This window comes from Equus przewalskii, chromosome 16 (assembly GCF_037783145.1).
Source record: "Equus przewalskii isolate Varuska chromosome 16, EquPr2, whole genome shotgun sequence".
Classification (NCBI taxonomy): Eukaryota; Metazoa; Chordata; class Mammalia; order Perissodactyla; family Equidae; genus Equus; species Equus przewalskii.
Window position 1 is genome coordinate 26,299,033 of NC_091846.1, and position 144,179 is coordinate 26,443,211.

The 144,179-nt window shown below is 40.3% G+C and overlaps 3 long non-coding RNA genes across 6 annotated transcripts in view; 1 reads left to right on the forward strand and 2 right to left on the reverse strand.

Moving 5' to 3' along the window:
• Positions 1-3,066: 3,066 nt before the first annotated feature.
• Positions 3,067-3,669, reverse strand: LOC139076456 (uncharacterized). Of its 2 annotated transcripts, none has more exons than XR_011528083.1 (2): positions 3,535-3,669; positions 3,067-3,253 (listed from the first exon to the last, which is right to left on the reverse strand). It is a non-coding gene; the product is annotated as an uncharacterized lncRNA (long non-coding RNA). The 2 variants fall into 2 exon arrangements; XR_011528082.1 differs by having other exon boundaries at positions 3,383-3,653.
• An 11,321-nt stretch (positions 3,670-14,990) lies between these two features.
• On the forward strand, positions 14,991-86,700 carry LOC139076457 (uncharacterized). 2 transcript variants are annotated; one of them, XR_011528085.1, is made up of 5 exons: positions 15,025-15,163; positions 26,109-26,191; positions 57,637-57,684; positions 83,525-83,638; positions 85,872-86,700. It is a non-coding gene; the product is annotated as an uncharacterized lncRNA (long non-coding RNA). The 2 variants fall into 2 exon arrangements; XR_011528084.1 differs by lacking the exon at positions 83,525-83,638 and having other exon boundaries at positions 14,991-15,163.
• A 51,877-nt stretch (positions 86,701-138,577) lies between these two features.
• The window catches only part of LOC139076458 (uncharacterized), a 5,835-nt gene continuing 233 nt past the window's right edge, over positions 138,578-144,179 (reverse strand). Inside the window, exons 1-4 of one of the 2 annotated variants that reach the window (XR_011528087.1) lie at positions 144,119-144,179; positions 143,404-143,568; positions 140,760-140,793; positions 138,578-140,329 (exon numbers count right to left, since the gene is read on the reverse strand). The exon at positions 144,119-144,179 is cut by the window's right edge and continues 233 nt beyond it. This is a non-coding gene — a long non-coding RNA (uncharacterized lncRNA). Of the gene's footprint in view, positions 140,330-140,713; positions 140,794-143,403; positions 143,569-144,118 lie in introns of both variants that reach the window. The other variant, XR_011528086.1, reaches the window with a different exon arrangement.

Consider the following 144,179-nt stretch of genomic DNA (forward strand, 5'->3'; position numbering starts at 1 on the left):
TATTCCATAATATATATTTTCCAGACTTTCTTCAACCATTTCCTACTGCAGAAAATGAAAATAGTTTGCTGCCAGGTTTTTTACCATTGGACACTATACTGTGATAAACACCCTTGCACATATATCCTTATAATCAAGGGCATTCTTTTTCTGTCCTCTTAGGATAGGATCATGAAAGTGTAATGGTTGGATTACAAAGTATGCACATTGGTAACTTTAGACGATGTTGCCAGCAAGGTTGAAACACTTCACCAGTGCCCCTCCTATAAGCTCTTCCTGAGCCTATTACGTGTACTGAGGGAAGGGGGTAGACTGACCTAGAATTCCTTCACGTGGATGCAGCTGTGAGCCTGACAAGACTATGATTCATGGTTTGGGAACTAGTTTGGGGTTTATGGGTCAGCTAAAACCTCATGAGATAACATGCACCTGCCCTTTTCTGAACGTAACTGTGCCCACGACGTGGCTGAATTGACGAGCCAGCCACCATTGCGTGGCCGCAAGCACCAAGCCACCTTCCATCCCTACTCCTAGTTTTGTATGATACCTGCTTGAGGGAGAGAGGGAGTGGGCAGGAATCAATGCAGAAAAAGGAATGGTGGGAGTGGGAATTCATGTAAGCTCAACCCAGAGACCACAGGAGAGATGTCAGACGACAGGAAAGAATCTATTTCTTTATGTTCGTGCTCTCTCTCTGCTCAGAAATGTTTTCAGTCTAATTGCTGCTGACTTCTATAACATCCTCCTGTAATCTCCTGCAAATCCAATGGACTTGGTGTTGTCATACTGCATATGCTGTGTTATAATTCCCAATAACTGGCACACAATTGATGCCCTATCCCTGAAAAGCTGGCCCCAAATAAATGGCTTCAGAGGACTTAATGAGAAATCAGACGCATCCTGAATGGATTCTGAAACTATTCTAAGTGAGGACAGATCCTCCCTGGAAGCCAATTTGGCTGCTTCATTACCAGTTCTCTCTCTCGCACGCAGAAAGATGAGAAACAACATTGTAAAGATGTAGATGAGATTGGCTTTTGTGACCTAATGTTTCTGATGAAGAGGGAAGTGCATGTTGTTAAAACGGGAAAAATACATGCAACCCACTGGCAACAGATTATGACAAGCTTCATTTTGAAGAGGAATCATTTGTGATTTTGTCATCTCAGAGACAAAGACCTGGCTGCTTGTGCATTTTATAGGGGTTTAATTAACCTTTGTGCACAGAGAACTGGTACACCCACTCCATGAACCAAAAGCCACTTTAAAAAATTGAAAGTTGCCAGCTGTTTCTTACACACCTAGACCAAGATTCTGTAGGGGTATGAAGAGTGGTGAGAGCAAGTTTCCGGGGCCAGGCTCTGGGGTGAGCTCCAACAAGTGACTTCTCTGTGTCTCAGTTTCTTCCATTTGGAAAATGGGCTCATAGTAGTTTGTACCTCATTTTTTTAAGTGGCACTAAGAAGAACCAACAGATAACCAAATGTGAGAGTGTGTATGGGCAAAAAGGGAAAGTTTAGTTAATAAATCTAGCTCCAGAGAAATCATTAAGAACTGTTGGAGTTTGGCTGTCATTTTGGGTTAATAATTGTCCATGTGAGGTGTTGGAATTGACTTTATTGTGTTTCTGTTCATGGCCTTTGGAGTCAGACAGACTTGGGTTTAAATCCTTTCTCTCCCACTTAGTAGCTGCTTGACTTTAGTTTCTTCATTTACTTTATGAGGATTAAGTGGAGGACTGTGCGTCACACGGTGCTTACCCAATACAATGGAAGGGTGTGATGCATGGCAGCTACGATTATTATTGCGCTTAAACTATTGGCTGCCGTGTGTTGACTCCTGCGTTAGTTTCCTATTGCTGCTCTAACAAACTGTCACAACCCTGATGGCTTAAAACAACGGAAATTTATTCTCTCACAGTTCTGGAGGCCAAAACTCTGAAGTTCAAGTGTCAACAAAGCTGTGCTCCCTCAGGGGCTCCGGAGAAGGATCAGTTCCTTGCATCTTCTATCTTCTGGCGGCTGCCAGCATTCCTTGGCATTCTTTGGCTTGTGGCTGCATCACTCCAATGTCTGCCCTGTCTTCACATTGCCTTCTCTAATCTCCCTCTGCTGTTCTCTTGTAAGGAGACTTTTGATGGTATTTAGGGACCACCCACATAATTCAGGATAATCTCCTCATCCCCAAAGCCTTACTTTAGTCACATCTGCTAAAACTTTACCGTATAAAATAACCTTCACAGGTCCTAGGAATTAGGACTATTGTCTTTGGGGGCACCACTCAGCCCACTGCAGCCCCTTACTATGTGTTGGACTACTTGTGTTTCGAGGGATGTCTCTCATTTCTAGAGGACAGAGGGAGGAAATTTGAAGTGAAGCGACCATAACTTCATTTAAACAGAATTCTGAGAGGAATGGAGAGTATTTATCAATTGAAAACAAAGTAAAGATTTTGTTTCTGTGGTACTGGGTCATGATTTCAAACATAAACAATGATCCTACACAGATGATATAGCTTAGAGGTCAAGACCCTGGATCCTGGACCTGGATGGCCTGGTCAACTCCCACCTGTATCTTGTATATTAGGTGTAACCTTGGGAAAATTAACTTCTCTGTGTCTCAGTGTCTTATCTATAAAATGAGTACAGCTAGGGTACCCACCTCAAGGGGTGTCTGTGAGGACTAAAAGGGGCCCAGCTCCCAGTAAACACTATGTAAGTGTTAGCTGTTATTGTGCCTTTCTGTGCATGTAGAGAAAAAAAGGATTAGGGATCAAGTAGAACACTTGCTACACTTCTAAAATTAGAAATCCCCACTATCTGCTTTTTTCCTTCTAATTTCATTACTTGCTTCTAAGAGCATTATGCAGAGAACATTCTGGTTAACTAAGAATCATAGTTATCAGGACGCTCAGGAATTGAGATTTCCTGTGTAAGTATGCACACTAAGAATGTGCACTACACGAGCAGACGTATGACAGAGCAGATCCAACTTTGTGGGGATGGAAGCTTATATAATATGGAGGCCCTCTTGATGAGAAGAAACACAAAATCACAAAAGCAAAATTAGGTACCAAGTGAATATTTACTTACAACGAGAAGAAAAAGCATAACAAATCACTGGTTCAAGTTGGGCATGGAAGGCAAATGAAGAGCAGGTTCCGGGGGCTGGCCTGTGCGTTCGTCTAGGTGGCTCAGAACAGCAACTCCAGAAGTGGTCTTGGCAGGGTGGATGATCCAATTGACAGTCCTCTCCTGGATCAGGGGTCAATAAAATTAAATCCATTAGTCAATAAAGAAATTTATCAAGCGTAAACTAAAGGCAATTTATTTTCCTTTTTTATGACTTCAGATAAAGAAATTTATGGATATGTCTGAACTGACATTTCAGTTTGGGATCAGGAAAATGCCATCCTGTGTTTCCTTTTAAGTTCTTAGCCTTCATAGAGAAAAGGGTTCTTCTTCAGATCCTAGGTCTTATCTGGATGGAGAAGGGAGCTGGAAGTGTGGGCTCCGGCATGTCAAGGTTAGAGCACCTTCTCCTTCTCTCGTTTCTGTCATCCTTGAGTTTCCAGGTGCTCTGGCTGGGAGAGAAAGCGTGTGTTTAAGCATTTGTGTGGTGAGTCCTGACCCCGAGCGCTTCTCAATATTGTCTGGACAACCGTGGAAGGGCCGAGGGCATTCTAGAATGTGTTATCCTGCACAAGCCACCATTGGAATAGAAGCAGAGTCTGTCTGTATCTCCCTCTCATTTTTTTCTCTCTATCCTCCTCACCTAACCCTGCCTCCCTCAACTATTCCGGAATCCTCCACAGACACCAAGTTAAGAAATCACTCACAAATTGGCCTCTCTGAAATATCCAAAAGCATGGGTTACGAATGATAATGGAATTTTGGATACTGTGACAGGAAAGAGGAAGCACAATTTGGGGGCTGCGGGGGCAATAAGCTTCCAGGCACTTGTCAAATGACTCAAAAGCCATGCCTGCCCACTCCTCTTTCTCACCAGGCCATTGCTGCTCTTGGAGATAAGCTGACCGCTATATTGGGCAGTGCTGCTGGGCCAGCTCTGCCAGGCCCAGTGTGGGTGACATGCCCCCACCAGCCTGTCCACACATCCTCATTAGCCAGAAGCTACAGAGCCTGGAGGAATACTGTGGATTCCAGTGTGGGTGACCACAGATCTAATGCTTCCTGAAGTCCAGGGTCCACCCACTTGGTTTAGGGATGAGCAGAAAGGTAGGAACAAAACTGGCATCAGCTCCTTGATGATAATGAGACTTGATCCTGCTGAGTGAGTCAGAGTTCCATCTTGTTAGCAAATATGTGTAATAGCCATTTATTCAAATATTCATTTAACAAACAATTCTCAACATATGCTGGGCACTTTACTGGCAAAAGATACAAAGGAAAAGTTCACAAGTACAATTATAAAAACATATGAGCATGCCAGAAAGAATACAGTATAATGTGATAATTGCTGTATTGGAAGATAAATAGAACTTTAGGGAATCCAAGAAATAGGAATGATTAATTGTGTGTCTGTATGTGCATGTGTGAAGAGGTGCATGTAAGGGGTTTTCATCCAAACCAGGGAAATGTGATTTTTTTTTCGCATGTAACCTGAGGATCCAAGTGTCTCCTGCTAGTACAGTCCTTTCCCCAGTAAGGATTAGTTTCCCTCTCCTGCCTTCCCCTCAGGGTCACTTTTAGTGTCTTTTGGGAGAAAGGGGGTCTCATCCCACATCCCTTCCTGAGGTGAGGCCGCCCATGCTCCAGCCTTCTCTCCACTGTAGCCTGTTCCGAATGGCCTCTCACAGCTCCCGTGATTGCTGACCCATCCCTCCTTCCCCTCCCACTGGACAGCATCTCCATTCTTTCCCAAAGCTCCCCTCAATCAAAGCTGTCATATGGAACAGACTTATGGAAAGGTTGGAGGTTATGGAAGGGGTCAAAAGATAATAAAGAAGAGAAACTATTTAAAGTAGAAAATCAAATAGAAAAATAAAAAATCAAATCAGGCGAGGTCACTCTCTAGATCACTCTCATCAATCAAGGCCACAGCCTGATGCCTTTTCCTTTGGGAAGCTTCTCCTCTAGACACAGAACAGCGGCAGTCCTGTTGTTGTTGCTGATGTTAAAGCATTTGGTTTTCACCCCCTTAAAGTGGAGGAGTGGAATGAAATTAAGTCTTGCAGACCTGAGTCTCCTATGGAGCCCCCTTATCCAAGAAGGTGCCGGGAGACATTTGGAGGCCAGGAGAGGCAGGTCCCAGAGACGGACGGCCAACTGGATTGAAGTCTTGCATATCTGTCAGTCAGGGGTGTGTCCTGGATAGATTCCTTGACTCCTACCACTGGCAAGTCCCATGGATTTGATGTTTTCTCTTTCACTTCAAACTTGTGATTCTAAGCCGTGAAAGAAGCCCTTTCCTGGGACCAAAAGGCAATCACAGCAATCTCCAGCTCTTGCGTGAACGGCATCATTGGTATATGTGCATCCCACCTCCTCTCCCAACACTTGCTTCACCTATTTGCCAACTCAGCCTCACCAAGTAACCTGGCCCCAGTGCCTCAGATAATTCAGAATGAGAATAAAGGAAGATAAAAAAAGAAAAGAAAAAGAAAAACTTCCTTTGGTTTAAATCACCTAAGCAATGTGAAGAAACCACTTTTTAAAAAAAATTAGATCATCCAGGATTTAGGTCTTCTTCAATGCCTTCTAGGGATTCCCAACACCGCAATCCGCCCCCCCCCCCAAAATGCTCTGACACATCCTTCCAGCCCATTCTGGGGGCAATGATTTTGGCCCCAGCAGCTGTTGCCAGTTGGCCTCCACAGTCGTGCTTAGACACCTACTCCTTTGCTTTCATTGTCCCCTCGTGGTAGATCTTTGGGAAGCTTTATTGCTGGCCAGAGTCCCCTTCCTTAGCGCTTGGCAGGAAGGGGCTCTCCTCCGAGGCAACCCTTGGGTTCAGGCATGGTAGTCCTCTGGCTGCCTGCCTGGCAAGCATTACGGCCACCACACAGGGCCAGGGACCACACTGGGTTGAGTGTGTAAGAATGTTCATGGTGGTACTTAGCATCTGGGTTGCAGTTCACCATCTTGAATAGAAAGATGAAATAGAGGAGCCTGAGCAGAATGAAGGCATACAATCCATGGAGACTCAGGATGTGTCCAACAGCCTCCTAGGGAAAGGGGATAGGGAGCTGTTGGGAGCAAGAATGCTGTTGCTTCCGAGCTTTATGAATCCAGTGGGAATTCCACTGTGGAGAAATGAGTGCCAAGAAAGAAGCCTAAACAGCAGGAGGCAGTGAACCCAAAGTTCAGAGACCGATAGGCAGCAACTTCCAACTCAAAGCCACTGATCTCCCCCTTTCCCGAACTCCTATCACATTTTCCATCTTTACTACAAGTTTTGGCATTTATACCATACCTGTCTTATGCTGTTTCCTGATTGTAGTTTCATGTATATACATTAGTTCTTCCTGACTTGAATATAAACTCCTAGAGGGCAAGACCATGCCCAAAAACTGGCAAAAGGTATGAGCGAAACCAATTTTTAAATCTTGTATATTTATTATAAGAGAGACAATGCAATCTACTCATTGTATTGTGCATGGAAGTAAATTGAATAATAGTTATTATAAAGAAGTAAACTGGCACTATGAAAAAGCAATCTCTACCTAATTTCCTGATCCAAAAATTATTTTAAGGTTTTTAATAATAAAAAATTTTAAATATACACTGAAGTAGAGAAAATTGTTTAACTAACCCCCACGCAACCATCAGCTAGAGTCCAGAATTTTCAAGTTTTCACCACTTGTTTCATTCATTCCTTTTTTACCAAGAGTAATTAAAAAATTGTAATCACAAATCCAAGATATGTTACTTACCCCTATATATTCAGTATACATCTCTAAAAAATAGGGATGTTTTCTTTCATAACCACAATGCTTTCATCCACCTGATTAGCATCAACTTAAAATGAATGGTAATTCCTGCATATCATCTAAACTTCCTTGATTGTTTCCAAAGAGCAAGGACATCATTTAAAAGAAGGTCTGTTTCTCAACCTGTCATAGGAAGACATGCTGGGAACCGACATGAGAAGGCAGCACCATTATATTCAAGGTCAATTGTTGCCTGGTCACACTAGCAAAGTCTGAGAATCATAGTCACAAGCTCAAAGCTGGCTGTTCTCTGATCTGACTGTAGGACTGGCCCAGAATCCAGCTTTCTGGAGAGAGGCTGTTGGGTTCCAGATGGCTAATGCTATTTAGAGGTATGTATGTGTGTGTCCAGCATAGGGACCATCTTCGGGGCATTGAAGTGGGACAAGATTTTGGGGTTTGTGATGGCATTCAGAGGGGCTATGAATTTAGATGGGAAAAGGGATACATCTTAAGTTTTTATTAACCTTTAATGGAAACATTAAATTTCTTTCAAGTAGAAATATAGACAGCAAACGACAGACGTGTTAGTATCTGTGACATTGACACCAGTAGAAAGGAAAATATTTTAATATCACATTATAGCTGTTGCAGATATCTTCAAATATTGTGAATACACACTAGTACTTTGAAATTATGTTAATTATTTTCCCACCTCTAGATCTTGTTGTCTAACATGTCGATAAAGAAGCACATATAGGGGCCAGCCCCAGGACTGAGAGGTTAAGTTCACATGCTCCACTTCAGTGGCCTGGGGTTTGCTTGTTCAAATCCTGGGCGTGGACCTATGCGCCGCTCAACAAGCCATGCTGTGGTGGCATCCTACATAGAAGAACTGGATGACCTACTACTAGGATATGCAACTATGTACTCGGGCTTCGGGGAGTAAAAAAAAAAAAAGAGGAAGATTGGCAATAGATGTTAGCTCAGGGCCAATCTTCCATATATATTACTATATCACAAATTTGTTTTGTCTTTTTTTTTTTTACTATTTAGATAACTGCATTTCGATATACTTGATTTCCTTTGTCGTCCTGTGTATTTTATTTTACACGTTTTAAAACAGTGTTCTGAGAAAGACTCCATAGGCTTCATCAACAGCCAAGGGAATCCTGGGATCAGGGCAACTCGTTGGAAGACACCCTGAAAGCCTAAGAGCCTAAGCCTAAGGATGCTGTGAGTGATGTTTAGGGGAAAAAAAGAGAACTACCCCTTGTCTAGTTCATCAGTTTCTTGAACCCTGAACATAGTAACCAGGGGTGAGAAGTCAGTCCCTACAAGAGCCTGGAAGTCGCCGCATGAGCAGTAGGAAGGCCCATCTCCAAAATGGCATTTCTCCTAATGCTGGCATATGAGTCACAAACTTTGGCCAGCTCTTCTCAAAGGAAGCTTCAAGTCCTCTAGAGGCAGAGAACTATAAAAATCTAAGGTATTAATAGAGTTCCTCCCACCTCAAGGCTGTGGCTCCTCCCACGGCCTTCCCAACAACACATTGGGCACCCTGCCAGGCTGACTGTGTGGGAAGGACGGTTGGAGACTGTTCTCAGCTCACAGCTTGAAGCTGATACTGACTCGCTGTCATGAACGCGGCAAGAGGGAGGTAAAGTGATGTGCCTCAACTCCCTTTTCGGGAAAATGGGAGCAATGCCACTTGCCACCTACCTCACAGAGTTTTAAGTCAATTAGCACAGTGTATATGTTAAATCCTAAGAGTGTCATATTATCATATCATGAAAAAGTTACCAAACTTTGCTAAAGGCAGAGGATACAAATAACCAGCTCTTGCTGGGACTGGGATCACACAGACGAATACCCTTCACCTGCAAATTCATCGATCTTGTTCATTTCTCACCTATTGTCTACTAGCATTATGCAGCGCATTGCATATAACTGCCTTATAGAATAACCATACCTTTAAATTTTGCAAGCATGGAAAATGATCTTTTGCAACTGTTTCGCTTCCTACAGCCACAGAAATTTATCAGCCCTTGAATTTCACATTCACGCTTGATGTGGCTTTTGACAGGAGTACGTCAACAGTGATCAAACATTAAAAATGGCTGGCCACTATTCACATTAGCTCCAAACAGGAAATGACCCCAATGTCTATCAACAGTAGAATGAAGTAAATAATTTGTAGTACATTCCTAGGAGGGCATACTACACAGCAGTGAGAATGAGTAAACTATTGCTACTAGTAATTATGTGTATGGATTTCACAAATACAAGGTCGAGGGAAAGAAGCTAGACAGAAGATAGTACACACTGAATGATTCCATTTACAGAGTTCACATACAGCCAAAGCGAGCCTGGGATACTAGAAGTCAGAGCACTGATTGTGTGTGGATGGTGAGGACGGGTTGGAAGACATAAAAGGGTTCCTGGGGTGCTAGTACTAATTCTGTTTCTTGACTTGGGTGCTGGCTACCTGGATGGATACATTTTGTGAAAATTTGTTGAGTAGTACACTTATAATTTGTGCACTTTTCTGTGTATATGCTGTACCTAACAAAATTTCAGAATTTGAAAAAAAAGACATGAACAGGGTCCCAAAATATTTTTTTTAATACACCCTCATCCAGACTACATACCTTTTTAGAGAAGTGATGATATTTGAAAACAAGGTTAAGAAATCTGAAATTCTTTTTTTTAAAAATGATTTTAGTTTTTCTTTTTCTCCCCAAATGCCCCCAGCACATAGCTGTATATTTTCAGTTGTGGGTCCTTCTAGTTGTGGCATGTGGGATGCCGCCTCAGCATGGCTTGATGAGCGGTGCCATGGCCGTGCTCAGGACCCCAACCAGCGAAACCATGGGCTGCTGAAGCGGAGCCCGTGAACTTAATCACCCGGCCATGGGGCGGGTCCCAGAAATCTGAAATTCTTAATTGGGGTTTCTGGAAACACACAAGTCACCAGAAAATAAGCTATCCTGCCCTCCCACCCCACCCCCCAATTGGGTTATAATTCTTTTTATTGACATATTTGTTCATCTTAAATGACAGATATCATAAAACCAACTGTGATGTGTTCTAATGACTTGTTAAAGTGACCTTAAATAAAGTGAGCAATGATGAGAACAGACTTACTAGGAGCTTCTCCCCAGGAGGCAGGGTGGCCGTGTGGTTTTGCCGCGACAAGGTCACCCAGTTGAGCTGATGTAATAGGGGCCGAAATCTGCTTTTGCTCAGCTCTGTGTGTAGTGCATGCAGCTGGAAAAGGGGAAACTTATTCTAATTGGTCAGCCCAGAGAGGCCATTTTCCCTCATTAGTGGACCCACACGGGTACCATTTTACAAAGAGGACTAAGTAGGGCTGCAGCCCTGCTTCTGTCCCCAACAGGGCCCTCTCTTCTGCTCCTCACTGTTGATGTGGAGCACTGTCCCTCCCTCCTCCAGTTGCCTATCTTCTTCATTCCCTGTCTTTACAGAGGAAGCCTTTGGTAACCATCTCCTTTCTTAAACGTCTCTCTTTCATCCCACTCCACACTCTAGAGCAGAGCCTAAGCCTGAGGCCACACATTAAACTGTTTGCTTAGTAGGGGTAAAAGGTGAGAGCCCTGTTTTTGAGTCACTAAAACCCAGTCCTACCCTAATGCTGGGTGTTTAGGAGGAGCTTATTAAACGCTGTTCAAAGAAGGAACTGCAAATTCTTGGTATTCCTTTTGGCTCTTTTGCATTTTTGTCTTTTCCTTATTCTGGGGTGTTTATTCTGATTATCAGTATGGTGCAGTGGAAAGAGAGCAGGTATCAGAGTAGATCTGATGCCAGAAGCCCGCCAGTCACCTGTCCCTTGTTAAACCCTGGGCAAATTACTTACCTCTAGTTTCAGTTTCCTCAGCAATAAAATAGGGATGATACTGTCTTCTTGCAAGGGTCTGGGGAGGATTCTACAAACAAAAGGTGTGTAGCTCCTAGAACAATGTTTGCACATGGCATTGCACGTTCATTCATTTCCTCACACATGCATTTGATAAACATATGATAAGCTTAGGATAGAACCAGGCTAGCTCTAGTGATGCAAAGACAGCATTCCCACTGGCATTGTGCGCAGAATCCAGTGGAGGATGTACTCGTAATCAATAAACACACAAAAAAATTTGTTATGGGTATTATAATAGAAATATATGCAGAGTTATCTATTTATCTACCCATCATTTAGCTGTCCAGACATCCATTCTTCTATCTGTATCTGTATGAAATAATAAGTAATCTATATGTTTGCTATTCTTACTAATAATATTATAACTTTATACATATAGAGAAATGTCTGCTATAAAATTATAACTATACGCATATAGAGATGTTTACATTATGGTTATTTCTGGGGCATAGGATTTGGAGTGTGTTTTTCAATTTCTTCTTTAATCATTTCTATATTGTTTGAAATCCCTACCAGCAGCTATAATTTTTTTAAAATGTTAAAATACTGAAAGTTTTGTGAATGAAGAAGTTTCAAAATCTAGAGAAAATAAAAAAAATTAAATGCCAAAATTGTCATAAGAGATAAGGAATTTGAATGGACCAATACATTTTAAAGAGATTGAATTGCAACTGACAACTTCCCTTCTCAAAAAACTGTAGGCCCAAATGGTTTTTTAGGTGAAACTCTTGAGGAAAGATAAATTTCCATCTGCAGTGTAAGTTATTCCAGACGAGACAAACCAAAATCTGCCAAGCTCATTTAATAATATTGGTATAATCAGATGAATACAGTATTAAAAAAAAGAAAGAAAGAAAACTATACTCCCTTTGTCTTATTCACCTAGATGAAAAATATTTTAAAATATTAGCTAATTAATTCCAATGATATGTTTTAAAATGATACAGCTTGATTAATGAATTGTTCATCACTAGAGTTTCTGCCAACCTAATTCATAACATTAATAGATTAAATTTTTAAAATCTCATGATAATTTCAATTGACACAGAAAAAGCACTTGACAAATTCTTATTTATGATAAAAACTCTTAGCAAACTAAGAGTAGAAATGGGTTTCTTTAATTCTCTTAAATGGATGATGGTTATATTCCAAAATCGTCAGCAAATATACTTGAGACAAACTTTAAGTGCATTCCTGTTAAGATTGGAAATAAGACAAATATTCTGACTGTCAGAAACCACTGTAAATTACAAGCGATACTAGATTATTGGAAGTGCTGGCCAACACAGGAGGAGAGAAAGAGAGATAAGAAGATTGGAAAGAAACAAATTATCCACTTTTGCAGATGATATACTCATCTACTCAGAGTAACTGATACAGAATCAAGAGGTAAACTAATAAGAATTTGGTGGATATATGATCGAATTATAAGAACATTTCCAACAGCAGACAAATAGAAAATGTTGTAAAAAAACGTAGCAACAACAACTAAAAAATGCTTGATAATTAACGTAACCAAGAATACATAGGCCTCCTTGAGAAAACTTAAACATTCTAATAAAGAACATTGAAAAAAACCTGAATGAAGAGAAACACTCCTTGTTCTTAGATGAGAAGATTTAATATTCTGAAGATATGAATTCTTCCCACATTTATCTAGTAAACACAATGTAATCCCATGCAAATTCCAGTTAGGTCTTTGAGATCCATGATAAATTTACTCTAAAATGTATCTGATGTTGAGGTAGTAAAGAACCTCTTAAGCAAAAACTTCAAAAAACCATATGGTATAAAATTGATTTTTGAGTGTGTCAAAGTTAGGGGTTTCTGTTATACAAAGGGCATGTGGATAAAGTTAGAAACATATCTCAAGGTGGGAGAAGAGCCTTTAGAATGTTTCAAATGGACAAGGGACTCCTATCTAGAACGTAGAAGAAGAACACAACTCAAACAAGAAATCAAATCAAATAAATCAACAAGAAAAGACAGTAACCTCAATAGAAAAAGGGGAAAAGTTTACCAACTGGAGCTTTACAGAGAAATAAATTCAAAAAGCTAACAAATGATGTAACCCAGCAAATTAACATAACAATGAACTATAATTTTATACCTATTTGACTGTAAGAAACTCAGAAAGCCGAATTCCACCCTGTATTGGCTGGATAAGAGGATTTATCCTGTTGGTGAGAGAAAGGATTGGTGCAGCCATTGGGAAGCACGGTCTGTACCATTCACACAAAGAAAGTAAACCTGTGTCCTGTAAGCTGGCAAGATTAAAAGGAAGGTAAGGAAATAATAGAAGGAGAGAAAATAACAGGTTTCCGGCTTAATCGACCGGGTAGATTCAGGTAACTGTGCCCAAGATACAGAATGAAGGAGGAGGAGCTGGTTTGGGCATAAAAATGATGTTTTCTATTTTGGACATGTTAATAATTACAAACTTATGGGACACCCTGATAGAACTAGTAGGTACTCAATCAATATTAACTTCTCCCCCATCAAATAAATTCCTTTTTTCTTCTGTGTTTAGGAAAGATTGAATCTTAATTTGTAATTTTCTCCAACTAAAATTCTGTTAGTTTTTATAGTTTAAAGACCAATGTTTCTAATAAGCCCTTCTCAATAATAAAAGAATGAATAGATAACACTGATTTTTCAGATCATCAAAACTGTTAATCCATAGGAACTGAATGGGAAGATATCTCTATTTTTTCCAAATCACTAGTGTCAATATTCTTGGGCAATTTTTTTTTTTGAAGAAGAAGATTAGCCCTGAGCTAAGATCCACGTCCAATCCTCCTCTTCTTGCTGAGGAAGAGTGGCCCTGAGCTAACATCCATTCTTGGGCGTGTTTTTTAAAGCAAGGTAAAGAATGCTTAGGAGACATCATTTCAGACTGGAAAGCTCATATATTTTGGTGCCAGGAGATGTACTTAAATACCAGCTCTATCACTAGCAAGCTATACAATTTTGGGCAAGATACTTAGCCTTTCAATAAATGGGATTAATGATAATTACCTTTCAAGAATGTTATTAGGATTAAATAAAATCATATAGATTAAGTGTCAGACATACAGTAGATGCATCATAAAGACTATATACTATTATTATGACTATTATTACTATTTTATCATAACTTTGTGGACCCTTACCTTCAATTCTTTCTTATTAATCCTAAATTTCACAGAATAGTCTATATTGGCACTGTCCGATAGGAATATAATGCAAGCCACATATGTCATTTAAAACTTTTTAGGGGGCCGGCGCCATGGCGGAGTGGTTAAGTTCTTGCACACCCCTTCCGCGGCCCAGAGGTTAGCCGGTTGGGATCCTGGGTACGGACATGGCACTGCTCATCAGGCCATGCTGAGGCGGCATCCCACACGCCACAACTAGAAGGACCCACAACTAAAATATACAACTATGTACTGAGGGGACTTGGGGAGAAAAAGCCGAAAAAAAAAGAAAAATGAAGCTTGGCAACAGTTGTTAGCTCAGGTGCCAATCTTTAAAAAAAAAACAACTTTTTAGTAGCCATGTTAAGAAAGTAAAAAGAAACAGGTCAAATTGATTTAATAATATATTCTATTTAATCCAATATATACAAGATATAATTTCAACATGTGATTAATATAAAAATTAAGATATTTTATATCTTTTTTTCATTGCTTTCAAAATCTGGAGTGTATTTTATACTTAAAACCATCTCTATTTGGATGAGCCACATTTCAAGTGCTTAATAACCACTTGTGGCTGGTGGCTAGCGCATGGAACAGCACAGGTCGGGATACAATATTTTAAAGCCTGCATTATTTAAACATTCTCTTTAAAATCAGCAAATTCCTGTGCATCAATCCCAGATAATAAGAGTTTGACTAAGAAACAACATGACATTTTTTTCCCACTTCAGTCGTTAGAAATGGAGGTTGCTTTGGAATAGCCATGAGGCTGTTAGTGCGTCTGGCAAGAAGTCTTTACAAAGGCTTCCTCCTTTCCCTTCAGTGTCTGGAGCCAGGCTGAATGGGGCCTTGGAAGGATCTCTTGAACCCGGGAGCCCATGGAATAGTTTTGGCTGTACCTTGAGGGAACTGCAGGTTTTCCGACTCTTCTCCTCGGGTTTCAGAATATTAATTCTAAAACAAATCTTTTTCCCTCCCAGACCTGGGAAGATCCAAACCGCACCAGCCATTAAACAAACGGGAAGGAGGCAAGCAGCTTTTTCCATTTGGGGCTCGCTCACGTTCCAATGCAATCAAGCAGAACATTTGTTCTGTTGGGAGCTGGTCTGGAACGAGACAGAGAAGAAAGAAATGCATATTGCATAAGCTTCTGGTAAGCACAAATTAACAACACTTGAAACAAATTAAAAGCTGTAACATTATTACCTTTCTCTGTAATATGTAATGGAATATCCTGCTTTGGGTGGGAGGGTGACAAGATGACTTCTCTCAGATCCATTTTAAGTGTATTATTCTCTGGTTTATGAAATGATTATGTGTAAAACCTTTTTTTATTGTGGTAAAAACACAATATGAAATTTACCGTCAACTATTTTTAAGGGTACAATTCAGTAGTGTTAAGTATATTCGAATTGTTATGAAACAGAGCTCCAGAATTTTCTCATCTTATAAATCTCAAACTCTGTACGCATTAAACAACCCCCTTTTTCTGCCTCCCCCCAGCCCCTGGAAACCACCGTTCTACTTTCTGTTTCTAATAGTTTGACTATTTTAGACACCTCATATAAATGGAATCAAACAGCATTTGTCTTCTTGTGACTGGCTTATTTCACTTAGCATAATGTCCTCAAGGTTTATCCATGTTGTGGGAACATTTTTCATAATAAGGTTTTTTTAAGTTTAATCTCCAAGATTTATCATTTTTTAAAACCCGTTTGAGTCTCTTCACCAAACTTTTACTGAGCAATAACTGTATGCTACCTGCTAGACACATGAAGCCCATTTTCATGGTGAGGAGCTAGGAAGCTAGAGTCTTCAGTCAAGTTAGTGCAGCCGTGGTTGGGACTTCTTTGAGACTTACTCTGGTAAGCTCTAAAGAACATACTAGGGAATATACAGCCTTCTTTCTTTTCTTTTCTTTTTTTTCTTTTGAGGAAGATTAGCCTTGAGCCAACATCTGCTGCCAATCCTCCTCTTTTCGCTAAGGAAGACTGACGCTGAGCTAACATCCGTGCCCATCTTCCTCTACTTTATATGTGAGGCACCTGCCACAGCATGGCTTGTTGAGCAGTGCCATGTCCACACCTGGGATCCGGACCAGCAAACCCAGGGCTGCCAGAGCAGAACGTGTGCACTTAACTGCTGCGCCACCAGGCTGGCCCCTACAGCCTAGTTTCTAATTTAAATTCTATCCATGCTCTTCAGCTAGGCACTTCATTACTCCATGCTTTCTCACTGTCCTAAGGGATGATTTGGGTCCACAAATTATGGGAAATATAGGTAAAAGAAAGCATAGATTATGTGTGTGGCCTTGAATGAAGTGGAGATCAATTCAAAAGCTCAACATTTCATGCTCAGTGATTTGGGTGGGACACAGGCTGGCGATAGGGAGGCTGGCCAATGGCAAAGCATCCCACATCACCAGACTCTGTCCTCACCCTTTGTCTTTCCCATTCCCAACACTTGTGACATCTCCAGAGCAGCAGGGAATTCAGCCCTGCCATGCGTATCTTGGGTCAAAGAGAAAAAGCACAGAGCTCCAATGTGTGATTCCCAGCCCGAAAGGAACCAAGTGTCTTCTGATAAACAACGCTTGAGATTTTTTTTTTTTAAGTGAAGGCATTAAACTGACCTTCTTTTGAAATGGGCTAGACAGGGTAAACAAGGAGAGATCTTGTTTTCCCTTCATCGTGGAAAAATAACATTTCTTCCTTTCCAGCTCAGTACAGTTGACTGAATTGGAAAGGAATCTATTTTCTCTGGAAAGATTTATTTGCCCAACAGTCATGTTTTTGTATATGTGTGTGTGTTGGCAAGAGGCGATAGATTTTCCAGAACAAGGGTCGTCTTGTTCACAGTTTAAAGGGGCCCAGGAGTTGACTAAGGAATTTAACGTTAGGGAAAGCTTTTGCAGCCTTCCTTAATGCCATGGACAGACTCCAACGCATCTCGAATTGGCCTGGATGTTAGGACAAGGAGGTGAGTGTGCTGGGGCAGTGATTCTGTGGTACCACCCCACTCATCGAAAACAGACAGAAACATCTCTGCTTGCTTCACCTCACTTTTCAAGACATGCAACAATCAGGATCTGTTGGGAAGCATCTGTTTTTCTATTTTTCAAGTAGAGAAACTGTTTCCAAAAAAGTTAAACAATTTTTGAATAAAGCCATGTGGAAAAGCTAAGAGTAGAATTACCTCCTCCCCGCACTCCCCCCACCAGATTTCTTTTCCCACCTGAGGATACATGTCTCAGGATCAAGCAAAGAAGATGTAAATTCCTTTCTGGCCAAATTAGAGAGAAGACTTACATGAATTACTAAGTGCCCCTATCTCCTGTCTCCTCTCTACTCAGCTTCATAAAGGACTGGCATCACATTGGAAATTATAGAGCAAATCTCTCCTACTTTATAGAGAACTGTTTTCACTACTTTTAATTTTATTGTATTGTGTGCCAAGTACTAATACAATATAAAATAAAATTGCATACTTTGGGGTATTTTCTTTGCAATTATTTCTTTGAGGGTTAATGACCTACTTCTCATCAACTCAAAAAAAGTTGAATATGTATACATAGTCTATAGAACATTATCCATGTAATCTATATATTATCTAAGATAATATATATCTATAGAATATTCTATTTTATATACATATATATATTCTAACCCCAGAAATGCAATGTATCTTAAGCTGGAGGTTCTTTCCCCTGATCTTTCGTTTCTGAGTTACTGAGCTCAACTGACAGCTCAGCTGGATTTTGCACAAGTGACTTTTCACTCAGCTGGTCTTTGCCTTGCCAGGTGTGGCTGGCCAATGTAAAGGAAAGGAAAGGTGTTTTTCCTTTTAGCACGAACGTTAAAACTTTTACCACATTTTCCATCGCCCAGTGCCTGTTTTCAAGGAAGCACAGACCAGCAAAAAACAGAGGAGTCTGAGATTTCTCCTTTGTAGATGTTGGCTCCCAGCCTCTTAGTGCATTTAATTTAGCAGAGGTCCATGTAATTAAATGAGAGGAAACTATAATATTTTTTTGGTCGCAAAATGGTTTCCATGAGGAGAAATTGGCTGATGGTGTCGACTCTGAAGTGATGTTGGAAGACTTCATGGCAGCCAGGCACCCTCCATCAGCGCTTAGACCGTCCACATTCTTAAGGACTAGCAGCACTCGTAGGCTGAACAACTTTCCACTCAGTAAATGTACACTTTCTTGAGGCATTTTTAACTTTTGCCAATACATTCCTATTATATACCAAAGTCCACGTATTTGGCTTAACTGGAAATTTCACTAATTCCTATTACATTCTTTATTACCCATTTGAAGATGGTTGGGACTGAATCTGGGCTAAATGGGTTTCACACTGGTTGTGAAGTTACCCAGCACAGCGGCTGTAGAAGAATCAGCAGGTGTCTCTGGGAAAGACCCCAAAAGTCCCCAAAAAGTTTCCAGGGCAGGGTCCAGGCTTTCCTTCTCAGTTTGTTCTCCAAATATCTACCCCATGCTTGGTGTTAAATAAATATTAATTGGAAATGCTGACCACAAGGTAAAAGAAAAAGAGGCAAGGAGAGAAAAATGGCAGCTAGCTGCACATGAGCAAAGGATAAAACAGGGTGATCAGCCAGTGGATCTGGACCTGATTCTCAGTCTCCGAGTTATTCTCGCAGGGCTCCCAGCCACGTGAAACATCCGGGTCTTTCTCTGCCATGCTCCCTTTTCTGATGCACCTTCAGTGGGGCCCCCTAAACTCTGCCCATTCTTTCTTCCATCAGCGCCCTTCCTTTTCCACCCCATGATGCTGAGAGCCCTCCTAGGTAACTGCTTCTCTCGCCTCACTTCCTCTCTCTTCCCCTCCAGCCAATGGCCTCAGGAATTGGGGAAAATTCAAAACACCTTCTCCACCAAGAAGCAGAAAATCTCTGGGGTAGAATGCTAGCTAAGGCTGGATGCATCCCACACTCTGGGTTTCTGCATGTAGGACAAGAGGCAACTGCCTCGAATTGTAAGGAGAGTTAAGGTGGGATGTTAGAACTTGCCACCTAATTGCCAAGGTTGGTTGTTCACAGAGATGCAGTCCTCACCTGGGCTGTGGACAAGCTTAATGTAACAGAATGGGGCAAAAATCGACTATCTTAGTAGCTGGCCTCAGAATTTCTCCAGGTTGATGAACTGGCCTGATGTGAAGAGTTGATCAGGAAGGTTAGGCCCCAGAAAAGCTACGGAAGGAAAAGATAGAACAAAGAGAGGTTGAAGTGCTCTGTATAAAAAGATGAAAGTATAATATTTTTTGCTAGTGAGGGTGGGCGTAGAGGAAGGGGAGAGTATTGAACTACCTGGTACTAGGCCTCAGTTGATGGAAAAATATATTTATACCATATTAATCTTAATTGTTTTATTTGTTCTCATTGGTATGATATAAACTCCTCTGAGTCTTCAGTAAAAGACATAAAGTACTTATAAATTACAATAAAGTACATATAAAGACTTGTGTGTGTGTGTGTGTGTGTGTGAAAATCAAGGGACCCTTCTGGATTTTCCACATCCAGATCCAGGTGTTAGAGAAAACCCACAGTGCACAATGAGCTGATACACATATTGATCACAGAGTCAATATTTCCATGGGAAGAACTGGAACTTGACCAGCAGTATCAAAAGGAACACCTTCCTTGTGCATCCAGAATCCTGGAGGTGGAAGGGATGCAAGGACCCCCCCAGATGGGAATGTGAAGCAATTCATTTGAGACTCAAAGGACAAGTTTTGTTTTTCTCTGATACCTTAGTTAAATTAAGAGCACATTTAGCAAGTAATGGGAGGTGGCTGGGCAGCCATTTACTGACTTGATTTGGGTCTAGTAGGATTACCTGGGAAAAGAGATCAAGCCAAAAGACATTTTAAACTTCTATCCAGCACTTTGACTTGATTGAAAGAGATCCTAGCATTCTTTCACAAAAATTTGCAGATCACAGACATATGGAATCATGCAAATATGTTAAATTCGTGAACCCAGATTTGACAAGGGCTGTAGAGAGTATGAATCCAACCTCTGGAACCAACTGCCTGGACTTGACCCCACTTACTTGTAAATGACGTTATGCAAGTTCCTTAACCTCCCTGTGCCTCAGTTTCGCCTTCTGTATAATGGGGACAATCACAGTTCCTAGCTCATAAAGTCTTTGAGAAGATTAAGTGAGTTAGTATGTGGAAAGCACTTAGAATAGTTCTGGCATATTCAAAATCTGAATTGTTACCATCTTGCTTTATCATAGGAAGCTGGGATGGGGATTATGCTAGGAAAATTATGTACATATCTCAATTCTCCCAACAATTAATTTTCATAACAATGGGACATTATTAAACCTATTTTCTCAGCTGAAGACCTGAGACTAAGGAAGATAAGTAAGTTTTTCAAGGTCACACAACTGGTTAGAAGGAGATGCCTTTGTGGGTCTTTTGTTACGTAAGTTTACACAGCAAAATTATGATTACTGATTATAGCTCACACAGGAAATAGCACAATATCTCATATAGTATTTAATAGAAATGGAAAAAGCAAACAGGAAATAGCTATGTTGAGTGCCTTAGCTTAGCCACACACCATTTTAAATGGAAAAGTGTGAAATGAAACCGTTACAGTTAATCCCTGAGCAGAAAATTCATGGGAAAAATAGTGTGGCTGAGCTGGCGTGTCTGCAGAAGTCTTCATTTCTCAATTTTTGATCTGCTGTTGCTTGAATTTTTTAAAACAATATTAAGAGTAGATTTAGCCAACATCTCGAATATTTAATGTATTAGCTTTAGTTGAAAGAGAAACAATTTTTCTCCTTAAAGCTATGTCTATGGCAAAAGTCCCTTTTTCTCTTATTAAGCAGTTTGGGCAAGCCTGGTTTATTGGAGGTTTGCTTTCACGTCCCCCGTGTGGCTTCAAGCCTGCTATTGATCGCAGTTCCATGTGTGGGCTGGAAGGTGGGCAAGAATCACTCTTCGTCGAGCAGCTCCTAAAATCAGAGCCATGCTAGACAGTTGGCATCCATTGTCCCTTCCGATCCCCATCACCATCTTCTGAGGGTGGTGCTCTCATTCTCTTTTTAGAGATCAGGAAACTGACGCACAGAGAGGTTAGTTAACTTACTCATGTTCTCACAGCTGCTAAATGGGGCACCAGGCTTCAAACCTACAACTGTTTGACTCCACAGCCCACACTCCTGTTATCCATAATTTACCCCCCATTGATTGAAGATAGATCCAGATTAAATCAAATTCCAGTTCCAGGTGAGTTATTATAAGACTTGAATCATTCATTTACATGTGTGTAAGAAGAGGTAGAAGTTCAGGTACTTCCAAGTAGTTGCTAGATGGACAGACAGAATGTGAAGGGCCTTTAGGCCTGAACAGCTGACTAGGGCCTACAATAGGGTCAGATTATTTCTTACTTGTTCCCTCGACAGTCTTTGACACTATTCAAAGAAATTCACAGGCTCTAATCTCTTAAACCAGTGGTTCTCTTACTTTTTCTCCGTAAGAGAAAGAAATGGCATGTTTTATTCTCACCAATGATACATTCCCACAGGTGTCCATAGGGCTATGATGAATTTGCTGCATCTACACTCCTTTCCCTTCCACTTAAGTCCTATCAGAATGCAAGTGAATACTTTGTGCTCTTTAGAGCCATAACTTTGAATCCATACTCATTTATAAAAAATAGTGTGTCATTTGCTAACTTCAGCACTTCCACCATTATTCGTTAATAAACTATTATGTGCAACATATCAAAGAGCTGCTACTCAGATGTGTCTAAAATCTAAATGAAGCAGGCATGGTGGAGTATATATTTCAATGCATTTCCAAAGGAGCAATTCTTCTGCATTTTCCTTTCTTTTTCATCTTTTCTTTTTTGGGATGATCCTTTCTGTGTCTATTTCCATTGGTAGAACTAACTTACCTAGAGTTATCCAAACTCAGCATCGCAGGGCCATTTTAGGGCCTCTCTCACATCACTATTTCTCTCACACCTGCTTCCTTTTCTCCATCCTGAGTTCAGGGAGTCATTATCTTACTTCTGGACTATTGTCTGTCCACTTCTTTCCTTGCCTCTTTTCTCTTTCTCTTACAATCTTTTCATTTCATTGCTGCCAGATGAGTCTCCCCAGAATGCAGTTTAAATCCTATCATTCTATTGTAACAAGACCCTAAAAAGCTATCCAGATCCAGTGCAAACTGCCAATAAACTTTCCCATATGATCCCAACAAGCTTTCCAATCCTATCTTCTGCTATCCGTACTCTATGTTCCAGCCAAAATATAATAGATAACTGGCACCTGTCTTGCTCATCCATTGCCCGTTTTATTAAAATGGAATCCTTCAAGGTTTTATTCATCCTTCTCAAAAAAACTTTTCTCCTGATCTTCTTAGTCATTTTTCCTTTGAATCCTTTTGTCATAAAATGACCAGAAAGTGCTGTATCTCACTCTAATTTCTATTATTGTCTCTAATTCTCTTGTCTCTTCTCCTCCCCTCCCCTACTACATGTGCACACACACACACACACACACACACACACACACCCCACATACACATGCAAATATACACTAAATTGTCATTCCCTGGCAGTTGGGACTTTGTATCCCCTGTAGTTCCAGTGTGGTCTTTCTCATGGAGTAATAATTGCAATCACGATGTTGTTTTCGTTAATGAAGAGGAAGAGGAAGGAGGAGGAGGTGGAGGAGAAGGAAGAGGGGAAGAAGAAAAAGAGAAGGAGAAAAAGATGGTTAGAGAGGTCTTGCACTTCTCCAGTCATCATACTTGAACAGCTCTAATTTGTTGGAAAGTTTTTCCCTGTATTCATCTGCAATCTTCCCCCTTGAAATTCAGTTTCATAAATATTTATTGAGTGACCATGATGTGGAAATTGCACCATTTTAGGCACAAATCACATTCACTTATCCAAATATAGCCTATATGCCCCCCTCCCCATCACACATCGTTAAGGATGTCCTTCGCACGTACAGAGGAGGAAAGGCTGCTGCTGAGTCAACCCACTCTTAGCTTCTCCAATCTTCTCAACTTCTACCTCGAGTCCCTGCTCGCCAGGTTAATTTCTTGAAAGTATCTTTCTCCACTCTTCTCTGATCTATAATGTGTATGGGAGGTCCACAGAGGGTTGCTGAGAGATTTATTGAAATTATTATCATTATGTATAGCAAACCCTGGGGTTCAGAGGCAGAAAGATTTGTTCTTTCATTTACACAAAAAATGTTTTTAAGCCTCCTGGTTAAACCTTCAAATATTTGAAGATTATTACCCTACTTTCCATAAATCTTCTTTGGAAAGATTTATTTACTTTGGAAACAAAGAGTGGAGGGATAGGTAAAAGTTCTTAGTTAAAATACCAGGAGATGGGTTTAAAAGGGGTGTATTTAGAAAGAGGAGTCATTTATTAAAGACTGAGTGGATATATGACAGTTCACAATTACAGGAATGGGGAAAGTTCTGTGAGTCGGAGTGTCTGGATTATATCAGTCTTTGGTGGTACTCCCGTATGGCTGGTAGAGAAACGACCTAACTTTGGTTTCATAGGTTATTTATGTGAATTAGACTTTGTTGTAGGTGGTTGCTATACAATACATTCTTTGATTTGACACTTGGACTAGCCAAATCCACTGATGTCTTCTTTTCCATCACTGCTGCCATTACCCTCACTCTCTCTCTCCTGGACCACGTAATGATCTCCCAACCAAGATCCTTGTCTCTAATTGCTCCTGTTGCTAAACCATGTCACACAACACAGTGAGGGTAATCTTAGTAAAATGCAGCTCTACTCATGTTCCTGGCCTAGCAGTCCTGTTTGCTTAAACCTCCAATGCCCGCCACCACCTTGTCCCTGGAGGCTTTCCTAAGCTCCACTAGAGTTGACCACCACCACTTTTTACCTATTATTCCTAATACAGATTTTAATAATAGTGCTTATGACACTTTATTTCTTTACATCTCTCCCCTACTTCCAAGACTGTAATTTTACACTTGCATCCCCAACACCTACTATAGTGCCTAGCACCCAGTTAGTGTTAATATCTTGTCTTAGGAATGAATACAGGATAAGTCCAGTCTCCTTGGTACAGCACTCTAACCCTTCCATAATCTTGGCTCATCTCATCTCTCCATTATGCCTCTTCATGGCTGCTATTCCTTTGCAAACCACAAAGCAAACCTTTCCCTTAACAATTCTTGAATTTTCCCACTTTGCTGAGAAAATTTTCCCCCTGTCCAGGCTGTTGCTTTCACCTGGATGCCCTTTTCCCTTTCTCTCCTTGTCGAAACTCTGCTCGTTTTTCAAGAGACAGTCTAATATTCCTTCGTGAAGCCTCTGCATGCTCTAGTAACACCTGGCTGACTATCTTTGACAGCATTGATCAGATACTTATTTCAAGACCTCGTTCAATTTCATTTTTACCGTGGCCTTTAGAATGGGAACTTGGCCAAATAGGTGCTAAGAAAATTGTTTGGAGTGGAAATAATATGGCCATATGCCTTACTACGGGAAGGCTCTGCTGACTTTGCTGAGCACACAGCCCAGCCCCAGGTGCATGGATCTTGCTAATGAACAAGTGCTAGAAAAGGGTACCTCATAGGCAGGAGGGCATCGTTAGAACATGATCAGACCAGAGTCTTTTCCTGTCTTAATTTTCTCTGGAAGAGTGGTGAGCCTGGCTGCAGAGCCTGGAGCTGCCCAGCCTGTGTTCCCCACAGAGGTGGGTCACGGGTGTATATAGAGAGAGATTCCTGTCACCCCTCAGGGTGGCTGGGCCAAGCTCGGAACTACCTGAAACCACCCAGAGATTGGGGAGCACTGATCTTAGTTAAATTAGGGCAGAACCACGAACAAGTGGGTGCACACACACTAATGGGAAGGGACTCCCTTTGGATTTGGCGTCCTACTTGTGGACACAGCAGGAAGAGCTGGGAACCCGGAGTCAGAAGCTCTATCCCAAACCCATTCTTTACATCTGAGTGACTTTGAGCAAATCATCTAAACTTTCTAGGTTTCTGTTTCCTCAGCGACTTTTTTCTTCACTGATTTTTATTTTTTTTCACCAGGCTCCATCTGGGGCTAGGGGAAAACCATGATTTGAGGCTTCTAGCTGCTTCCCCCACTTTGGTCAGGGCAGCTCGCTTTGGTCTATTTTATAAGCTAGGGGAGCAGATAGCCCCACCGCCCCCAGAGAAAGAATTTCTCAGCTGTAAAGTGTCCCAAAGCCACTGGACTGGATGATGTCCTTATTTCCTTTCAATGCTCACATACTCTGACTCTGTGAAAACCCATTTCCTATCGCTCTGTTGAAAGTAAGTCAATTAATATACCTTGGGCCACAACTTTTTCTTTCTTAAAATAGATTGTTTTTCTGGTCTGGTCACTTGATCATTTGGTTTTCTGAGAAAGTAGATCCTCTGGGTGAGGTCAAAGCTTTAATGACGTGGGTGGTAAATCCATCTAGTTGAAGGTGAAAACTATGGGTCCTCCTAGAAAAGGAATGTGAACGTATTTGGGGTATCGAATGCCGTAGATTTCATCTTCAGGTGGTTTAGTTCTCCCTCTCTCAGTTAAATATTACATGACTGTGAGCTAATTTTAGAAAAATACAACTGCTAGGTTTTGTGCTATTCATCTATTAATTCAACAAGTGATTGCTTATGATAACTACACCATTGTTTTCCCGAAAACGGTCCAGGTTAGACTTTTTCTGCATTAGATGATCTCTAATTATTTTTAACACTCCCTTTCCACTCTGTATATGGAGCTCCTTCTCTCTGCCCGCAAACTGCCCCTCCGGGCTGGGGTGATATAGATCCACAAACGACAGCTCATTCAAAACAGAGAACTGGGTCAAAACAACCTCCTGAAATCTGCTCCTGAACCAGATCAACTGAAGGCTGTTAGTAGTAAATAAAGGATTGTGGACCCTGAATGAAATACGGGATTCAGAATCGAACTCTCCAGCTAAGCCATGATTCCATCCCGGATATTAATTTTTAGGTGATTTTGAATTCATGCTTTCTCCTCTGTATTTGTGAGGTTGTGGTTTATAACAGTTTGGTTTTCCACATCAGGATTTGTGCTGTCAGCATGGCCGTCCACCTGGATCTTGACCACAACAGAATCCTGCTTGCTGAGTGGAAAACCAGTCCTTGAGGTGAGAATTCACTTGGTGAATGAAGATAACTTTTAGGTGTAAGGCGTCTCCTTCACCGTTCACAAGCATGATTTATTCACTCGTTTCCACACACTGGCTTCTGTCTCCATCCACAGAACTGGAAAAAAGGGTCTTGTTTATATAAAGTCATTGTAAAATGAATCCGTCTCTGCAAGGCCTCCTCCTCTACCGTGGGAAGGACTCCCAGACGTGCTCTGCACTATATAAACACATACTTTCATCAGCACCTGGCACACCTCCTCCATTTGCAGCCTGCAAATTCCCTTCCCATAGTCTGACCTAGTAATGCTTCTTTCTTCACTTCAAAGCTTAACTGGGGGGCCAGCCTGGTGGTGCAGCAGTTAAGTTCCCATGTTCTGCTTCGGCGGCCCAGGGTTCACTGGTTTGGATCCCGGGTGCAGACATGGCACCGCTTGGCAAGCCATGCTGTGGTAGGCGTCCCATGTATAAACTAGAGGAAGATGGGCACGGATGTTAGCTCAGAGCCAGTCTTCCTCAGAAAAAAGAGGAGGATTGGCGGCAGATGTTAGCTCAGGGATAATCTTCCTCAAAAAAAGTGTAGCTGAGTTTCTGGGATCTTCTCTCCATTGCTGCTCTCCCATGCTGGAGCGTGGTAAGGTCCTGTTTAAACACAGCCTTGTTCTCTGACCCCCTCTTTGGAAATAAGCTCTCCTTCCTCTTTGCTCCTATGACATTTCTCCATAACCTTTGTCCTCACATTTATCACTTATTAAAGTGATAAAGGATCTTCATATCCCCATTAGGGCTGGGACTACGTGAGATGATTGAGATACTTGCCTCAGATGCAAGATTTAAGGGGGTCCCAAAAAACCCAGTCAAAATAAATAACATTGTAATGTGACATTTTGAAAAATAAAAATGAGTGCAAAAATCCGTGATGAACAAAATATCAAAATTTCCCATAAATATACGACCAGTATTTTCCCTTTTATTTTCCTTTTTCCTTTCAGATTTTTCCTTTTGCCTCATTCTCCAACATGGCCCAGCACTGTTACTGATTCTGACTTTATTGGAAATTTTGTTCATCATAGATTTTTGCATTCATTTTGACTTAAAAATATTGTATTAATGTGTTGTTTATCTTGATTGCTGAGTTTTTTGGCATCCCCATAAATGTTGTGCTTGAGGCTAGTGCCTCTCTTGCCTCACCCTGGTCCTGGCTCTGATCGCCATAGCAACAAGCAAAGGCCTTTGCACATTGATATGCACTCAATTAATATTTCATGAATGAATGAATGCCAGCAGAGTTATTTCAGGTGCTTTTGTTCTTTTCTTTTTTTCTAAAAGCAAAATGATACCTAGCCCACAATCCGGCATCTACGATGACGTTTAGACAGGCAACACAGGGAAGCTGTAGCCTGTAATAACAGGCTCTCAAGTGGCCGCTTATAGTACCAGGCCGCATTGCTCCTGCCGATTAAAATAATTGATCCTGGGCCTCTTTCGCTATCACAGAGCACCCCCTCCAGCCTTGCCTCACTTCATAAACAAACTAAATAGCCACAGAGGCACAGAATCATCTTTCACATTCTTCTAGTGAATTGTAGGCCACTAACAACAAAAGTAACCTTTTCAGAGTCCAGAATCCTGGGAGCAGGGATTCTGTCGATGGGTTTCCGAAGGCAGCCTCAGAGCTCCCTTTAGTGCAAAAGGCTGGAAGACCAAATGTGACGGGGTCCGCCCCTCCGACTGTGCTACCCAGCTTGCCAGGGAGTAAAATTTTGTTTCATTGCAATAGCCCAGACACATAAGGGAGGTTCCCATTTCTCAGGGGAAAAAGAAATGGATCATGTAGGTATCGAGTCTGAGTCTCACCCATGCCCTGAAGACGACAGCTGATTCCCCAGTGTGTTCATCAACATTTGCCTTTAAAAGACCAAAATTACCATTCACAAAATCATCTCTACAAAATTGAACCTGCAATAATAAAATTATATCTATGCCCTGGTAGATGGCCCATGAAAATAATGTTTTTGATTTAGTTATAGCAATTCTATTCAGCAAACAATGCTGTTAAAGTCTTTTCTCTGGGTTCTGTCCACATCATAGTCACTGTCCCTAAGGGGGAACAATGGATTTTATTCTGTAATACTTACTAGGATTTACACTTTTTCTCCTGTCATCGAATGATCATTAGTTAGCCTTTATCTATCCTCACTCTTTCTAACCTTAAGTAGTCCAACTGAAAAAAAAGTTAACTAGATTAACTTTAAAAAAACAAGAATCGGGGCCTGCCCGGTTGCGCAGCAGTTAAGTTCGCACGTTCCGCTTCTCGCCGGCCCAGGGTTCGCTGGTTCGGATCCCGGCTGTGGACATGGCACTGCTTGGCACACCATGCTGTGGTAGGCATTCCACATGTAAAGTAGAGGAAGATGGGCATGGATGTTAGCTCAGGGCCAGGCTTCCTCAGCAAAAAAAGAGGAGGACTGGCAGTAGTTAGCTCAGGGCTAATCTTCCTCAAAAAACAAAACAAAACAAACAACAAAAAAAAACAAGAATAATTTACTCCCTAAATCCAGCATCTAGAAGAAGGAAAATGATTCTCAGAGACTATCTCTTTGACTCTCTGACGGTCTTCATATCGCTTATTTTTCCATTTTGTTTCTTTGCTGGTCCATTGTGAAGTGAGTGAAACTTGAGTTCCACTATACCTTTGGAAATTTGGGGATCTGAGACCGAGTAATGTGCTCAATTTAACGTATTATCTTACAGGAAGAATGTTCAGACACTTCCTGGAGTATTAATCGAGCCTCACTGTCTCGGCAGGTTTAGATTCCACATTTCATGTGGGCCTACCGTCACTAGCCACCGTGCTAGGCAGCTTTTCCCCGTTATTTCATTTAACCATTTGAAGAGTCTAAGGGAGAGAACAGGTATTGTCAGGCTCAGGTTGAAGAAACAGAAACCAAGACTCCGAGGGGTTGAAAGACCAGTAAGGGGCGAGGCTGAGGCTTGGCCCGGGTCTCTTGCTCGTCATACTGCATACAGCTGCCTGGTTATGGTCACAGAAGGGAAATTCTGCACAGCTTCTGCTCCAAGAGATGCAAAGAATCTGTTTATCCAACCCAATTTGTCACATGGTTAGTTTCCAAGGTGAAATGAAATCAATCCTAAGAGGTTCCAGACATTATTTCAACCTCTTTGAAGGCTTGAGCACCATCTGTCCAGCTCTCCAGACCCTGTATATACTTTCCCTGGAATCCCACATTTTATCAGGGAGACTTCTCCCCTTTCAAAAAGGTCACCTTAACGTCCAAAGAGGCTTACAAGTAATAGGTTCTAGATCACTTTGGAAGTACTTGTAAGGTGATTGTGTATGAGAGAGAACAATTTGATCCTATGAAAAGGTAATTGCATCAAAGGTTATATGCCTGAATTTTGGGGATATATGTGGGCATATTTGTGTGTGTGCTGGGGGGGTGGGGGGAGAATGTGTGCAACAGAAATTGAATGATGCAGAAAAACACATCCTAATCACTCAGGTCTATATTCTTGATAAACAAGCAATCACGTGTTCATGGCCACAACTATAATGGGTAAAACAACTTATTAAAAACAGTACAAGGAAGTAAGCTAGGATCACACAGCACAGTAGTTAAGCATGTGGGCTCTTAAAGTCAGTTGCATGAGTTTATATCCAGGGTCTGCTACTTCCTCTTTGTGTGACATTTGATAGGTCACTTAAAAACAAATAAGTAAACCCTGTGTGTTCAATATTCCCATCTATACAATGGACACAATAACAGTAAGTATGCATAAGGATGTTGTGAAGATTAAATGAGAAAGGGCGTAATAAAGTATGTGACACTTCATAAAAATGTGCTATTATCAAAAAGGGGATATATCTGTAGCATTTTGAGCTCCTTATAGGAGAATAATCTATTTCTCAGGTTCAAGAAATTGAGAAAGAGTTAATCATGACAGGAATTGTCACCAGGCATAGAGATAAGAGAAATGGTTTTATTAGTGAAAGTCAAGATGACCCCAATAACTCAGGAACACAAGGCGTACAAAGCATGGGGAAGAGGCCATCTAACCAATAAATAGAAATAATTGCAATATTGTTGGCAGCTAAGCCCTTGGAGCATCTACATGCCTTTAACAATTAGTAGGTGAATAACCCTGCTCAGTGACAGTGGATCTGTACAGGAGGCACCAGTAAAACTGGAAAAAAACCAGCAGATACCCCTGGTAGGAAATCTAATTAAAGTAGAAAGCCCTGTAATAACTTTCCCATTGTGCTCTTGACTTAAATTGGAGAGGCACAGCATTGTGTGAATTCTCCAGACCAGGAGGCTGGTGTGGAAACAGCCAGACACTGGGAACTCCTCAGATCCGTCCGCCAAGAGGACTTGCAGCCCTGTCAATTTTTACTAACCTCTGCAAATCCATAGCATTCTTTCCAGTCAGCACAATTCTGGGTCACAAAAAGGGTGGGAAGAGCCCCAGGTCCTTTAAATGAAGTTAAAGATTATACTTTCTGTAATAAAACAGCTTTATATTGCCTCATGGCCACAATTACTTAGTCACTGATAATACAATGAATTCTTCAGAAATAATTCATGGAGGTGAGAAATCAAGCCCTACCCTTTTATGAACTGAGATGTTAGCAAGAACTCCACCTCTTGAAAGGGGGAGAGAAAACCTATTGCACATCCTCAGCCCCAGATATTTTCTTGCAATTGTGGGAGACCCTAAATTTCTCGGAAGGGTGGTAAACAGTTCCACAGGGAGACAGAATAGTGGGTGCCTGCCCTGGAATGGTGGTGTCTGCTTTCCAATATGGTCTCAACGTCCCAGCCCTATGGCACTGGGCCAATTACTTCATTCCCTGTGCCTTTCAGTTTCTTCACTCACAAAATAGGAGTAATAATAGCGCCTACCTCAAAGGGTTGTTGTGCCTGGCACACTGAGATACTAAATAATTGTCAGCATTTAGGCCCATTCTTCTGAGCTGTTAACAATAGCCTCACCTCTTGCACAGTCTAGCAAAGAATTCTTTGAAAAAAATTACAATTACCACTAGAGTACATATTTCACATAGATAAAATATCAAACATTCCTTCGGATATATACCCAGAAGTAGGATTGCAGGACGATATGGCAACTCTACATCTAATGTTTTGAGGAACCTCCATACTGTTTCCTGTAGTGGCTGGCCTGTTTTGTATTCCCATCAACAGTGAACAACGGTCCCAATTTCTCCACATCCTTGCCAACACTTGTCTTTTGGGTTTTTTTTTGATAATAGCTATCCCAACTGGTATGAGGGGATATATATCGTTGTGGTTTTGTTTTTTTGTATATCAATTATATCTCAATAAAGTTGTTTAAAAATATCTAACAATATACCTTATGCATTATAGGAATCTTACACTATATAGGTATATATAGGTAGCTACTGGCTCTTGGATTGCTATGTGAAGAGGTAACACGTCTTGCTTCTCCTCTGGACAATATTCTCCTTTGGTAACTCCACTGCTTTGACCTTTCCTGTTGAAGGGATCACAGATAGCTGCCTTTGGCAAGTATTCACAGGGTTCATTTGAAATGCATTCACCTGCTAGGTGCTAAGAATAGAGGAGGGCAGTTTGAAAAAAGAAGGGAAGTGATGTCTAAAATGGAGCTTGGGGGTTGTGTACCCATGTCAATTATCTGAACTAATTTACTTGACCCATTGCTTCAGCTAGCGAAGGGCTAATGTCCTCCTTTCACCCTAATTATGCTAGTCATTGCAGGGCCCCAAAGAAGCCAGGAATAACTCAACACCAGTCCCTCTAGCCAAACAATCAGCAAATAAAGATAACCTTAAAGAGTGTCAAGCCCAACTTTACGACTCCCTCATAGGCACCAACAGCACTATCGCAACAGCCTAAATTATCAAACAGGATGGGCCAGGGCTGCGTGTCAATTGACCTGCTGGGACCAATCATGACTCATCTGTTGACTGTAGAGCAAAGGTAACTCGGGATACAAGAGTTGATGGCTGCCTCCCAGGAGACTGTCAGTACCTGGAAATGAAGGCATGGGGCTTCAACCAGGAAATGTTTCCGTTGGCGCAGATCCAGGCCAGACGAAGCATACTCGGTGAGAGGTCACTCCATGGGGACATGAGTGAGTGCATGCACATAATTTAAGGAGTCTTCACAGCTGGCTGGCTATTTCAAGTAACGCTATTGTCTTACTGAGCAGCTTAGAGGCTAGTGATCATCACATGTATGTGTTGTGTTAACTACAATCTAAATATAACCAGACTTTCCCATAATCAGACTTCCTTTCTTGGCAGAAGTAAGGTTAAGGGCAGCAATAATAAAAGAGTAATAATAGTAATATTGGTATCACTTAATAATGGCATATTATATTCTGAAGGCGCTATGTCATTCAGGTTGTATACATTACTTCTAATCCAGCGATCACGCCAGGGGTACACATATGAATCACCTGAGGAGCTTTTAAATACTGATGCCTGGGACCACCCTCCAAAAACTCTGATTTATTTGATCTGGATGGAGCCCAGGCACTGGCATTTTAAGGCTCCCCAGGCAATTCTAAGGGGTTGAGAACCATAGCTTTAATCATCACGACAACTTCCAACATAGGGATTTTTAGCTTCATTTTATAGATGAGGAAAATAGAGCCCAGAGAGAACAAGGAAACTGCCTCAGTGCAGGATTAGAGACTTCAACCTAAAGTCTGTCTGGCCACCAACCCTGCCTCCCAATTGCTTCACAGACTGTTTAGTGAATCCACAAAGAGTAAGCAGGAAGAGCACACAGGGGAAGAGAAGAGAGCCCAGGGCAGCAGCACCCATGGCTACTGGGGAGTTCATGAGCAAGAGGCTCCACCCCATCCTGAGCCAGCTGTGCAGCCCTCAGGGTGAGGATTCATAAAGGAGAGGAGCCAAGTGGGCAAATAACCTGCCTTCATGGTTGCAGCAGCTCTTGGCCTCTGTCCAAGCCCTAGGCGGTAGCCCAGAGGAGACACTCGGCAGAAAGTTGAACAGGTCTTGGCTGGCTGGGGCAGGCAGTCCCATACACCCTCGTTTACCTTTGCCTTGTCATATTGCTACAGGGAGATGAACTTCCTTCCCGAGGTTCAACTTTCTGCCCTCTCACCCAGTGCTGTGTCAGCCCAGGGCTGGCGCCAGGTTCAAGGGCTACCTCTAACCTGTACTTCTGAAACACTGGAATTAACTCAAGGAGGTCACACTGATGACACACTACTGAATGGAAAGGAAGCATCCTCTGGTTCTTGTTTCCCCAACCACGAGCACCCTTAGCTGTGGCTGCCTGAAATAAATATAATTAAGCAGGCTTCTGAAGCTGTGCTTTTCTTCCTCCCTGCTGGGAAGACACCAGGACTGGGCCCTCAGCTCTCCACCTCCTAAAATGAACCATGGACACAAATCAAGGAGCTGAGCTCCTTGGAAGCCTCCCATTTCACAGATGAAGGTGAATCTCCTAAGGTATTTCTAACACCATCTAATATCTAATTTCTAATTTCACTGGGATAATATTAGATTAGGCTGAGAAAAACTCAAACTCTGAGGGTTATAAAGGAAGGAGAGGAGAAGTTTCTGGAATCTGAGGTGGGAGGTGTCTGGCCCTCTCTGTATTTCAGATCTGAACCCTGCTCTTATACTCCCCACAGAGGCTGGGACTGGCTACCTTCATTCATTGATTTACTCAACAGTTCTTAAGGGTTTATGGCACTGGAGATACTTAGAGGAATAAGATCCATCCCTGACCTTAGGAGAGCATAGGTTAGCAGTGGAGACATCACATGAAGAGCATGTAAATCGGCAAGGGAGGGGCCGGCCCCATGGTGTAGTGGTTAAGTTTGTGGGTTCTGCTTCAGCAGCCCAAGTTCACAGGTTTGGATCCCAGGTGTGGACCTACACCACTCATCAGCCATGCTGTGGCAGCAACCCACGTATAAAATAGAGGAAGATGGGCACAGATGTTAGCTCAGGGCTAATTTTCCTCAAGCAAAACAAAACAAAACAAAATGATGGGGGAAAGAACTGGTGAGGCAGGTACACAGGGAAAGGCCCCGGGCCCAGTCAGGAGGAGCAGGCGGGGTGTGCTGGAGGGACAATCCCTCACTTGAGACTTACTGAATGCCTAGCAGGAGTTAGCCAGGTGGAGACTGGGGAAATGGTTTTCTAAGTGAAGCAGGCAGCTGAGGAGGAGCAGATTCAGCAGAGGAGCAGAGAGTTCGTCCCTTGCCTCAATAAAAGACATTCCTTGTTGAAAATCGCATTGGCTTGGCTGCAGAAACTCTTCCCTCTCTAGGTTTCAGACTTGGACTTCCTTCTCTATGTTCAGGCCAAAGGGCTGAGTCCAAAGTGCGACTGAATTCCTCACTCAGATTTTTTTCAACAAAAACATGCAGTTCTGAAGGCCTGCCAGCCACACCAGAGAGCTTTTCCCAAGAAGGCATGGGCTGGGTAGAGGCAGCTGCGCAAAGGGAGGAGTTTTATGTTTTGGACCAAAAAGCTCTACTCGGATGAGGCTAACAAGGCACAAAGCACAGGCACTGCATAAAGGAGTCATTTTTCCCCTCAGTAAGCGTTGTGTTTCATAATATCCAATGTCATCACAGGGCAAACAAAGAGATGCTTGGAGGGAGGCTTCCTGGATTTCAGTCCTGGCTCAACCACTAGGATCTTGGATGACCTACTGTAGGTCTCTGAGCTTCACGGTTTTTATATATAAAATAGGGCTTAGGCCGTCTCCAAATCCACTCAGGTAGTGAGAATTGGGTGAGACGACAATGGAAGAGCACTTGAGCTTGCAACAGAAGGAGTCTCAGAAAATGGTAGCTCAACTTGGTGGTTCTCTTGAGAATTGGTACTTGGGCCTAGAGAGAGTAATGTCAGGGACTGAGTCTCTAAGTGGGCCAGTTAATCAGTGGAACCTTCCTTACCTTCCTCAGAAATGTCTGTGACGGCCTCAGTGTTGAGATAGTGTGAGATAGTGGGTGAGTCAGTGAGAACCTGTTGGCACTACTCAAAATGGAGCCCAATCTCATGCTGTACTGAAAGCTACTCAGCAACATAATTAATTCCAAAATGTGACATCAATTTAAGATCAGGGTGGCACAATCTCTTCCTTGGCTATTTCTATGAAGTGCAGGAACCCCAAGAATAAGAGAAATCTCACATATCTATCAGCATGGCCCATTCTTTTTTGGGTCCACCCCTACTTTTTCTGAGGTTTTCTTGACCTTTGGATTTCCTTATTCCCCTGTCATCTTTAAATGAGTGTCTGGAACTATGAAAGCCCGGTTTGTGATGCTTAGCAATTCTTCTACTCCTCCCCTTTAATTCCATTACCAACTGGGGCCAAATTTTTGAGGAGCTTTTGAAACAGTCCTGGAGACAGGAGTTCAAGGATCACTATCTTCCTGTCAGCAAAAAATGCTGATTTCTTGGCATAATAAATGGATGCGTTAAATGCTCATTGAGCTCTCAAAGGAAAACCATCACGATCTAGGACACAAAGAATACTTCAATTGCTTCTTTAAGAGCCCCATTGGTTCAAAGATTCTGAATCATAATCTGGCTCAGAGTCTTGTCAGGGCCCTCCTTGACTTCATGCCCCCCTCGCTATAGTGCAGAAGTAGAGTATGAGTGTATGAGTTTCCTATGTCTGCTGTAACCACAAACTGGGTGGCTTAAGACAACAGAAATGTGTTATTTCACAGTTCTGGAGGCTAGAGGTCCAAAATCAATGTGTCAGCAGGGCCATGCTTTTTCCGAAGGCTCCATGGGAGGATCTTTCTCTGCCTTTTTCTTATTTATGGTGTTTGCCAGCAATCCTTGGTGTTCCTTGGCTTGCGGATGGATCATTCTTATCTCTGCTTCCATCTTCACATGGCCTTCTCCCTTGTGTGTGTGTCTGTCTGAACTTCCCTTTTCTTATAAGGACACCAGTGATTGGATCAGGGCCCACTGTAATTCATTAAGACCTCAACTTAATGAGATTGCATCTGCAAAGACCCTGTTTCCAAATAAGGTCTATTTACACGTACTGGGATTAAGACTTCAACATATCTTTTTGGGGAACTCGGTTCAACCCACAACAGTCAATGTTCCCCATGATGACTATTCTCCAATGCTCTGCTTCTAGACTTAAAGAAATGGTTGGAGAGAATGTGATCCAAGTTTCCATGACCTTCTTGACCATCTCTGGTAGATAAAGGGAAAGGCTACCCATTTGAGCTGTTACTATGAAAGCACAAGGAAAAGAACTTTCTAGAAACAAACTTTTCAGGAGAGGGTCCTTCATGGAAACTTCCTGCACTTTTGATGTAACCCTCTTGTTTCCAGTTCTCTCACCACAGAGCCCCCTTTCATGGCTCAAAGATCAGTACCCCAAGCCTTGCATCAGAAATTTCTACCTTTCCCAAAAATAGATGATTCATTTTTTGATCCTGTACTGCCTCTTGAAACACCTCAACATATTCCTCCTCAAGCTCTGAAGTTGGCTGCTCATTGATGTGCCTCTGTTCAGTCAGCTTCTAGTGAGGGCAGGGCAGGAAAGCTTGAGCTGTGGTTCCACGGGTGCAGGGCGTAGGTCTCTCAGCTCCATTTCGGCCTCCTCTTCACCTGAGAGAGCCATGGCTGGTTCTCTTAACAGGTCACTTTATTTCTCCATGACCATGATTTTCACTTTGTCCATTTTGGAACAATACACTCGTTAATGTTAAGAAGCATTTGTTTCTTTCTGCCTATGTTGAGCCTGTGTACTTTATAAGAGAAATCACAGTGGTTGTCATGGTTAGGCTCTTTGCTTCCTGAGTGGAACAGCACCAGTTTTGATGCTATATTATATTTATTTATAATTAATTATATTATATTCTGGATCTCTCTTTGATGGTGGGTGGCAGAGGAGGGTTTGCTAATTCATTCCCTTAAAATGTATTTTAAATAAGTCCTCAGCTTTGAGCCCATTTTATTATCTTCTTCTATTTTTAAATAGACTTTTTAATGTCCATCAAGTTAAAAAGCATATTTAAACATCTATAGTCTGTCATATAACCTTGAGGGGAGAAAAATCCAAAAGAAGAAGAGGCCACAGAAATATTTTAGAAGACAGCACTTGAACATGGATCCCTTCCTTTCCATTTTCACCATTGCCACTTGCGGTGAGTCCTTATCAGCTCGTCCCAGGACTGTTGTAAGAACTCCGTGCTTGTTCCCCAGCCTCCAGCCTCTTTCCCCTGTAGTCTGTGCTGTCCCAGTATCTCAGTCATCATGTCACAGGCAAGCTCAAAGTTTCCTAATAGCTCCTCAACCGATTACAGGATAAATTCCATCCTCCTCAATCAGACATTCATGTGCTTTACTATCCAAGGACTCCTCTGCTGTCAGATGGGTCTAGTCATTCTCCTACGATAGTCCTGGAATAGCTTCACTTTGTGCCTAGAGTTGTGGATCCCTGGGCATCCTCCTCCCAGAAGTCCTCCTTCTCCTCCTTGATGTGTGTCCAAATCCTCCCCATGTCCTCTGACTGCTGACCTGGAAGCAGAGTCTGCACTTAGGTACGCATGTGGCTGTCTATCTCGGGGAGCAATCATTTTTTTGCTCTGTTTCCTTTTGCCCATATATAGATGGAGATTAATATGATATCCTGGGCAGAATAGTGCCCCTTGTCCCCCACCTTTCCTCTTCCTTTTCCCTGACAGCTCTACTATCTGCCAGTTTCTCTGCTCCAGCTACTACATAGTCCTCTTCCTTTATAGACCTAGGAAACTTGATATCACTGAGGTGTTGTTCTCTGCTGTAATCTCTGTGCAAGCACATTTTTATATAGTTTTATGGTTTTGTCTCTCACATTGTGTACCTATCCTCCAGACACACCCAAGCACGTAGGAGAGAGGGAGTTCTGACGTTTACTGCATCAGAACTGTGTGTCGGTCACGGACATATCTGGACAAATTTAAATTTACCTACAGACTTGTCTGGAAGTATTTTGATCCACACTTTCAAATAAGGGAACTAAAGCACAGAGGGGGTTAATGACTTTCTCAAGGACAGTTTGATGACAGATATGGTGCCAAAGAGAAAAAAGAATTATTGTGGGATGGAACTTGTTAGAACAGGCTTCACAGATGTGGCGGGATCTGAGCCAGACCTTGGTCTGCTGGGCAGGAAGAGAGAGCACTGCGAATGTGAGCAGCGTCACGAAGATTTCAGACTCAGCGTGACAATGTGATCATTTACGGCTTTTAGAGATTACACCTGATTTCCTTTAAGAATGCAATATTAAAGTTAATTGCCTGTTTTTGAGCATATAAACACTGAAATGTGCTAGAAGGGCCAAAGTTCAGGGGGTAAGTGAACCTTACTACGTGTTAAGAACAGAATAAATGCTGACAAAGGAGCAGAGATTTTCAAATTTTAACTGCAGGTTGAAAGAGGACTTTACACAAAATGGCTGAAATTGGGCAAACACACAATCCCAGATAATTTCATACAGCAGGATAAAAATGAATGAGCCAATGTGGGTTCATCAATGATAAATATACCACTCTGTGCAAGTGTGTGTGTGTGTGTGTGGAGGGGGGTATGTAGGAACTCTGTACTTTCTGCTCAATTTTGCTGTGAACTTAAAACTACTCTAAAAAATAACCCCTATTTTAAAAAATAAAATAACAAAGAATGTTTTTAATGAATGAGCCCAGGTCCCAAAGCTGTCCACTGTGACATGAGGGGAGGCGAGTGTGTGGCCTCCTTTTGGTGTGTTGGAGCATAGACAGCTTGCTCAGCGATTGTGAGTTTCATCGTCTTTTATTTTTCCATTTCACTCGCTAAAGAAAAGCGTGAGCATTGAAGGCTTCAAAAAGCAAGACATAGAATATGAAAAAGGAGGAAGAGGACAATGAAGAGAAGGAATTGAAGGATGCCCTAATAGTCTGTACTTCTTTGAAAAATAAAAAGCTGGCAGCACATACAGGTTGCAAAAGCACAGTGATTTAGCTTCCAAGAAGAGGAGTTTTACAGAACATTTAATATATAGTGACCTTGAGCAGTTGCTCACTTCTCTAATGTTTTGTTATTTCTTCTCTAAAACGAGGATAATAATACCTGCCTCATATAGCTATGGTGAGGATTAAATAACATAATGTATATAAAATTCTTAGTGCAAAACCTGCATTCATTCATTAAAAACAGTGAATGCCTGAGGCTGGCCTGGTGGCACAGTGGTTAGGTTCACACACTCCACTTTGGCAGCCCCAGGTTCGTAGGTTCAGATCCCAGTCACGGACATAGTGCTTCTCATCAACCCGTGCTGTGGTGGCATCCCACATAAAGTAGAGGAAGACTAGCATAGATGTTAGCTCAGGGACAGTCTTCCTCAAGCAAAAATGAGGAAGACTAGAACAGATTTAGCTCAGGGCCAATCTTCCCCCCGACCCACACACACAAAAATAGTGAGTGCCTAATATGAACTAGATACCAAAGATTCACTGGTGAACAAAACAGACGTGATTCCTCCTGGCTCATTGAGTTTATAGTCTAGATGGAGACACAGGTGTCAAACAGAGAAACATAAAAATAATTAATTACAAATTGTAGAGAGTTCCATAAAGGAAAAACTCAGAGTGCTGTGAGAAAATAATAGAGTCTCTGAGTTAAGTGATCAACAAATAATAGTTATTTGAAGACGGACATTTCTTTGAAACTATGACAGATTAGTTTCTATCAGACAAACCCTTCCACAAATTATCATTGAGAAAAACTGGATAAAATATTAAAAAAAGAAATCCGGGGCTGGCCCCGTGGCCGAGTGGTTAAGTTTGCGCGCTCCGCTGCAGGTGGCCCAGTGTTTCATCGGTTCGAGTCCTGGTCACAGACATGGCACTGCTCATCGGGCCACACTGGGGCGGTGTCCCACGTGCCACAACTAGAAGGACCCACAACAAAGAATACACAACTATGTACTGGGGGGATTTGGGGAGAAAAAGGAAAAAAATAAAATCTTAAAAAAATAAAGAAAGAAAGAAAGAAATCCATTTGAAGAAATATAAGAGCTACTGAGACAGCAAGGGCATTCGTAGACAAGATTCCAGAGAGAGGGTGAACACAAAGAGGTAAGATCAAAATGCAGCTCTACTCTCTCCTGGAAGCATTTCCAAGATCGTTAGTGGATGAAGATCGTTTTCAGCAATCTCATCGGACAAAATTGGACTTCATGCCTGCTAGGGAGGAGGGGCACTGAGAAACACCCTCAGCCTTCAGTCGGGAGCTCTAAAGGGCAACACTAAGAGTAAAGGCAAACTATATAGAGACCAGCTCTCACAAAAACTAAAAGCAGCTTCAACCCAGGCTGGATAAAGGTGATTTCCCTAGCTTACCCACCCAGAAGTTATCCCCTATAAAGAAAGATAATGGCACCCAGAGCCTCAAATAATCTCTGTAATTTTTCATAGAATCGAATCATGCTCAGTATTCAATTAAAAAGTTCTAGCATACCAGGAAACCAGCCAAATGACCAAAAACCATTTGAAGACAATATAAACAGGTCCAAAAAAGGTATGGATGAGATACTGGGGTTATCAGACACATACTTAAATACTGTGTTAAACATATTAAAGCAAATTGATGACAAGATGGAGAATTTCAACAGATATACAGAATCTATAAAAAAGAACAAGAAAGGGGCCTGCCCATTGGCATAGTGGTTAAGTTCACATGCTCCACCTCAGAGGTCCGGGGTTCACTGGTTCAGATCCCAGGTGTGGACATACACAGCACTCATCAAGCCATACTGTGGCAGGCATCCCACATATAAAGCAGAGGAAGATGGGCACAGATGTTAGCTCAGGGCCAATCTTCCTCAGCAGAAAGGGGAGGATTGTGACAGATGTTAGCTCAGGTATAATCTTCCTCAAAAAAAAAAAAAAAGAATAAGATAGGGGACCAGCCTGGTGATGTAGTGGTTGGGTTCGCATGCTCTGCTTCAGCAGCCCAGGGTTCTCTGGTTTGGATCTTGGGTGTGGACCTACATGCGGCTCATCAAGCCATGCTGTGGCAGTGTCCCACATACAAAACAGAGGAAGTCTGGTACAGATGTTAGCTGAGTAACAGTCTTCTTCAAGTGAGAAGAGGAAGATAAGCAACAGATGTAAGCTCAGGGCCAATCTTCCCCACCAAAATTAAAATAAAAGAATAAGAAGGAAAGTCTAGAACTTAAAAATACAATAAATAAAATTAAAAATTCAGTAAATAAATTAGGAGCACATTCGACATAGCTGAAGGGAGAAATAATGAACCAGAATGTAGGCCAGTAGAAAATATCCACACTGAACCACAAAGAGAAAAATAAATGCAAAATCAAGAAAAAGAAGGTGAGAGATACATAGGACAATGTAAATTATTATATATAAATTTATAATTGTAGTGCCAGGAAGAGGAGGAAGAGAATGGGCAGAAGCAATACTTGATGAGATTTTTCCAAAACTGATGAAAGGCATCAAGTCTCAGACACAAGAAACCCTATGAATCCCATAATGGACAAATACAAGTAAATCGCGGCAAGGCACACCATCATAAAACTGTTGAAAACTGATGACAAAGATAAAAATGTTAAAATTGCGACCACTATAAAGAAACGGAATTTTTCAGTCACTCAGAAACCTCTCCTTGTGTGCTATCCTGATCACAGTGCACTGCCTAACTTAAGAGCAACCCTCATCCTATCATACCTTTATTGTAATGTCTTTCTTGTGTTTATAATTTTATTATCCAAATATGCATCTCTAGACACTATAGTCTAGTCTTGCCCACTAAACAAAGTTTGATATGGCACATAAGTCTCTTCTAATCTACTGGAGCCCCTCCAAGCTTTTCTTCTCCATAGACTTTATCTGTTGAAGATCCTGGGCTGTTTGACTTGTAGAATTTCCCAAAATCTGGATTTTGTTATTCTCATAATCATGGTACAGGTCAACAAGTCCCTCTCTCGTCTGTGTTCCTTGAAAATTTTTAGCTGGATCCAGAGCCTTGAACATTGTATTTTCTGGAAGAATTTGTCACCAATACCTGCACTAAAGGAAATACACAAGGGAGTTCTTCAGGCAGAAAGAAAGTGATGCTAAGTGACAGCCAAAAATTATAGGAAAGAATAAATAGAAAGGAAAAGATATATATGTAAGTAAATCTAAATAAATATTGACTCTATAAAACAATACTAATAATAACTTATGGAGTTTTAAATATATGTAGATTAAAATACATAACAATGATAGCATAAAAGTCAGAAAGAAGAGAAGTAAAGCCAAAGTGTTCAAAGGTCCTTTCATGGCACAGGAATTCATAAAAAACCGCTAATTTATATTATACTTTAATAAGTCCAGGATTTACGTTGAATGCTAAAGTAACCTCTGAAAGACTGCCAAAAGATTATATAACTGCCAACATGTGAAAAAATGGAGTAGTAAAATCTATTTGACTAACCCAAAAGAAGGTAAGGAAAAAAAAAAGGAACATAGAATGAATGGTATAAATTGGAAAAAAATAGTAAGGTGGTAAATTTAAACCAAAGTATTTTGGCAATTATATTAAATGTAAACAATTTTTAAAATTTATATTGTCAATCTGTATTAAAAAATAACAAAACCCAATAGTGCAAGGCTTATAAGAGAAGCATCTTCAATACAAGGACACAGGAAGAGTAAGTGAAAAAAATGGAGAAAGATACACCATACAAGCCCTAACCCAAAGGAAGCTGGCATAGTTATACTTGTGTCAAACAAAGTGAATTGTAAGGCAAAAGGGCACCATTTAAAAATGATAAAAGGGTTAATCCACTAAGATGAGAAAATAATCTTAAATTTGTAGTGTTTAAAAATGTAGGTTCAGAACATATAAAGAAAAATGATTGCATTAAAGGAGAAATAGGCAAATCCACAATCAGAGTGGAAGCTTTTAAACCTTTTTCTCACTGAAACTGATAGAACAAAAAAATACAATAGTGAGAAAAATCAGACATGGTCCCTGCCTGTATTGACTTGCATTGGGATAAGGGACACAGTAATCAGAAAAGCACATGAATGAATGTAAAATTGCAAGTTAGCTGAGTGCCCTGACAGTTTTATGACAGTGGATGTGACATGGGCTGAGGAAATCAAGAAAGGCTTTTCTTAGAAAGTTACACTTGATCTCAGATATGAAAAACTAATAGTGGTTACTGAAGGAGAGTGGAAGTGGAAGGTGGGGCAAAGAGCTTTAGACATCTGGCATCATGGCATCTGCAAAGATCCTGTGGTAGGAAGGAGCCCGTGGTTTGAGGAACTGAAAGGAGGCTTGAGTGATTGAAGCACAGTGCATGAGGAAAGTACTCAAAATCAAGCTGGAGAGATGGGCAAAGCTAGACCATTGAGAACTTTGCAGGCCACGTTAAAGATATTGGACTTTATCCAGAGAGTCCTGGGAAGGCAATCGAAAGTGTTAAAGCAGGTTTATATTATCATTGGATTTAAGTTTGGAAAAGATTGTTCTAGCTGTGGCTTGAGAATGGATTTTCGAAGGTCAGCGTCAACAGAGGAGGCTAACCAACTCAGCAGTTTTTACCAGATGAGGGATGATGGTGGAGACAGTGGTGATGGGGAGGAGTCAGATTCAAGGGACATTGAAGGGGTAAAATCAATGGGATTTGGTGAAGGATTCTGCATGGTGACTGAGGGCAAGGGATGCATCACGGATGTCCTTTCAGGATTTTGCTTGTGCAAATGGCCTGAGAGTGATTCCATTCTCTGAAATAAGAAACACAGGAAGAGGGCCAGGTCTTGGAGGGAAGATCATACATTCAGTTTTGGACATGTTGAGATTGAGGTTTTTTCTGCTAGAAATTGTTCTATGAAATGTCTTCTCAAGGCTCTTCATTGATTTTTCTTTGTGGTTTGGTTTGTTTTATTTGCTTGCCTTACCCCCTCCAGTCTGACATTTCACAAATGCAATTGCAAGCCCTGACTCTGGATATTTATCATGTCACTGCATCAAAATATTGACACTTGCCTAATTTGAACCTTCCCAGGGAGTAATGCAAACAACAGAGAAGGTGGAAAATTTGTTGCGATCTCCAGGTGTGCTTGCAGGGTGTTGGACACTGACCCCAGTTAGAGTCCAAATGTGTCAGGGAACTTTCCTGGCTCTGGCTGTCAAAGGCCATCAAACGTGGCAGGATCACTTTTCTGGAAGATGCTGCACAAGGATGAGCAAACCAAGTTTAGGAGAGTTGGCCCTCAATACACAGGGCCATTTCAGAGAAATGCTAATGAGCCCTCCCTTCACTGAAAATTAAATCTGTCAAGCATATGAATCAGGTGTCATGTAAAGGAGAGGCCAATCAACTCTTCCAAAGCAATTTCCTGTTAGAGCTCCAGGATGGGAGATGCCATTTCCCTTGCTCCATGGTGGTTGCGATCCTGTTGGCAAATAGTTTTGAAATCCTTTCCATGAGAAAGAACACAGTGAAGATGACAGCCTGTGCAAAGTTAGTTCACACACAAGAAAAGGAAACATAGAATCATGGCTATTTCTCTCTCTATTTTTTTGGCTTTGACCAGTAACTTTATGAGGATGTATCAGGCGCTTTTTTTCAACACATTTTTTCCTCCTTTTGCCCCCATAAGTCCTTTTATTCTTTTGGGGCTTAACTTAAAAGAAGAAACTGAATTTCTATATGTTAACATTTGGTAACAAATTTGGTTATGGTATTTGATTGGAATGAGGTTTATAGATTATATGAGGTTTAAATTATGTGTTCTTCTTTAAGAGAGCTTAAATTTTAAGGTTTTGCCCCAAATTGTTATTATTGAGTCTGCCTACAATTTCCACAATAGGAGAATTGAAGGGAAGATCCACTTCCTTGCTTGAAATGGAATCTTGAGTTGTGTACAAAGGAGATAGGAGAAAGATGATTTACAGCTATTTCACAAACTATGGGCAGTAATTTGATTGTCAAAGGAGGAAAGGTGGTGGATGTTCAAGAACCTGTTATTTTATGTGATTTTCTGTATTTCTGATTTGTTTGAGGATCATCATTTTAGGAATTTATAAAATAAAAGGCTATACACATGTAGCCTGGAACTGGATTAAAGAGCCATGACTTTGCTTAATACCAATGCTGCTCAACATAAAAACACCGTAGACTTTTGAAGGAGGGAGGCACTTAAGCCATCAGGTAGTCCAGGGTTCTCTGGAGGGCCTGTGATTTGGAATCCTGTTTTTAATCCTCCTCATTTCCCATTACCCATGAGGAAACAAAGTCCCAGAGAAGAAGTGTCCTGGTAAAAGTCACGTGATTTATATCTCATAATTCATCTTCTTGTGAATTTTCTTCACAAGTTGAGCCAGTCTATATTTTAACAGGCTGATTTGCATACTACAAAGAGAAAGTCTCAAATGATAGCACTGGGAAGAACGGTGCTATTTGAAGTCCTTTTCCATGGCTTCCGGGCTTTGGATGTGTTTAGGTCATTTTTATTTCCAATTCGGATTCCTGCAGACTCTGTAATTAGGAAGAGGCCATCAGGTTCTAGGATAATTGCTGAGTGGAATTGAGGGAAATAAGAAGAGGGAAGCAACTCAGAGCATGTCTGAACTTGCTCTTTTTTGGACCCCTCCTGCACACTGATAACTGAGTATGGAGCTCTTGAGCTGATAAACAAAGGTCTTGGACTTGAGTGTTTTGCTTTCATGTTTGCAACTTTTGTGTTTGTTTCCTTTCCTCTAAGAGAACACTTACTTACTCCCCATGTGGCCCCCAACCATATATTGAGAAATATGGGCCAAGACTACCTCTTAATAATTTGTCATGTTGTTGCTTGTTCTTGAATTTGATGGATGAGACAAATGACCTAGAGTTTGTGATTAATGGAACTGCATCTCCACTCCAACCCTAACTCATTAACCAATGATTTCTACTTGTTCCTGTCAGATTAACAAATCTGCCAGTGGCTTTCATTTAAATCTGGAGCTAAGCTGATCGTCTCAGTTGTGTAGGGGAGGAAGACATTTCCTCTACCTGCTCTGGGTCCTTCTGGCTGGGAAATGAATTAAATTCACATGAGACAGAATAACAGGAGAAAATTAAACAAAGCTTCATAACATGTATACATGGGAGAGGCTCGGGCAAACTGAGCAACTCAACAAAATGGCTGAAGCCACCACCTTAAATATCATCTTCAGCTAAAGACAAAGGAGGATGTTGGGAGTGGGCGGAGTCAGTTACTGGAGGTTACCAGACAAGTACAGTAAACAAAAGTAAGATTATTATGCAGATTTAAGTCCATGCCTTCCGTATTGATAAGAGTTTTTAGAGATAAGGTCATACCCCCTTCTTTCTGCTGCAGGGAGGGAGACACATTTACAGATGGAGATTTCCTTTACAAAAGTAAAGGTAAGTAAATTATACTTTTCAGAGTTTCTTTCCTGTCTGCAGTTTTTTAAAAGTAACCAGCCCAAAATAATCCTCATGCCAAAGAGACATATCATGGGGTGGCCAATTCCAGTCCCCCACAGTTGCAATACTCTGATTCATTCTGAACAATCATTTGGGGGAATAGCCTTGGTTTTCCCATCTGTAAAGTGAATTCAATTTTGGTGACACTGGTGTTAAAGTAAAAATAACTTTAAGAAAATTGCTGAAGGCTGTGACGTATGACCTAGTGTATTATTATTTTATAATGGAGAGTTTTACCCACCAAAGAGAAGACCTATCAGCTGCTCATGGCATTGCTGGTAATTTATTATTAATGATTTCTAAAAATTCCAGCATTGCAGGAAGCTTCAAGTATCATTACTGCATTACGTTTTGCTTTTGTGTTAATAGACAGCTATTTTTCACTGTCACTTTCACGGGTAGCAAGAGAGCACAGATGAATAATTTTAATGAATATGGGACAGTAGAAGATATATTCCAGGCTCTGTTACTTGTTATTAATTGAATGATCAAATTCGGCTTTATCAGAACTGAGAATTTCCTGGACCCAGATAAGAACCCATAAACCTCCTTCTTGCCACTGCCCTCTCTACATCACACTGACTCAGGGGCAGGGGACAGGAAACATTGACTTTAGTTAGCACTTTGATGCTTAAAGAATTAAGAAATCTACAGCATCATGTTTTTGCTTTCTACATAATTGAGAAGAAAAAAGTCATGGTGTAGTTTCATACAGTGGAGAAACTTCTGTTCAATTCCACTTCTCTATGGATCAGAGCAAGGAAGCCCTTTTGATGTCACCAAAGAGATCTTCTTCTAGAAAGCTTTTTAAAAAATCATATCTCGAAGAGGAATCTCTGCTTTGCAAACAACTCTTGGAGGTAAGGACTCCCTGCTTCCCCACAATCTGGAATAACCTGAGTCAAGCCCAGTTATACTGTAGAAGCAAACTATGCTAAGCCCCAGTGTTACAAATGGAAGGAATTCCTTTCTGTCTAAACCACGAATCCTCATTCTACAACTCTAGCTTGTGATTTGTCTCTTCAAAGTGTTAGTGCCCCAGGGATGGCTGTATCTGCAGGTGCTGACAGTCAGCAGGAACAAGGACATCAAGGGTCTTGTTTTGTCTCCTCTTCTTTTCCATGTCTGCCCTTTGGTTAGTTGGTGCTGTGAGAACAAACTTACAAGTTTGAATGGCATATTTTCAAAGGGATAAGTAATACCAAAACAATAGCTCTCTGCCAACGTGGCAAAATTGGCAGATGTAAAGGGTGGAGGAAGGAGATATTTAGCATGTATACACTCATTATTAATAGCTTACAGTGAAGCAATTGCATGTTTTGTTTTGATATCTTCTGATCACATAGAGTTCTCCTTTATGCAGTCCAAGCATGTGCAACAAATACTTTCTTGTCCAATTATGGATAGCAGTGTATTTTTTCCCAGTCAGCGGGGTCCTTGGTTGTATGGTAACAGTCAGCAGGAATGAGGACATCAGGGTTCTTGTTCTTCTCTCCTCTTAGTTTCCACGCCTGCCCTTTGATGTTTGGCTTTAGTTTATTTGACGCCAAGAAATGGCTCTAGATGCATCATATTTTCCACCCATTAATCAATGCTAATCCAAAGAAGCGTGAGGCATAGACAGGAAAGGTCGCTTGCCTTCACTTACTAAAACAGCTAGTGTTTATACTTGGAATGTGTTCTAGACAAATTAAAGGACAAAAGAGAATGCACTATCCATTAAGCATCGTGACAACCTGGCTGTGAAAAGTCAGAATTCATTCAGAGTCAGTAAATGGATATTGTAATATCTGTATCTGTATTATGGTTTAGTGAAGTATTTCCTAAAAGGCATTTCATGGAAGAGAAGTCCTTGGAGATGATTGAGAGAGGGATTCTGGGGTTCAATAAATTTGGGGAATGTTTCATACAAGATTTCCATCTTTGAGACTCCCAATGCATAATACAATTTCACAGTTCTAACAACTCCTCCTACTAAAAACAAAACAAACAAATGAAATCACTATACTTCATATAACCCAGCATTTCTAAAACTCATTTGATCACAAATCACATTTTTAACTCACTTTTTGGAATAATACCTCTTTTTTTTTTAAAGATTTTTAAATTATTTTCCTTTTTCTTCCCAAAGCCCCCTGGTACATAGTTGTATATTCTTAGTTGTGGGTGCTTCTAGTTGTGGCATGTGGGACGCCACCTCAACGTGGTTTGATGAGCAGTGCCATGTCCGCGCCCAGGATTCGAACTGACGAAACACTGGGCTGCCTGCAGTGGAGTGCGCAAACTTAACCACTCGCCCACGGGGCCAGCCCCTGGAATAACACCTCTTAATTTCTGAAAGTAGCAAGTGAAACAAATGGTCTATAAACAGTTTGGGAGCAGATCAGTATTTTAAATCAAAGATAAAGTTTCCAACCCAAGGTCTGCTACTGATTTGTAGTACATCACAAGTGACCATCATATTCTGTTATACCTTATCATTAACTTTTACTTTCAAATGAAAATAATAATATATGTGGAAGTTTATTAAGTTCTTATGATGTGTCAGGCACTGTACTAAGTGTTTTATATGGCTTATCCCATTTATTCCTTTAAATTTGCATTTATCTTTAAATAAACCCAAGTAGTTCAAAAATACATTCTCTTTTTTTAAAAATGAAAAAAAAGAAAGAAAACTCCTTTAATTTTAGTATATAAACATCCAGATTTTTTCCTGCATATTTAAATAAAAATATGTGTCCTTGGAAAAGCATATACATTTCTCATTTTTTCACATAGACAGAATCATATTGTGCATACTATTGTGCAATTAGCTTTTTTCATTTAACAGTATGTGTTAGAGACATTTCTATGTCAGTATATGCACCTCTACCACATTCCTTTTAATGGCTTCTTGACATCAATGGTCCACATGTACCCCCAATCTTTTATTGGTAGATATTCAGCTTATTTTCAAATTTTTCACCAATGTAAACAATTATTTTAATATTTTTATTTCTTTTTCTGGTAGTATGGCAGATAGAGAAACTCAAATGATGTCCTTATTGAAACAACCAGAATTCTGGAGAAAACACAGAATATATCTGTTGGTACATAAGGAAGGAATCCTCAGAGGTCAAAAATACAGTAAAAGCAGGGACTCTGCGGCAAGAGATTGCCAAAATTGTCTTTGTTTCTGAGGTTTTCTATTGAACCCTGGAAAATTTGAGCTACTGCTTGGTGAGATGCAAGAGCCAAAAAGTAAAACTTATTGTCCATAAAAGGAGCTGAAGTCAATAGAAAACACCCAACATGAAGCTGGCATCCAAAGCTACACCTTCAGTATAACGGTAAACAAGAAGTAAAACCACCATCCAGAAGGGACCATAAATAAATTTATCTCGCTCAACCTGGGTACTGGGCAGGGGATGAAGGTAATCGCTTCTGAGAATTCAAAACCATAAATCTGACTCCATGTGGGCTTCCAATCTAGTTCATGATGCCGTTGTGTCTCAAAAGACATCAAGTAAAGACTACAAAGTGGACCCAGGTTATTGATGCCCCTAGGCATATTATGTAACCAGAAGAAATACAAATCTTCTTAGAGAACTTCAACCCAGGCCTCAAATAATTCCCACCAATATTGTTATTTAAAAAGTTATCAGCCTACAGTCAAAGTTCACAAAACACATAAGGAGCCAAGATACCATGAATGAAAACCAGCATAAATAATAGATAGGAGAATCAGACTTGCAAAAACTTCATATATTGGAATTATCACACACTAATGATAAAAATAACTAGGTTTAAGATTTTGAGAAATAAAGGAAAAGCTTGAGGATATGAACAAGAATAGAAAAATTTAAAAGAAGAATCAAATATATTTGTAAAAGAATCACTAGAGAACTAGAATTCTAGAAGTAACAAATATACAAATTGAAATTAATAAGGCATTGTAAACAGCAGATAAGACAGACACAGCTAAAGAGAGAATTAGTCAATTGAAACACAGAACTAAAGAAGCTATATCAGAATATAGTCCAGAGATAAAGAGAAAGAAAATATGAAAGAGAGGTTAAAGACATGGATGATAGAGTAGGAATATCTGACATAAACTGATGAAAATTCCAGAGGGCAATAACCGAGATAGTGTGAAAAAGACAATATTTAAAGAGATAATGGCTGAGAATTTTCTATAATTGTTGAAAGAGTCTAATACTCATTTTCAAGAAGCCAAAGAGTAACAAGTATGATAAAAATGAGAAACCGACATCTAAACATATCACACTGATACAAAACAACGAAGAGAAAGAGATTTTTAGAAAATAACCCCCAAGAAGACACAGCCACCTATCAAGAAAAGGCTGTTAGAGTGGTGGCTAACTTCTCAAAAGCAACAAGAATTTCTTCAGGCTGAGAGAATATAAATGTCAACTTAGACTCTTATACTAAGAAAAAATTTTTCAAGATTGAGGTGAGAGCCAGCCCCGACGGCCTAGTGGTTAAAGTTCAGCATGCTCCACATCAGTGGCCTGGGTTAGATTCCCAGCCACGGAACCACACCACTTGTCTGTCAGCAGTCATGGTGTGGTGGCACCTCACATAGAAGAACCAGAAGGACTTACAGTGAGAATATACAACTATATCGGGACTTTGGGGAGAAAAAAAAAGGAAGATTGGCAACAGATGTTAGCTCAGTATGAAGCTTCCCCAGCAAAAAAAAAAAAAAATTGGGGTGAAATGAAGATATTTTTTATCCTTTTGCTTAGCCAGCCTTGCTTAGCCATCCTTACTATGTACTATTTACCTTGTCAAAGAATGGTTGCTTCACCTCTGAGCAGTGCCTCTGCATGCTGGGTAGAAAAAAGGGAAACAGCAAATGGCAAGAAACACGCCAGCTGGGTCTGCTCCTTTTTTTCTGGAAATCTTATCCAGACTTCCACTTACATCTCATTTGCCAGGACTCCATCCCCAGGGCTCACTTATCTGCAAGGGAGCTTGAGATGTATTACCTCCCCCAACAAAATTTAATTTCTGTTTGTAAAAAGGAGGAGTGGGGTAGGAATAGGAGTTGAGATATAGAAAATCTAGGATATAAAAAGTTGGAGTAGGAATATTACATAAGCCACTAATTAATGATTTCTGCCATAATCAAGAATAAAATGTGGCTTATGTCCTCAAAGAATTCACAGCCTGGTGAGAGAGATGGACATGTGAAAAATGTAAATGTGGAATTCCAGACACTTATTTCTTTAGTCCCTTCTACAAATCAAATGGACAGGCTTTACTGCTATCATTTTGGTTCTTTGTTTATTCATCATTACATCAGCAAACCAATCAACTGACTTTAGTAAGCAGCCTCTTGTGCTAGGAATTATCCTAGGTCGAGGTACAGAGGTACAGAGAAAAATCAAAATATGCTAGTGCAAAAAATTATTGTGACGTAAATAGGGAGAAAAGGAATAAAAGAGAGTGTTACAGGTTGAATTGTATCCTCTCAAATTCATGTGTTGAAGTCTTAACCCCAAGAACCTCAAAATGTGACCTTATTTGGAGATAGCATCTTTACAGAGGTAATCAAGTTAAAATGAAGTCTTCAGGGTAGGCCTTAATCCAACATGACTGGGGTCCTTATAAAAAGAGGAAATTTGGACACAAACATGCATAGAGGGAAGGCAGTGTGAAGAGACAGGAAATAGACAATCATTTATAAACCAAGGAGACAGGCCTGGGACAGGTCCATCCCTCACAGCCCTCAGAGGGAACCAACCCTGCAAACACCTTGATTTTGGACTTTTAGCCTCAGCCTAGAACTGAGGAACAATCAATTTCTGTTGTTTAAGCCATCCAGTCAGTGCTACTTTGTCATGGCAGCCATAACAAACTAATATAGAGGGGATGGTAGATTCTTTTGGAGGCATGGAGAAGTGAAAATGTTTTAGAAAAGGCTTCATGGATTAGCTGAAGGTTGAGTTGTAGGATGAGTAGACATTCACCAGGCAGAGTTATAGAAGGAGAAGCAGTAGGAATTCCAGTCCGAAAGGATGTTCTAGGTAAGGATTCAGAAGTAGGATGAAGTGTGGTGTGACTGAGAAAGCACAATAGCAAGAACATAGGTTTTGAGGTAAGATGCCATAAGAAAGGAGACTGGAGCGGTAGGATGCTCAGATTAAGAATGATCTATGATTTCACAAAAAAAAGTATCTCTTTGAAAAATAAATATAAGGTAGGGAAGTCTTTGTAGCTAGTTTTTGTTGGTTATTTTTTTGTGTGACGAAGATTGTCCCTGAGCTAACTTCTGTTGCCAGTCTTCCACTTTTTTGCTTGAGGAAGACTGTCCCTGAGTTAACATCTGTGCCAATCTTCCTCCACTTTGTATGTGGGATGCCACCACAGCATGGCTTGATGAGTAGTGTAGGTCCATGCCTGGGATCCGAACCTGAGAACCCCAGGCTGCCAAAGTGGAGTGTGCGAACTTAACCACTACACCACTGGGCCAGCCGCCTGTAACTAGTTTCGTATTGGAGTGAGTCTATTTCTGATTTCTTTATTGCATTTAAATGATCCTTCTTCATCAGTTGAAGCTAATGTTCAGACGAAATTTGTTCCCTCTAATCTCCAGTGCATTCTGCACAGTGGCCAGTACACTTTCTGGCACATTGTGTTGAACAAATAGTTCCTAATGGAAATGTGGAGCTGTGTACTCAGTGTGTAGTGAAGCTAACGGCTTGACATCCTTTCATGAAGTCAAGATCTTAGTCCTTCTAATACAAATGCATTCTTTTGATTCCTTTGAGACAGTTTAAGAGTTAGGCCTTTGCTCAAAGACATGAAATCACTTAATGTAGAAAATCATATTGTCTATGGATAGGTTGATATACAACTGCTACAATTATGTCTCTTCAAATAATTGTGACATTCTTGTACCTTTCTAATTTGAAACTTCTGCTCTGGTTACATGTTTCATTACTCAATTTAATCAAATCAAGTACACACAGGAAATATTGGAAAAGCAGCAGGTATAGGCCTTGCGTGTTCAAGATCAGAGAATAGAAAACTCCAGTGTGTTTTAAAATAGAAACTTTTTCAATTAAACCAACTCCCTCCTGCTCAATAAAATCCATCTAAATCAAATGTGATGACAGTGCTTCCTAACTATAATAAATGACTGTAAATAAGCAATCTAATCTTCAATGCCCACAACATGAAATATAATTAATCCAGCATAACCTTCATTATAATATTTGTCACACCTTGAATCAAGGTTATCAAAATGCCCATTATTTATAAGAGACAGCAGCCATTCATTGGGTTAAAAAATTCACCAACGCACTCTGTTTGAAAGATTTTTAACAGATTAGAAAATTGTCTCCAATTTTTATAATGGTGCAGGTAGATTTTTTAAAATAGGTCGTCCATATCCTTTTTGGCATTGGGATAGTATAACTAGGGAGCATTTTCAAACATCCTTTTTTCAAATTCTCTCTCTGTATAGCAGATACTTCTTTGAAAAGCAATTAATTTCTCACTCCTCATTAAAATAAGTGTGTTCACATTTCTAAAATACCAGCTAGCTTACTATCAGCCACATGTCGTGGTAGAAACGGTAAGTAATCTGGGTCATTCATCTTTTTATAGAAGAAAGTAACTCATCTTAAAATGTAACAGCTCTCTTAAGTGCCTGGCCATGAAATAACAGGGAACCTCTGGATAGGACAACAGAATCTTATGGTCACAGGCACAGGCACGTGTCAACAGCAAACTGTCAGAATATGCTAAAAATGAACGAACACAGAAGATGTTACTCTTAACACCTCTGTCTTGTAAAACCTGTCAATTGTGGGTTATACAAACCTCTCACACTTGGACCAAGTGAGGAAGCCAGTAGCAATCCATATATTAACGGTGAATTTTAATTTGTTTTTTAAGATAAATAAATAGAAGTTTGTTATGCTCACCAACTGGGATGCCTGCACTCTACTTTGGAGACCATTGCACCAAACAGCCATTGACTTCAAAGTATGTGGGAAAAGGATCTTTGAAGGGGGACTGTGTTTATGAGTTCCCATGGTTTCTTCAGATTCAGGATATGCAGTTCTCAGGTTATGCTGTACTTAGGATATGGAGTACTTAGGATATACAGTACTCAAGATATATAGTACTCAGGATATGGAGTACTCAGGATATACAGTACTCAGTATATGCAGAACCGTTTTTGACTTGGAATACATTTCTCCATGGTAGCCACTTTGTGATTCTAGCATCTGGAGTCATTTCTTAGATATTTTTTAACTTAAACCATAGCTATTTAATCTATAATCTAAACTAATAACTATCATGTTTTGGCCACATAATAAATTAAGTAGATTTATACTTTAGGAATGAACCAATCCGGGAATTATTCTGATTATCATGAAAATGTAACATGCATAGTAGGCCTTTTACTTCTTTGTACTATGGTGAGTGTATCCACCTCCTTACTCACCTAGGTCCTGCGTGGAGGGTGGGCTCAGTGACACAGTCAGGAGAATCAAATTATCTTACAATTAGGTTCTGCCAGCAACAGTGGAGGAGAGTCCTAGGCCCTCCCTTTCCTGAACACCATGTCAACTGCTTTTTCTGAAATGATAATAAATACACTAGAAACTAAGGATAACAAAATCCATTCTTTACCCAAGGGTTCAGTTTATGGGTGTAAAGGAGGATCTCTCAACCATGATACGATTGACATTTTGGGCCAGATGATTCTTTATTGTGGAGAACCGTCCTGTGTATTGTAGGATGTTTAGCAGGATGCCATCCTCTCCTACTCACTGGTACTCCTTCCCCCAATTATGACAACTAAACATGTTTCCAAACATTTCCGAATGTCCCCCGAGGGGCAAAATCACCCTGATTAAGAACTACTAGTTTAGAGCTAAAAGAGTCTAGGGAGCATTTGGTGTTTTGCTGCCTCTTTCCTTTGCACCACACAAGGTTGTTGTTAGTGCCATGGAGTCGATTCCAACTCCTAGTGAACCTGTACACAGCAGAGTGGAACCCTGCTCAGACTTTCTGTGCCATCCTCTCACCTTCCGGCACTGTATCAAACAACGTTCCACTGCTATTCACAGGGTTTTCATGGCCAGTTTTCTTGGAAGTGAGTGGTCAGGTCATTCATCTAGTCTGTCTTACCCTGGAAGCTCCACCAAAACCTGTCCACCGTGGGTGACCAGGCTGGTATTTGAAATACTGATGGCATAGCTTTCAGTGTTACAGCAACACACAGCTGGCACAGTGTGACAACCGACAGAAGGGGGATGTGGTTTCCTGAGTGGAAACGAGCTGGGGGTGCAGTGGTAAGAGGACCAAATCTTAACCCAACAACGGGGCCTAGATTTTTAGGGATTTCTAGCGTGGGTTCTTCCTCTTTCCTTTCCTAGATCCCAGTCCTATCTTCCTGAAGTCTTCTTTTTATCCCTTTTCTTTCTTAGTATCCTTACTGTCTCTATTTCCCTGGACATGCTACTCAACCCTACAAAGATGATCAACCCTCAAGTCCATTCTTATCTTGCCAATTTCACAGCCCCCATTGCACAAGGAATATCAAGGCTTTTCTCCTTCCTCCTGTTTCTGCTGACTCTCTGAGTGGAGGAGTGAACTCATTTCTCAGCGTTTATGGGACCCAGGGTAGGATGGGGCAGAGGAAGGGATCCAACTACCTCTTACAACAGTGCTGCTACCACGCAAGTCAATGCCACCTTTATCTCCTGCCCAGATCACTGCAGCAAATTCCTCTTTGATCTCCCTGCTTCTCCCCTTGCAACCTACCATTTGTTAGCAGCCCAGAAGCTAGACTGACCCTTATTAAATGTGAATCAGATCCTGCCACTCCTCTGCTCAAAACCCTGCAAAGACTCTTCATTTTACTCAGAACAAAATCCGACATTCTTACATTGGCCTAAAGGCCCTGTGTGATCTGGTCTGTATATTAGCTTCTGACCTCAGCTCCTACTGCTTTTCCCTCCTTGCTCTTGCTGCTTCAGTTACACAGAACTCCTCGCAATTCCTTGACCCAGCAGGCACAATGCTGCCTCACATCCTCTGCACTGCCTCCTCCCTCTGTCTGGACTGCTCTTCCCTCAGATATCCATCCAAACGGCTACCTCCTTCACCGCCTTCAGGTCTCTGCTCAGACGGTAGCTTCGCAATGAGGCCCGTTCTGTTCAACCTGATGAGCATCGCAACCCCTCCCATTCCCTGACACAGCTTTCCCAGACCACCTGACCTACTCTCCTCTGATTTCCTGTAGCATTTATCAACTTCTAATATCCTATACATATTACTTTATTGTGTTTGTTATTTTTACCTTTGTCTGTTTTGTTCACCAACATATCTAGTGTCTAAAATGAATTCAATATTTATTAAATGAATAAGTGAGTGAAGGTTGAATTCTCTTCCTGGTGGAAACGCAGCAGAGAATGGAGAGGGCCTGCCTCACAGACTTTGATGCAACCTCTCCTATAATATGGCAACCAATGCATTATTGACAGTTTGGGTCGGATAAGTCTCTGTTGCATAATGTCAACATACTGTCCATTGAAAAGATTCATTTCTTTCTGAAAGCCCTTATCTGGTCTGTATCTCAAATTCATATTCTTCTTTCTAGCAAAATTTTAATCTTACGCCTTATAATAATAAGAAGAAAAAACCATTGGAAAGCATTTACCCACTTACCTACTCCAGTTTACATGACAAAGCCTCACTCGCCTTACTTCTCTGGAAGCTAGATGGGTGTTGGGTGTGAGTAGTCTCTTCACCACCCCAAAAATATATTTGCAAGCTTTTGGATTATAATCCTTTGTCAGTTAGATCTTAACTAAATTCAAGATGTAAATTACAGCAGACAAACAAGACACTTGGTTTTCTGAATTGTTTAGTGTCTACTAACAATTTCTCTTTTTTCTTTAGAAGAATTAAAGTGAAAGAAATGAAGAAAAGAAGAGGAAAGTGTAAGAGGTAAAAGGAAAAGCCTTCTTCCTCTCGGTGTTAAGATTTTAGTTCTTGGGGTTTGAATCTAGTGCGTCCAATCCGATGTCGATTAGTGTCCTACAACATCGGTCAAGCGGCTAGTGCTTCTTAATCCAGATTGTGGATATGCAGAGTCCATAGAAGCTGAATTTTCCATCTAGAAGTCTCATTAAATTGACACTAGCCACATCTTAAACTACAAACGTATGCACTTTCATCTATAGCAAAAGTAAAATATATTAATTCTGATTTTACTAACTTGTAATATTTAATAATTCTATCAGTAGCTAAAATTTACCTAATGATTACTTACATAGAAATAATTTACTAATTTAAAATGTAAGTATGAATTCAAGTAAATATTTTAATATTTTTGTAAAAAATAATTTTCAAGTATCCTCTACTCCTTTGGAATTATTAAATTATGTGTCTATCTGAGGGAAATAAGAGAATCTATTTCTCTTTGTATTCCACATCTAGAGTGTTCCTGGTACAGAATGGATGTTTACTAGGTAATAGTTAAATGAATAAAATAATTCGTATGTTAAAAAAATCATTTATTGGGGCCGGCCCAGTGGCATAGAGGTTGGGTTTGCAAGCTCTGCTTCAGAGGCCCAGGGTTTGCCAGTTCAGATCCTGGGTACAGACCTACGCACTGCTTATCCAGCCATGCTGTGGCAGGCATCCCACACATAAAATAGAGGAAGATGGGCACGGATGGTAGCTCAGGGCCAGTCTTCCTCAGTAAAAGGAGGAGGATTGGTGGCAGATGTTAGCTGAGGGCTAACCTTCCTCAAAAAAAGAAAAAATCATTTGTTTAATAAAGAAGGTCCCCAAGGAGCATTTGATTTGAAAATACTTTTAAAGCTAGTCTTACTATTGTCTGAATTTGAAAGTAATAAAAATGCTTGTCTTTAAAAATATCCTCTGAATTTAAAGCTATTTGGCAACATACTTAAATACCTAAAATGTTGATAACCTCTAGCCTAGTATTTACACTTGGCATTCAACCTTCAAAATACATTAATAAAAACTTAATGTAATTTAAAATAATATAGTGTATTATGCAACCTAAAATGACCAACAGTAGGAGATAGTTATGTAGCCAATGGCTGCTGTTGACAAAATATTATGCAGGTGTTAATGGTTATATTTATAAAGCACTTTATAACATGAAAAAATCCTACAATATTAAGTTTGAAAAGCTCTATTCTAAATTATGCATAAACTATAAATGTAACCAAGCCAAAACCTACATGTAGAAAATTTACTGGAAAGAAATATTACTCAACGTTATCTATGACTGTGTGTGGGTGTTACAATTATGAGATTTTTTTGCTTTTCATGTTTTTCCCCTAAATTTTTGTAACATGCTGCGCATTCCAAGCTGCCATCATTTTCGCCTGGACCATTGCGACAGCCTCTAAACAGCCTCCCCACTTTCACAGTTGCATAGTTTTTTCATTATCTGTGTATTAGCCAAAGTGATATTTTTAAGTGTTTGACTCTTCTTAATAAGTTGGCTTTCTATTTCAAATAGAATAAAATCCAGAATCTTTAACTGGTTGACAATAACCTGCTTGATCTGACCCTCATGTGAGTCCTACATCTATTGGTTACATACTTAAAGGCATTTCTCATTTCTCCTATAATTCATCACTGTCTTCCTGAAAAAAAGCTACACCTTATTTACTCTCTCCAGTTCACTAAATCCCACCTAAATCATGGCAACAAATCGTATTTCACTCACGGCTTACCCAGCTTGATAATTTCAGCAAGTTTTACTTATAGAACATATGTGTATTTCACTTTCCACTCATATAAATATAGGTGCAGATACGATGGATCACCTTAAAATGCTGCTAGTAATATCCGCTGAAGTAAGGGAATATGAATGTATGATTGACAGGATGAATTCACGGTAAGCAGTGTTCCCTTACTGATTACATAGGAAAAGCGTGCTTTATGCAGCAAAGATCATAATTGCTTCAGAGAGATTAAATCCATTGCTTTAGAGAAGAAGAACTGCACTGACATTTAATCAGTTTCTACCTGTGGTAGATAATTAATATTTGTTATCTGTCTTAAGTCTGGAGGCATTAGTAAATACCTGATACAAGGAAAAGAAACACAGATTACCAAATGGCAGTCTGAAATAAAGCTGCATCTTTTGCTCAGTTCCAGTTCAGTGGGTCTCCTGGGTAGAAATTAAAAGACTAGATCAGTGCTGTCTAATAGAAAAATAATGGAGCCACACAGGTAATTTTAAATTTTCTAGTAGCTACATTAAAAAAGTGAAAAGGAAACAGATGAAATTAATTTTAATAATAGATTTTAAATATATTTTATTTAACTCAAGATATCTAAAATATAACTATATTAGTATGTAATCAATATAAAAATATTAATGATTTATTTTACCATTTTTGTACTAAGTCTTCAAATTTTACTGTGCATTTTGTACTTAGAACCATCTCAGTTTGAACTAGCCCATTTCAAGTGCTGAATGGCCATCTATGGCTTGTGGCCACCACATTGGACAGCATAATGTTCAATAATAAACCAAGAGGAGAAAGTAACCAAAGAAGAGAGAGTCTAAGTTCAGTCCTCTGGGTGGCTCATAAGGCAAATTATAAACGCTTCTCCGGGATCGGTTGCTTTCAGTTTTTGAGACACCAAAACTGAGAAGCCTGGATTCAAACTGTCTGAAACGGGCTGTCCAAAGTTCCAGCCAGCCAAAGGTCAATCAGTGGATGTGCTTGGTTGCACATGGTGGAAACTTGGCAAGATTTCTCTTTGCCATCCAAACAGGTCTGCAATCCACCACAGATGAGAATAGGAGACTTTTATGGCTTCATCAGCCCCATTGATCTTCAGTTAGAATGAGTATAATTGATTATTCAAACAACAATACTCTGGAGACAGAAAGGAGGTACTCTTAATAATTACTCTGGGACAACAGGCATAATATGAGACTGTCCCTGCTGGCAAATAAGGACACGTGGTCATCCTACCTTTAGGCAGCAGTTCCACCTATTCAAAGAACTTGGGTTCTGGAGAGTTAGGCACATGCATCTCCAAGGATCTATGTAACTCAACAAAGAGGAGCCAGTTCCCACAGGAGCCCTGCCCACAAAGCCCTAAATTCCTCCTATAGAATTCTAGGTCTCATCCCAAGAGCCAGCGTCTAAAGGGTCTTTTACTCCCATGTTGATAACATTGCTTTGAGGCAATTTGCAAGCTTCCTGTTTTGCAATTTTCCACTCTGGGTCATGCTTAAATTGGGGGTTTAATGAGAAATGGTTGTTGTCAGCTAAATGGAGCTTCTTCTTGGCAGGGTCTCCCAAGGAAAGTAGAGGACCAGTAAACAAAGCTGTGCATGCGGGTGGCCAGGAGATTTTTTTTTTTCCCTTCTCTTTCTTTCTTTCTTTTTCTCCTATATAAAAAAAGAAGTAGAGCAATCAGCAGTGACAGCCGAGGGAAATATTTCATGGGAAGTAACAGATGGCTTAAGGCCACCGTCATTTCTGAGTGGGAGGGAGAATGCCTGCGGGCCTGGAAAATTGAAGGTTTGGAAACTAATTTTGTTTGACTCTTTAATCCATTTCAAACATGGGCCCCAAAATGGAAGATTAAAGGATTTCACTTTTGCTGCTGAGTACATTCCATTCAGAAAGGTAAAAGATACAGAAGTAGGATGACTGGATGGAACAACAGGAGAGTGAACAGGAGGAACTTACCTTTATTAGCGCTACGGTAGTTGGGTAAAGTTCTCGAATTAGGATTTCTTAGTATTGTTGTTGTTTATGTTAAGTCTGGAGTGCTTTACAAAATTGTCAGACACCCGGTTACCGTACGAGGTTATATTTTATATAGAAACTACGGGTCAGATTACTCGGGGCAAAAAGGCGTAAAGTAAGATTCAGAGATTTGTTAGTGACAGCATTACAGCAAAGGTGATGATGAGCACAACGGACTCAAGTCCATTCATTTATTCATCTAATATTTATTGAGCAGCTACTCTGCAGCTGGTGGTCTTCTGTTTTAGGTTCTGGAATTAGCCCTGAAGGAGGTGGAGAAAGACTCTGTCCTCTACATTATGAGAGCAAGAAATTGACAATAAAGAAGTAAGCGGATAGTAAGATAATTGCAGATATGTATAAGCATGTGAAGAAAACTTAAAAGGGTATTGGGAGAAAGAATAAGTAGGATGGAATGGTGGTACTTTAAATAGTGTGGTCAAGAAAGACTGCTCTGAGGAGGAGGAATTTAACCTGAAACCTGAGTAGTAGGAAGGAGCCTTCTAGGTGGCAGGAATAACGTGCAAAGGGAGCTTGGCCTACCATGTGCCGGGCATCATTCTAGGTGTTAGGGATACAGTGTGAAAAAATTCGGCAACCTTTAGCCCTCATACAGCTTCTATGTCAGTAGGAGTGGAAAAATAAATAAAGGCTAAATAGAAAAACTTCGCTGGGAGATGCTAGGTAGAAAAATTAATCAGGAAAGGTGACAGATCGTGGCTCAGAGAAGGTTTCTCCAAGAAGGTAACATTTGAGCAAGGAGCTGATGGCAGATAAGGGAATGAGCCACACAAATTTATGGGGGAAGACAAGTGTTTTAGACAGAGGGAACAGCCTGCGCAAAGGCCGTAGGCAAGAATATGTGTAGCTTATTTGAGTAACAGCTAGGAGACCAATGTGGCTAGAGTTTACCCTGGAAAAGGACAAGAGCAATTTATATGTAATACTTAATACTTAATGATAGAAGATGATGGGCGCCTTAAAGGTGGAGAGAATCTTTATATCCCAGAACCAACATACCTCCTGAACACAGATGCTCTTTCTCTGACAGCAGAAGGCCTATGTCTAGCTCTGGGAAATAATGCTCATTCCAGGTAATGTGCTTTTGTTTTGGTATTTTCCTCATCTACCTCAAATTCCACAATACTTCCGGATATTATAAACTGCAAAACTGAATATGTGTTCAGAGGTAGTTTGCTTCCATATTTTCTAACTTGATTCATTGATTTGTAAGGAAAGATTAAAGATTCGCTGGCCAATATTGTAAGACTGCATGATTTTATCTATCACCAGTGTGTGGTTTAATCTTCAGTTCTTTAGGAGAACTTCCAGATATCTTTCTGTTACTGATTTCTACTTTAATTCATTATGGGCAGAGAACATATTTGTATGATTTAGACTATTTTACATATATTGAGATTGCTTCATGGCGCTCAATGTCTTAGTGATTGTTCCGTGTGCACGTGAAAAGAATATGTATTCTCTGTTGGGTGGAAGCTCTACAAATGCCAATTAGACTGGTAGTGTTTAATCTTCTATATTCTTAAAGATTTTCTATCTTAGTTTTTTCTACCAATTAGTGAGAGAAATGAGTTGAGATCTTCAAATATAATTGTGGATATGTTTATTTCTCTTTCAAGTTCCATCGGCTATTTCCTTATATATTTTGAAGCTCTATTATAGAGGCATACACATTTATAATTATGTCCTCTTAATTTGTTGATCATTATGAAATATACTATTTTATCTCTGATAGTATTCTTTGAAATAAACTTTATCTGATGTTAATATAATTGGGCTTTGCTTTTTTGTCCAATCTAACCTCTGCCTTTTAATTAGAGCATTTAAACAATTTAAATTTAATGTAATTTTTGATGTAGTTGAGTATAAATCTACCATTTTGATATTTAATTTCTATTTTTCAATTGCTTCTTTGTTTTCTTTTACTCTTCTCCTACTATCTTTCGGAATGAATGCTTTTTATGATTCCATGTTATCTCCACTATTGTCTTATTAACTGTACCTCTTTAATATATTTTAGCAGTTCTTCTTGGGGTTATAATATTCATTTCTTTTTTTTGAGGAAGATTAGCACTGAGCTAACTGCTGCCAATCCTCCTCTTTTTTCTGAGGAAGAATGGTCCTGAGCTAACATCCATGCCCATCTTTCTCCACTCTATATGTGGGACTCCTACCACAGCATGGCTTGCCAAGCAGTGCCATGTCCACACCTGGGACCCGAACCGGCGAACCCCAGGCCGCTGAAGCAGAACGTGTGCACTTAACCTCTGTGCCACTGGGCAGCCCCTATAAGATTCATTTCTAAATTATCACTACCTATCTTTAAATAATAGAGTACTACCTAATTTTGTACTACCTAATGTATAGTATAAAAATCTTACAACAGAGTCCTTGTCCTTCCTGTCTTTTGTGTTATTTCTATGATACATTTTGCTTCTACATATTATACACCCCACAATACATTGTTCTTAGTTTTGCTAAAATAGTCAATTATCTCTTAAATAGATTAAACATGTGAAAAATACATTTTACTTTTACCCACACATTGATCATTTCTGACACTCTTCATCTTTAGGGTAGAGCCACATTTTCAAATAATACCGTTTCTTTCTGCTTCTCTTTTTTGCAGTGTAGATCTGCTGACAATGAATTCTCTCAACATTTGCTTGTTTAAAAAGTCTTTATTTTCCCTTAATTTTTGAAAGATATTTTTCCTGGGTACAGAACTCTAGTTAGACAGGTTTTTTTTTTTTTCCCTTTTGAGGCTTCGCTCCATGGTCTACTGACTTGGGTGGATTCTGAAAAAACTTCGGCTGTAATTCTTATATGTGATCCTCTTTACATAATGTGTCTTTTTCTTGCTGCTTTTAAGATTTTCTTTTATTATTGATGTTCTGAAACTTAATTACAGTATGCCTTTGTGTAGTCTTTCCTATGTTTATTCTGCTGTAGTCATTGAGTTTCTTCTATCATTGTATTATTTGTTTTTATTAACCCACTATTTCTTTATTTCTCATATCTTATCTTTTTTGGAGTAATCAAGTATTTTTTATTATTTTATTTCCCCCATTAGCTTGTTAGTTATAGATTAAAGGAGAGGTTAAAATATGCACACTAGACTTATTACTTTCTATAATAAAATTAGTATTTTTTAGCACCTCCCAGACGGTACGGGGAACTTAGAATATTTTAACTCCATTTACCTTCTACTGCCTCTTGTGCTGTTGTTGTCATGTCTTTTAATTCTGCATATATTTTAAACTCCAGAAGATATTATTTTGTTATTATTTTATTTTATTGTTTTATATAGTCAATATATTTACTCACATATTTACCCTTTTTGGTACTCTTCCCATCTTTGTGAATTTCTATGATTCCATTTAAAATAATTTTTCTACTTCCCAAAGAATTATTTTTAATATTTATTATTGTGTAGTTTGCCAGTACTTAATTCTCTTTTTCTCTGTATGAAAATATTTTTATTTCCCCTCGATTGTTGAAGACTATTTTCACTCAATATAGAATTCTATATTGAGTGCCAGTTATTTTATTTTGGCACTTTTATAGATGCTACCTCATTGTCTTCTGGCTTCCGTCATTTCTGTTGAGATGCGATCAATTTATAATTATTACTTTGAAAGTAAAGAGTCTTTTTCTTCCAGCTACTCTTAAATTGCTTTTATTTTTGTCTTTAGTTTACAGAAGTTAGACTACGTTGTGCCTGTGGTGGTTTTCTTTGAATTTAATCTTTTTGGGGTTCTTAGAACTTCTTGAATGTGGGTTGATATGTTTTATCAGGTTTTGGAAATTCTCAGTCATTATCCCTTCAAATATTGCTCCTGTTCTTATTTCTTTATCCTTTATAACTGTAAACCCAATCATAAGTGTTAGCTCTTTTTTTTTCACTATATTTTATATACCTTTACAGTCTTACTGCGTTTTTCATCCTCTTTTCTCTCCATGGTTTGATCTGAATTTTCCTTCACTGTCCTGTCTTTCAGTTCACTAATTCTCTTTTGCTCTAATTTTCTATTAAACCCATCTATTTAGTTGAGTATCTAAGATACTGTATTTTTCAATTCTAAAATTTCTATTGGATTCTTTATTTAAAGATTCCAGTTTCCCATTTTGCAGCTTGTCATCAGTTTCCCCCAAAATATTGATTACAGTTAACGTGAGGTCTCTTTCAGATAACTCCAATATCTAGGTTGCCTGTGGACCCATTTCTGTTATTCTCTTTTTAGTTCTTGATTTTTAGTCATTTAGTTCTGTCTCTAAGCAGGCCCAGTAATTTTCAGTTGAATAGTGGGTATTACCTATGAAAACTTGTAGAGGCTCTTATGATATTATCTTCTTCCATAAAATATTGACTTTTCTTTGGGCAGGCAATTAGATTAGGAGATAACCCTGATTCAATGGGGCATTGGGAGAAATCAAGGTTGAACTTCAATTTTTGTGAGAGCCTGTCTATTTCCGGTTTGCCTTTACTCTCAACAAGCAGTTCTTCATGGTTTCAACTCAAAGTGTAGAATGTTTACCACTGCCTCTCATCCTTGGCTGGGACATGATCTTCAATTTGTGTCTCCCCAGCACCAAGTTATCAACAAAAGTTTGCTAGGTTTTTTAACTTCTTTTGTGTGTCATTATGTTTGCTTTCTAATCTTTTCACCCTGCACGGCTTACTAATGGCAAAACGTCTCAAGAGGAAAAGCAACAGTGGATGTCAGCTTGTCTCACTGTCTTTTCTCCCTTTCCAGAATATTTATCCCCTAACTCCTTTCTCCCTTGATTGCTCTCTAATGCCTTCAAATTGCTACATTTTAGTGTTTGTCCAGCTTTCATTGATGTTATCAGAGGAAGAGTTGATTCAGTGTAAGTTACTCTGATTTTTTAAAATACAGATGAATTTGTACTTTTAAATTTATTTTACTTTTAAATATCATTTTGATGAAAAAATTTATTTAAATATCAAAGAGACATTGCATTTATGCCAAGTGAAATAGCAACCTGAAGTCAGGACACCTATTACTTGGCAACCACATTTTTAATAGATGACTAGACTGTAGTCATGCTGGAAATCAAGTGAGAGGAGGAAAGAAAGAAACCATGAAATCATATTACCAGCAAGATGTTAGTTGAAACTAAAGGGAAAGGTAATGGAAAACAAGTTCTGCAGTGTCATTGTGGGTGTGTGTAGGAGAAAGAGAACCATTAATAGTCCATTTATTTTTAGAAAATATCTTCTGCATTGTAAAAATATGACCATTTATCAGGTAGCACTATGATCTTTCAGTGTAAATTGGTAAAAGGAGATGTTGATTGAGAGACAAGTGGTATTAGTCATTCTATGTTTGCTGAAGTTTTGAAAATAAGATGGCAGAACTGAGTAGCCCCTTTTCTTCAGCTATTGAAAAATCACAGGTGTATCATTTAGAGGAGAGTCAGTACAATATGGTAGACTTGTGGAAAAGTTCTATTCTGTGCTCAACCTATAATAAAAGCAGTTATATGAAATGAGTGAATGATGGAAGAAATGAACAAACACAACCTCTAGACTCTTTACTTTGGTTATCAGCCTCCAGGAAACCACTAACCTGCCCTCCCACAACAAAAATGCTAAACCACCAGAGAGTCATGCTACAATTCACCAAGCAGGTGATACCAGGGAGTGTATGGAAGAAATCTAAAAGGAGAGTGGAAGAGTGAGAGGGGATCTTGGAGTCACGGTAACTAGGGTTCAAATTCCCAGGTTCTGACACTTCTTAACCATGTGGTCTTAGTATCATGCTTGAGTCTCTGCTTTTTCATTTGTAAAACGAGAATAATAACACCTATCTTGTAATGCTGTTGCATGGATTAGAAATTTCCTAGCAAAATGACAGACATAAATAGGGTCTCAATAAATAATTGATATTCTTGTTATCTCTTTCTCAAAACCTCCAGGATAATAATGTATATCTAGTTACTTATCGTCATGTAATCATTTACGTGAAAGACAATTTGCCTTATAGATTCTTTCAGAATGAACTTTCAGTTTTTATATTAGATTAGTTATGTGAAATCGGCAAATGGTGGGATAATGATTTCATTAAAAGAATTCATAATAATCATCCCAGGAGCTATTAGTAATTTCTCCTGGGGAAATGAAACAATTAAACACTATAAAGTTGAAAAAAAAAGGAAATCAAATGGAGTGTAGCTTTTGTAATTATGATTTGTATTCCATTTATCATTTGAACACAATGAAACGTCAACGTAGGCTGAGTTCTTTGTCATCAGTGATTAGAAACCCAAAATTAATTTGTGGCACAATAACTCTGACACTGATCAGTGTGCTTTTTCTGATACCACCACTTTAACGATTATTCATAAACAAGAACCTCTACTTTATTGACTCTTCTACCGCTGTCCATCACCTCCTTCATGCCCTCAACTTGCTGCCTTACTGGGTTTAGAAGCCACAGCCCATAATTATAATCAGTGTCTCCCACTCAGTTTCCTTGCCCTTCCCTTCCATTATGCAGGCATGGCAAAACACTAACCTTCTCTCCCCCATTTCTCTTTATAGAAGAACTCATACATATTATAATATGTTTTATATGCTTGTTCTCCCTGCTCCCTCTTCACTCATTGTCCCTTAAGCCCACCCCAATCAGGCTATTGTGCACATCAGTCCTCTTAAATTGTTCTTATCAAAGGCACTGAATCTAGTAGTCAACTCCACATCCTCATCTGATTCAGCAGCATTTGATGCAGGTGATAGATATTTCCCTACTTTTTGAAAAACCTTCTTTAACTAGCCACAGGGACACATCATTGCCTAGTTTGTCTCAGATTTCACAGTCTGCTACTGCTCAGCCTTCTCTGGTGGTCGTTTCCTTTTCTTGGTTTCTGAATGTTGCTGTGCACTGGGGCGAGTCCTTGGACTCCTCTTTATCCTTATTCCCTTCCTTGATGATCTCATTCAGACTATGGCTTTAAATTCATCAGGTCTGAGATTCTAATAGGCTGAATAATGGCTCTCAAAGATATCCAGGTCCTAACCCTTGGAATCTGTAAATGTTACCTTATATGGCAAAAAGGACTTTGCAAATGTGATTAAGTTTAGGATCTTCATGTAGGAAGATTGTCCAGGATATTCAGGTGAGTCCTAAATGTAATCACAAGTGTCCTTATAAGAGGAAGGCAAAGGGAGATTTGACTACAGAGACAGAAAGTAATGTGTGACTGAAGCAAGATGCTGTGCTGGAAGTTGGAGGAAGGGGCTGCAAGCCAAGGAATGCAAGAATTGCAGCTCTGAGCTGGAAAAGGCAAGGAAATAAATTCTTCCCTAGAGCCTCTGAAAGAATGTGGCTTTGGTGTCAACTCAATGAGATCATTTGGACTTCTGTGCTCCAGAACTGTAAGACTATAAATTTGTGTTATTTTAAGCCAAGTTTGTGGCAATTTATTACAGCAACCATAAGAAACTGATATAGATACACTTTTTTCTTTACATTTTAACATCTTTGAGCTCAAGATGCATCTAAAAGTCATGGCATCCTAGGATTGCTGTCAGCCAGATGGGAGTCGTGACCTAGCTGGAGTAGTTCCGTGGTGTTAAGTACATTTACATTGTTGTGCAACCAATCTCCAGAGCTCTTTTCATCTTGCAAAATTGAAACTGTCTAACTATTGAACAACAACTCCCCATTGTCCCCTCTTCCCATCTTCTGGCAGCCACCCTTCTACTTTCCGTCTATGAATTTGTCTACTCTAAGGACCTCATATATATGGAATCACACTGTTTTTGTCTTTTCATGACTGGCTTATTTCTCTTAGCATAATATCATCAAGGTTCATCCACGTTGTTGCATGTGGCAGAATTTCCTTCCTTTTTAAGAGTGAATAATATTCCACATTTTGTACATAATGTACATACCATGTTTTGTTTATCCATTCATCTCTTGACGAACATTTGGGTTACTCTTCCCATGGCTTTTTCTTATGCTTGGAGTAAAATCTGAAGCACTTACATTGGCTTACAAGGCTCTGTATGACCTGGCCCCTAGCCATCACTTTGGCTTTTTGTCTATTAAGCTCCTCCTCACTACACCCTAGCCTCACTGGCCTCTGTCACACCTGTGCTGTCTCCTCTTTTGCTAGTGCTCCAGGACGCCTCTCTGAGTGGTCCCCAAGGATCCTCCCTCACTTCCCTCAGGGGTCCCCTCAAATGTCCCCTTCTGAGAGAACACCTCATCTAAAACAGCACTGCTTCTGCCTCCCCTACGGTTGCTTTGTGCTGATTCATTTTCCTCCATGGCATTTACTGCCTGACGTTATTTGCTTTTATGAGTTTATTTATTATCTGTCTCCCAACCAGAATAAAACTCCAAGAAGGCAGGCATTTTGGCTCATTAAATGTTGCATCCTGAGTGCCTAAAATAGGAAATAGCACACAGTAGAAATTCAATAAGCGTCCTAGAATACTGACTGAAGTAAAAGAGATCAAATTCAGCAATTAACTTTTGGAGTATTCTAATTTTTTTTTAAATTAAAAGACTTTATTTCTTAGAGCAGTTTTGGTTTGCAGTAAAATTGCACGGAAAGCACAGAGAGCTCCCGGGTACCTCCTTTCCTCCCTCCAGTATCCCCTATGGTCAACATTTTGCCTTAGTGTGGTACATTTGATACAGTTGACGGACCAAATTAAGACATCATTATTAACTAATGTCCATAGTTTACATTAGGGTTCATTCTTTGCTGTACAGTTCTGTGGATCTTGACAAATGGGCAATGTCATGTATCACCATTATGGTATCATATGGAATAGTTTCACTGCCCCGTGCCCCACCTGTTCACCTCTGTCTTCTTCCCCCAACCCCTGGCAACCACTGGAGTGTTTTAATTTTACGTTCCCAGGAAAGACTGAGAAAGCCCATGCTTGAGTTTTCTGCGGCTCCTGACACGCCGCCTTCATGTTTAATGTTCGTGCTTTTCAAAGCTATTAAGAAACTGCAGCACATTTCTTGGGTTAAAAAAAGAAGTAAAAAAAACACTTCAGCTAATAATGTTCCATTTTGTATCCTTTCAGAAAGATTGCTTGGTTCCTAATTATCGCCCAGCTGTGGTCTCTGAGGCTGACATCTGAAAGCTGTGATTAATACAGGGGCTCACTGGGAACTAGTTTCTCACATAAACTCATTTCCTCTTTCTAGGATTCTCCCCACTCCCCCTTTTTTCCCCTCTCTTCTTGTCTTCATTTTCTAAGAGGTTTGAGTTATTGAGATTTCTAAACCTGTTTACATGCAATGCCACTTTAATTAAGAAATGGCCACAAGCAAATTGATTTTTCCAGTCAGTTATGGGGGAAGGCTGTGCTTCAGAGTTTCCAAATGGCAGATGCTCTAATATTGGTAGTGGGGGTGAGGGGTAGGCAATATGGAGAGCTACCTAAGGGCCAGGCATCTTTCTGTAGGGATACGGACAGAGGGACTGGTAAATGAGTGACATCTTTCCTGATAAGGAGAGGATCTCTGTCCTATGTACTCCCTGACTACTCGTGAAGGCAGCTGAAATGTGGCAAGACGGATTAAAGCTTTGTGGTCCTCAGTTTGGCTCCTGGGGTCTTCCTCCCTCCTTGACGCATATGACCACCGGCTCTGGATCTTTTCCTCAGCCTTCAATCCTAGCCTATCTCCTTGGAGAAACTCGCCAGTTATAAAATCACAGCTATTGCTAAATGCAGTGAAGTCTTCTGAGCGCCAAGGAAGAAGATAATGTATTCAAGAGAGGAAGTTATTTATGTTCATTGAATAAACCAAGTTCCTAAGAATGGTTTGTTTTCCCAAATTGCTTGCCCTTTCCCAAGCACATAAATCTTTCTTTGCACATGTTTTGCATGTGCTCATCTCAGTGTCATTGTTACCATTTCTTTCTTTTCTCCTTCTCTCTCTGTGTGGCCCCAGGGAGAGTCAGTCCCTCCTTGTTCAATCTCCCCGTAGTTCTTTATACATAATTTTAATATAACACTGTTTACTCCTCTACTAAGGGACAAGTTCTTTCTTAAAGGCAGGAAGTTCATCGAGAGCTTCACAATCCATAGTTAGGTACTCAAGAAATTGCTGACTGAAAGAATGAACTTAGATCTTTTAAACATAGTGAAACAGGAGTCCTGGCTTGAGAGTAAACTGTGGCGACCCTATGGCCACTCCAGCGTGTCTGGAGGACTGGTGGAACCAGACCACTACAGGCCATTCTCACGAGGACTGAGAATCTCTGGGGCAAGAATTGTACTACAGGACTCCTGCCTGGAAAGACTGATTTCTCCTGCCTCCAGGCCTCTACACATGCTCTGCACATGTTCTGCTGAAGACTCTCCCTCCACCTCTTGACTGAGCTAATTCCATTTATATTTCAGAGCCGAGTTTAAATATCGCTTCCTTAGGAAGCCTTCACTAGCCACCCAGACTGTCAGTCCCCTTTCTTCTTCCCTCCCAGAGCATCCTGATTTCTACATCAATACGTACATCATGCTTAGTTACTTGTCCAGTGTCTGTCCTACTTGCTTATAAATTTCATAGGGTCAAGACCATCTCTGCTTCGTTTATGGCTTTACCCCTAGGATCTGGCACAGTTCCTATGCATACTAAGGGCTCAAAAATATTTGTTAAATAAACAACTGGGTGTATGCAAATACCTATTTAGTGCTCCACTTCAGTGACTCATAAGTACATCAAACTTAATGTGTTGCAGACTTTTGACTTCCTTTCTGAAGTCTGCTCTTCATCTTCCTTATCTTAGTAAATGCATCAACATCCATCCCATGGCTCAAGCCAGAGACTTGGTAGTTGATCTTGATTCGTCTTCCCCTTTGCCGCACCTCCATACTGAATCTACCAGCAAATCTTTCCTATTCCAAAATACATCTTCCATTTATTTATAACCATCTCCAGCATCACTGTCCTTCAAGCCACCACCATCTCTCACCTGCAAATCATCTCCTGGCTACTCTCCCTACTTGCCCTGTTGTTCCCCTCTAATTGCTAATTAAATTGCTAAATGACGCTAATTCCCCAACCAGCAGTCAGGATGATCTTTGCAAAATGTAAAGAAAATGATCCCATTGCTCTGCTCTTTCATGACAGCCCTGGTGCAACCCTCAAATCCAGGCATAGCCTGGCCACTCTTTACCGCTCCAATTCTGCCCCTCGCCATTCTGCTCTCCCTCATTCAGTTTTAAACGCACTCACTCCAAGCTTATTTTATTGGATGTGCCATGCTTCTTTCTTCATTATGGCTTTTGCTATTCCCTTTGCCTGGAAAAGTCTTTACCTAGCCCCTCAAAAGGTTGTTTCCTTCTCACTCTTTGACTCTCAAGTTAAATGCTATTTCCTGACTGAGGTCACCTCCTGACAACTCCATCAGCTCTTGATACTTGTCACAACACCTTGACTATTTCTTTCTTAGCACTTCCTGTAGATAGTTGTCCATTTATTAATTTGTTTGTTTGTTTACTGTCAGTCTGCACACTGGAATCTAAGCTTCATGATGCCTCTTTTGCACATAACTGTTCACCATGAGCTATTTTAGTGCTCAGCATACAATAGATGTTTAATAAATGTTTATTGACTGAAAAGAACAGACAAATGATTGAACAAAGCTCACAGGCAGTGGGGTTGGTATGGAGTAGAAGGGTGGTTCTGAGGACAGTCCCGGGTCTTTCACAGGAAGTTGCAGTGGCCCAGATATTGGTTGCCTCTACCTTGGTCACCATCAGCCTCGGTGTGGACATCTGCAATAATTGGCCTCTCTGTGGGCAGTGGGGGCCAAGCTCTCACCTCAGGCATGGCAGAGGCAGACACAGCACCTAGAAAGCTGGGGTCCCCTCAGGGCCCAGAAGGTTGTTTGAACACTTGGGTGGTGCCATATGGGAAGAATTTGGGCGTTGCTAGGACCCATATGGGAAGAATTTGAGGGGGATGAAGATTCTACAGAGTGGGCGAGGAAAGAGCTAGAAAAATGCCATTTTGTGAGTGTTGTGGTCAGGGACATGTGGCTTTTGATTACCTAAGTCTTTTAAGCCTCTCTCTCAATTGGTAACTTATTTGAGGTTTAATTTTTATCTTCAAAACATTTAGAGTAGGCACTATTAATAATCACTTGCACCAACAGTGGTGGAAGATGAGGACTCAGGGAGTTAAACAAAAACTCAGTCCCACTGGTGGTAGTGGTTGCAATTTTATGAAGTCACTTTGGAAGTACATTAAAAAGCAAACACAAAAGATCTTTGAGCCATGTTCCAGCTGTTGTAGAAATCCTTCAGGTATTTATGTCAATGTGTACATTAACAGTCTTAATAGGTCGCAGGTGGCTGCATTTTGTTTTTTTAAAGCATTCTTACAAGGCAATCCAATTTAAGTACACATTTGGGCCAAATTCTCATCCTTTATGGCTCTATGGGGACATGAATTCATTAGTGAAAAGGCATGGACTGCTTTAAAAGGAAGAATTGTCTACCGGTTAGCGAGTTGGCCTAAAATATTAGGAACTCTATATCCTGTTTCCACTCTGTTCATTGTCAAATTATTTCCTTCAGCGGGGGCTGGTTTTTCTCTGGGCTGATGTTTCTTGCTGTCATCTCCAACATGAGTGCTAGGTGAGGAAAACGAGATGACAGCAAACCAACATGGATTAGTCTCGTCCAATATCCAGCCTCTCCAGGCTTCCTCTCTGTCCATAACTGATGCTACTTAAGCCCAGTTTCAGGCCCACTCGTTTCCGAGGCTTAAACTGCAGCAAGATGTTCCAGCACACACTCTGAATCTCTGCATAAAGTCAGTGTGCCTCCAGTCCAGCTATGACCTTTTGCACAAGCCCTTCTGCTTATATCCGAGAGCTAGTCTCTACCTCTTGTGTCAGTTGTGAGAATTGGGCTTCTCCCTTGTCCTTGGTGCCTGAGTTTCTGCATTGGAAACCTGATGCTACCATTGTCTCTCTTCTTTTAGTTTATTTTTCTTTAGATACTTTTTTACTGTGGTGAGATATACATAACATGAAATTTACCATTTTACCTATTTAACTATACTTAAGTATATAGGACATTCACATTGTAAATTCATTCATATCGCTGTGCCACCATCACTACTCCCCCTCCAGAACTTATTCATCATCCTAAACTGAAACTCTGTACCCCTATTCCCCCTCCCCACAGCCCCTGGTGATTCCTGTTCTACTTGTTGCCCATTGTCTCTTATACCCAGTCCTGCCTTGCTCTTTCCTGCCCAACTCTCCGTTCCCCAGCCACAGGGACTAGTCAGAGCCCAGAGTCTTACTTTTGAACTTTGATGTAGGAGGTAAAGCCTGCAAAATTTTTATATTTGCTGCCTGCCTGGACTTCTGAGTATCACGTCAAACCTCAGTCTTCACTGTCTTTCTCTGCCTGTCCCTCATAATTTCCCTACTATTTTGCTTTGAGCTCCCTACCCTACAACACATTCTTCCTACTTCCATTCCTCCCTTCCCCATATATGTGGCTTATTTCCATACCCTCTGAAACAGCAGTCTCTCCGCTAGACTGACTATACTCCCTTCTCAGCATCTGTAGGTGGACCCTTCTCCCTTCCCCCTATTTCTAAGTCTTCATCCCTCCCAGCATGCTCTTCCCAGGCTCTGAGGCAAGAGGACATTGCCGTTCAGTGCGTGGTCAAATGGAGACAAAGCCACTGGCTCTGCAACCTCTAGAAGGATAAAGCTCTCAATCCCTCTAGGAGGATAGAGATTCAAATTCAGAATTATTAGCAAAAGGCAATGAGAATTGACAAAGCACTGCACAAGGAAAACGGTCACCCTCTGGCAACACAAATGAGATGAATTTTAATGTACTGGAGTGACCCAATATGAAATCTCATTTTACATATAGATTTAAAAGATGGACCTCACAAGTCATCAATTCCATGTCCCCTCCACATCACCATGTGAAATGTGAATCTCCTCAACAATAACCCCAACTAGGTCAGGAACTAAATACATCTCATGGTGTCCCATTGAACTTGAACAGGTTAGGTTGTTAAAACTTAAGGTCCTATCCTGAAGAAAAGCTTGTTCTTCTAATGTACAATATTACTCTTCTCTTCTGTTAAAGACTGATTCAGTAAAGAGTCAGTTTCTATACCATTTTAGTAGTAGGTATTTTTAGAGGTCAGTGAAATATTACTGTGAAGTTGAAAATAATGACTCAATTCCTCATCTCCTTCACTAGAAGAGCTGCATATTAAGACTTATCTTCCTGAGAAGAGAGATGAGGTAGAATTAGATATTCATAATAATTCTGTGAATTCTCAAGTACTTCATTTTTTCTATTTAAATAGCATTTGGGTCACCTCCAGCAGTCTAATACCCTTTGCTATGTGTCACTCTTGGTCAGGACCAAGGCAAAGAGGGCCAGGGACCAGGGTCTCAGATCAGGCAGGTGAATGACGGGTTTAAAGCGTAACTTTCAGCTATAAGATGAATAAAGTCTGAGGACCTAATGCAAAACATGTTGACTATAGTTGACAACACTGTATTGAATAATTGAAATTTGCTGAGAGTAGAATTTAAATGTTATCTCTGAAAAAAAAGATACTTTTATTAAAAAAAATCTGAATTATAGTGTGGAAACACAATCAAGTAAGATACAGAGTAACTGCTCACCAGCTGAGCAGGAATCAGAGACATAAAAGTCTGATCAGATTCATATAAGAAGCAGAGATGGTGAAAGCATTTGGGGGACAAACTGAAAGAAGAAAATAAATGACTGACATTGAGACTTAGTGATGCTCAGGATAGTTTCATGGTGTGGTTGTACCAGTGCCCACGTAGAAGGCCAAAGCCTGCCTTTGGTGCTGTCACTCAACAGGTAACATCTTGTTCTAGATGCCTGGATCTGCTAACGTGCCAAAGAACAGGACAAAGCCCTTCTCAAAACACATTTAATTGTAGAAAGGGTATTAGATTTTAATTTGCAAGACCTAGGTCTAAGTTCCAGTTCCACAACCGTTTAGATGTGTATTTGGAGCAAATCACCTAACCTCTCTGCACCTGTTTCTTCCTCTAGGTGACGACAACGATATTCACTTTACAAAGTCCTTTTAGGCATCAAATCAATTAAGGGGGCTTTGAGCACTGGAAAGCATTCTATAGTTATTAAAGCTAGGTTTTCCTGAAAGGAATACATCTTGCAGACTCTAAAAAGAAACATCCAGCCACTTATTCCACAGATGTCAGCTGCATACAGAAAACAAAGTCAAGAGCGTCTATTTTCCTGTTCAGTTCTGTTCAAGGATTCCATGTCATGTTTTTTCAGCTGCTAATAATGGAAATTTCTGCCAAATATGTAATAATGATAATATTAACTCTAAACTTTTTCTGACTGCCACTTTAGCACCAAACCAGCACAGAGCCAAGTGGTACACATCTTTCTGGAACTTATCTGTGTGATATCACTTCATTTTATCCCAGACTTTCCTATATAGATCTTCCTGATCTGTTTTGTAATATTATAGAAAAGAGAGAAAATTTTCCTTTTTTCAAATGAAGTTTATTTTTTAGAAGTTTTAGATTTACAGAAAATTTGTAAAGATACTTCAGAGAGTTCCAATCTACCCACACCCAGTTTCCTGCTATTAACATCTTATATTAGTATGGTATATTTGTTGCAGTTAATGAGCCAATATTAAAACATTATTATTAACTAAAGCCCATGATTTATTTAGTTTTCCTCTGAAGTCCTTTCTTCTGTTCCAGGATCCCATCCAGGATACCACAGTACGTCTAGTTGTCAGGTCTCCTTAGGCTCCTCTTAGCTGTAACAGTTTTTCAGACTTTCCCTGTTTTTGATGACCTTGACAGTTTTGAGTGGTACTGGTCAGGTATTTTGTAGAATGCCCCTTAGTTGGAATTTGTCTGATATTTTTCTCATGGTTGGACTGGGATTATGAGTTTTGGAGAGGAAGACCACAGAGGTAAACCACCATTTTCCTCACGTCATATTAAAGGTGCCTACCATCAACATGACTTATTACTGTTGTTGTTAACCTTGATCACCCGGCTGAGTTGGTGTTTGTCGGGTTTCTGCATTGTAAAGTTATGTTTTATTCCCCCCTTTTGTACTGTACTTGTCTGAAGGAAGGTGCTATGTGCAGGCTACACAGACACACATAAGGAGTGGGGAGTTATACTCCACTTCCTTGACGGTTGAGTATCTAACCTAAACTATTTGGAATCCTTCCGCATGGGAGGTATTTCCCTTTCACCCCATTTATTTGTTTATTCTATTATTTACATCAGTATGGACTCATGAACATTTATTTCCTACTTTGGATTATAATCCAATTCTACTTTATTTGATTTTTGGCCCAAATTGTTCCAGCTCTGGCAGCTCTTTTAGTTGGCCCCTATATCCCTTTGTAATATCTCCCTCATTACAGGATTTTGTCTTGGTTTGGTTTTTGGTTTTTGAACCTTCTGCCACTGTAAGATACTCTAGGCTCATCTTGTCTATTTCCTGACCCCAGAATCAGCCATTTCTCCAAGGAGTCCTGGCTCCTTTTATTGGAGAATGGTGTTAGAAACCAAGATCTGGGCACCAGATGTGCTTGTTGCTACTGGGGTGTTGTTGCTTCTGGGACCCTCAGCTGACAGAACAAGGGACTATATATGTGTATACTAACTCATGTTTTTATACATATCTAAAAATATATCAATATATAGCCATCTGTATCTATATTAAGCTAAACATGGGTTCATACTGATGTCTCTAACCCTAATCACATGGATCATTGTGGGCTCCTCTTGCTTATCTTTAAACTTCCACTCTAACAGTGAGAAACCTGGTTCTCACTATCTGCTATCCATTTATTTAATTGCTCAATTCCAATATATATGTATAGTAGTTTCAGAATTATTAACCCACACCCCTGTGGGAAACAACTTTACCAACTAGAGTACAGTGCTTATATACTGTTTCTTTTGCCTTTAAATCTTATGGATTCCACTCATACCCTAAATTACTTAGGTCAACACCTTTTTTACCTACCTCCCTTAGTGAGGTTATTTCATACACCATAATACAGTTAGATGCTCTTGTCATAGTCTACATTCCTCCTTGGTATCCCATGATGTCCTAAATGATTTCTTAAAAATTTATGTAAACTAAGTTTCACTCTTTGTACTGTAAAGGTCGTTGGGTTTTGACAAATGCATAGTGCCATGTATCCACAAGTCCAGTATCATACAGAATAGTTTCGCTACCCTAAAACACCCCTTGTGCTTTACATATTCATCACCCTTCCACCAAACTCTTGAACTTTTGGCAAAAGCTGATCATTTTACTATTTCTATAGTGTTGCCACTTCCAGAATGCTATATAGTTGGAATCATGCAGCATATAGCTCTTTTAGATTGGCTTGTTTTACATAGCTGTATGCATTTAAGATATACCCATTTTTTGTGTGTATTTGCCTTGATAGCACATTGCTTATTATGGCTGAATAATATTCCTTTGTATGGATATACTGTTTGTTTATTCATTTACATATTAAAGAATATCTTGGTTGCTTCCAGTTTTTGGTGATTATGAAAAAAGATACTATAAACATTCAGAAACAATCTAGTTTTAGGATATTTCCATCAATTGAAAAAATTCTCTTAACTATTTGCAGTTAATCCCTACTCTCTCCCTAGTCCCAGGAAGTTTTGCCTTTATTAGAAATTATTTATAAATGTAATTATCATTGTCTAATGTGTCTGGCTTCTTTCATTTAGCTTTACGTTTCTGAGGTTCATCTATGTTGTTACATATATCAGTAATCGATTCCTTTTTATTGCTGTGTAATATTCCATTATAAGGATTTACTACATTTTGTTTATGCATTCATCAGTTGATGAATGTTGCCATTTTTTGGTTATTATAAGTAATGCTATTATGACCATTCTCATACAAGTTTTTGTGTGGATTTATGTTCTCATTTTGCTTGGGTAAATATCTAAGACTAAAATTGCTGGTCTGTTTGGTAGGTTTATATTTAATTTTTTAAGAAACTATCAAATTATGTCCCAAATTGATTGTACCATTTTTCTCCTACCAGCAATGTATGAGGGCTCCACATCCTGCCCATCACTTGAAATTTTCAGTCTTTTTGAATTTAGCCAGTCTGGTAGATGTGTAGTGGTATCTTGTGTTTTTAGTTTGCATTCCCTGATGACTAATGGCATTAAGCATATTTTCGTGTGTTTATTAGCCATTTGTAAATCTTTGGAGAAATGTCTAACAGATCATTTCTCATTTTTTTAATTGGGCTATTTTGCAAAAGTTATTTATTCTATATAAAAGTCCTTTATCAGATAATGGTTTGCAAATATTTTCTCCTAGTCGCTGTCTTGTCTTCATTTTCCTAGTGATATCTTGTGAAGACCGAAAGTTTTTGATTTTGATAAAGTCCAATTTATCAAATTTTTAATAGATATGCTTTTCATGTCATATCTAAGACATATTTACTAACCCAAGATCACACAGGTTTTCCTCCTGTGTATTCCTCTAGATATTTTATAGTTTCAGCTCTTAAATTCAAGTCTATCATCCATTTACAGTTAATTTTTTTCTTTGGCAAATAGATATCAAATTGTTTCAGCCCCATTTGTCGAAATGACTGTCTTTCTCCATTGAATTACCTTGGCACATTTGTTGAAAATATATTGACTATATATATGTGGGCTTATTTCTGGACTATTCTGCATCATTGATCTTTATGTCTACCATTATGCCAATATCACACTGCCTTGCCTAATATCACTTTGTGTTGAGCTGTGAAATCAGGTAGTGTAAGTCCTTTAACTTTGTTCTTCTTTTCCAAAATTGTTTTGACTATTCTATGTCCTTTGCATTTACATATGCTTCCCAGGATCAGCCTGTTGATATCTAATAAAAGAAGTCAACTGGGATTTTGGTAGTGATTATTTTGAATCTCTAGATCAATTTGAGGCAAACTGACATCTTAACAATGTCAAATTTTATAATCCATAAACATGATTTACTTCTCATTTATTTAAGTGTTCTTTAACTTCTTTTGGCAATGTATTGTAATTTTCAATATATAGGACATATCATTTTTTAAAAAATTATTCATAAGTATTTTGTTCTTTTTCTTAGATTCCTTAGGATTTTCTACACACAAGGTCATTTCATCTGTGAACAAAATATTTTACTTCTTCCTTTCTAATCAATATGCCTTTAGTTTCTTTTTCTTTCCTTACTTCTCTGACTAGAGCCTCCAGTGCAATGAATTTCCTCAATCTAAGGGAGAAAGAATTTAATCTTTCACCACTAAGTATCATATCAACCGTGGGATTCTTTTATAGATGCCCTTTACTAACTTAAGGAAATTCTCATTTCTTCCTAGTTTGTTGCAAGTTTTTAATATGAATGGGTGTTGGATTTTTTCCAATTCTTTTTCTGTAACTGTTGAGATGATTATATTGGTTTTGTCCTTTATCTTTTTAATATTGTGTATTTCACTGATTGATTTTTGAAACTTACTCTTGCAAAGCTTCTAACTATTGAGTTGTAAATGTTATTCTATATAAAAGCCCTTTATCAGATAGTTTTGCAAATATTTTCTCCCAGTCTCTGTCTTATCTTTTGATTTTTCTCAGCAGTATCTTTTTCATTTATAATCCTTTTCATGCATTGATGGATTTGATTTGCTGATGTTTTGCTAAGGATTTTCATGTTTATACTCATAAAGGTGATTTCATAGTTTTATCTGGTTACCTTTCTCGTGACACCTGTCTTGCTTTGATGTCAGGGTAATACTGTCTTCATTAAATAAGTAGAAAAGTATTCCCTCCTCTATTTTATGTGTTTGTGTAGAATTGGTATTATTTCTTCCTTAAGTGCTTGATAGATTTTACCAGTAAAGTCATTTTGGCCTCAGCTTTTCCATGTGGAAACAGTTTTATATACTAATTCAATTTTTTTACTTGATATAGATCTATTCAGATTTCCTATTCCTTTATAAGTCAGTTTTAGTAATTTGTGTCTTTCTAGAAATTTGTCTATTAATTTGTCAATTAATTTAACTTAGATTTTCTAATTTGTTAGCATAAAGTTGTCCATAATATTTCCCTATAACTATTTTAATTTCTTCATGATCTGTGTTAACGTGCCTCTTTCCTTCCTGATTTTGGTGATTTCCATCTACTTCCATTTTTCCTTGGTCAGACTGGGTAAAGACATCAATTTTGCTGATGTTTTCAAAGAACCAAATTTTAGTGTAATTGAAATTCTCTATTGTTTTGCTGTTTTCTACTTTACGATTTCCATTCAGATATTTATTATTTCATTCCTTCTATTCCCTTGAGGTTTGATTTGCTTTTCTTTTCCTATCTTCTTATGACACAAACTTAGCTTGTTGACTTTGGATCTTTTTTCTTTTTTAATATAAGCATTTATAGCTATAAATTTCCCTCTAAGCACTATTTTGGCTATGTCCCATAAGTTTCTTGTGGGTTTTTTTTGTGTATGTGTATAAGGAAGATTGGCTCTGAGCTAACATCTGTTGCCAATCTTCCTCTTTCTGCTGAGGAAGATTGTCACTGAGCTAACGTCTGTGCCCATCTTCCTCTATTTTCTGCGGGACGCTGCTATAGTTACCTTTATTTGGTTATGTCAAGCTATGGCTTGACGAAGGGTGCTAGGTCCGCACCCAGGATCCAAACCTGCAAACCCCAGGCCACCAAAATAGAGCATGTGAATTCAACCACTACACTACCAGGCCGGCCCCAAGTCTCACAAGTTTTGATACAGTTTTTTCTCATTTTTAATTGGTTCACACTATTTTCTAATTTTTCTTGAGATTTGTTTTTTAACCTATGGATTATTTAAAAGTGTGCTATTTAATTTCCAAATATTTGAGGATTCCAAGATTTCTTTCTGCTACTGATTTCTAATTTAGTTCCATTGTAGCCAGAGAACATATTTTGTATGATTTCAGTCCTATTAAATGTATTAGTATTTGCTTTATGGATTTTGTATATATCAACTTTGTATGTCAGCTAGGCCAAGTTGGTTGGCATTGTTCAATTTTTCCTTACTGATTTGCTTTCTAGTTCTATCAGTTACTGAGAAAGGAATATTTAAACCTCCAAACATAATGGTCAACATGTGTATTTCTACTATCATCTTGTCAGTTTTTGTTCCATGTATTTTGGGGCTCTGTTGAGAAAAACATATATGTTTTTAATTATTATATCTTCCTGCTTCCTTTTTTTTGAGGGGGGGAGGATATTGGCCCTGAGCTAACATCTGTTACCAATCTTCCACTTTTTGCTTGACGAAGATTGTCACTGAGCTAATATCTGTGCCAATCTTTCTCTATTTTTTGTATGTGGGATGCTGCCGCAGTGTGGCTTGACAAGCGGTGTGTAGGTCCATGCCCGGGATCTGAACATGCATACCCTGGGTCACCAAAGCAGAGTGCATGAACTTAACCACTACACCACTGGGCCAACCCCTCTTTCTTCCCTTTTACCATTACTAAATAGCCCTCTTTTTCTCTAAGAATTTTCCTTATCTTAAAGTCAATTTTGTCTGATATTACTGCAGCCACGCCAGTTTTCTTATGGTTACTGTTTGCATAGTATATCTCTCTAAAGGTTGTCCCTTGTAGCATAAACCTACCATAATTAATTTTTGTTTCTTTTTTGTTGGGTATTTCTGTTAAGCATTGTTTTATAGATAGTTTCCCTCCAGATGTTCAATTATTTTCTTACAATAAGAAACTCATTTGGTTACCATCTCTTAAAAAAGAAATGTTTCAAAGTTTGTTCAGTGGTTATATAGACATAGTTGTTATCCTTGGGAAATTATAAACTAATGAAAATAACAATTATTTTTAAAAGAATTGTACTATATGTTTTGTAGTTATCTTATAATTTAACATAATGCTCAAAACAATCCAATGATGTAGGTATTTTTATTCTTTTTACAGATGACTAACCTAAGGATCATAGAGATTAAGTAACTGCTTCAAGCTTACAAAACAAACATTAAATGAAGGAGCTGGGATTTGATCCACCCTGTTAGACTACTCCAAAATGATGCTGTAAAGTTTTTCTTCAATCTCTTCTCTCTCTTTCCTTCCACCCATGCTCTCCTCACTCACACAATTTTTCCTCCCAACATTCTATGCTCCTTTCAGGCACTTAGTGGCTCATAGCACATTATCTGTCTCCTTTTGTCAGGGCCCAGAGATATGATAAACTCATTCACAGTTGTCAATAATTGATTATGGGCTGCCTTATATAAAGGTATGGCCAAGAGTGGAAATTTTGTTCCATCCGTATGTTATCTCATTCTTATACATTATCTCTAATTGGGTTGGTTGAAGATCAGGAAAGGAAACACAAGATAAGACTGAGGAGAGAGGAGCTATTTTTTTGGCTGCTGGTAATGGGGGCGGGGGAGTGGTAGTGCTGACTGCCTGTGTATTCTCAACTAGATCTCCCAAAAGTATCCAGTCCTGTTTGGCTAGGCTGAAGAGCAATATCCCTTTGGGATATAAATTAACATCCATCACATATCATTTCACAACAGTTTCTAGGAGGAGAACCAAAACTGATGTTGAAATTACAGAAAGAATTGGCAACTAGATTGATGGTAGTAAAATCCTTGCGTGAGTAACTAGATAATAATATAGTGAAGGCAAAAGAAGAATTTTGTTTGAATGAGGGTTTATATATATATATATATATATATATATATATATGTTTTAAGTTGTATCTATATATATTCGTATGTAGATATACGTATAGCTTCTCTGTTCTACTTCAAAAGAGCAATCACCTCTTCAGCATAAAATATCTCACTCAGCAGTGATCTCCATCAATGAATCCAGATTGTATTGTATCACCAAAGAATTCAAAAGATATTTTCTCTTTTCTATTCTGTGCCAATAGAAAGAAACACACATGGAGAAGACTGAACTTTAAACTTAGCAGATTTGAACTGCTTGGAGAATTTCATAAATGCTATAAACAATTTGAGATATATATGATGTTATTGCATTTTAATATTTTCCCAGAGCCAGCATCCATTTTTGCTCCTTCAAAGTGATATAATTTTGATCTGTTAGAAATGTTCTTTTTCTCCTGAAAAGAACAAATTTGTCATGGAAACAGCAGTGAATGTAAAAAGTGTGGGCATTTACAATTTCCCAAACTAGTTAGAATTCTCAATTTCTGTCCTTATTTTTTGTAATGATGGGGGAGCACTACGGCTGAGGACAGGATGAAGTGGACGTTCACACCAAGAAGAACAGGTAGAAGATGTTCTAGATGCACATTTCAAGTCTCAGTCTGTATTTCACCAGGTTTGGGCCTATGGTAAAAGACAAAGAGTAAGATGTAGAAACAGAGAAGCGACCGCTGGTGAAAAGATGAGACCTTTCCTGGGATTCTTATGGAGGATATAATATATATGTGTATACATATGCACATATGTGTGTGTACACACACGCAATCTTTTTTCATTGGAAATGTCTTAGGAGTGTCGAAAGTCTTGACATTTGGGCTTGAGTAATCAACAGTAATGCGTATTCTTCTCTATTTGATACCAAAGAAATCCTGTTTACCGTGGGCCCAGGAAAGCTTTTTTTCTCTTTCTCTCCCATCCTTGTGCCCTTTTTGCACATGGCTATTTGGTTGCTGGCCATCCCAAGTGGTTGGCCTGGACAGACCTGTGTGGAGAGGGCAGGCCAGGGGCAGAGATGGGTGTGTGTTTGCTCTATAGCAATTGCCTTTCTCTCATTCCCACCCTAGGGCCATGTTTCCTGGAGTGTAAGATCTGTCAGCTTTTATTCTTATTTCCCAAACCCAACTGGAAAATTTCAATATAAATGCCTCTCACCTTTTTCAAAATGTCTGGAGGGTTATCTGAGGGAATCAGAAGTAAAATTGACCTTCCCAGGGATACTAGGCTCTCAGTGCCTTTCTTAATTCTTTCTAGAATAATAAAATATTAGATAGAAAATCTTCTAGACAAGCATCTTAATTTTGCCAATGAGAATACTGAACGCCAAACAGGCTGAGAGGCTCTGTCAGGGCTCACAGCTGGTTCCACCCAGCTGGGACTTGAATTTGCTTCTCTGGCCTCTCAGGCCAACATTCTTTCCACTCAGCTATGCTCCTTCCTTGATGGGTGTTAACAGAAGAAGTTCTGATGAAAAAGACCTTATATTTTTACGATGGCTGCTTAAAATTTTTTCTTTAGCAGCACACAACATTATGAGTTAGATTTTGCACTAATTAATTTATCTTTTTCCTCATTTTCGACATCAGGAAACTGAAGGGCTGAGTTGCAGCAACATCCACAGAACCCTGACAAGTACAACCAACACTGCTCTTCACAGGAAAAAAGTGCTCAATACAGGCTTCAGACGAAGGAGGAATGCGGCTCAAGCAAGAGCTGTCGCTGCCCATTCACATGGATCCCAAGGGCAGCACAACCCTTCCGACAGTCTAACCCCAAACAACGCCAGATTTGGATTGCCAAAGGCATTCAGAGACGATGGTGCTAAGACTGCCTGACACTAACGCCATGCTTTGATCCTTCAATCAAATCAAGAAGCATTTATTAAGCATCTGTGTGAGGCTCCCTGCAGGGCCTTCTCTTTGTGTCTCTGGCATTCACACTTCCCTGCTTCTCCTCTGTGGCTCTTCATCCCTGCCCAAGAAAACTCCCCAGTGCACATTCTTCTTGCCACTGGTGTTATCATTATCGTAACCAGAGCAGGATCCCTTTTTGGTTCCTCCTAAGATGCTATTCAAAGTCCAGGACAGAACTTTGGGCATGGATCTGGCCTTTATTCCATTGTACAATCTATTCGCTCATTCCTGATTTCACAGGATTCTGTGTGAGGAGCACCCTCGCCAGGAGTAGGAGCTTATAGGGAGAAAATGTCAGCGTGTGTTTTCTTCTTTCAGAATGCAGAGCGAATATTTAGAAGGGTTTTTAGGAAAGCAATTTACAGCCAGTAATTGGAAGTGATGAAGTGTTTTTGCAAGATCAATGTCTCAGATTTCATGTTTATGATTTGCCTAAAAATAGGTTGTTTATTTTAGGCTTGGACTTTGGAAAGAAGAAAAATAAAGTTTTAGACTGATTCTCTTCAAGTTCTCCGTGACATTCTTTACATCATAAAGAAAGCTGTAGGAAGGCAAGATGGAGTTTGTAGCAAAAATGGGATCCAACACTATTTTTCCTTGGTTCATTTACGAGAGTACATTTTCCTAGCCATACACACTATTTCCATTTTATGACTCACTCAGACAATTTATTACGTTTAAAATTACCTTAAATTTTCTTTGCAATGCTTAGGTCAAATATGTATACCATGTATGCAGTTGGAAATTCTTCCTCATAGATACAGCTCATGATATGGATGTTGTATTTGTGTCCTCGTTGCTATGGTGACTAGAAAAGGTTACAGCCAAAGCTCAGAAAACAGAGAGGCTGTGCAATAAAATATCATAACTATGTGTGTGCTTCCGAAAATATTCTTCTCAAATATGGATTAAAAAATCTTAGAACCACTGTCTTAAAATTAATTTTCCATTTCTAGCATGTAGGTTATTACCTAAAAAGAATCTTCTCAAAACAATCTCTTTCGACTCACTCCCTTTCTCTCTAAACTGTAATCTAGTGGCCATTCGTCTCAAAAGGCAGACTATATAAATTATAAGAAACGCTTCAGTTTTTAGATATGGATGAAACAAGCCAATGAGAATGAAGTTGAATGAGTTTGTAGTCTGACTGAAACACACTGTCTTTTCAAATCTCTCCTTTAAATCCATTTATACAGGAATAATGGAATATTTTCCCCAGTTTGTTTAAGAACTTGGTAAATAAACTTGGGCAACACTAGACAGTGCCAAGATGTTAAACATTTATCGGCTGTAAGAATTCACCCTTCTTTTTGTTGGCTGATGGCCCTCGGGTCCCTGACTGACCCTTTTTATTTCCTCATACACTTTATCCTGTGAGGTAAATTTTAAGAGTTTATCCTCAAAAGTGATACTAAATAGGAGTAGAGAATGTAATTCCTGTAAAGCCTAGAGTCATCGCAGAATTGGATAAAAGAGCAATTTTCATATCTATATGTCTTTCCTACTTACATTTTCAAGTGAAAAGGAAATATGGATAAAAAACCTTCATTGAATAATTTTCCTGTCCCCCTTGCCTATTTTACAAGGATATCAGAATGAGTATTAATACATCCTTTGGTCTATAATCCCTGGCTGGATTTTTAATAGCCAACCTAGCACTTAAATTCTCCACAACCCTTTCTATATTTGAAGATATTTCCATGTAGGAAGTATAATAAAAATAAAACCATAGTGATACATTTAAGCATTTGTTTCCTATCTTTAATACCAGCTCATATTTAATATCTAAGAATCAAAACTATCTCAAGCTCAGTAACCTGGCCCTTCTTCTGCCATCTGGTGGAGAAATAAGGAAGCAGTGGAATTAAGTAATGTACCCAGAGTCTCTTCACTGAATCCATAAATGCATCAGCAGGCAAACGTTTGTGAGGCTATTATTATTAGTCATTATTTTTATTCAAATAGTACTCATCAAGGCACTTGGCACCATTAAGTTCCATACTCTCCGAATTAGCCAAACTCAGTCCCTATCCCCAGAAGGGCTGTGAAATATATAATTAAAATCTCTCCTACGGTTTAGTCATTTCGGTTCAATGCCCAGGACAAGGCTGGGATTCCTTAAAACCATGAGGTTACCACATAGCTCATTGTAGTAGTAATTTGCTTTATAATGATATTCTGACCCCGAGATGCTTATGCTTTTCTGAGCATTTTCCAAAGAGAAAGAAAGAGCGGAGAGAAAGGGGGTAGGGGAGAAGAAACTCTCTTGTGCCTTACAAAGCAAAAAACAAAGTTTGGGGGAACATTTTTCAGTAAACCATTTAAGAGTGCCTGGAAGGTCTCTATATGAGAAGAAATAACGTCCCTGTGAGCTGTCTGCATTTTTATCCAGTCCTAATTTCCAGGCTATGGAGAGTAGACATGTGATATTTATCATCCTAACTGCCATGATTTGAGGAAAGTGACAGCCTCCTCAAATTAGCTTGAACAAAATGATGCTATGAGCCTGTTGAATTGGCCCATGTCTAGCCAAATCTGAGTTCTCTTCTTCATCCAAAACTCACAGAGAAGAGGCAGCCATAAATCATGTAAGAGGTACCTTGGGTGTTATTAAATGTCCTGTATGTTTCAAGGAAATGTGGCTCTTTATGCCAATGCATTCTGGACGAAGGCAGGCAAGACTGAAGGACCATGCTGTTTTATGTTGAAAGGGGCTATTGGCTTGGTCTGGTGCCATATACTTTTTGGATTTTAAAGGACATTGAAATCTAAGGAAGGCCCTTTATGGTGTTCCAGAATCATTACCATGGCAGAGAGAAAAAAATAGTACTGTTGCAACAAATGTACCCAGATGGGGCCCTAGAAGGGATGGAGAGCATGGGAAGCTCCCAGCTCAACTTCCTGCCTCCTCCGTTCAGCATCTTCTTGGCCCAAACCTAGGATAAGCAGTCTGCCAGAAATAATCCTTAGGTTTAAGGAGGGGATAGAGGCTCCATCTTGAACATCCCTGATTATAGTCATCAATGGGTGTATATTTTGAATAACACTGGATATGTGATGCTTTCCTAAACAAAATGAAAGTTTATGTAGTCCAAAAAATAGGCTTAAAAATATACCCTCTGGGTTTTTTGTAGCTGCTTCTCTACTCCAACTTCCCCCCATGCATCCTGATCTGCTGCAGCAACCTGAAAGGTGGATGAAGTTTTACAAATGACTCCTATAAATTCTTTCCCCCACCAGTGTGTCCACAAGAGGGCTCATAAGGCATTCTGCCCATCAAGGGAGGATGTGGAAAATGTAGAAGAGGAATGGGCAATCACCAGGAGCCAGCATAGGTTCCTTAATATCAAGTTATCCCAGTTGAAACTCATTTTTCATTGAAATTATTTCTACATTGTAAGTGAAGTATATCTAGAAGACAGCAAAAGATCCTGTAAACTTCCTTATGACAAAAATGAGGGGAAAAAATGAGCTGAATCCAATACATTTGGAGAGATAGATACCAAAAGAAGGATGTTTCAGGAAGAAAGCTAAAGTATTCTGTCCTTTTTCACATTTTAATTAAAACTTGAAAAAATATAGAAGGCATGTCTTTCAAGCTTTGTCCAGTAAACATTTAACTGTGTATGCTCTAGGTGCCAGGCCATATGCCAGGATTTGGGGATAGCAACATGGGTGATACAGAAAGCCTGACCTCCAGAAGCCTAGATTGGGACTCATTAATTACGCTGATGGTAGAAAGCCAGGAGAGCTAAAGTTTGGAAAGTAGAATCATAAGCAAAAACCATGAAGACACTCATTAGTCTAAATTTAGCAAGGGTATATGTGAAGTTCTGAACTAAGGATCAAAATGTATAATAAGTGAGCAAAGCCATTACAGAATGGAAAGATATAGCTTAGCAACTGTATCATGAAAAAGACTTAATGGTTTGTGATGACCAGGATAGGTGACAATGTGATGTAGCTCCCCCAAACAGCCAGGGCAATGCTGGGGTGCATCACATAAATATACTGATCCTGAACAAATTGGCAACCACCCCTTTCTATTCTGAAAAGTTTTTACTGATATCAGAACATTGCATTCTGCACTGGACACGACATATTAGTCAGGCCATAGACAAACTCTAACACATTCACAAGAGATCCACTCAGATGGTGATGGGTTAGAAACTAGAAACTATTCACCAGCAAGCACCAGTCTGTTGAGTACCTACTTTGTTTCAGTCACTGATTTTGGCACTGGGGCTAAATGATGGACAAAACACACACGGTCCCTGTTCACATGGAGACAACTGTTTAATGAAGACTGAAGATAAACAAATAGTTGATAAAATAACTTTGCATAGCAATAGGTGCTACTTTACAAACTACCCAAACCATGTCCCAGGAAGCACATTGGAAGGGAACTAGAGACATGAACTGGAGAGAGGAAGATGAAAGAGACACGCAAACAGCTTATTAAAATATGAGGAGGGATTTTCTGTAGGAGTGAGACTAAATATACTCCATAAGGACCTGATGAATAGAACCATGGCCAGTGAGAGACATGACAGAATTGACCCAACATGAGACCAGACTTCCTATTAATCTGGTGGAGATGAAGGATACCTTAGAAAAAGAAATGTTCTTCACCAACCCACTTACCAAAGCAGAAACTTCACAACCCCGGTTGTGCAGGAGTGGGAGGCCCATGCTGGTGGGTCCTCCAGTACTTTATAGGTGCCTCTGTTAGCATTTCTCACTCAGCCCACTTCTCCATCCCTCAGTAGCTTCATTAACTTCACTGAAACCATCCTTTCCAGCCTGTACAGCCTCACCTTAGGTTCTCATCACTTTTGCCTGGTTTCTTAGTCAGAAAACATTCAGTTACAAGTAACAAAAAACTAACTCAAGCTTGCTCAAGCAAAAAGGAAGGTCTTGGTACATGTACCTGGAAAGTCCATTGGTAATTGGTTTCAGACACAGCTGGATCTAGGTCCTAGATTGCAGGGGCTCAAAAAATATCAATAAAGCTCTGTTTCCCCATCTTTCAGTGCATTTCCCTCTAAGTATTGGCTTAATGATCAGACAGCCCTTGCCATGTAGCAGGAAAGATGGCCTCTGGAAGCCAAAAGCTACCTCCCTTCGTCTTGAAGGGAAAAAAAAAGAATCCTGTTTCCAGAAGTTGTATGTGAAATTACATGGGAGAAGTCTGGTTAGTACTGCTTGGATTATGTGTCCACTCCTGGACCAATCTCAGTGAACTGGGGATAGGGTACCATAATGGGCTGGGTTTGGGTCACTTCTGAGTGGGTGGGCTTGGGGTTGAGGGCAAGACAATTCTCTTCCAAAAAGCAGATGCTAGACTGCTAAAAAAAGCTAATAGATGTCTTCTATAGTCACACTATTTCAATAACTTCGATTGCCCCATGTCTTCCCCAATTCATGCTTTTCTTTGCTGGAAAAATAATCTTCCTAAATGGCAATTATAATTCTCTGCCTTTTCCCCTTAAAACCTTAAGTGGCTCCTGCTTACCTGCAAAATAAAGTCAAAACTCATTAGAATCTGGACCCTTACCTACCTCTCAGTATTGTTTCTCCCTAGTCTGTTTTCATGGCCAAAGCTCCAGCCATTCTGAATTGCTTGCAATTCCCAAAACACACTGGATCATCTCATGCCTTCACTCTTTACTCATGTGTCCCTTCTACCCTCTTCCTCCAATCCCACTAATTTCCTTTCAAATTTAAGCTAAGTGTTACCTCCTCTCCAAGCCTGTCCTGCTCTCCCTCAGGTGGGATTTATCCACTTGGGCCCTGTGCACACCTCTCTTTAGCTTATGCATTTTGCATGCCATGTCCCTATCTAATAACCTGTGGGCTGCTAGAGGACAGGAATCAAGCCTCATTCATCCTTGTGTTTCTGGTAATTGCCTGGCAGATAATAGGTACCTAATAAACACTTCTGAGAGAGAGCTAAAGTGGGGAAGGCAGAAAGGAATAAAAGGAGGGAAGGAAAAGGACAGATTCCCCAGGGCCTGGCTTTTCCTCTCAGATAATAAATAAATTTTGAAAATTACATTCTGGGTAAAAGGTCCCGACTTTGTTGTCTAAATCGAAATAATGAATAATAGTTAGAATTTCAGGCTCAGTCATGGTGGAAGGTAGATGCAGGGAACATGGGAAGAGGGGACAAAAAGGCTTGGTGGTTTTTTCTGGTGTGGACCAGGGTAGACCAGCCCTTTGTCCCACTATGCACAGAGTAAGCTGGGTCACAGGGACGCGGAGAGCCATCTTTGGTAATGCACTGTGGCTGCCCGGTTTCTGGCTCACTTCCAACTGGGCAGTCATGTGGAGCAATGAAAGTAAGTGGAGAATTAAAAAGGTGACCTAATTCTCTGCTGAAAGCATTTCCAATCATAGGTTGAGTGTATTTTAATTATACCTGGACACAGGAGCCCTCACCCAGACATGACTGAAGTCCCGAGTGGACTGTCGCTGTGGCTGTAAAGATTTGTCTAAGCTCGTGGTTATCTCAAGAGCCTGACATCACACTGATCATTAAGCAACAGTGCGGAGGCGCAGCTGGGCGTTACCATGGCAACCTGCTCTGAGTTCGCCTGCAGAGCTTGGTAACAAGAGCATTTTATTATGGGTCATTAAGGGCAAAAGGCTTCATTTACATTATTTCCTGTAAAATCCTATTATTTCAGGTGTTACACTCCATCTCCATCTATGCAGCTCTTCCAGAAGAAATCATAAATGTGGGTTATTAGGTGGAGAAACAATAACAAGCTTCAGGTAAACTGTAAACCACAGTGTTCTGTAGACGAGAAAGCATTTTGCCCTAGGGATGTGGGCTACAGAGGCATCCAGTGTTCTCTGGAGGCAGAATTCTTACTCTGAAAAGTGAAAGGTCTTTCTTTTTATTGTCTGTTCCGCCTGGCCTGAGTCATGCTTTAGACCGCCATTGGCAAAGATTCTTGGGTCCTTAAATCTTCTAAATAAGTATCGACAAATCTGGCCCAGCTGGTTTTCCTTTCTATTCTATTTTATTGTGGTAAGGAAACTTAACGTGAGATCTACCTTCGTAACCAATTTGTAAGTGTGCAGTACAGTATAGGCACAATGTTGTACGGTGGATCTCTAGAGTCTATGCCTTTTGCTTGACTGAAACCCTGCACCCTTTGATTAGTCACTCCCCATTTCCCCTCCCCCGACCCCTGGCAACCACCTTTCCACTCTTTGATTCCATGAATTTGAAGATTTTAGATACATCGTATAAGTGGAACCAGGCAGTATTTGTTTTTTTGTGACTTGGCCTGTTTCTTATCCTCGTCAGCTGCTGAGTCTCAGGGGTCTTATGCTCCAGAGTAACCTTTCCTTCTCAGCTGTACCAAGTCAAGAAAATGGTAGCTTCTATCAGCGTGATAGTGGATAAAAGGTTTAGAAGGCAGCGAGCTTCTCCCTTGTTTATGTGTGCTTGGGAGGAAGGAAATTAGGCGTTCAATCCTAGCCAGTGTTTTTCTCATAGCCCAAGGCCCAAGCTAGCATTGGAGACTGACCTGGAGCTGATGGACAGTGACTGCCTCTGAACTATGACAGCACTAAGTCTACTTGGAGAAGGGACCTTAGAAGGTCATTCATTCACTCACAGCTCCATCTGCTGCCTATAATTCAGGATATCAATTCTACAGAGGCAATACCACAAAATACCACAGAATATGCTCTAGCTTACAAATCTCTGTGACCTAACAATAGTTAATTTAGGCTTTTCGGACTGCTCATAAGTGCTGTCATGATCGAGAAGACTCTACAGGTCTTGCGCCCCAGGATGACAATTGAGAACTAGAGATAAACAGCAAAGGGTCTGATTCTTAAATTTTCTAAGTTAATTTAGTGTGGTCAGGAATATGTGGAATGCGTCCCTGTTCAGGAAAACACCTACCTAAATGAGTGGAACAATGGGCATGTCACTGAATTAGTTCACGATGTCACTGGCATTTTATACCATACTCCAAGGACAGCGGTAATCGACTTCAGATGACCTAAAGTGAAGCAGCGGCCAGTAAGTGGATGGTAGCCAAAGCTTCACTTATAAAGAAGAGGCTGCAGAACTGCAGGATCATATTTTTTTAAGAAAACAAAAAACGGTTCATCCTCTTAATGTTCACTAGAACTGTTAAAGCTAGAAAAAGTAGAATTTTTGTGTCAAATTCTAATCTTTTAACTATAGAATTAAGGTATCTCTAATATGAACAGTGCCATCTCTTCTATTAATGTTGAGTTACACAGGCAGGAAACAGGTGAATTAAGACAATTTCGTGAATGTTCCTGTGTGTATTTCCTGGTGTGATAGAAGGCCCAGAGAGGCGAGTTTAGTTCAGACTTCCTGGTGAGTCGTGTAAGCGGACACACAGGATCTCCAGTATACCTTCAAGTCCAGAAGATACTACTTAAGCGTTGTGACAAATAAATATTTTACAAGTTGCTTTTCTCACCCCAGAAAAGGGGATAAGTCTAGATTAGATTTGGAAAATGAAGCTATCCTACAGATAGACAATATCAGATATGTAAACACATGCTCTATGTAGAATAGTGGTGAATATGAGTTTTATCTGGTGTTTTTATACCAGCAGGTACCTCCTGCTAAGAAGGGTTGCAGCTATATGATGTCAAACACCCCTTCAAAGGATTCCAATCCAGGAAGTGTCCTATGTTTGAGGACGTGAATCTTCCAGCTCCCTAAATCAATGAGCAGACAACTCATAGAGTTAAAGGGAGGCAGAGCTCTGAGCACAGGGGTTTCATAGTCAACTCCCAACAGCTCGATTAAAAGATTGGATTTAACCACAAATTATTGTCCCAAATCTCCTCCTTCACCTCTGGTATATTTACAGTTAACTGTCATAAAGGTGTAACAGATGAAGAACTGTTTTTCTGAGATAAAGATAACTGGAAAAGAATGGTACTTACACATAAAATTAATCCGTTGTAACCTACATTTTAAATTTCGTTCATCTAGAATACACGGGATAATTTTTTATGGACTACTAAAATAAAATTTGTATGTTTAAACATCCTAAGCAGAATATATACAGATCAGATCTGAGGAATGAAAATACATTAGACACAATAAGGACAAAGATACAGGAGAGAAAACTTTTAAAATAAAGCTCAATTCAATAAAATGGAAAGGTTTGAAAAATTTAGTGATGTTGTTTACTTCTAAGAGTGTTCTTTGTTGTTTATTCCTGGTTTCTAAATAGTAGAAGAATTAGTGATATGCATTACCAAAAATAGCAATGGATTAATACAGCGGCTTGAGCAAAATGAATTAATTTAATTAAGTTATCTATTACATCCTAAACCGTTAAAAATAAAAATAATCCTGCTCTGAATTAAAGGATTGAGCTGCCTGTGGGTGTGTCTCAGAGAAGATTCCTCTCTTTCACCTTGGTTCTCTTATTATTAGTTCTGAAGAAAATCATTATAACCACTTTTCCAGGTCTGTCTCTTCTCAGTTCCTGAAGAAATAATCACCTTATCTAGCTTTGAAAAGCTGTCATACTTGTCATTTAGCATTGGGCATATGAAAAACCAAAAAGTGCTATTGGAAATGAAATGTTTAGTTATTTCGATCTTTTGGCAAAGGTAAAACAGTTACGTGAATGATCTTTCATTCCTTTTTCCTTTTTAGAGTCATATTCATTTATGAGTGTAAATTTAAACTAACACTTGAATCTTGGTTTGACACTTCTTTTTTGCACTGCTTACTTCAAAACTCCTGACTCTATACCTCCTGCTGATACATGTGACTGAATAATGTGACCTGAGTGTGGGGCCTTTCATTCTTTGATTGGCTGCAATGGTCAAAAGTGTCAAAGCGGTCCACTTATAAGATATCTTTATAGGCTCACTGGGAATCAGCAACAGTGAGGCTTAAAGAGACCGTTTAAGTCATGACTGTCTCCAGTGTTGATTAACAAAGAGATCTATAATTAAAATTGAAGCCTGAATCTCAGGAGTTTTGAGGGCCTCACAAACATCATCTAATGACCTTCTGCAGCATCTTGATAGGATAGTAGGAAGCTGACATCCTGGCCCTGGAGCACAGATGGGGATGCGAAGCTGTTACAGTACTGTCATATTTATATTGGTACTGCATTAAGCCATATTCTTTTTTATTTCATTTTTAAGGACCTCAAGTGCGCAGGACTGAATTGATGATACTCATTAGCCCAAGGCACACTATTAGTATCCATCTGAGGAAGGTCCTTGATTTGTTTTATTACTTTACTCTTCATCTCCTATCTTCAATCCCATTGCCCTCCCCACTCCACAGGAAAAGTATGTGCTGTCCTTCCAGGTCCACCATATGTAAGCGTATGCATTTACAACCAAGCAACTTTGCCCCTGGAAATATACCCCACAGAAAAGCTTGTGAATATTCACAATGAACTATGCACCTGTTTGTTTATCATGGAGTTGTTTGGAAGTAGCAGAGAGATGGAAGCCACACGTGTCCATCACTAAGTGAGTAGATACATAAAATATGGCTTATATACATTACGGAATACCATGTAACAGTCAGAAGTAATGAATTAAATTCTCGTACAGTAACATGAAAAATGTGTGAAACAGAACAAGATCTAAAGCAGGCCATTTATGTAAAATTTTCAAACCATACACATAAAATAACACTAAGCATTTCTCACATACATATTTATCTCTCAATTTTAAGGGAAAAAATTGAAGTAGTTTATTAAGAACGAAGTGGGGGCTGGCCCCACGGCCAAGTGGTTATGTTCGTGCACTTCACTTTGGACCAGGATTTCGCCTGTTTACATGCAGGAACTCTGGCCCAAGGGTCGCCAGGCAGTTATAAAACCCCTCATCTCTGAGAGCTGTGCTCTTGGTGGAGTCAGGGTCCTTCATTAGGAATTTTCCCATAGCCAGTTTTCTCTGTTAGAATTCTATGCTCAGTTCTCAACTGTTAATTGTTTTTGTTTCCGAGATTCCAGGAAGTGGATATTAAAAGTAGAAGACATAGGGGCCAGTCCCATGGTATAGTGGTTAAATTCAGCATGTTCCACTTCAGAGGCCCTGGTTCTCAGGTTCGGATCCCTGGTCCAGATCTATACCACTCATCAGCCATGCTGTGGCGGCAACCCACGTACAAAATGGAAGAAGACTGGCACAGATGTTAGCTCAGGGCTAATCTTCCTCAGCAGAAAAAAAAGAAAGTAGAAGACACAAGCATAACAGACATTGATAGACACATTCTGCTTCTGACAAATGAATACGCTTACATCCAATTTATACTTTAGTGTTTCATTCGTTTGGTTAGCATGAGTTGATACCTAAGAAACTAATAAGCCTAGATGCACTGTTAAAATGTAGTTTCTGGACATTGGATGGTAAGAAAGTGATTCCACAATGTGATGGCTCATCTACTGTCACCACTATACCTGAAAACCCATCTTGACCCTACATGTTATTTCTCTTTAAACTCCATAGATTGTTCTCAGTAGATTATTAAGTTTCTGAGAGTATGTGTTCTGTTTCTTAGTAATATAAATTATTCTATAGTTGATCTTTAAAATATTAAAGAAAAATGTTAATTAACCAGAATACTCAATTAAATTTCCTCCCTAGAAGTTTTATGTGATGCTTCCAGGTTGTTAGAAATTAAACTTAACAATGATGAAATCCATTGTATACCAAAAAAGATGCAGAAAACCAGGCACCCACCTATCGCTGAGTTGACTCTCTATTTTCTTTGTAACTGCTTAATGGAAAACGTCTTTTGAGAACTCTAGCAGAAATGGCACAAAAGCTGCTTCTGGTCAATGAAAGAAGGAGGATAAAGACAAGCAGGGTGACACCAGTGACGTCACTGAATAATATAATGCTTAAGATTTTCACTTTTCTATTAAATATGTTCATATGCAATCCAGAGAAAGAAGTAGAAAATTCAACTAAGAAACCACAATACAAAGTAGTGTCAATAAAAAGTTGGTAATTTCATATGAATGCTCAAAAGCTAGAAAAGGAAACCTGGGGAGTGGGGTGGGATGGGAAATGAAATTAGTCTTAGAGGAACTTTGAGATTCATAGCTCCAGAAATAGAAAAAGAATTGAATACCAACGATAGGCGGCATATTTAGTACTTTCCATCTTTTGGAAATTTACTAGTACCTATTATAAAAATCCTTGTTTCCACTAAGAAGAATCTAATTTAAGAATTCCACATGGACTCCATTTCTTTATGGAGAGCAATGATTCTTTATGTTTTGGAGGTTATAAGCCTCTCTTAAAATTTGGTGAAAATTATGGACCATTTTTTTCCAAAATGCACATCCATGCACCGTTTTGCATTAAATTCCAAGGGTTTATAAATCTAAAACCTAGGACTGAGACTAGAAAGATCAAATTGATAGGAAACAGCAACTCAGTCTCAATTTCCTCTACTGATTCTTTTTATAGCGTTTTCTAAGAAACATCTTGACACTTACCATTTTCACAGGTGCTCACATATTATACAGAATGAAAACCAATCGTACTACTTCTGGCAAGGTCCAATTTTGACATAACTAGATTCTGTTTATTTTACTGGAGCTGTCATTGAATTCTGCAAATTGCAGACATCATAATGACACTTCCAGGAACTAGTGCCAAAGGACATAAAAAATATCTGGGCTAGTGATGCCTTGTGCCTGTGGAAGGGAGGTGATGTTAACTAACGGCTACTTCGAACTAATAGAAGAGAACTGAGAGTTCATCAAAGCTCATGACTTTGAAAAAGTAAATCTAGAAGAGTGCTCCAGTGATATCGTTGACACTCAATCAAAATATTCTCGTCTAACCCCTATGTCAGGGACATCATTAAGGTTTAGTGCAATCATGTCTTGAGATCAAATAGAGATATTATTCCCCAGGTGCACTGAATCAAACTGAGAACATTTATTAAGCAATGAGATCAGTTCCTTGTGAGCTGAGATGATCTAATGAGAAGCATTTATCCACTAGAAAAGCTTTAGACCCCAAAGTTGTACCTACTACTCACCTGAACATTCATCTCTGTTCCTCATGCTGTCACCAACCAAGGGTGAAACTGAGACCTAAGACAACATTAGATTCTCTTCGGTTAGCTCAGACACGACTAAAGAAGGATGTCATTTTGTATATTCAGATTTTTTTTTAGTTCCTACTGTGTGGGTGATATTATTTAAAGCAACGTGACAAATTTAAAGTAAAAGATAATGAGAAGCAGGAAAGTGTTGTGAGGAAGCCTGAAATATGAAATCAGAAAGACGGGGTTTGATCCCTGGCTCTGTCACTTAGTAACTGCGTGAACTTGCACAGTCTCTCTGGACCTCAATTTCTTCATCATGTAAAACGAAGATATAATGCTTATCTGTTAGGGATTTTCTGAGTTTTTGCATCAGTCACCACAATGAGGTATGCTCTTCTCTACAGTCTGAACATACTTTAACTTTTTATATTCACTATAGCAATCAATGTATGCAATTTAAAAACTTTAATATTACTACAAGGCTCAAAACAATACCAATGAGAAAACCTACAGTTTCCTCCCCAATTCCTGCTCCCCAGGGGTAACCACTGTCAACTCTTTTAATTATTTATTTTGCCTCTTATGTACATTTTAATAATATGCTTGTACCTATTTCTAGATGTTTTCCTACATTTAGATACTACATATTGAATTTCTATATTGGAAGATGAGAATTTACTTCTCTTACATCACTCTCAACACACACACTTTCCCCTCATTCATTCTCCCAAAATAGTTTTACCACAATTTATAATTAAATAAGTATTTATTGCTTGTATTATTACGGCCATAAAAATGTTCAGGGCTGAGCTGTGTAATCTGCTATGATTATACTCCTTTCTTAGGCAACTTTTCCCCCTCTCATGTGTTATTTTTATGTTTTCTACTTATTCTGTTTTCTACTTAGTTTTTATTAATTCCTTTCCCAAATCTTCACCTGAACTACAAATGGCCTTAATTGAGTGTTTGGTTGGATACATAATTTTTTAATTGTATGATTGGATCATAATAATTAGGCCCTTGAAAGGAGCCACAAAATAGAAGTTTGACATATAAAATAAGTTAAACCTTTTAGACTTCAAAGTTATTGTATTGGGTATATTCAGTATACCGTATTGTTTAAAGAAGGTGAGAGAGGGATAAAATATGCTTAGATTTGAAGCAACTCAGCGTCTTCCAAATTTTGATATTCAATTCTTTCACTTTGTTCTAATAAGGGAGGTAAAAATCTCAGCCTTCGGAGGCCAGACAATGCTGTTTGCTCAGTGGGCCCATGATTAAATGTCTTCTCACATAGAAAGATACCAAAAACAAAACAGCTGACAGACGAGAGCTGAACATTTCTCACTGATGTGCGGCATGACTCTCATTCCCTTTGGAAGTAAAAGTGACAAACTAGCGTGTGACGTTGGAGTCAATAAGTAGTCAGCTCCAGTGAGAAAATCCTGACAGCTCTGCCTTTAGGCTCTGAGCTTGAGGAATTATCGGGGCCAACCTAGAAGACACTTCTTACAGGGCCCCTAGAACAGAGTTTGTAAAGGTTGTACCTCAGGATGTAGCAGGATGTTGCATGGAGCTTCATAAAGGCAAAGACTCAGTAAGACAGATCCAAGGAGGGTTCTGTTTGATTCTCTCCTCAAAGCTGGAGCTCAGTGATGCTAACAATGATGGGAAACGATGATAGTCCCAGCTGAACATCACTCAGGGCATTTTATTCTCTCCTCTTGGTTATAGACTATGGTGATGCTCTCTCTTTCCAACATTGACTTGCTCAGTTTTGAATTCTCTGCCTATTTTCACCTTTAGATTTCTTTCCACCTTGACCCCAGAACTAGGAAAAGAGAGAGAACAGAAAACAACTCTGTTTCGTTGAATTCTGGGGGATTGTGCACCCTAAGCCAATTATGGAGAAGAGTCTGATAGTTAGGAGAGGGACACACCAGCTTGTTTCTTCTGTACCCTCAGTCCATCCTTGACCACTCTCTCAGAAGTCCACTTTTGTTTCCCAAACATAACCCTATTCTTTAGGAAGATCACAAAAGTGTGGTCTTTCCCTCCTTCCCATTGGTTTAGAGGTCAGGAAAAGTAGAATTGAACAGAAACAGGGACTGGTCCTGAAGTCTGAAATTCCACCCCTCTGTAGCCATTCTCCCAGTTTTAAAAGGTTGCTAACTAAGTGTTGACCTGTCCTTCCTATAATGGCGTAAGGGCTTATTCTGCCATAACTTTTGGACTGCCGCCAGGGTTGGGGATTTAAAACAAAGTAAAGATGCCATTTCCATTCCTTTTTTTTAGAGAGAGAATAATAAGTTGTGGGTATCTTCAATACGTAGTGTGTGAAATATGATTTAGCTTACTCCATTGTGAAGAAACTTCAACATCTATTTTTCTTTGGTAATTAATGGAAGATAACATGAGATTGTGTGAAGGTTATCCACCATCTAGTATTTAATGATTGCCTTTGAGATTGCTAACTGAACTGATTAATTAAACACTGCTGGAGCAGTATTGCCATTAACTGTTGCCTGCCTGGAACATTGCTTAACTCACCAGAATCAGACAGAAAGACCTACAAGTCATAAGTAGGTATAAAACTAGTGGCATCATATTCTTTTTGAGTTAAATTTATCCAACATTTCAATGGCATAACAGAAAAGATATATGCTTTCAACTGAGATAAAAGCTAGTACACTCCAGCAGCAACTTTGGCATTTGTGATTCTTAGGCTTAGCAAGGACTATGATCTCTAGGACTTTGCAGTGGGACGAAGGCGAAAGATGTAAGTGAGGGAGCCATGGATGATTTCATCCCTGGTCAGAGAGATCACCCTTCTTGGGAAAGAAGGGCATGATTAGGCCTCATATTGAAGGAAAAATCAGGATCTGTGGCAAATCTAATGATAATATGTACTTATGTCATATTTTTATGCAAAAGTCAAGACAATCAATGAAAAACGATCAAGTCATATCACCTTGGCCGTTTGCTAACATTGCCACAACCCCCACTGGAATACTGGTCACGACTAGAGCTTAATGACCTTCTGCTTATCCCATCCATCATTTAAACTCATCATTATGATATCATATAATTTGGCTGTTTCTTTCACCTGTCCCCACCCCCCACAAAATTAGGTAGCCCTTCTTGAGAAAACTCTGTTAGTGCTGAAAGGCTTCTTGTAAAGATTTCAGTATTATGGGGTAAAATGAATTGCTGCACAGTCCTGTGTCATAGACATTCAAATATTCAAAGTTGTACACAGTGACCAGGTCTTATGAAAATTCCCCTGATTTGTTTTGCAAAACTAACCTGAGCCTTCCTGAGGAACTGACTGGTATGGTTATTGGAGGGACTAAAATGACATTAGTTTGGGAGGCTCCTGGGTATTTCCTTCCAGAGATATTATCTGGCCCCACCCACACACTTCCTGTCCTGGTTCCAGTCCTGGATACTGACTGTATCTTGTAAAGGTGAGGGAGTTAGTAGACGAGAGCCTGCATTTAAGTTTGCACAACGCCACTCTCCTTACCAGCTTTCCCTCCAGACTTTAACAGGATGCAACTTCCTTCCAGAGCAGAACTGTTGTGCTGGCTGAAGTATCTTGTCTTCCTTCTCATTCCTCATTATCAAAGCTCAGTGATGAAATGATGGAGAACTTGGGGAATTTTAATAATGGGAACTACCAACTATGAAAGTATTGATTCACGTGTCTTAAAGAAATTGAAATAGGCTTAATCCATTGCTTCTTTCTATTCTCCTCTGTAAAATGTCTTAGTCTGGCATAAGTGACATATTATAGACCAATGGTTCTCAAACTTTAGCATGCTGCATGTATCAAAATCACCTGGAGAACTTGTTTTTTGTTTTGCTTTTTAAATTTTTTTTTTTTAAGGATTGGCACCTGGGCTAACAACTGATGCCAATCTTTTTTTTTTTTTTCTGCTTTATCTCCCCAAACCCCCCCTGTACACAGTTGTATATCTTAGTTGCAGGTCCTTCTAGTTGTGGGATGTGGGACGCCGCCTCAACGTAGTCTGACAAGTGGTGCCATGTCTGCTCCCAGGATCCGAATCCTAGGCCACCACAGCGGAGCACGCGAACTTAACCACTTGGCCACAGAGCTGGCCCCCTGGAGAACTTGTTTAAACGCAGATTGCTGGGCCCCATCCCCAGAGGTCTGGGGCTGGCCTCAAGGATTTGCATTTCTGACAGGCTTCCAAGTGAAGCAGATGCTGCTGGTCCCAGGATCCCAGTTTGAGAATCTCAGTTGTAATAAAGGAGTCAGATACCTGTGAGATGGGGCTAGGGTGATGAACTCATCTTGGTTTGCCTGGGATTTTCCCAGTTTTGATGTTAAAATTCCCACATCCCAGGGACTTTTTCAGCTCAGAGCAAACCAGATCAGTAGGCAACCCTAGGTGAGGCCAAAAATATTTCTAGTTTGAATAGAAATTTTGTGGTTCTTAACATTCCCAAAAACCATTTTCAAGAATGGTGTATTGTGACTTTATATTTAGATGATCAAAGGGATTTTAAAATCACTAGGTTTAAGATACTCCACATATCTAGTATCCATATTTCTAAAATTATGGATGGTCTCACGGTATCCTGTAATAACAGTAATGAGCTCCTACTGAGGCCCTAAAGTTCTGTGTGGCACTGTTAGCACTTTGCATATATTATATCTAATTCCTACAACAGCTCAGCTTATTAGGAGTTATAGCCAATGCAGACGGAAAACTAAGCTTGCGGAGGTTATGGGTAACATAGCTGGTTACTCTGCAGCTGGGATTTGAGCTCAGCTCTCTCTGGCTCCAAAGCTTGTATTCTTTCCCCTACAATGACCTGAGTGGGTAATTGTTTTTCACAAGGTTTAACGTTTGCTATCACTTCATAGATACAGATGTTCAAGGCCAGTCCTATGGGGGCTGATTATTTGTACATTAAATCTGAAATTATAGTGCATGCCACCACGTAAACACTAGCGTCTCCTACAGGGACAGAGGATCTGCAGACAGGCTTTCCTTAATTAGGAAAAATTAGCAGAAGCAGGAAAACAGCTAATTATGCTTTTTAAAATAAAAAAGTTGTGTTCTCAAAAAGCAATTTCATTTTCATGTTAAATTATTTCGCATAGATAAGGCACAATACCATATGGAATAAAACTTACAGGAATACTCTTAAATATAATGGGATCTCTTTCTCACATTTCAATGATTTTCAGACATCACTTATTGCAAGAGACCACGTCTTTCTTTCCCTCTCCTAGGGCACTTTGATTCACCCCATGTACCTGCTGATCCCGTCAAGTCCCAGATCCTTATCCTGTCTCCGGGGCCTCCAGTAGCTGGGGGAGAATTCTCTCCACTGTTCCCCTCCTGTCGCTCCTGCTAGAAAGCTGCTGGGGTTTCATTTCTTTAGCTGTTCAGTCTTTACCCAGCTCTCGGGAAGCTTCAAAGCTTTTTTTTTCCCCCTCTTCTTTCATCTGTCTATTCAAGGCCAGACCACAGGGATAGAAAAAGGAAATCTGGTCAAAATATGTCTCTTTCCTCCTGGGCCTCTTGAACAATTAATAATTTCCTTCCGATCAGGAAAATTACCTTGTTGACTCACTAAACCCATTTGATGAATTCTCTCCCTGCTCCTCCTTTAACAACGGCCTACAGTAAGCCTCGAACCAGTTACTCTGTCAAATTTGTGACTCAAGAAGGGTGCTCTTTGTAGTTTTGTTGCTTTAAATATATTTGGGTTCATCAGAATGTTTTGGAGGACTTGTTTCTATTATTTCCTCGCACATGGTGTTCTCAGTTCTTAGCATCCTCTCATGTTTATGTGAGTAATATGGTCTATGCATGCTGGGAAAGACTTCATAGTCACCTTTTTTCTTTCCTGATTTCCGTTAAACAGAATTACTTGAACTATTTGGTTTTGTTTCTAACCATGAGAAAATAAAAGTTATGAAGGCAAAAATTCTCCAGGATCCCTGGCACCTGTGCTTCTAGTCCCATCAGTGGCAGAGAACACCCACAGCTCCCCCTTCCTAGTTGCCTGCCTGCTGGGCCCAAAGACACCTGCTCATAGAACAAGATCCAAAAGCAGATGGAAAACCTCCCTGACCGTGAAGAAGAGTCTAGGAGGTGTTACGATCACTCACATCTTCACCTCAAGCTTGTGGCCTTCCTGGCTCTGAGCCTGGATCTTCATCGGCCTCACTTTTGTGCCCTGGTGTTAAAGATGATCTGTGACTCTGGGCTTGGCCTGGGCAATCTTTGTCAATAGTTCAAGATGTGAACTGGTTACCACATAATTTTTATTTTACGCCAAATATTGGGAAAAGAGGAAGATGAAACTATGCACGCAGTTATGCCCAAAAATAAAGTACCCGTTGCTGAAACTTTCAAGGAATGAGAAAGTGGCTGGGAAGGAGAATGGTAGCAGGAGCAGCGGTCCCAATGACTTCAACAAACATAGCAAATTCCACTGTTCCAGGCTCAGCAAACAGCAACCACATTGTCTTTCTTTAGGCCAACATTTAAAAGTCAAATATCTTGAACCAGATGCCAAGCAAAGAGACAACATTTGTCTTATTTTTTTTTTTCATAATCAAATGAGAAGGATTATTAACAGAAAACAGATTAAGCATAAATGCCCAACATCACAAAAGATTTTTACTTAATTCATGTCTCAGAAACAAAGTAAAAATGTCTTAACAACATTTAGCATTTCAAATTAAGATGATTGTGGACACTGTAAGAAATCAACAATAAACAGGATTTTTAGGGGTTTTTTTTTAATGTAAAATGCCATTTGCTATTTGCTCATGAAATCAAATTGCCTCTTTTTGGCAAAGACAGGGGATAATATTTCAAACTCGGAACTGAACCAGATAAAAGCTTCTGGTGGTTTCTTCCTCTTTAGGGTGGAGACCGGCAGAGCCCCTGCCGGGCCTTGGGCCTTCCTTGGGTCATTTCCTGACCATGGCACAAGCACTGTGGAGGGAGGGGAATGGGGCCACTTTGACAGCTTTGTTTTAGAGCATCAAGGGCCCAGCCTTCCGTTTCAGTTTCTGGTTGACAAGTTCCAAGGAATATGATTGTCTAGCCAATAATCCATCTCGATATTGCCCCAAAGAGCTGTAATAGCAGACAGAAGTTAGTCAATCAGGTTTGCAACAAACACAAGTTCTCCCCAATACTTCTTTCTGAGCCGTAGCTCTTTCCAGAAACCAAGTAATTGCTACTGAGAAATTGTTGATTTCTAACCTGTGAGAAGCATGCTGAAATAGTATTTTGATGAAGATGCCAGTTTGGTGATGTTTGTTCAATCATTAACATATTACAATTTCTGGATTGAATAGCTGAAGCTTACGCAGAAAGTTTGGGAAGGAGAGTTAGAATTAGGCACACAGATTAGAGAATTTGACTAACTGATCTTTCAGTTTCCCAAACTGCATTCGGAAAGTTTAGAATTATTTGATCTGGCCTGCACTGAAGTTTGCATTTCACTATCTGGGAAGAAATGCTTTGCTAAGCGAGTTAATAGTGAAATAATATTATATAGTGGTTTTTAACCTACTAGAAAGAACAATAAGGTATAACTAGTTTCTTTTTTGTGCTTTATTTCTATAGAATTTAAATGCATGAAGGAGAATATAATGTTTTGTTTAATAGTGAAGATTTTATTTTATTTTTGCATAGTGATTCATGTAACTTTCTACCTGACAGCAAGAGGATGAAACAGTGCTTTTAGAAAGATAAACAGGACGTTTAGAAAGACTCAAAAGACTGCCAGAAGTTTTTGTTTCAACATTTCACTTCTCAGTCCAGCTTCTTTATTTCTAAGTTTTAAAGTTAATTTTTGTTATATTGACTCAGTATTGATATAATTATATTATGATTGTAGGCAATTTGATGGAAAAAAGCATCAAATCTGAGTAGGAATGACTTTATTGCCATACACTATGTTCTTAATTTGGTAGTGCTATATCAAGCCACTTTTTCTCTATATTAAAGACTTCTGTTTTTTACAGGCTAGTTGATATAATTTCCTTTTTGGGACCCAAAGGGCAAAACAGAATTGTTTCCCAGCTTAAGCAGCATGACCACTCATATTAAAGGCCCAAGGTGTTATGTTCTGTAAAGAGCCAGGTTAGATGGATCAAGAACCTGACAGTAGGTAGGAGCCAAGTCGCTCAACCACTGGACACCAAGAACCCACCAAGCCTTGAAGAAGTAACCCCAGCTGGTATCCACTCCTAGGACAATGGCCAGGACTTTCTTGTGTCTGACCCAGCCAAGAAAACACAAATAATGTTAAGCACAATATTAAGGAACAAATACTGGTTAGGCACAGAGCAACCGTATAATTTATTGTCCAAACTGGCGCACTTTTTTTTTTTGGCACCTGAGCTAACAGCTGTCACCAATTTTTTTTTTCTGCTTTTTCTCTCCAAATCCCCCCAGTACATAGTTTTATGTTTTAGCTGTGGGTCCTTCTAGTTGTGGCATGTGGGACGCTACCTCAGCATGGCCTGATGAACGGTGCCAAGTGCGCGCCCAGGATCCAAACCAGTGAAACCCTGGGCCACCGAAGCGGAGCGTGTGAACTTAACCACTCGGCCAAAGGGCCAGTCCCCAAACTGGCACACTTTTGAGGGTGAAAGATGCTATTAATAATTATGCCAAGATAAAAGGTGTAAACCAAACCTGTTCCAGGAAAAATAGGACTTAACAGTCACTCAGAAGCCGTATAAAGCTATGCAGTTTTCAGATCACAAAAACTTAGAGCAGAGGGAATCCTCGACCGGCGTTTTCATTTTACAGGTGGAGTAGCAAAGGTGTCGGGCTGTGAAGAGGACTTTCTCAAAGCCTGAAAGCAGGCTGCTGGCAGAATTAGGATGAGAACTAGAACTTCCTGCTCCCAGCTCAGTGTTTTCTTAGCGTACCACATGTTTGCATAGGGTTTTGTTTTCTTCAAAGTGTGGTCACACTTCATGTAGTCCCTCGTTTCCCCAGGCCATACCACTGGGGAATATAAACTAAGGTCATAGCAACAATAAAAAATAGTATTTTCCTGGTTCTTTCCTCACCTGTGATTTCAGAAATTCCAGTTCTACTTGAAATTCCCATTAAACAATTCCCAGGAGTCTCCTGGGGTCAGCTCATGATTGTTCATGGATAAAATCCCCCCTCCATTGGATGTAATCCGCATTTTCCTCGACCTCCACCCTCACGCCAGGGCAACATCACCACCACCGGCTGGAGGCCTACAGCTAGAGCTGCTCCTGCTTCCTTGCCAGGATTATAGCTTTGAACACAATATTCAACCACCGTAGGCCTAAATTTTTGTAAAATGTGGCCTTTATAGAATTACTGTCTGGAACTATGACTATTAAGTGAAATATGTACAGTCAATTCTCATCATTCATGGTAGTTAAGTTCTATAGTCACCGTGAACGCTGAATTAGCAACTACTGGACCACGGCTCCCAGGGGAAGGACAGAGTTAGGTTCCTCAGAAGCTCTGGTCACATTTTTGTCAACTGATAATACATAACATTGTTTTATATGTGTTTCTGTTTAAATACACCTTATTTAAGAAACGATATCAATTAATTAACATTAAACTCATGGCCAACAGCACTATAACTCACGCCGGGACAAAACTTATCTAACACACACGTTTTTTCCCTAAGGCAGATCGCAGCCTTCTTGTACTTAAAAACACTAGACAGCGTTTCAGCATTACCCTTGGGGGCTGTCTCAAACAACAAAATCACCAACAAAAGGCACAAAAATGTGAAAAACATGGCAGTCCATAGTAGACCACAAAAGGGACACTTGTTTACAGTATGAGAGCTGAAACAAGAAGACAGTGTCACCCTGTTTGACCTCAGCTGGGAACACACACACACGTCAGGGGACTTGAATTTTGCTCCGCTCTGACTTGTCCGTGAAGGACCACAAAAGCTCTGGGAGTATTGATTTTGGAGTGACAAATAAATTTTAGCAAGTAGGTGAATATGGAAGCCACAAATTATGAGGATCAACTGTCTATAAGGAGCTTAGCAAGTACATGACACGGAATCCCCGATAAGTGTTAACCACTGTTGTTCTTGTGTCTCTATTGTTAAGAAAATACCCCTGTCAAGGCCTAAGACACAGAGAGGCCACCCCCGACAACTGCTAGAGACCCCAGTACTACCTACTGCTGATGCCAACCACAGGACATATTTTCTTCTCCAAGACAAACAGTAGGCTAGTCTAGCCCTCAAGCCTTATATCCCAGACAGGAGAAGTGTACTTTTTCCCAGGTGGCTCTAATAATGTCCACCAGGTAACAGATTCCTAGTAAGCCCACTTCCCAGGTTCTCTGGGGTCAAACACTGCTGAACTCTAGGTGAATATCATGTGGCTCTAACTCAGACACTCTTTCTCCCCCGGGGCCCCACTTCCCTGCATTTTACCCTCACAAGGTGTTTCTGTATTACATAGGCAAATGCATGGCACACCAGAATGAATTAATGACCCATCATCAAACAAATTCCACACACGCTTGAGGGCTTCCCAGTTTCTCATACAAAAGTCACGCTCAGATTTTCCACTCCCTTCCTTTTATTTGTTTTTTCTTTTGTTTTGTTTCTCAAGTTCCTCCTTTAGCTCTCTCTGAGGCCTTGTATATTCTCCTATTCTTGGAGCATGTTCCAAGAAATGGATTTAACTCCTCCTTTGGCTTTTGGCTGCCCTTAGGGTTTTCTCTTTCTTTATCCTCTTTGACTCCTTGATTTCTGGCTTATTCACTGTCTCAAATTCCAATTACTCCCTCCTCCAGCAGACCCTCTTCCTGCAGATCTTTCTATAATTGAGCTTGTTGTTCTCCTCTGGCTGTCTTTACTTCCGAGAATGGCTTCCTCCCTACGCCCTTCCTCCCCTGTGGCCCATGGACAGAGTTGTTTTCTCTGGGGCAAGCCCAGACTGTCGCCTTTCCTCAGCAGGGGGTGTCTTCTCCCTGCTGTCTTCTTCCTGTGCTTTTTGTTGAGCCTGAACTGCGTTCTCCGTTTCCTCCTTCCTCTTCCTCTCTTATCTCAGTCTGAAATCCATCACCCTTGACTCCTGTGATTTGTAGGTTTGGATTTTGCAAAAAAATTGGATTGTCTTAAAATAGGTTGTCCTTGAACACTCTGTGTACCTCCCTTATCGAACAGCTCATTATTCCATGGATTTGGAAATGCTGCAGGTTATAGCCCGCCCTCTGAGATGCAACTCCACACAGGCCAGACCATTGCGATTGCTAACCAAGCGTGTGCCTTAGATTTGTCTTCCAATGCCAGCATCAGAGAGAGCTGATACAGTTAGTTACAGTCCTGCAGTTTTAAATATTATGCCCAAACATGAATTTTCTTTGTGAGTTAGCGCTATGATCCTTGCTGTTTCCACTTCCTCTGGCCGGGCCCTCTTATCCAGCCCCCAGGTACTCTCCCACAAGGACTTCCTAAAACATCAACTCAATGACCTTGCCCATTCTCCTTGCCTTCTCAGCACTGTCCTATGCTGTTCATTATGTCCTTCAACAAATAGCCATCGAGTGTTTCCTCTGTACTGAGCACTGCTCTAGGCACTTAGAACAGGTTAATAAAACAAAGATCCCTGTCCTTATGAAGGTTATATTTGATTAGACTGTGGGGATAGACATCAGACAACATCAACAACAAATTATTATTATGTAGACAAATTAGGAAGTAAATTATCTGACGTATTAAACAGTCCTAAAGAAAAAACGAGAAATAGAGCAGGATCAGGGAGTTAGGGAGGGCCAGGTAGTGTAAGGTTTCGGTGTTCAAGGGTAGTCAGGTATATATCACTGACAAGGTGACAATGAAGCAGAGACTTGAAGGAGATGAGGGAGGAAGCCACGTCGAGTCTGAGGGAGGGTGTTCCAGGCAGAGAGGGTAGCCAGTGATACGACCCCGAGATGGGGCACAACTACGTGTTCAGGGTACAGCAAGGAGGACGGTGCACTGAAAAGGGGAGATTCGACGGAAGGCTTGTAGGAGATGAAGTCTGAGAGCTGACAGAGCTCAGGCCATCTCAGGCCTTGTAAGCCACGTTGGTCACATTCCCCCTTGGCCTCCATCAATGTGCTGTGCCGCTTCCCTCTTTAGTTTCTTCCTGTGCTTCCTCCTCCAGAGGACTTGTCCTCAGCTGATCCCCTCAGAGCTGGGTTCTCCACACGCTCTTTTCTCATCCTCCTCTGCTCCCTAGCCATCTTTCCCTTTTTGATCACATCTACTTCCTTGGCTTCTATAATATGACTAATTCCCAAAACTTTCTCCAAGTTACACCTACCTCCAAGGTACTGTTTCTAACTTGGTGTCTTACCAACATCTCATACTCAGTATGTAATAAATCAGCTTTCTCTCAAGCTAGTAATTCCTAGGTCTTTCCTATTTCCATTAATGAAAACTCTATTTCCTTGGGCATTTGTGTTTAAAATCTCATAATTACATCCTCCTCCTTATCTAAGTAGTGTCTAAGTGCTCTTAAATCTATCTCCAAAAAAGGAAACTTCACGTGGGGATCTTATATCCAAGAGAAACATAATTTTAACTAGAATTTGTCAAGTGCCTTTAGAGCTTTATAATATTGTCAGATATGCCTACTAGAGCTCTGATTACCAATAATATTTTCGTGATGAGTCTAACAAATCAGTAACTAATTTTGTTTTATCCTTAGGATCATTAGAAAGTTTATAACAAAGGGCAACTCCAAGATGTCAACTAGAAAAGGTAGCCATGGTTTTGTAAAAAATTGACAGAATAATAGGATGTGGATTATAAGCTCTTCTTTTGATGCCAGAACATTCCGATTCTGCTCTTTGCTAGCTCTTCCCTCACATTTTTTTTAATCCTTACTTAAGCTGCTTTTCAGCTTCCCCTTGGCTCTATAATTCAGCTTTTTATCAGAGATCCATTCAGAAATGAATTCAAGGACTGAGTGAAATCCCTGGAAGTAACCTATCCACCCTCCAACCTGGTGATATAGATTGCACGGCTTACATGCCTAGGTAACTCACCACCGGTTTCCATTGCCACCGTTCAATTTTTAAATGAGAAACCCATCAGTTTTCCCATCTCCACCTTGAACCATAGGATACAAACTGCCTTACCTGCTTTTTTCCAGGCACTGTTATTTTCCACGGCACTTCTTTTGCAACAACCAAATGAAAGGTTACCCTCTGCCCTGCCTGTCTCTTCTTTTCTCTCCCTCCCTCCTTCCTCCGCTTCTCCCTCTCTCCTGAGAAGCCATCACACGGCCCGCCTTTAGACAGATGGAGAAAGAAGCAGGTGAAGCACAGCGGCTCCCTCTTGACAAGTGAGTGCCATGTCTCCCTCTAGGGGCACGCACTTCCTAGAGCACATATTAAATTCTCAATAATTTCTATCTGCATCACTGTCCACTCACCTTCCTTTGAGGAGGAGGGGCCATCTCCAGGGAGGGGCTGTGCTCTCTGCATGCTGCACAAGCTCTGGCTCAGTTGGCAAAGATTCAGAAGCGGCATTGGAACAAGATGGCGTCAGCAGCAGGGGCTTCGTGCTGGATCTGGAGAGGGCAGATAGGGCAAGAGTGGCCGTGAGCCCTGTCAGACAAGCAGATTGGCTCACGGCAGAGGCTAGCCCCTCAGCAGACACGACTAAGGGGTTTCTACAGGTCTTAACTTTGGGGTTTAGGAGCTGGAGGAGTCTAATGATAGTTCTAAGACCTAATGGAGAAAGGAAAAGGGTGAGAGGAGAGAAGAGAACAAAGTTTGGACAGAAATAAGGTGAGAGGGATTTGCTCCCTTCCTATGGAAGCCCTGGCCACCACACACAGGACCTCTGGACATCACAAAGGAACTGTATGGCTCCCTGGGCTGTCTAACCTGGGTCTAACAGTGAGACCAGGAGCCAGTGTTGTTATTGACATTACTGACGCATCCTTGACGTACTTAGGCCCACCGCACTCTTCATCTGTCCGCAAGAGGAGTCCAGTTTATTTGGAATGGGGTCTATAGGGTGGCAACTCCTGGCAAAATTTTTTTAGGTGCTCTGCTTCTGAATTCTAGTGTCTCCAACTGGCTGTGTCTGCTTTGCATCCGCTTTTTATGTGCTCCTGTCACACTATGTTTGAGGCCTAAGGTGCTCAGTAAGGTTGTTGTGAATTCCCAGCTTGGGTCATTCTCTTGAAGCCTCAGGGTCTGAACCTAACTCATCACACATCAGTGCCACTCGGCTTCTACTCTAGTAGGTTTGACAGTTTGATGTTCACTTCCTGTGCTGTCCCCATGGAATTGGTAATTGGGTTCTGAACAGGTATCATTGTTTTGAAATCCTTGTAGAAAACTGACTTGCATGATTTTCTCCAGGCTCCATTCTCTGCTCTCGTAAATAGGAGGTGCCCAAGACACTAACAGCCAGGAAGGGAGGGTGAACAGATAGTATGTATAATGATAACACACTAACAGATAGTCAGTATAATGGGATCTGGTAATTGGCTGTGAGGTGGGAAAACGTCCTGGGGAAGAGAAGATCATACATAAAACAGAAACTCATCCAAATTCTATGGGTCTAATTTGATAGTAGGCAAAAACTTTGATAATGTGTAGCTTAAATATCCTTCATTGGCCTGATATATAGCGATACTGATTGAAATTAGGAAAAGCAGTTTGACCAATCTGATTTAGCCAAGACGAATGAATAAATTCAATGAAAAAATATTCAACTCCAATGAACAACAAGTGTATGTTTCATTGTAAACTTTATTAAAAACATTATCTGTTCAATTTAGTCAATATATTTAAATTCATTATGTATATGAGCATTTCTGGCAAGATACATTTTGTTCTTTGTTTCATCATCTCTGCTAAGGAAGATCCTGGATTGTTTAGCTTGAGTCATTCATCATTGACTAGTTAGCCTTTTGACTGCTCCCTTCTCATGAAAAAGGAGAGTGATGGGAAGAGTACACAGGGAGAAGTTTCTGGAAGTGTTGTAAAACTTTGACGTGACTTCCTGAACCACCCTCTTGTTCCTCGGTGACCAGGACTGGAGAGTCAAGGGCGCAGATGTGCTTAGGAGGCCAACAGTGCCAAGTGCCCCCAGGGCCTTGGAGGTGGAAGTGTGGGTGGACCCAACTCCCACAGAGCAGAGTCTGAGCTCACTGCCCAGCTGGTTGCAATAAAACCTTCTTTCACATAAAAGAAAAACATTTTAAAACAGCCCTCCTATGTACAGTATTATCCCAGGCAAGCATAGGAAATCAAGCCTGAATCACTCATTTAAATCCAAAGTGCTATTTTTAGTTGACAGTGTCAGCTGTTATTTGATACTCTGTCCTTCTGTCTGGGCTTCTTGGCCAGAGTTCCAGTCGTTTGCTGATCATTAATGGAGTGGGTAAGACCTGAATTATCCACAAGTTTCGGTTTGAGGCTGTGAACTGGTGGTATAGAGGTCTTGCCCTTTCTCTGACAAATGATCAAAGTTCTGTAGCAAAGAAGCTGTAACCAAACATGGCTCCCACCCACATCTTTCTCATCTACGCCCTTCTAGAAATAGGCAGGGTTTTATCAAAGATCTTTCTTATTTGATGCAACTATATAAGTGTAATTTGGAAAAGGTAGCATTTTGAAAACCAAGATATTATTTAAAGGGACTTTTGTTAAAAAATATAAAGCTGGATTTCCCCGAGTGATGTGTTTACATTCATGGATCACCCAGGCTTTCTGTGGCCCAGTCTTCTTATGCATTCCCAGAAATTTGGCAAAATCTTCTGAGAGGAACCCTCTGGAAATATCTGCTTCTGTTTTTAGCCTCTCATTTGTCTTCGGGCTATTCAGCAACATCCTAGAACTGGGGACCCAGGGAATGACCAGGAAGGGGTCAGGCATCCCGTATTCTCATAGGAGGGTCTGGATTCAGGACCCCCTGGGGTACTAGGGAGGAGGTGAGCCTTTCAGGCTCTCTCCCTGAGGTTAGGTTTATTATCCTAGGCTGGCCGCCCTTTGTGCATCCACCGTGCCTGTTTGTTTATTTGGTGGATAAAGCCTTCTTCTTGTTGGTTCTCATGTTTCTAGATCCCAGCATAACGTGCCTGCTGACTGCCAGGAAGTGTTTTTCACCCCAGGCTGACAGTCAGGGCAGTAACCACAGTCTGGGAAGCAGAGAAATCCAACTGCAAGTCTGAAGCAATTTAATTTATCTTAATAAGTTTTCGCAACAAGTGGAAAATGTGGAGGCCAGTTCTCCATTACTTAGTAAATTTAAAGTAGGGACAAAAACAATCAAATCCAGTTTTTACCCAAATGTGTCAGATGATTCTTTCATGTTTTCCATTTTATTCTGTTGTTTAAATGTCTCCCACCAAATGCAAATGCTTATGGTCTCTCAGTGCTTCATTATCATCAAACGTTTGAGAGACCAGGAATGCAATTTGGCAATATGTGTCAAAAGCATGTCAGAAAAACATGCATATCTTTGTGCAAGTGATTCCATTCCTTGAAATTGTTTGAAATTTATCCTCTGGAAATAAACAATTACTGTACACAAAAATGTGGATAACTGAACAGTCATCTTGAAACAGACCAAATTTCCAAGAAGAGATTTAAGATAAGTAATGGTTAATCCATGTTACAGAATACTATGCAACCATTTAAAAGCTATATCTCTGAGGAGTAGTAATGGCTTAGGAAATACTCCATAGCACAAAAAGGAAAGAAAGAGTGTAGAGAGAGAGAGAGAGCGAGGCAAAGACAGAGGGTTGGGGGAAGGGGCAAGACTGGAAGATGGGAGAATTGAGAACAGGTGTGAATAGCAGTACTTTCGATATGTGGGATCACAGGGCAGGGCCGAGGTGTTGGCTCCCTCCTGCAATGTTGGGATGAGCACGTACAAACTCTTCTGAGGACTTGCCCACTTGCTCAGTTGGTTGGCGTTGGTGAGCTATTAGAGAGAATTTGAGAGTCCTGAGAAGCAGGTGGGTGAGATTATGAGCAAATGGAAACCACATGCCCTCTGCTCAGACCAGGTAAACTTCTCTCTACTTACCAGCTGCCTTACAGGGCATTCTTAACATGCTTGGTCGCACTCTCTTTAATTAAAAAATAGTGGAGATTCCCTCATCTCTACTCTTCCTTATAACCATTCCTACACAAGAGGGCTATAGCCCTCTGCCTCTTCTTCCCTTCCCAGGCACACATCCAGAGGGAATTGAATCAAAATGTCAATTTATAATCTATTCACTCTTCAGCCCATTGAAATCAGGCCCTGTCTCCCACCACATCATTGAGCTGCTGTGGCAAAGGTCACCACAAGGCATCTGAATTGCTGAATCCAATAGACTCCTTCATGTTCTCGTCTACTGGGACCCAACATAGCATCTAACATCCCTTGTTGAAATTTTCTCTAAAACTCTTCAAATGCATCATTCTCACCCAATTCTACTTTGTTCACTTGCACCATTCCTTTTTTATCTCTTTTACTGGCACCTCCTATTAGATCTGGCCATTTCCACTGATCTTCTGAAGAAAGTCTCCTTATCTTTCAAGACTTGGTTCCAAGTTCCACATGACTGTGAATTCTTTATTTGCCCACTCAGGTTACCCACCTGCCTCTCCACTGGTGGATTTAGGTGGAAGTTAATAAAACTTAAGTATTAGGGCACTGTATTTGCAAAGGCCCTAGACCTCATGTGTTCATGAGGTCATAGATCTTTGCAAAATTTGCGGATGTAATCTATTCTAATTGTAATGATTTAGGTCCGCCATCTCTTTCCGCTTTGACAGCCCCCACCCCACTTTGCACATGTCTCTACATGTTGGGTAGGTTGGAGCAACTAAGGACATTTTAGGGATCCAGTTCAGAGAGAGTTGAGTTAGAGAGACATTTATTTGGATTTAATCAGATGTATTTATGTGGTCTATAAATGCTTCCATGTATAGTTAAGTGGCACTAGCTTTCCTGGTGTAGGAATGGTTTCCAGGAATATTCCTCCTGCCCACAAGTGTTGACTCACCCTGTACCACGACAGTTAGGAGCAGGGAGGCCAGAGACTGCATCATAATAAGAACAGCCTGTCATGATGGGCACTGGGACCATGAGGACAGGTAGGTGAACCAAGGTTTGAGATGTACCGAACTTTCTTCCAATCTGTAAATATATAAAATTGTAAGTGAATGATCCAGCCTTTAATCACACCTAGTCAAAATGATCAATAATGAAAAACAAACTTCAATGAACTATGCTAGAGGAAAGACCAAATTACATTTCCATCTCTTATGAAAAATGATCATAAAAAATAATTGCCATGTGAAAAGGTGATCGAAGAGTATACAGTCAAAATATATAGGGAAAAATGCAATAGAAGTTTGTTACACAGTTAGTTAATAAGAACACTATGTCCTTTTTCTCCCTCTGGATTTTATGATACTTCTGGTATATGGCAGATTTTTAAAATTTGGAATTTGTTGGGATTTTTTTTCTCATTCTTAATAAAATTTCTCTTTTATATTTATATTTGTAATTCATTGTTATCTTTTCTTAAAGAGAACCCTTCAAATCACATAAACTTCAGGCTCTACAAGCCTGGATGCTCCCTGGCCTCCGCTACAGACCTGAGTAACGACCTCGGGTCTTCACCTTGTAGTTCCATTGCTTGGCCCAGGTCCAAATGCATAGTGCAGGCTCAACAGATGTGTTGAAAATATAGCATCCAAAAGTCTTATGATGTTACACTCAGGGTTTACTTTATCCTAATATAATCAGAGGGTGAGAATGAAGGGCATTAGGGCATCCTAGAAAACCAATCCCAATTCAGACAGATCACTTTCAGCTTTTGTGCACTCTTAACAAGTGGGAGACAAAGTAAAGGAGAAAGATGCAGGAACTCCTCTAATTACTGTAGGTGACTCAGAGTATAGAGTGCAGCAAAATGAAGAAGAAATTAAAGAATAGTGGAAAATATCAGCCTAGGACCCCCAGAAACACTGAGCTCCCCAAATTCCCCTTTTCTGCAGAGACTACCCAGCTGTTGGGAGCATAGACAGAGTTTAAAACTCATCTTCAAACATCAACTCCTTTACTTTGTTACTTTACTTTGTCTTGGAGGACTTGCTATTTCAGGTGATGAACTCTATCTAGCCAGAGGCCTAAATTGTAGGTATTCAGCCAGTGGCTGATTCTGTAGAGCACTCACCCAACTCTGGCTTTTTCCAATTTCAATCTCCCTCTTGGCCCTATCCTAGAAATACTCTTTTCTCTGGGACTACAGATACTCTTTCCTTAGTTTGAGTCTAATGTTGATATCGTTCTGTATCACTGGTACCTAATTTGCTCCATGTTCTGGGTTCTATGATCAGAACCCCATAACTTCACCTCACCCTTGACCTCCACCCTAGTTCAAGTTCTTTCTTTGATGACTAGTCTTTTTCCCTCTAGGTTTTCAGAACCACGGAGATGCAGTCCTTTTCTTTTACCCTTTGTAGGTGTTCATGTTGCGTCTTCATCATTGGGCTCTTAACCCAGCATCCTCTCTCCCTGGAGATGTTACAAGCAAATTTCCAGAAAATAATTCACATTTCTCTGACAAATAGCTCTTGTTTAATTCAGAGTATCCTCTGTCCTCCAGTTCTGTCAGTCAACTTCTAAATAAATATAAAACTGGTGTCTTCAATCTCATGTCTACAGGCTGCTCATCCACTCTACACCTCCTTACTACGAGAGAGAGAGAGAGAGAGCACACACTCAGGGTTCATAAATAAAGAGGAAGGCCTGGATAACCCAGGCAATAGAAGTAAATTTAAGACAATCAGGATAAACAAAGAAAGAGAAGGACTTGGAGAGACTAGCCATGAAGAAGACAGAACTATTATTCAACATTCTAGATAAAATTAAAAGAAAGCATTTGGAAAATAAAGTTGGGAGTGGTCTTCTGGAGAAAATTAAAAACTAAGTCTTAAAGCCTTGAAGCGTAGGAAAGATTTTTGGAACAAGAGGCAAAATAAAGAAAATATAGAATTTTATGTCCCAATGACAAGAGAAACATCCCTTTCTCTCTAAGAAGAATGACCAACTAAACTGAAGATGCAACTTCTGGGCCTTAAGGTCCATGCTGAACACAAGGCAAAGAAAACCCGGTCACCACGACAACAGGTGTTGTAGGCAGATTACATTTATAGCTTGTGAAAAAATAATGAAGTGCATAGCTCTTCTTTATGTGTTGCATTTTGAAATCTGATATTTAAAAGAATAATAGCATATTAAAATAGAAATGCATTAGCACAAGAAATATATAAGATTAAAAGAGGACACAATAAATTCATTTATACGAAAATTCTTCAGAAGTAGATTCAAAGTATATTCAAGTTTGAAGATACAGGGACAGCATATTTCAAAGGTAATGAGACTGTTTGCTTCTTGTTTTTGAATAAATTTGGTATGAATCCAAGAACTAGTTACTCATCATTATAGGTTTTTCAGAATTATTAATTAAAACTAGTTAACAATAGTATCAACCTGGATTTCTTTCTGGTTCCCTTGATAAATTGGCTCTGGGTGTTTCCTGAAAGAAACATAAGAAAGTTGTATTCCAGCTTTTCAGAGGGTCTGACATTCCTCCACCTTGTGCTTCACACAAGGAAGCAAACAGGTTTTTTTCTATTAATGTTGGTATACATTGATGTTCCAAGAATAGAACATCCCAGGGGAGTGTGAAACCATGAGCAGGAGCAGGTAGGAAATAAAAATCTGCATTATCTGAGCCTGGCCAAATTTGGGCGATGGCATTTTGCACATATTGAGCATACTCTCTATGTTTACAATAGAAAACTTTCTCTACTCAATGTCCGAAATAACATATATGTCTTTGACAAATGAAATGTTCCATTTGGGAAAACAAGAGTCTCCAGGATTTTCCTCCTCCTGGGTCATATAAATCTTGGAGTAGATAAAAACCGGTGACGATATCCACACTGCTCTTCACGTGCCTTCCCACCTCCCACTAGAACCACAGTCTTTCCAGGGACTGGATGCCATGTGCTAAGCACAGTGAGCAACACTGCTTTCTGTCAGTTCATGAGGAAGCCCCCAGAAGTAATCTTTGCAGTAGATAAATAGCAAGAAGAGTAAAACAAAAAGGTACATATCTTTCTGTTATATTCTGGGACCTGCTGGGTCCCCAAAAAGAATTCCCCAAATCCATTGTACATGGTAGATGAATACATATGAGACATGTTCAATTCTTCTGGTTGATACAAAGAAATACACCCATATTATCTCCCACCCCCATGTCCCATTGTTATGTCTGTGTGGCACTTCCAACTTTGGCATAATTCCCTGGCAGGGGAAACACAGATAGCAGATCGCTGAAATCTTTTCCCAGGAGGAGATCCTTACAAAAAGAGTTGTGTTTCCTGGGAATGCACTGAATAGTCCCACTGTTTTCTCAGGAAGATGTTTATGTGTTCACTTTCTGCCAAAACAACCACACCCCCAAATAACTCAAGCAAAGAGGTACCGTAAAGAGTTCACATTTGAATTGTTTTGGACAGTTGGACATTTTTCTGGCAAGAATTAAAGTGTTTCAAGCTAGGGGTTATTTCTCACACAAGAAGACGAGGCATCACTTGGCTGACAAGTGTTTCAGGGAACTCAGCTCCCACTTCTTTAGCTGAAGTGAAGGGTGTTCTAGCCATGAACCAAATTCCAGCCAAATGCTGTGATCAGGGCCACCTTGACCTATGAGGGTCAGTCAACACAGGTCCCAAGGGGAATTTATGTATCCTGGGAAATTATTTCATTGAAGAATTGGAGCCAGATTTATTGACTCAAAGGTAAATGTCTAATATTCTAAGAAATTGAACTAGTTCTGACAGTCTTACAAAACTAATGTTGTTACATTCAATGTATCAGAGAAGTTTCCTTTATGTGAGTAAGAATCAAGATTGAGATACTGTAGCATTTATAAACATGGTCATAAAGTTCTGTGACACTACTGCTTTAGAAAAACAAGTCTATGACTCCTCTCCATAAATCTGGGCTTTATGACTGCTTGACTAATAGAATTCCTAGGAAGAGACACTATGCTAGTTTTCATATCCCGTCCTTAAAGATACTGGGCTTTCACTTCCTGTCTCTTGGAATGCTCACACCTGAGACCCAACCTCCATTCTATTAGGAGGCCCAAGCAGCACATGAACCTTGTCAAGCTGCCCCAACTGACCCCCATGTGAGCAGATGAGTTGTCCCCTCTGAGGCCTGACAAAATTGCAGATTTATGATCAAAATGAATTATTGTTGTTTTAAGCCACTAAATTTTAGAGTGGATTATCATGCAGCAATATATAACTGATACAGTCAACTTCCCACAGGATATATTTAGGCAATCCAAGGATTAAAAGTGATTTCTCCTTAATTTAATATCAATTTTGAAAGGTAAGAAAGTAGATTCAGTTTAAGAGAAGTGGTATTTTCCAGCAACATAAATTTGATGTTGGTGTTTTATAATAAGCTCTGTTAAATCAACATCCTGCATGTTTAAAATTGAAAACAATAATATTAATAACAGAAACATAACATTATTGGCCAAATCGAATGATAACATTCCTAACATGGGTGTCTTGTTGTTACTTTTGACATTGTTGCCTTCAATTGCATGTCTCTCAGTGATGGACTATTTTATTGCTTTAAATTTTCTGCAACATTAGATTACATGGAGGTAATTGTGATTATATAACCATAAAGATGTTCAGCATGGGACAGAATACATCAACACAAAATCTTATGAAATTTAAAGTAAATGGGACACTACAGGACCTGATGAATTTGCTACAACGCATCTCAAGTGTTTACAATAAAGACATAGTCACTTATTTATCCATTCACTCAACAAACATATAAGGAGCTCCAACCATGAACCAAGCATCTGCTGGTGGCTGGACATAAAGATGAATGAGAAGACGTAGTGAATAACAATGGTTATCTTCTGAAAAAGAAAACCTTGTTCCTTTTTTATCTCAGTTGGGTTCAAACACCTTCCACGCTTGTCTGCAAAACATTCCTATCTGTACACCTGGGAAAACAGGGGCTTATGAACCACAATGGCAAATTAAATTCTGTCAGTTTGGATAAAGATGTTAAGCCCTTTTATTTTGAGTCAAGCAGACAAATCAATAGCTTGGATGGCTATGTTCTACACACCGCCCTGGCCATTGGGCTTGGTGTGGGGGTGAGCAGTGCCAATCAAAGTAAAGCTAATGAATTGGGTTCTCTGCTGAAGCAAAGGACACCTTTCACTACCCCAGATGTGAATGGGAAAGGATGTATCCCAGTTTGCCGGGATGTTAATCACAACATTTGGGGCAAGCCACAGAACTCTGCATTTTCAACAACCTCACCCAGAAAGTTTGCAAATCACAGTACCAGACAGAGAGCAAGACCCTATGCTCGTATCAGACATAATCCAGATTCTGGAGAAAATAAAGGTGTTTTAGTCAGGAATCATGGTATTTTCCAGTAAAGAAAGAAGATGGCAACTGAAAGTACATGGCTGGAGGCCAGTGAGGACGAACCCGTGGCTCACAGAGAAAAATGCCTTTCTCTTCCAGGCACTGAATAAACAGGGTGAGCCTCTGGAGAGCAGAGTGGAGGCTGCTAGTTGGATGGAGGCCACCCTGGACACAGCGGGACCTGCCTGACAGGGACTGGTTAAACACTGATCGGAAAAAGAGGACAGAAGGAGGAATAAGACATGGTTTCTGTCCTTCCATAGATGACGAACTTCCAACCCTGTGAGAGAAGCAGCCGGTGGTGTCTGACCACAGTCCCGTTGGGGCGACAGGAAGAAACCGCCTGCGCTGCTGCCCTGGGCTCAGAAAGTGCTCTGAGAATGTGGCCGTGGAACCCGATTCTGAAGGATGGGCAGACTTTTGTTCTTGGTTTTATTTTGTCGTATTTTGTTTTCATATTTTACTTTACTTTTGTATTTTACCATGTTCCAAAAAAGGATTTCAAGCAATTTTGAGTTGGGGTGCTCGCAGTTGACAAGTGCTTTGTGGGCAGAGAAGATAGGAGGAAGTAAGGCAAAAATAATGATAAACGAACACAACTGCAGCAGGGAGGAGAAACGAGTGGGGTCGGGTGTGGTGGTGAGACTGGTGGCAATGGTCCCATCAGGAGGTGATGCCACTCGTCCAGGTGAAAGGTGATGAGGGCCCAGACCAAGACAGCATCAGTGGACATGGAAAAGAGGGACCCATCTGGAGACATTTTGAAAAGCAAAATCCACAGGACTGGTCACAAATGCGGCAGGTTGAAGAAAAGGGAATAGTTGAGAATAACGAATAATGCTGAAGTTTCTAGTTTGGGTGCAGGCCAGATGAAAACATGAATAGCCAAGATGAAAAATACAGGAAAAGTGTCAAACAGAGAGACACCAGGGCAGGACGAAGCAGTCAGTTCAGAACCAGTCTGTTCAGAATTTTAAAAATACGGATTATGTAGGAGCAACATCTCCAAGACAGCTACCCATCAGAGCTGGAAGCTTAAGCTCCCACGTCCTCAAGGAGGGCCCCAAAAGAGGTGGATACAGACTGAAACACAAAAGCTTCAAAAATAAGATGAAAACAGGAGAGGAGGTCAATTTGCAACATCTGTAAGACCTAGAGACTGATTACAAGATACATCATTTAATCCTATGCTTCCTTGAGTTTACTGTTGCCATTGTTTGGTTTGGTTTGGTTTTGCCTCACAGAAGATGCTCTGAGAAATGATAGGGTGCCAACAGGCTAGAGGACAGCCATATCAGCCCTGCATTCTCAATACAAATGGGGCAGTGGAAGGAGAAAAGCCAGTGGGAAATAATGAACAGCACAACTAATTACTTACAGCCCACAAGTCAGCTGAAGGGCCATGGAAACTGATCCAACCTGCAAGATGTCTAGAGCTTTAACCAGTGAGAGAACTGTCCCCAACCAGTCCAGGCCTCTGTGGATTGCACAGGCCCAGCCCGCATCCCAAAATAAGGCACAGAAACAAATTGAGCCTGCTTCAGCTTTACCACTGAGCACATAAACTGCCTTAAAGAAAAACAGCAGGATTTTATACAAGAAACTTGGCAAGCCCATGGCGTTGACAATGTGCTGAGAGAGTCAGTTGCTGTTTGACCTCACTGAGACTCAACCTATTTAAGTTTCCAGCCCCTCTGAACCTTGATAACGAGCACATGTCACTAAGGCCTCCGATAATGGAAACCTTTTCTCTGCTATGTTCTCCAGCTGTCACTTGAACTTACTGGTAAAATTTCAGCAGACAATAGTGAGACTGTCAAGTCAAACAGTAACTCTTTTAGTGATTCCAGTGAGGTCTCTGGATTTACTTGGATGTCAGAAGGCCAAGCTTGGCAGAAAGGACACAGAGGAGGAATGGCAATGACTGGAGCAAAACATGTCATCAGAAAGAAATTTTCTTTTCTGGAAGAAAAGGCGTATCTATGAGTGAGTGACCTCCAACTAAATGTGTAATTAACTCCTGGATTAAATCTGTAAGATTCAATTACCGCACTACCTTTGTCAGTTGTACATCCAAGAATTCAAAGACTTGAATGCTTCCAAGGGTCTTGAATGTACAAGAAACAAGAAGAAATGCTGAAAATAGAATAATGGGAAATTATGAGGATGAGAAACACTTTAAGGGAAAAGGACACAACCCAGGTTTCCTGTGGTCACAGAGCACCAACTCCAGAAGAGAACATCAACCTTGAAAGAGAAATCAGGTTGGAAAGAGTTGGACGAAGCCCTGATCAAATGGGGTTTTATTCTCTCCCTCACCATCTCTGTCAACCCCAAGCTTTCACCTGTTGTTAGAGAAATAAGCAGGGGGGATCTTGAAGATATTTAATAAAATGGTGAGGTCTAAGCAATCAGAATAGATCTGGGTCAGAGTGTTGGAGCAGGTGCTGGAACCCTCCTGCCAGCCTGGATCCTGGGGAGATCCCAGAAATGGGGCCCCGGCAGCTGAGACCTGAGAGCATCTTCTTAACAAGCAAGACAGAGTTATTTCAATAGTTCCCAGACTGGCACATTGGCATCATACAAACTGGTTGACTATCTGGTCCATTAAAGGAACTCTCTGGAGCCCTGCTCTTATTCTCCTTGTTTCTTCTTCAGCAACTCAAGATCAGAGGCCATTAATGCAGCACCCTAAGCATCTTATTTCATATCATCCAAAATGTGGCTGTCTGTTTACTTGTCTGTCTCCCTCACTGTTGTAAAAACCTTGAGAGAAGAGCCTGGGTCTATTTTTCTCTGTGTTTTAGGCACCTAGTACTTTCCCTCTTCCTCAGGCGGGAGTGCTGGAGTCCCACAAGAGGTGGCATCTGAGAGGTGCTCATGTGGGATAAAATTCAGACATGCAGAGAAGGAGAGAACTGGCGTTGCAGGCTGTAGAAATGGAATAAACGAAGACAGGGAAGCGAGTGGTAAACCACTGTTGTGAAAAGAGGAAATCCTAAAATCTGGCTGTGTGAAGAAAGGGCGGCAGCAGGGACTAAGTCTGGAAAGATATTCTGAGCTCAAACTGTAAAGCAACATTAGTGACCAGCCAAGGAAACTGAACTTTATCTTGTAGACGATGGAGAGAAGTGGAAAAATCAGAACCCAGGCAAATCATCTGCAGGCGTGTGATGTATTCAGCGGGAGGAGTCTAAGCAGCCAGGCCAGTTCAAGGGTTCTTTTGATAGTCTGGGCAGAAGGCAGTGTCATAGCTTGATCTTGGCAGGTAATGAGAGTGGAAATGGAGAGGACAGTTTGGATGTGAAAGACCTTATGGAGTATAATTAAGAGCCTCTGGTAACTGATCAGAAGCACAAACTACGGGGAGTCTGAATCAAAGATGATGGCAGAGCCATGAGCCTTGATTCCAGGGAGAAGAGTGTCACCCTTAACAGCATGAGAAATTCAGAGAAGGCTCAGGTTGGGATCAGGTTGGGAGGGAGAAAGAAGGGCTGCAATAGGACATTTGAATCTGATGGACTGGGCAAAAAACCAAGGGGAAGTTTGCAACCGATGGTTGCAAATGTGGGATCAGAGCTTAGGAGAGACATCAGAGATGGAGATAGAGAGTTAGCTCAAACAGACTTCAATTTTACTGAGCATAAAAGGACAAAGCTTAGTAGCTGCTCCAGAGGCTTCCATCGGTGGATTGGGATCCTGGCTATGGCACTCACTTGCTCATTTCCTGAGGCTCTTTTGTCCTCTGTGTCTCTCAGAAAGGTGAGCAGCCACATGGAACAGTGTGGCTCCTGAGCCATATAACTGGGCTGGCATTGTGCAAAGCTGATGTGCAAGAGACCAGGCAAGAGGAGAGGAAGCCTTTATCCGGAGCGTTCCTCAATCTCCAAAGAATTATATTTTAAAAAGCTTTTTAACAGGGTATTTATAAATCAGTAGAAAAGGAGGGACTATTTTAGAGAACAAAAATTTTTGCATGAGTAAAATACATTAACCATGCTAGATTGTTCAGAGAAGTTTCAGTCTGACCAAGGAAACTCAGAATCTCTAAGAAACAAATCGTTTTCCTCCTCTAAGTGCACGAGACAACATTGATCCCAAACTCACACTGCCATTGTTATTAATAATAATGACACAAATCTCAGCTCATCAAATAGAATGGTCTGGCGTTCTGCTCTTACTGGGTTTACTTGTTAGGAACTTTGTTTATCTTTACTGAGGGTTAATACACTATTTCTTCTCTCCAAAAGGGATTTTTAATTTTTTAAAAATTTATTCTACGCTATTTCTGGATCAGACATTTTGAAAAACCAAGAGTTCCAACAGCCCCATCCCCATGTAAGAATGATTTTAAATTTGTAACTTGTATAAGAGCACACTCCCACAATTAACCATTTCATTTCACCAAAACAATCATACCACTTTCACTTGGATAATTTCCTTCTCTCCCAAATTTATTTACATTTCAAATAAAAAAAGTAAAATAAAGCAAAACGATCAAGTGTTCATGTTCTGGAGTCAGACCCCTTCTGTTTGCATCCCGGAGGTTTTTAAGAGTTTCCTGAAGCTGCTGTAACAAATTACCACAAATTGGGTGGCTTAAAATGACAGAGATGTACTGTCTCACAGTTCTGGATACTACAAGTCTGCAACCAAGGTGTCGGCAGAGCCATGCTCCCTCTGAAGGCTCTAGGGTAGAATCCTTGCTTGCCTATTCCTAGCTTCCAGTGGCCCCAGACATTTCTAGACTTATGGTAACATTATTGCAATCTCTGCCTCCATCTTCACTTATTCATCTTTTGTCTATTCATCTGTGTGTCCATTCTGTCTCTTATAAGGACACTTATATTGCATATAGGGCCCACCCCAATTCAAGATTACTCATCTCAGGATCCTTGACTTAATTACATCTGCAAAACCCTTTTCCAAATAAGGTCACATGCACAAGTACCAGATAAGACCTGGACATACTTTTGAAGGGGCAAAATTCAACCCACGATAGGCTCCACACACCAGCTGTGTGACCTTGGGCAACATATCTAACCTATCTATGCCTTTGTTTCCTGATCTGTAAAATGGAGTTGGTAATAGTACCCAATAATTATAGAAACAAATAATACATGCAGACCACTTAGCCCAGTGCTTGGAACGTAAATATCAGCTATTATTATTTGCTTGGCATAAAGGAAGAAACAAACGGCAAACCAAAAGACAAGATCAAGTTGTGACACTGCTCTTTACCATGCACTATACTTTACAATTCTGTATTATGTATTTTCCATCCTAAGTTGTATACAATGTTTATCTCATTTCAGCCTCACCAGATCTTTGTGGAATAGAAAGAGATTTTAAGTATCAGATTGTACCTCTTTGGAACTGAGTAAACTGAGGCACCATGTGGTTAAGTTATTTACAGTCATTGACAGGAAAGTGGCACCTAGAACTCTGGTGGTCTGACTGCAAATCCAGCGCTCTTTCTATTCCGGCAATGTAGCCAGGCAAGTTATTTTATGTTTTTATGACACACCATCCTTCTATATGCAACATTTCATCTGCACGTAAGGAAGGGATTATGATAGAGATCTTGATTTGAAATATATCTACAACGATTAAGATGGGAGAGAGATGAAAGAGTGAGATGAATTAGAAAAAAGAGAAAAGAAAATACCTTCATGAAGTGATTAAAAGGTAGACTTTACATAAAATGTCCTTTTCTTTCACATTTTGGATTTAATTCTTCGGTGTGTTTGTCTGAAACAGGTTACCAGGCAACCTCTTCAGGCAAATCGCCTCAGACGCGCTCCTCGGTCGACTGGCACGGGGATGGGCCAGAACCACAGCAGACGTCCACGGCGGAGCTGTTACTCACTGCTCCCCTTTCTAATCTTGCTCAGTGGCAGTTAGCAGAGATTCCAGCCCAACCTCTAACACTTCAGGGAACATGGGGGCAGAAACAGGGAAGTAGCAGGTGATAAAGAAGCAGTAGGAAGAAACCTTGAATTTCATCGTTTGCCAGCTGTGGCGAGGGCAAACCCACTCTATTTGGTTCAAAAGGTCTTCCTCGATGGGGAAAACATTAGGTATATTGAAGGGAAAGCACATGGAGGAGGGATTCTGGTGTTTTCTTCTGAATCACTCAGCCCCTGTGAGCTCTTGCTAGAAGCCCAAAGATTGCTTCATAGAAAAGAAAGAACAGGAAAAAAAAGGGTAAGGAGGGGGTGAGATAATGAGGTGGGGACACATTCTTATAAACTTTATGCTCAAAATATGGAGTGTGAATAATTATACAAGGAGATGAAATACGAGTAAATGTGGGTATTACAACCTCCTTTGGAAATTGGACTCATACTGTTTAAAGCCCTTTTAATAATCTTGTGGTTTATTCCATAATGTATTTTCCAAATTGCTCTAGAAAGCCTTGAGGCACATGTACAATGAAATCATTCAGGCAAGTTCTTTAAACAATTGATAATAGTGGTAAAATGAAAGCTGGCTGCATCTAACTCTAACTCACATTGAGATAATGCTCTGTGCTTCTACAGCATTTGCCTTGAAGTGACTGACCTGTGGGTAAGGATTAATTAAATCCCACAACTGGAATGAGGGGCAAAATTCCAGACAAGGACAATTAAACCCTGTTATAAAGCACCTTTTTAATTCAGGGGTTGGGTTACACCTGGGTCAGATTATGCCCCGGGTGTACCTGAGAATGTAGAGTGCATCCTTCACTCTGTAACCCCGGATGCTTATAACGCAAGACTGTCCTTTGTCCAGGATAATTGATTAAACGACTGACTCAAGAACATTTTGCTTTTCTTCCCTCCTCTATCTCATGCCGCCTCCCGGCTCCTAGCCTCCAGATGATGTCCATCTAATCCTACATTTAAAGCATTACAGCTTTTGACAGAATGGTACGATGATTTCCCTAACTCAACTGCTTCTCATTTCTCCAATCTGTCTTCAGTGAAAGAACTGAACGAAATGTCTCCATGTGCTGTGGAGCTGTTTCACCTCGGCGTCAGGAGACTGGTCTGTCTTTCTGCCTCCAGTCCTGGATTTTATTTAGTTATGTTATATTTCTGGAAACTGTATTTTTTTAAAGGTGTAATTCCTCTCTAATTGGAACTTGAAGTCCGCAGAGCATATGTCCTCCAGGAGCTGGACTGGGAGCCCAAAGCAGGAAATGGCCAAACATCCATCAGGTGGTAATGCTAGTGCATGGAATCACTGTTGTTCTCTATTACATTTGGGCAAGAACTTTAAAAGGAATATATAGTCCATTCGGGTAACTCTTTGCCTTTTTTTTCAGCCACTCTTCAAGACTTCATGTCTCATTTCCTCTCTGCCAAGTTACATCTGATCCGCCATCTTGTCCCTCAGTTAGACTCCATTAACATCATCCACCATGTGCAGAACTCGCTTCTGAGGGTTACAGCAGAATCAAAGACCTCCCTTGCCCACTGGGACAGATACAAAGTCTAGCCTAAATGGAAAGACATGACAGTGTGCAAATAAGAAACAGAAATCACGTCTATGGCTTATGATGGCTTCAAATAAGCTCTAGCTGAGCCAACCAAAGTGGAGAGATTTAGAGAGGGATTTTCTGAAAAGGCTTCAAGGATGCCAGAGGTTTAGGACATGTTGTAAGTGTTAAAATTTAAAGGAATGAAAAGACCAGCTCAGTGAGAAAACGGTATGCTGGGAGCAGGGAAAAATCTTCAGAATGATGCAAACACACGGAAGTGGGCTCCTGTGAGCATGCCAAAATGTGCATGGCTGGAGAAGATGAAAGTCCAAACAGGTAGGCTTTTCCAACAGCCACTTGAGAGCGTTGCTGAGCTGGTATATCCCTGAAAGACTCATCGCTCTTCTGTTGTGCTACATTTAGAGCAGCATATCATAGATTCTCAAATGCCTCTCGTGACTCAAATGATAAATGGGTAATATTTCCGCGCAGCTAACCTCTGAAGAATGATGAGTACTAATCGTCATAGTGCTCCTCTACTTCTTAAAGGAAACACAGAAGAGACTTCGTCTCCATGGAGTTTGTAAGTAAGCAAAGAGCTCCTACAGAGACGATTCCTGAAGGCGCCTACCTTCAACAAGGGCATAGCAGGTCAGAAAAGATCCGCACTATAGCATCCAAAGGTTAGACATGAGAAGAACACTGCATGCGGTTACCAAACTTGAATTCATGTCTCTGGGAATGAAGACTCCGTTCAGCCTTGGCACTACTGGTTCTGCAGCCAGAGCACAAATCCACTGCTGAGGGTGAACCCACAGTCAAATGCACAGTGACAACCCTTCTTTATCATTCACTCTTCAAAGAAGTCTCTTCCATATACCACATCGCCAAATCCTGAGTGGAACTGAGAATTTCTTCTCCTTTAACCACTGCCTTCTTCACCACTACTCCTGCTGTTACGGATTTCCTAGCTGGTGGAGCAGAGAGCCCCAGGATCCCAGGGAGCCTCCCTTCTCAGGGTTCTGGAGCGCTGAACTTACCTCTAAACCACATCGTTATCAGTGGTGCAAGGAGATCAGGGGCTTCGCAGGAGGGCTTTGCCTCAGATGCCCTTGCTCATTCTCTAAGGCATGAGAAAAATGCCTGCTGGTTTTCATCCACTGTTAGAGTATGTTCTCCTGGCTCATGTTCACCCAAACTAAAAGCAATAGAGTAGAGGCACCATAAACAAGTTAATCCATTTTCATCCACTTTCTCACCGACTCAGCAGACACTGCTGAGTCCCTGCTCTGCACAGGACATGGAGCTGGGTTTTATTGGGGGTGGGGAGTGGAGGCGGGGGTCTCCAGGAATGTGGGCCAGGAGGGCACTCCAAGGCTTGCCATGTGCATGGGCCAGGCAGCTCCTCGGCCACCAGCCCTGGTGAGGGAGTTCACTGGTTCAAGCCTGTGTGGAAAATGGGAGAGCCCAGTGTCCTTGGGGCCAAAACTAAAGGATGAAGGGACCGGGCAGGGAGCTTGGAGAAATCAGTTATCAACCACTTATTATATATCACTTCCCAAACATGCGCCCTCCTCTCCCAACTTCAGACGCAGCTTCCTCCAGGTGACAGTCTTCCACCAGACCACCATAAGCCGAGTCCTCACTGGGCAGCCCGCTGCCCCCAGCCTCACGTAGGCAGCGACCCTGCCTACTCAGACATTAGCTGGAACTGTTGAGTAAAGGGACAAAAGAGATGAGAACACTTGTTCTTTGTTAGAGAATCTGAAATAAACAAAAAGGAGAAATCAGAAAAGTAGAAAAGCAGAAAAACGATTGAGTTCATTTGTTCTGCCTTTTTTTTCCGAAAAGAAGGACGCACCGGTGTCTCCATTTTCTAAAGACAAGAAATTGAAACTGAGTGAATAAGTGATATGCCTTCTAAGGAGGGTGCCAAACAAGAACAGAACCCAGATCTCCTCCTTCAAAATTTTGATTTGCGTGAATTCTTCATCAACACCTTGAGAAAAAGGGTCTATTTCCCTTCTGAACCCCCAGAATATGGTATGTTTTAGGGGCCGGCCCCATGGCTGAGTGGTTAAGTTCGCGCACTCCACTTTGGTGGCCGAGGGTTTCAATGGTTCGGATTCTGGGCGTGGACATGGCACCCCTCGTCAGGCCACATGCCACAACTAGAAGGACCTACAACTAAAATATCCAACTATGTACCAGGGGGACTTGGGGAGAAAAAGCAGAAAAGTAAAAAAGAAGAAGATTGGCAACAGTTGTCAGCTCAGGTGCCAATCTTCAAAACAAAAGATGTTTTAACTCTGATTTCTGCATAGCCTCTGGTTCTAAGTGAGAATGGCCACTGGAGTTTAGAGACCAGAAAGTAAAAGAAATCTCAAGGGTTCCCTCAGGGTTATAAAAGTTACCTGTGTGAAAAAAAAACCGCCACTAACTCTCTCCCCTTTGTCTCCATTCTCTCTCTCATACACACAGATTCTCCATATTGGCAGTGTTAGTCCATCTTCTAGGGAGACAGAAATGAGTAAATCTAACAGAATTCATCTTTAGGGGAAAACAGATGGTTATATAATGTGCTTTGTGAGTCAGAAGAATTCCTAGAAAGAAAAAATAATAATCAATTGACAATGTCATTTAATTGTTTCCACGTACTGCCTTCTTTTTTTCTTTCCACAGAAAATAAAGGAGACATCAAGAAAAACTGCCTTGATTATTCACAGAAATCAGACCTAACAAGTCAAACAGTCTCTTCCCGTGTAAAACCGGTGAAATTTCCCCCTTCTATCTTCCTTCTCTTCCTCCAGCAGCCTTTCCCCCTGGGTGATGCTGAGCTTTTTGTTGAGTCAGCGTGGCGTGTCTTTGATTTGAAGGCACGTTGGCAGGCTTCTGACAGGCATGGTTGATGGACTTTTGAGATTCATTCCCATCCATCAGCCTGACAGGCTTCAAAGGGCTGGCTTCAGTACCTGAAACAGCACTTCCCCAGGGCTCTGGCATGCCAGTCAGGCTAATATTAGAGAAAGAACTTAGGGCAAATGGCCAGACGCTGCCCTGCATCTTTATGCATTCACTTCTTGGAGCAAATAGGGGATGCTCCAGGCCTCCCATTGTAACCTGGAGGATGCTAACCGCAGCTTAGTCCACATCTGCAGGTGTGCATGAGTGCACATGTATGTACATTAGGTAGGCTTAGAGAAAAAATCATCTTACATATTTCTCTTGGTTTTTTTAATTCATTCAGCAGAAAACAAAGGATATGATCAGCCTCCTTCGATGGAAGTACCCAAGGCACTTGGCACACCTTTCCTCTTCCAATCAACAGCATAGAAATGAAGTCTTTTCTTTGGGTTCAGACTTTCAGCACAAGATGAATAATGATGAATAATGACAATCACATGAAAGGGGTCAGGAGAAACAACGCTTTTTTCTAATCTAACCTTAGTGAATAGGAAGAAACACTGCGGTTGCTGGTGAATGTGCCAATTCTTATCTGCTAGATCCTGAAATTGCCTCCCTCATCCCCTCCCCCTGGGTTTCAGATTTTCATTTCCACAAAAATCTTCCAGCCCAACAGTTTGGAAGATGGAAGAATAATATTAAGGTGCAATTTAAACTTCAGTGGTTTGCTGAAAGGTTTGAGATCTGGCAAACTTGTTTTTGTGGAAGAGGACTTCGAACTTGTTTTTACCCCAGATGCATGCAAGATAGAAAACAAACTAACCCCCAGTGTTGATTGCCAGAAGAAAAACATTTGCCATTTATTAAAGAGACCATTGCAAGAAAATGCCATTTGTACTACCCAGATGTTAACCAATGGAAGCAAGGTCCACTCCTTGACCCCTAAGTGCCCTATTATTTTAAGTGAAAAGACCCTCGGTGCTTTTCTTTGGAAGGTGAATGCATTGACTACCAGAATGTAGTTCTTGAATCCAGTGGTCCCTTGCTAATCAGAATCGCCAGGTGTTGGTTTCACATACAATGTTCTTCAATGACATTTCTGATTTGTAAAGTGTGAGCCTGGAGCTCTGGGCTACTAAAATTTTAACAAGCACTTCAGGTGAAGTTAAATAATTTCGTAGCATCATATTGCTGGCTAGAGGTAAAATCAGGGCTAGATCCAGATTTTTTGACTTTTACACCAACAGTGATTGACAATTCTGCACTGCATTCAATTTTACTGAGGAAAAATGGAATTAAAGTCATCAGGCAAAGAAATAGGACAGTGTGTCTTTCAGACAGCTGTGTTTACTGAAGCTTAGGTGGCAATGGAACTTGAGGATATTACTGAGCTATCACTTAAGGCTCTAATTTGAAGGAGCATTGCCCTTCTATTTGTAATAACTATTTTCAACTTTAAGAGTTTTTGATAAAATTAGGATATCCCTCTACACAGTTTAGGGTACAATCCCCCCTAGTTCAAGGATTAAGACTTCACAGTTCAGTACTAACAAAAAATTCAGAACTATAGCCTGTGCTAGACCTCTTGCCCCTTCTTTGTTCCATGTTCTGGGATCTCTGAGAGCTTACAGGTGTCTCAAAGAGAGGAGTCCAGTTTGTTGTAGGCCAATGGAGGAGACGTATCCATGTCTCCTGTCCCGGTAGCATCCACAAGTCCAGGACAGGGTCTGACCTTGGCCACAGTGACAATTTAGAGGTACGCTGGGCCATTTCCACATTGTTACCCACAGTAAAAGAGGCTCCCAGCCACTTTGGCTAGGACCTTTTGCATTTAAGTTTAGGTGATTTCCTCTCTCAGATCCTAGGCTGCCCCAGATTTGGTTTGGGCAGGGTCTGGAGTGATTTTGGGTAGCAGAGTCTGGGCTCCAGGACACCTCACAGTGAAATGTATTTTAAAGACAGGCCAGAAATAGAAGCATTTTTATAAGTATCTTTTCTTTTCAATCCCAGTTTTAGTTCTAGCATTTTTCTTAAATTCTATTGGCTTCTATTTCTCTTTTTCTGAAGTTCTGGTTCATGTACTTGTTCCACAAACATAAATTCTTACAGCGGTTTAGTTACAGTTAGATACAGAGTGGAGATACACAGTGAAGACTCAGTCGTGTCCTGAAGGAGCTCATGGTTCAACTGGAGAAAAAGAAAAGTAAATGACTCAAAGGCAGACTAAGGATCTCCGTGGAAGGCAAGTAACGAGCTGGAGGCACAGTAGGAGGGGCCCGTGTATCAGACAGACCACCAGGGAGGCCTCACAGAGAGGGAGATGATGAGCTGAGGTCTGTAGGAAGAAGAGTTGGTCAGGTGAGAAAAAAGATAATGGATGTGCCTCTCCCAGGGATTCCATCCAGTTTAGCTGCCGAGGTAGCCAGAGGGAGGCCGGCAAAATTCAGCAGGATAGCCAGCGCTAGGCAAATGCACCTCAGACCAGGGTTTAGGACAAGGTGTCAGACTTTTTATACCATGGACCCCTTGGGCAATCTGATGAAATCTATGAACCTTATGGTAGGGAGAGTAAGCCCCCTAAAGATGTCTGCATCTTAATTCCCAGGACCTGCGAATATGTTCTGCTACATGACAAGGGAGAATTAAGGTTGCAGATGGAATTAAGGTTGCTAATCCCCTGATCTTAAAATAGGGAGATTATTCTGGACTAGCCAAGTGGGTTCGATGTAATCACAAGGGTCTTTAAAACTGTAAAATAGAAGATTGGAGCAATGTGATTTGAGAGAGACTTAAATTTGGCTTTGAAGATGAAGAAAGCAAGCCATGAACCAAGGAACGCAGGCAGCTCCTGGAAGCTGGACAAAGCAAGGAAGTAGAACCTCCCCTAGAACCTCCAGAAGTAACACAGCCCCACTGACACCTTGATTTCGGTCCAGTAAGAGCCACGTGCGATTTCTGACCTACGAACAGTAAGATACTAACTTTTGTCATTTAAGTCGCTAAGTATGTGGTAATTTCTTACAGCTGCAAGAGAAAACATATAGACTTCCTGGAATGTTTGTAAACGCATAAATAAAATGCATAGTATTACAATGGAAAGCAGCTACATGGAAATTATCAAAATATTTTAAAGTGGTGTTATATGTATAGGTATATCTTTATTAATTCACTAAATAAAAAGATTTTGTGGCGGTCATAATGATTGCCATAATTTTGAAGTAGTGATGGTCACAAACAATATTTTGAGATACGCGCCACAGCTGTAACATGACATAAAATTACCTGTGATTTGTAATTGTGATGGTCACAGGTCCTGTTAATGTTATTGTAGTTTGTTGCTTACGTTCATAATGGAAGGAAATGCCAAATTTCGATCAGAGGTTAGTAAGAATAAAGATGCAATTTTCCCATTCACGTTCTGTAATTCTGTCTAGAGATCCGTTAGCGGTCAGACTCAGGGTAAGACCTTCCAGCAGAAAGGAGCTTGGCTGTGGTTAAAGCAAACTCTTTCAGGACAAGCACATTGGGCTTTAGGCAGCATCCTGGAAGGACTGGACAGGAACAAACAGCCCAAGAGAGCATCGTAACCCAGAAACCAGGCCAAGGAGATGACAGCAACAAAGCCTCATCTTCAAGCCCTGGCCACAGCTGTGGCGATGTAATAAACCCAGGCTGGCAGTAGAGACAGACCTTGAAGCTGTGACCACTCCTATTCATTCTAGGCATCTCTTAGCAGCCCCCAAAACAGGGAGGTCTTTCTAAGCCTGGAGGAGTGGTTATTGACCATTCTCCTGGGTTGGTACTTGAAGGGAGGGCTCTTTCATCTACCAGACTGAAGTCAGGGGGTAGAAACAGGTCCCAAACTGTTCCATTTGGCCCACATGTTACTATTATGATGATTATTTTAGGCTTTTTTTTCATCGCGGTATAATTTTATATAGGGAAATACACATATCTTAAGCACAATGAGTATTGACAACTCCATTATCCCAGAAGGTTTTCCTTTGTCCCTTTCTAGTAAAAACGTGGCCTTCCCTTGTTAAAGCAACCACTCTTCTGATTTTTATCATTATACATTAGTTTTGGGTATCCTTGGACTTCATATAAATGGAATTTACAGTGTGTACTGTTTCATGTTTGACTTCTTTCACTCAATATTCTGTTTTCGAGATTCATCCATGTTACTGGTGTGTATGTCAGAGGTTCATTCCTTTTCATTTCTAAATAGTATTCCACTGCACAGATATACCAAAATATATATGTAAAAGAATGTTTATATATTCTTTTGTTGATGAACATTTGAGTTATTTTCAGAAGTATTTTAGGCTCCTATGAATAAAGCTGCTGTAAAGTCTTTGGTGGTCATGCTTTTTTATTTCTCTTAGGTATATGCAAATGAATAGAATTGCTTTGTCATAGATAGGCAGACATAACAGTACAAGGAGCTACCAATGAGTGTTCCAAAGCAGTTATTCCATTTTACGTTCCCATCAGCAGTGTATGAGTTCCAGTTGTTTCATATCCTTGCCAACATTTGGTGTCATACTTTTAATTTCAGCTATTCTAGTGCGTATGAAATGATATCTTATTGTAGTTTTAATTTGCCCTTCTCTGATGAAAATTGATGTTGAGTAAAACTCAACCTTCCCTCCACTGCCTTTTTGATCTTGTCAGTACTTGAGCTGGGTGAAAGTTTGGCTAAAGTTGTAGGTATTTTTCGTTCGGCTCTAGATTCAACACTGTCAGAGTCCTGGAATCCAGTTACCACAGGAACATACGGTATTATGTTATTTCCTCTCTGCTTATCATACTCTTCTTTACTGTGGTCTTCTCAGCAAAGTTTGGGTTTGGAGGGAGAATTGTTGAGCCAACTCTGTTTATCAAGACTTTCTTGTGTCCACTGCTCTTTGCTAGCTCCATATAAAAGCATGATTTAAATTTTGCAAGGGTTTTTCTTTTTGTTACCACGAGAGCAAAGGGCTTTCATATCCTTCTACAACTGAGTGGAAGTAGTATTTTCCTTTTCTCTTTTTCTAGTTTTCGAATTAATTGACAACAATTACAAATTAGGAAAACCTAATTTGGAAAGAAATATGCAGAATTCCAACGTATTTGAAAGCAGGTTCTCTTGAATCTACTAGTCCTGTAGTCCTGTGTATGGTAATTAGTCACAGCCAAGCAGAGGCTGCCCCTTACTCAAGGTGGACACCTTCCACTTCATCCCAGTTCCTCGACTCCCATCATCCAGCCCAAGTTACATTACCCGTAATTCCGGTCTTTTGGATATTCATCACCAGCTCTATGTATCAGGGCTGAAGGAAAGTCCTACAGCAGGGGTAATAACCAAATTCTCATCCATTTTGTAACTGAACTCAGAGGGTTCGTCTCTTGGTGAATGCAGAGCCAAAAAGCACAACCTAGGCAGAAGTAGGTGAGGAAACAGGTTTATTACTTGCACAAACAATGGAGAACAACTGGGATATTTCCCCAAAGCAGTGTCTCTCTGAGCTAAGTGCTGGCTGAGATTTTATACACGAGAGAGCAGATGATAACAGGTTTATTTGTAACCAGTGTGTAACAACTGTGCTCATTCAGGGTGTATGCATATCAGGTAAACATGCTACTACGTACATTGCATGAACTGAAAATGGCTGCTTGGATCCTCCCAGAGAAGGAGAATTTAAGATGTTAAAGAGTTAAGGTATCTTTAGGGTGCATGGAGCTGGGACAATTTGCAGGAGTTTTGCTGCAAACATGTGAGTTTCTCTGAAAAATAGCAACATCTGCAAAACAAGGACATCAGTTTCTGCAAAACAGAACACATAGTTTCTTCTTGTTCTGAAAAACTTTTGACAGACCGTGTTAATTATGGATAATATCCTCAATGACCCTTTCTTTGCCCGGTTCCCTGGTCACAATTTAAACCTATAGGCAATAAAAATTAGGTCAAAAACATCTTGAGTGACTGATAATCTTTTTGGTTCACATTTCTAATCACATTTGGCAGATAATTTACCTTCCCAACAACAAATCAGGAGTAACTGCAAGTAGGGATCTCTTGATCTGGGATAGAATTTCCCTGCTCTGGGAAGATACAGAAACTCAAAGTCTGGAGAAGCCACCCTTAAGTCTCCATGCTGTGAGTTGTTAGCCCTGAAGTATTGTCCCTTGATGGACAGGTGACAATTAAACAGACCTGGCATTATCTTTGAACTTTCTTTCAAAACAACATCAATATTCCTCTTAGAACCTTCTCAGCTTGGTTTGAAAGTCACCATTATAGGAGGTCCTTGCCTTAAAATTCTCCACTCCTAGGACTTCTAATCTGTATCAATTTCAAGCAAGAAGTCCCAGCCTATTTCCCATGTGTATACTCTTCACATCTTCTGAACTTAGGATGCTCCCAAATATGCCCAAGTTGGGTACATTTAAATGAAGACAAGCATCTTTTTTGAATTCTCAAAGAATCCTTTTATCCAAAATAGCACGGAGTCTCACATTGAAAGATCACTAGCAAAGAGCTATCAAGAAAACATTTTAAAACTCATGATTAGGACTTTTAAATGATATGCTTTAACCAGCACCAAAATTCATTCTTGTAACTAAACTATTATTTTGTATGACTGTTCTGCAACCAATCATGAGCTTCTAGGGCACAGAGACTGCATCTTGTGCATCACGTGACCCCAGTACTCAGCCTAGATATATATATCAGATATGTATCAGATATATAGTGGAAGTTCAATGAATACATGTTGAATGAACAGACTGTGAGAAGTCATCTTTTCTGAATTATGCTAGATGCAAGCTCAGAAAATCTGAGGAGCTCAAAAGATACACTATTGCTGATTTCTGAAAGTAATGGGTGAAAAGATTTCAAAACCATATGTCTAGACTGTAACAGACCTAGAATGTCCTATTAAGACTTAGGCACTCATGAGGGGGCAGCACAGGGGGAAAACTCAGCAGAAAGAACCTTTCCGTCCTTTGTTAACTATAAAATCCGTGGCTCTCCAGGAAGTGGCCCTCCTCTGGTGAGGCTCCCTGCCGTACAGGGTTCATCTGGTGGACGTTTACATGTCAGCGCATGTTCCCTGGGAAGGAATAGCAAGGGAAGGAATGCCGTAGGAATTTCAGGCCCTAAGAGATGACTATCCAGGTAGCTCAATGGTAGCAAAAGCTGTGGGAAATGGACAAATGGACGAAATTAGTGGGGATTTTCAAGCAGTATCCAATTTACCTTTCTCGGTGACATTTTACAATGTGCGTATTTTACTTGATTTAGAGCCACATCCCATTCACAATGGCCCATTGTTGAAGCAGCTTCTCTGCTTCCTCCTCCTAAATTCTAAATACTTTGGCGAGGTTGGCACATCCTCCACCCACATTACCCACAGACCTTTTCACTGGAGAGTCTAATGTCTTAAGTAATGCATGAGATGACAAATTAGCTTGAAATGATTCCCCTTACCTATTTTTACATAGAGCTGATTTCTATTTGACTATAAATAGAAAAAAATGGGAAAAAAGATAACTAGGAAAACCTGATTTTTAAAATTCTCACATTAAATCAGATTATAAATGATAGAGAACTGGGCTTGGAGGTAGACCTTGAGCAAGTTGCTTGTGCCTCCGTTGTATCGTCTGTTAAAGAGGAAGACAGGAGTCAATGATTAAATTGTCATTTTAGGATTGACACTAAAATATAACATTTTCTACCAGCCTTAAATTTTTTTAAATAAATTTTTAATTAAAGTTTAAAGTATATAAAGAAAAGTGCACAAATTATGATTATCTTGCCTAAAGAATTATCACAAAAGAAACTCAACTATCTAAGCACCGTCTTGGGGGCTGGCCCTGTGGCGCAGCGGTTAAGTGCGCACGTTCCACTTTGGCGGCTCGGGGTTCACCCGTTCGGATCCCGGGTGCGGACATGGCACCGCTTGGCATGCCATGCTGTGGTAGGCATCCCACATATAAAGTAGAGGAAGATGGGCACGGATGTGAGCTCAGGGCCGGTATTCCTGAGCAAAAAGAGGAATATTGGCAGCAGATGTTAGCTCAGGGCTAATCTTCCTCCAAAAAAAAAAATTATAAGCACTAACTTGATGAAGAATCACACATGACCAGCATCCCAAGCTGCCCTCATGGCCCACTTAATCACCACCCCCTTGGTCCTTCCCAGATGTAACCACTATGTTTACTTCTAACACCACGTATTAGTTTGCTTTTGAACATTATAAAAATGAAATGATACCGTATGTATTTTTTATATCTGTAAGCCATATATTGATCTATAATTTGGTGCTAATCAAAATTCAGATTTGCTAACACAGATGACCAAAATATTGGGCCTTTGTGCCTAGGCTTCTGTGTCATTCAGGATTAATCAGGAGAGAAAAAAAATGACTATGTATTTTGAGTGGAGAGATATTTAAAATAGAAAGTTAGAAAGAATTGGAAGAGCTGGTAGAGCAAAGGTCAGGAGGTCACTTTAGGAGACCTGGAGATGCAGGGATCACAGGGTGGCCTCAGCTGCCTGTCTAAAGGAACCCCAGAGCCAGGGGAAGCCATCAGCGATGATCTCAACTCCCTGCCCATGGCTGTCCCAAGAGGAAAATCCCCTCTCCTCTTCTGCCTTCCACATCTCATAAAAGTTCCCATCACTGGCAGATTTAACCCAGAATTCTAGTGGAAAGGGATTCAGGAAAATGCCATTCTGGATGACTCTCTGTGATGCAGGAGAGGATACAGAAAGGGGCAGTGATGATGCTGAGCTGAAATAATCATTTGGCAGAAGCTTAGACAGTTTTAAATTAACTGATGGAAGAGAATTGGGGTCTGTGTACATTTCTGACCTGCTAGTCTCTCCTAAGTCTCTCCAACACAAATCCTATAGGGCCTTCGAGCGACACTTGAAAGCCTGCTTCTAGTTTACTTCTTTCAAGACCAGTGAATTAGAAGGCCCTCTTCTCTTCTCTTTGCAGATTGCACAAGGCAGCTTTTGAAGAAAAGCAAGCCTGGGTATGATCATCTAAGGGTCCCCAGAATTAGAGCAATATGAAACTTATCATATTGAATGTGGCCACTTCCCACTGACCATGTCTCTGATGGTGAGACATTCTCTTAGGGGAAGACACAGTTGAAAATAATTACTATTTGTGATCCTCTGCTAACAGAAATGGTTATCTCCCCTCCCCTAGGTTTCCAGCCTTAGAGGCTGCCCTGTCTTCAGAGAGGAATTACTTGAGAGGTAGGAGTTTTGTATGCTTGCTTTTTTGTGCATCTAAATATCCTGACAATATAATCTCCAGAGAGTCCCAGTAACCAGGCAACACAAGACATGCTCCAATTGTGAGGTCCTCAATCCACTTTTTCTGTGCTATTCTAGTTCAAAATAAGAATATCAAAGGCAGAACTGCAAAATTAGATGTGGATCTTTATTACTACAAGCAGATACTGAATACAACACCCCCCCCCCAACCCCCACCGCCTTTACTGCTGATCAGAAATTCTGGGATAAGTGCTTTTAAAAAGATTAGAACAACAAATATCACCTAAGTATAAGATCAAAGCCAGTTCCCTGTTTTTCTTACAGGAAAAAAAATAGAAGGAGATAGCTTTTGTCTGGTGACAGTTTATTTTAACCCAGACACTTTCTCTGTTTGTAATTTAGTCTCATTTGTGTTTTCAGAAGCATTGCCAATTCGGATGGGTTTCTTGGGCAGGGACTAATGGACAAGGTTAAACATCACTGTTCTGGTGCCTACAATCCTTAAGAGTCTGGTAGGACCTGAGCTGGTAAAATAAACTTGGAGAGGGCCGTCTGGACTCGCTTTTCTAGAGACAAAATGAGCATAAATAAGCATAAAGTCAACAGGCTTCCTGGCCCAAGGTCAGAGGCAACCCGGGGACATGGTTTTACAGAGGAAGATACCATGTATAGCACATCTGCTAGAAAAGCAAAGAATTGGACCTTCAGTCTTTTAATCATCAGGGTATTACAAGGAAAAGTGGTCCAGATTGGCTCTGACCTTGTCAGCACTTTTTATAATAAATGCTTCGTTTACTGGAAATTTGGCTATCAAGTTGCAGAAGATAAACATGACCCTCAAACGCAAGGTCAGACCACAGCATTTATAATTCCCTTCTGTTAGCTAAACACACACAGCCCTAACTATCCAGATGAAGGGGGTTATTGTTTTCCCAAATGGTGCCTCCATCTCTAGCGATCTACAAAGTACTTTTTCACACCTCATCTTACCACTACAGTGTGTGTGCCCCTCTTACACAGATGAGTTGAACTGGAAATAGTTTCATTTGTCAGCTTTAAGTATCTTCCTTTCTTCTCTGGACAGCATTAGTTTCCATGTGGCCTAACAGACATTGTTGTCATTTGGCTCTTCCATGACAGGACATCTATAGAGGAGCAACAGACTAGAGTTATCTCAGTTCCTACACTTTACATGAGAGTCCCTCAGCCTCCCTGAGTTTCAGCTCCTTCATGTGTGTGCTCTAGATTTGTTGTTAAAACTATGGGAGTCCTCACCGACTGATAAGGAATGGTCAGAATGCGATTGTGTGGCTAGGGGACTTTTATACCTAGTGGTGGGAGTATGAATTAGTGTGACTTTTTGTTGGCATTATGTAATCCAATTTAAAATGTATATACCATTTTATACAGAAAATGTTATATCTAATAAATTATTCCAATGAGACAATCACAAAAATATGCAAAGATATACAAAGATATTCATCACAATTAGAAACAACCTAAACATCCGTCAACATGAGACTAGTTAGAAAAGACATGGTATATTCATACAAGAGAATCTATGCATCTACTGAAAAGAATCAGGGAGATTTATACTTGCTGACTTGAAGAGAAACTCCCTGACATATTTTGAGAGAAAAGGCATTACAAAGCAGCACAGTTGATATAATTCCATTGTGTAAATCAAATACATACCAGCCCTGCTGTGATTCCAGTCTCAGCAGTGTCTCGCATTCACAGAAACAGCCCAGCTACC